The sequence below is a fragment of the Mustela putorius genome, unplaced genomic scaffold (assembly GCF_011764305.1).
Source record: "Mustela putorius furo isolate JIRA1106 unplaced genomic scaffold, ASM1176430v1.1 tig00000842_pilon_pilon_pilon, whole genome shotgun sequence".
NCBI classification, from domain to species: domain Eukaryota; kingdom Metazoa; phylum Chordata; class Mammalia; order Carnivora; family Mustelidae; genus Mustela; species Mustela putorius.
This window is the reverse complement of record NW_025421493.1, coordinates 2,581,771-2,690,321: the sequence shown is the minus strand read 5'-3', so window position 1 is coordinate 2,690,321 and position 108,551 is coordinate 2,581,771. Positions and strand designations below refer to the sequence as shown.

Sequence of the window (108,551 nt, the reverse complement as noted above, 5' to 3'; positions counted from 1 at the left end):
ATGAAGGCTGGGGAAATACACATTTCTAGAAGCCTCAAGTCCTTTAAGTTTTCCACCATATAGGCTGTACTATGAGGAAATTTTTTAAAATCCTGGTGAGGAAATTCACGAACGTTTCAAGTGATTTTTTTTTTGTGCCAGACACTGTTTTTGGTGCCACGGCTTCAAGAGTGCACAAAAAACCAAAGTCCTTGCCCATGTAGAGCTTATGTTCTATGAGAGGGGAGTCAGGCAACAAACCCATAAATATGCCAGTATAATGAGTGCCATGGAGAGAAAGCGGAGTCTGGGGTATTAGCGAATGTTTGTGGGGTTGTTGTTATTTGAAATAAAATGGTTAGAGAAGGCCTTCTTGGGAATGTGGCAGTTCTCAGAGACCTGAAAGAATTAAGTGACTAAGCCATGTTGGTATCTGGGAAGAATATTTCAGGCAGAGGTAGCAGCAGGTCCAAAGATTCCCATGGTCAGAGCAGCATGCCATGATGCTGAGGGAGAACAGTCAAAGTCCACAGGGCTGGAACAAAATAAGTAAGGAGAATAGTAAATAAAGTCAGAGACATAAGCATGAGACAGATTGGGGCTGGGAGGCGGGTAAGTGCACTGATAATGTAGGGGGTTATAGGACATTGCAAGGACTTGGCTTTTAGCAAGCAAAATGGGAAGCCATTTGAGGGTTTTTAGCAGATGAGTGATATAACTTAAGTTTTAGGAGGGTCTGGCTGCTGTTTGGAGAACATGTATGTGTACAGTAGTAAGAAGAATGGCATTTTGAAGTCCAGGAGAAATCAGGCTCTTAGGGTAGGTATCTGGCATATAATTTGTGTCTATATATCCCCTTTGATTTTTTTTCTCTACAAAATTTAGTGTGTTCACAGAAAACCTCAAGTCATAAACGAAGGGTCCTTTAGTCTTTGCCTTCTTGAATTCATTCCTCCTTTTTATTTTTTTTAAAGATTTTATTTATTTTATTTGACAGAGATCACAGGTAGGCAGAGAGAGAGAGGAGGAAGCAGGCTCCCTTCTGAGCAGAGAGCCCAATGCGGGGCTCGATCCCAGGACCCCAGGGGACCTGAGCCGAAGGCAGAGGCTTTAACCCACCGAGCCACCCAGGCGCCCCTCATTCCTCCTTTTTATTATATATTACTGTTTTTTAATTTATTAACTATTCCTTCTTAGTCTTCCTTCATTTGGTATTAAAATACTCTCATCACATTTAGACACAAATGTAACTGTTTCCTTTTACAATATTAACTGCTTGCTCAGCTAATGTACATAATGAGAGAGAGGGTGTCGGATTTATACAATATGCTTGAGCACCAAGTATATGTTCAGTACTACTTGGTACCAGATAATGGGAGAGAGAAAAGGTAGAACATTTGTCCTCATTGTCAAGGAGGTTAGGTATACCAGAGCAACAATTTGAGCTTTTGTTTGCTTTGTCAATCTCAGAAACTTCAGTATCTTGATAGAAAGGTGGTACTCTCAGCCCTAATAACACTCAAAGTTCTCATTTCAATATTCAGGGTAGAATGCTTAAGACTCCGAATATGAAACAAAAGGATTGCAGTAGCAGAATCTTACCCTGAAATGAAATCTTACTTGAAAGCCTAGTATATAAAATAGAAAACCAAAGCTGCATTGGAAGAGGCCCACTGTTGTCACCCCCACCCCCATTTCACCCACTCCTGTGGTGCCTAAGGCACAGTCTTAGGACCTCCGGGTTTTATTAAACATACTGTGAAAACTGGACCAAGACTATCCCTAAGGCCCCTGCTCATAAGTCTAAATGAACATTAGAGATAACAGTACAAGGAAACCAAGCAAGAACTTTGTATTTATTTATGGTGACAAATCTCTAGAGGGAGTCTAGATATAAAATATAACAAGTTAGAGGACACCTGGGTGCTTCAGTTGGCTAAGAGTCAGCCTTCAACTCAGGTCATGAACCCAGAGGGCATCAGGCTTCCTGCTCAGCGGGAAGTCTGCTTCTTTCTTTCCCTCTGCCCCTCCCCACTGCTGGTCTCTCTCCCTCTCTCTGAAAGAAAATCTTTTAAAAAAATATGTCAATAAACCCCATGTAAGATAACATTTACATGCAAAGCAATCGGTGGTCTTTAAAAAAGAAAACTTTTCACTCCTAACAGTACCTTAATAAAAAAAATCTTGGCCTAGGAAGATTTTATTTCAAAGACCACTCAGTGGTGATTTAAAACTCTTCATACTCTTCCAGTTTCATCTGGACTCAAAAGAGGCTGATGCAGAAAAGTCTGGTAACTTGCATGTTTATTCCATGGAAGAGTAAGAATATTGCTTAGATTAAATGATCTCCAGTCAAAGGGCAACAGAGACAGACCACAAGGGACATCTTAAAAGGTGTGGCAGCAGGGTGCCTGGGTGGCTCAGTGGGTTGAAGCCTCTGCCTTCAGCTCCTGTCATGATACCAGGGTCCTGGGATCAAGCCCCACATTGGGCTCTCTGCTCAGCAGGGAGCCTGCTTCCCTTCCTCTCTCTGCCTACTTGTGATCTCTGTCTGTTAAAAAAAAAAAAAAGTGTGGCAGCAAAAAGGCCAAGAACTGTGGTAAGGAAACCACAGGTGGTACCAGCCAAGGCTGTTGAGGGCCTATGCTGCCATTCCTTAAAAAGAGTGGGAGAGAAGGTGAGGACAGGTGTTTGGAGAGGCAGACAGTACATGGCCATGATTGTGTAGGGACTGAAAGTATCCAAGGCCTTGTTTAGATAGTTCATTTGAGTGCTACACCAATCACAAGTCAAGAGTATCCAGTTGAGGGCTGGCTTTGTGATTGACTTCCCTAAAACAGCTGCTTCAAGGTGATGCCCAAACTTGATACCCGACATGGAAAGTGAGCCAACAAGGGCAGATAGGAATATACACTAGGAGGTTACCCGGGCAATCATGAAGTCCCACTCTGAAGACGAGCAAGTGGAACTGGTCACTACACATAGCAAAACTGACAAATCCTGTGATACAAGAATATAATTGCATTGCTACTTTTAGTACTCCTATAAGAAATGCTAAAGCAGTTTGACAATTAAATCATGACATTCTGTGATACCTTAGCAAATGAGGAACATTTCAGCAATCAGTCATTTAATGTAAGAACTAATAAAATTTGTTGTCTGTATCTAAAGCTGTATCTTTTTTTAAAGATTTTAGTCATTTGTGAGAGGCAGAGGGAGAAGAAAAGTAGGACTTGATCCCAGGACCCGGGGATCACAACCTAAGCCAAAGGCAGACACTTAACAGACTGAGCCACTCAGGTGCCTCTGAAGCAATACCTTTAAAAAAATCACTCAGTGCTGTGAACTGTGTAATAAGGCTGATGATTCACAGACCTGTACCCTTGAAGCAAATAATACATTATATGTTAATTTAAAAAAAGAAAGAAAGAAAAAAACTAAAGGCAAAGCCTGCCTATACAATGTAATTATGGTACTTTCTTTTATACATAAATACATAGAAGGAACAATTAGGATATAGCAAGCCAAGATTCAGATGTACTGATCAGGAACTCTAGAGGAACAAAAGGGCCAACAGAATTTTGAGATGTATCTGCAATATATTGATACTAGCTATACTTTGCTGAGGATATGCATACTATTTGCCACATTATTTTACATAGGTCATCTTTTTAAAAATTACAACTCTATGAGATGGGAACTATTATTACCATACCCACTTATTGATAGAGAGCTGAGGCTCAAGAGAAATTAACTTAATTCAAGGTTACAAAGCTAATAAATTAAAGGTATGGTATTTGAATCTATGCAGTTTGACCCCAGAACTAAATGGTCTGAACTATGATGCTAAACTAACTCCTAAACTTCCTACCTAACGATAGGAAGTAAGGCTTTTTTAAAAGGTAGGGCCAGAGTGACTGGAACATTTCATTCTAAAGATAGCATAGTATAGTGGAGAGAAAATAGGTTTGAGAGTTAGGCAGAACTGGGTTCAAATCCTGAATCTACCTGCCAACATTTGTGTGACCTTAGGGAAGTCACTTAACCTCTGATCTTCAGTGTCTTCATAAAATTGAAATGGTATTGCCCACCTACCAGGGTTGAAAGATGAGATCACAATGTAAAGCACTTGGCACACTCCAGATGTTTAAACGGTAGCTCTTTAATACTATTTTTCAGAACTGAGCATCTTTGATAACCCTGGCAAAGTCATTATCTGGGAGAACAAGAGAAAAGAAGTCAATGAAGTTGACTAATTGAAGTGGCAGAGCTAATGGAGTGTATGATATTAAGAATTTTGAGTTTTATCTCACACTGAGAAACTATTGGAGGATTTTAAACAGTGGAGTAATATGATATTTGTGCTTTTTTAATGACAACAGTACTATATGCATGTTTTAAAACTTAAAACAGTATAGAATTGTTTGAAATGAATGAAAGTCCTCCCCTTACTGTCATGTATGTATTTAGATCACTTCAGCAGCTAGACGGTAGCTGGATTAAGGCAGAATAGTAATAAGAGTATTTCACTCATTCAGGCAAGAGACTGGAGGATTGGATTTAAATAGTGCAAGTGGGGACATATTAAGAATATGGGGGAGCTGTGAGAGAAATCTGGAGTAACATGGAAAGGGAGTAAAACAGATAGGAAAGAAGGCAGGGTATAGAATAATGTGCCAATGAGAGGTACCTTGAGGTTCAAAGGGCAGCAAAGTTGAGTAGGGAGAGAGGATGGTAGTTAAGTAATCACATTGAACAGGCTGCAGAAGGGAAGGCAGACAAATGGCCATCCCCATTCTATAGTTCCAGTGTCTGGGTAACCCCTGAAAGTGTTTCTTGACATCTTCCAATTTAAGGAACATAAGCATACCCCTAATGTTGGAAATACTTAAATACAATGTTCTATAAACTTTTTAAAAAAGATTTTATTTATTTGAGAGAGAGAGCATGAGCTGGGGGGGGGGGTGGCAACGGGAGAGGGAGAAGCAGATTCCCCACTGAGCAGGGAGCCCGACGTGGGGGCTTTATCCCAGGACCCTGAGATCATGGCCTGTGCGGACCTGAGCTAATGGCAGTTGCTTAACCTACTGAGCTACATGGGCTCCTCTAGTGTTCTATAAACTTTTAACAGGGAAGCTGAGAAGCCATGAAAAAGTAAGATAAAATCCCACTTGGGTTTTAACACTGTACTTTGGTAAAGAAGGGAGACAGGAGTAGAATGACAAAAAGGAAAAAGAAGGAAACAAGAGTCAGGGACTCAGCAATATTTGTTGAGCTATACTTGAGACCTATAGTCACTTCCTTAAAGGCTTAAACCATTTTCTATATGATATAACTCACTTGGGTACTAAACCAGTGTTGTTCAAATTAAAAATATAATGTCATGATATTACTAGTTGTACCTTATCATGAAAAAGGAAACATTATCAACACTGTCTAGTTCTTTTAATTTTCTTTTTTTCCTTTTTGTCTAGTTCTTTTTATAAACAGCTGTCTTTCATTATCATTGTGAGGCAGGTTACACCACCATGTCAAAAGAACTGATCCCCATTTTTCAAGCACTTTCTTCTCTTTTCTTCCCTCAGGCAGGTCCCAGAGATGCTTTCTTTTCTTCTTAAAGCTGCCAATACTTCAGGAGTCTTCTTCCTATCAGATTAAATATTATTCCCAATTCAGCCCATTCTTCCTATTCAAGACAAACACATAGGCCCTCAACATGTCAAGGGTTTTGTTTTAATCACTCTGGGGAGATAGACATGGGGACAAAATACAGAATAAATATGGGGAAATTGCAGAGGTTATGGAATTTTAGAAACTTCTAATGGTCAGCTGATTCACATTCCCTTCCTTACTGATATAGTGATTATTAAGATCCCCTTTGTCTTTATTCTTGAGTGAGTTTTCATCAAGCTTCCCCACTTCACACAAAACTCAGAAGCCATAAAATAAAAGGTTTTTAATTTTGTCTACATAAAAAAAATTCTGAACAGCAAAAACTTCTATAAGCAAAGTTAAAAGAGAAACAACAAACAGGAAGCAAATATTTGAAACTTTTCTACAAAGGACTAATTTCCTTATTATATAAAGGGTCCCTATAAATCAATAATAAAAGACCATTCAATAGAAAAATGGACAAAGGGTATAAAGAGACAATTCAAAGAAATGGAAATACATGTGGCTCTTGAACATGTGAAAAGATGTTTATATTTAAGAGAAATTTAAAAACATACACTGAGAAGCAGAGTAGCACAGCGGAAGCGTGCTGGGCCCATAAAAACCTACACTGAGATATCATCTCTTACCTGTTAGACTGGAAAAGCAAAAGCCTGATAACATGTGGCCAGCGTAAGCAAAACAGTTGTCCTTACATTACTGGTGGAGGTGTAAATTGGTACCATCTCCATGGACAACAGTTAAATAGTATCTACCAAATTATATATGTACAGATCTATTCCAGAAATCTGACTTCTAGGAATTCATCCCATAGATATATTCACATGTTCACAATGACAAAGTTATTCACTGCGGCATTATAACAGGAGACTGGAAACAACCCAATTGCCTCTCATTGAGATACTGATTAAATAATGTTCCTACAATGAGATACTTAACTATGCAGCTATAAAAATGGATGAAGAACACCTTTACATACCAATATGACTTGAGCTCCAATACATAGTTAAATTAAAAGAGCAAGATACAAGACACAATGTGCTACCATTTGTGTAAAAGGAGATTAAAATATATGTACACATTTGCTTGAATAAGCATAAATTATCTCTTGTAGGATATTGTTAAACAATATCCTTGTTGTTTGCCTCCAAGGAGAGGGGCTAGGTAGTTAGACGGTAAGGATGGGAGGAGACTTTACATTTTTTTCTGTATGCCTTTTGAATTTTGAATCATGTGAATGGATTACCTATTCAAAAAATAAATATTATTTTAAAAATAAAATTTCTCCCACTTCAGAACTCTGAGCTCTGTACTAAAATGTGGGGAGGTATGGTGGAAACCACTTCCAGGAATAAAAGCTCTGTATTTCAACTGCAATATTTTAAGATGCCCACTAGTCACAGATGGATTATTTATATACCTATAAGGATCTCAAGCAAGTGTGGGATAAGGGTGGGATGAATAAGGCACTCACTGTGTGCACAGAATTTAAGGGGATACAAAAAGAAAACCTCCCTAATCTAGACAATTCAGTATTTGTCATTTAAAATTAATGCAAAAATCCATGATGAACAGAAATCAAAATTTTCAATAAGGACAGGATCAACAAAAGTGCCATACTGAGCCATACTGGAGCCTGAGGCAAAAGGAAAAATGTGGGCCCCATATACATGTTTTTATGTATTCCTGAATGGTTAATTTTTTCCAGAACATTAAAGCAGTTGAAAAATTGAAACATAGATACATTAAAGCTTACAGCATTAAGGTTCAATATTCTATTTACACCAATACCAGAATTTATTAAGGTTTACTTTCCTGGCCGAAATGGAAGAAAACTCATCAATAATATTTTTGTTAAAACCAATAATATTTTCATTAAGTGTTTTCTTAGGCCTAATAAGAATATGTAGAGTTTGGGGGAAGTGCTAGTAATCTGGTGCAACTGAAATGCAAGGTATATACTGGAGACTCTCGAGATAAGAATCGTGAGGTAGACATGGACTATTTAGTTATGCTATGCTAAGGAGTTTGCATTTTATTTTGAGGGTGATGGGGAGCATCTAAAATATCTTAAGCATATGTTTCAGGAAGAAGACAATCACAACAGTGCCAAGGACAGAAGGACAAGACTAGAGGAGGAGACCGGATAGCTTTTTAAGGTAGAAAGGCAATTCTGAGGTAGATAGGCTGGGTTTTGATGACTCAGAGGGAAGAAATGAGGATGACCAACCATTCAAGTTTCACCCATTCACAACTTATTCTGTATCCATATTATATTATACATTCATTCTTGAAATATGTGAAAGGAGGTAAATTATTCTTTTTCCTAAAAGGCACGCCAAACAGCTTTTACCTTTGTAACAGAGCTCACCAAAAAACTGGAGAGTCATTCATCTGATCAATTCTCTCATACTAAAAATGACCCATCGGGGGCGCCTGATTGGCTCAGTGGATTAAGCCGCTGCCTTCAGCTCAGGTCATGATCTCAGGGTCCTGGGATCAAGTCCCGCATCAGGCTCTCTGCTCGGCAAGGAACCTGCTTCCCTCTCTCTCTCTCTCTCTCTCTCTGCCTGCCTGTCTACTTGTGATCTCTCTCTGTCAAATAAATAAATAAAATCTTTTTTAAAAAATGACCCATCCATAATATATGCATATGTGCATATGTGAGATGTATCCTCCCCACCTTCACTATGGTCCTCGGCAAGAAACTGGCAAGAAATCTGGTATTCTGCCAAATATACCAAGATTTAGGTAAAAAGAATAATAAAAGAGGCAGTAGACCTCAGGTAACTGATAGGTTGACAGTTTTGTTTCCTTTTTAGGCAAGCAAAAATATTTTAAAGTGGAGTAGGGCAGGAAAAAAAATCCGTTTACATTCCTCCGTGAAAGGGGGATGGCCTCCTCAGTGAAGGATTAACATCTAAGCCAGTGCTGCTTGCCATCTTAAGATTATTTTCCTTCAAAAATAATCTTTCATGTCCATTTCTAGTAATGTGGTGAAAGTAACTTGAAAGTCTGTCCATACTGTAAAACATGGAGGAATACAGAATAGAATATAGTGTCCTTTCAGAAATATAGCTGGGTGTGCAAGTAAGTAAAGGAAGTCACTAGAGGTCCAAACACAAAGTGGAAAACCTCAAACCAGAGCATTTAGCAGGATTTAGCTGTTTTAATGATGGGATGCAGGTGGCTTAGATTTTGAAGACTAGGCAGAGGCAGGAAACAGCCTTGAGCCTAAAAGTAAGACATGGATTGGAACTAAGACTCCTGTAGAAAGTTGAAACTTTCAGGGACTACCCCTATGATAAGAGTGAACTAGATTAAATTCCATTCACCAGTATAGGGCAGACAGCCTCATACCTGGGAAGGCAGTAAAAAGGTCTCCCTGTAAGAATTGGTAATCTCAAGCCTGCTTTCACATGGGTTTGGGATTTAAAACATCCTGCAAGGTCCAAGAATACCCCCACGTCAAAAAATTAGTAGAAAGTGTTTCCTAGCTGTTGATACCCCTTGAAATACCTGGCAGAAGCAACCTAAAACAGCTCTAATCAGACGAATCTTCCACAAGATCCCCACAGGTAAAACCACACTGAACATGATTTATAATAAAAATATTACAGAACACATGAAGCAATACCCTGCCAGTAGCCAATGCCTGAAGACACAATAGCAGAATTGGACTCCAAATTTTTAGGTAACTCTTCAGTATTAGAATCATTGAACACTAGAACTCTGTGTAAAATGATTACAGACATAATTGAAAACATGAGAAAAGGACACTTAAAAAAAAAAAGACCAAATAATTTTTTTCATCAGTAGAAAGGATCTCATTTCAATCTATCAGCTGTTAAAACAACATTTGTTGATTTCTGCTTTTTTCACTATCCTTTTCTCCCCAGCAGAAGAAGATGAACATAAGCTGAGAGAACCAGAGTGGTGTGTCTGAGTTCCTTCTCCTGGGGCTCCCCAACCGGCTAGCGCCACGAACAGTGTTCTTTGTCCTGTTGCTGGGCATGTGCCTGACCGTATGCTGGGGAACCTGCATCATCCTGCTCATCAGGCTAGATTCTGGCCTCCACACCCCTATGTACTTCCTCAGCCTCTTGGCTTCACTGAACAAAACAAAACAAAAAACAAAAAACAAGCAAATAAACACAAAACAGAAAACAAAACACAAAACACACCAAAGACCAAATTAAAAAAAATAATAATAATTCTAGAACTGTGGGGCATCTGGGTGGCTCAGTCGGTTAAGTGTCTGCCTTTGGCTCAGGTCACGATCCTGAAGACCCAAGATTGAGTCCAAGCGGGGAGCCTGCATCTCTCTCTGCCCCTCACCCCACTCGCTCTCTCTCAAATAAATAAATAAAATATTAAAAAAAAAACCCAAACCTATGTTCTTGATCATTAGGCTACATTCCTCTTTGATATATTTGAATGGCTTCAGAGTATGTACAGATCATAAAGCTCACCACCATATTCCCCAAATGTTGCACATTTAGACCTTTTCCACTTACTTCCTATCACAGATAACCCAGTGAAGAACATATTCGACCATAAAACACTGTGTGCAAGTTAGATAAACCCTTTAAGCTAGTTACTTTGAAGGGGACTTACTAAGTCAAAAAGTATGAACATTTTAAAGCTCTTATATGCTGGTAAGCTCCTTTCCAGAAAGGTCAAAATCATTTACATATCTTTGGTACTGTATGAGAGAAAGGTTGAACATTTCTTCTCACATACTTACCACTTATCTATATGCTTTTGCTCATGTTTCTTTAAAGATGTTCATCTTTCTAATTTGTTTGCATGTTATATATATTATATATGTTATATGTGTATACATGTTACATATAATATTTTGACATATATTAACCTTCACATATAGTTTTATACATATTGGTCAGTGTCTTCACACACACACACATGTATATGTATATTCCTTTTTTTGTAATTCTCATGTACTTTTATATTGAAGTACAGTTGATACACAATGTAACATTCGTTTCAGGTGTACAACAAAGTGATTCCACAAGTCTAGGTAAGTCTACATACTGTGCTATGCTCCCCACAAGTGTAGCTACCATCTGTTACCTTTCAACACTATTAAAATATGATTGACTGTATTTCCTGTGCTGTATCTTTTATCCCCATGACTTATTTATTCCATAACTGGGAGCCTGTACTTACCATTCCCCTTCACCCATTTTGCCTATGCTCCCCACCCCTGTGCCACTAGCAACCACCAGTTTGTATTTATATCATATATATAGTTTAACCATCTTTTTATTTTAGAATAGCTTTAGAGTTCAAGAAGTTGTGAATGGGACACCTGGCGAGCTTGCTTAATTGGTGGAGCATGTGACTCTTGATCTCTGGGTAATGAGTTTGAGCCCCATGCTGGGTATAGAGATTACTTAAAATAAAATCTTTCAAAAAAAGAAAAATGGTGACGATTGTACCAATAAGTTTTATATGCCCCACACTCAGTTTCTGCTGTCAACAGCTTACGTTAGTGTGGTACATTTGTCACAATGAATGAACCAATATTGATACATTATTATTAACTGAAGTCCATACTTTATTCACATTTCCCTATTTTTCACCTATTGTCTTTTTTGGTTCCAAATCTCATCCAAGATACCACAATACATTTAGTTGTCATGTGTCCTTTGATTCCTTTGGCTGTGGCTGTTTTAGTCTATAATATATTTTTGCAAATTTTTTTACCTTCTATTTATAATCTGCTTTTCTCACTTATGTGTGCTGTTTTCTAATGTGTACAAGAATTAAATTCTATACATAGAATATATATATTAAATTCAAGTATTTTCAACATTTCTTATATATTCAACATTTTCTTCTGTGATATCTTCTGCTGTCTTTATACTTAGAAAGTTCTTCCTTATACCCAAATGAGGGAAATGTTTACCTACATAATTTCTTACTGTTTCACATTTTCACTTTTTATTTTTATATCTAACTCACCAATCCATCTGGAGTTTATTTTGGTATATGTTATGAAGTAGGGGCCTAATTCATTTTTTCCAAATAGCTGCCATTTCTCTGAAACCCTCTCTTACAAAATTCTTATTTTCTTAAGATTTTATTTATTTGAGAGAGACCTCGGGATCATGACCTGAGCTGAAGACAGATGCTTAACCAACTGAGCCACCCAGGCACCCCCAAACCCTTCCTTTTTCCACTGATTTGTGATACCCTCTTATTTATTAAGGTTTGATTTTAGGCTTTTCTTTTCCACTGTTAGGATGACCAACCATTCTAGTGTGTTCAGAAGTGTCTCAGTTTTAGCACTGAGAGTTTTGGGTCCTGGGCAACCCATCACTCCCAGGCCAACTGGGGTGTTTGGTTGCCCTATCAACTGCCTATTCTTGTGCCATTGCCATACTATCTTATTGTTACTTTAGAATACATCCCAATATCTAGTTGAGCAAGTACCTATCACTGTTCTCTCCAAAAACTGGCTGTTTCCTCTCCTAGATGAAATTCAGAATATTTTACCCAATTCCAAAATAAAAATCCTATTGGGCTTGCATTACAATTGTAAATATTTTTGAGACCATATTTTTTGCAATATTGAGACTTCCCCTCACGCAACATGGTATACTTCTTTCAAGTCTTCTCTTGTGTTTCTCATTAAAGATTCAAAGTTCTTTCCGTATAGGCCCTTACATATATTTTATTCCTAAGTAATCTAAAATTTTACACTGCTGGGTGCCTGGGTGGCTCAGTTGGCTAAGGGTCTGCCTTCAGATCAGGTTATGATCCAGAAGTCCTGAAATTGAGCTCCAGATCGAGCCCTGCATCGGGCTCCCCGCTCAACAGGGAGTCTGCTTCTCCTTCTACCCCTCACCCTGCTTGTGCTCTCTCTCTTAATAAATAAATAAAACCTTTAAATGAAGAAAAATGTTCAAAATTTTACACTGTTATAGGACATGGCATCTTTTTCCCGTATTTTGTAAATAATTAAAAATATTTTCACATATATCCACACAATTTTACCTAAGTGAATAAATGTGAATATATGGGTACCATATTTATTAACTACAACATTTTTTCTTTTCTTTTTCTTTTAAAAATCATGTTCAGTTAGCTAACATATACAGTCTTTTTTTTCTTTTCTTCTCTCTCTTCCCTCCTTCCTTCCTTCCTTCATTTTTAGCTTGGCTACCCCAACTCTTCTCCATTTCTACCCCTGTCATACATATTAACAACTTAATATTTATCTTTCTATTTCCCCCATACTTAGATAAGGATAGACAGATACATAGACAGACAGATAGATGTGCTTTTGATCATAGATTATTTTTAAAAAATGGGATTATATTATATGCATCTTCAACATTTTTTATATTGCCAGATTGCTTACCATGACTATGATACTAAATATTTTTATCATCAATGTGTAAGAATACCTGTATGGAAAAAAATATTCTTCCTCCTGTGCTTCTCTATTACTCTCACGGTACTACCATGCAATACTTCTGACACCAGATGGGTGTCATACAATTCAGTTTGGTTCTAACACTACCTAGAGTTGGCATCAGATCCCACAAGTTAAGGGCTCATTCCCACAAGACTGCCCCACTTCAGATACCAGTTCAAAGTCCCAGGTTGTCACCTGTACTCCTTTAAAAAAAATTAACATATAATGCTATATGTTTCAGGGGTACAGGTCTCCAATTCATCAGTCTCATATAATACCCAGTGCTCACTACAACACATACCCTCCCCAATGTCCATCACCTTGTTACCCCATCCTCAACACCCCCTTCCCTCCAGCAACCCTCAGTTTGTTTCCTGAGATTAAGAGTTTCTTACGGTTTATCTCTCTCTCTGGTTTCATCTTGTTTCATTTTATCCTCTCTTCCCCTGTGATCCTCTGCCATATCTCTCAAATTCCACATATCAGTGAGATCATAAGATTGTTGTCCTTCTCTGACTGATTTTGTTTAACACAATACCCTCTAGTTCCATCCATGTCATTGCAAATGGCAAGATTTCATTTTTTGATGGCCACATAATATTCCTGTGTGTGTGTGTGTATGTGTGTATCACATCTTTTTTTTTAGTGGCCATATTTATTTTTTTTATCATATAATGTATTATTTGCCCCAGGGGTACAGGTCTGTGAATCGTCAGGCTTACACACTTCACAGCACTCACCATAGCAATACTCTCCCCAATGTCCATAATCCAACCACACTCTCTCATACCCCCTTTCCCCCAGCAACCTTCAGTTTGTTTTGACATCTTCTTTATCCATTCATCTGTCGATGGACACTGGGCTCTTTCCATAGTTTGGTTATTGTGAACATTGCTGCTATAAACATTGGGGTGCATGTCACCTGTACTTCTAACTGACCAGCTATAAGTTAGGGTTCCCATGACCCCTTCCTTTGGTTTGGTAATTTGTTAGAATGGCTTATGAAATTCAGGGATACACTTAATTAGGTTTAATGGTTTATTATAAAAGATATAATAAATGCAGTGACTGAGCAGCTAGATGAAGAGAAATAGGGCAAAGTTCAGAAGGGTCCTGAACACAGGAGCTTTTGGCCCTATTGAGTTGGGATGTGCCACCCCCCAAGTATGTAAATGTGTTCACAAACCCAGAAGCTGTCTAAGCCCTATATGATTGGGATTTTTATGGAGGCTTTATTACATAGGATGATGGATTATTAATTCCGTTTCCATCTCCTTTCCCCTTCCTGGAGGATTGGGGGCTGAGACAAAAGTTCCAAGCTTGTAATCATGGCCTGGTTTTTCTGATGGCTAGTTTCCTGAATGACTCCTGAAGTCATTAAAGAGTCCATGAAGCGTTGCCTTGTTAGACTAAACGGCAGCCTTATTACCCAGGAAATTCCTAGGGATTTAGGAGCTCTGTATCAGGAACTAAGGTTAAAAACCAAATATTTGGGGGGAATGGTACTGATGCTCTTATCACTTAGGCAACTGCAAGGGTTTTAGGAGCTTTGTGCCAGGAATTGGGGGCAGAGGTCAACATATGTTTTCTTTTATTTCACAATACCCTTTCCCCACATAGCCAGTCTTAAACCACCCAAATTTCCATCATAAGAGATTTTCTGGGTGAAATATGGTACATTGGAACAACAGAAGGCCATACAGCTGTAAAAATAAATAAGAAAGCTTTCTATATGCTGCTATGGTGTGATCTCCAGTATATACCGTTAAGTGAAAGAACAGAGTGCAGAGCAGTATTACAGTATGCTAACTTTTATGAAATAAAGGGGAAAATAAAAACATTTAACTATTTGTTTTAAAAAACAAACAATGAAAGTATAAACTAAGAGTTAATAAAAATTGTTACCTCTAAGAAGAAGGAACAGGCTGTTGGCATTAAGGGATGAAGGCTAGACTTCTCTGAATGTGTCTTTCATAGTTTTGACTCTGAAATCATGTAAATTTTTTCATGATTATAAAAAATGTAACCAAAGATCCCTAAAAGTTGAAAACAGGACAAGACAAAAATGCAAAAAATAACTCTAAATATGTATTAGTTGTTGGCAGAACTACCCAGAGAATTATTTCAGTTTTCTTTAAAGCACAGTAATATGACTAACGTGATGGGCTATAGTCCAAAGACAAAAAGAATCACACAGAAATATTGAATTAATCCAATAATCATATTGTTAGCAACAATACTGGAATTGTTATTTTAAAACTATTAGATATTTAGAATAACAAAGTAAATAATTATGTTAATATCACTAGCAACCGAGATTTCAGCACAAGAGAAAAGAGATACAATTATAAAATCAAAGAAGTTGAGTACAAATTCTATAATCTTAATTTTGAACTGGAAATATCAGAATGAACTAATTTATTTTTCTTCTTTAAAAAATACTTTTAATACTTACATAGTTGAATAGTTCTATCTCTTCTTTTATATAGTGTATCGATATACAATCATTATTAGAAAGATATCCTCTGCTCCTGCCCTGTACCCCCAATCTGCCAGACTCTGCATGTGTACCATTTTACTTGTATATTAAGTATTGAGACATCTGGAATTTATTTTTTGAAATTGTGTAAGAATCCATTCTTATTTTCTTTGAAATGGATAGCCAATTGTGCCAGTTTCAATTATTAAATAATATATCCTTTTCCCATTGAACTATTGACTTGGTCATACATTAACTTTTTATATATCTTGGAGTCTCATTCTGGATTTGTTATTCTGCTGCACTGATTAGTCTAATCTTGTATTACTATTAGACTGATTGGATCACACTGGCTTAATAGCATTTCCTAACACCTACGAAGGAAAACCCTCACTAAGTGTTCTTATTTTTTACTTTTCTTGGCTACGCATTATATCTAATTGCCTTGACAAAAAAATCTTGCTGGGATTCTAATCAGAATTACATTACACTTATATATTAATTCTGGAAGAATCAACATTTTTATGACATTAAGTCTCCCCATTTGAGAACACTGAATGTGCCTTTTCATGGGTTCATGAGATTGTTTCATATTTATAAAATATTTGTAATGAGATTTTACAGTTTTCTTCAAATAAGTCCTGTGTGTTTATGTTTAATTGTATTCCAAAATATTCTATAAGTTCTTTAAAAATTTTTTTACCATCTTTATTGAGGCATACTTGACAAGTAAAATTTGTATATATTTAAAGTGTACAAGATTATGTTTTTTTTTTAAAGATTTTATTTATTTATCAGAGAGAGAGAGGGGGAGAGAGCGAGCACAGGCAGACAGAATGGCAGGCAGAGGCAGAGGGAGAAGCAGGCTCCCTGCTGAGCAAGGAGCCCGATGCGGGACTCGATCCCAGGACGCTGGGATCACGACCTGAGCTGAAGGCAGCTGCTTAACCAACTGAGCCACCCAGGCGTCCCAGATTATGTTTTTATATGTATACATTGTGAAACTATTATCACAGTCAAGCTAATTGACATATATGTCACTTCACATAGTTTAGTTTTGTGTGTGTCTGTGTATCTGTGTGGTGAGAACACTTAAGATTAAATCCCTTAGTAAATTTTGGACAGAACAAACCACAAATAAAGGAAGAGAAGAGACTGAAATGAGGGAGCAGAAGACATAACTAACTTTTCCAATAAGTCTAATCTTGTATTACTTATAGAATATTTTGGAAGAAAGGATAAGAGAAATCCCCAGAAACAATGACAAAACAAGTAATAAAATGGAATTCAATATCATATCTATTGATAATTACTCTATGTAGAAATGGACTAAATGCCCCAATGAAAGGACACAGGGTGTCAGAATGGATGAAAAAAGACCCATCTGTGTGCTGCCTACAAGAGACTCATTTTAGACCTAAAGACACCTGCAGATTGAAAGTGAGGGGCGGAGAGATATTTATTATACAAATGGCTATCAAAAGAAAGCCAGAGTAGCAATACTTGTATCAGACAAACTAGACTTTTAAAAAAAGACTGTAACAAAAGACAAAGAAGGATAATACATCATAATAAAGGGGACAATCCAACAAGAAGATATAGCAATTGTAAATATTTATACACTCAACATGGGAGCAACCAAATACATAAAACAATAACAAACATAAATGATCTAATTCATCTCCTACAATAATAGGGGAATTTAACACCCCCACTTACATCAATAGAGAGATCATCTAAACAGAAAATCAATAAGGAAACAATGGCTTTGAATGATACACTGGACCAGATGGAGGTAACAAATATATTCAGAATATTCCATCCTAAAATATCAGAATACACATTCTTTTTAAATGCATATGGTACATTCTCCAGAATACATCTCATATTAGGTCACAAATCAGACCTCAACAAATACAAAAGAAGTGAAACCATACCATGCTCCTTTTCTAACCACAATGCAATGAAACTGGAAGTCAAACACAAGAAAGCATTTTGAAAGACCATCAATATATGGAGGTTAAACAACATGCTACTAAACAATGAATGGGTCAACCAGGAAATAAATGAAGAAATTTAAAAATACATGGAAACAAAGGAAAATGAAAACACAACAACTCAAAACCTTTGGGATGCAGCAAAAGTGGTCCTAAGAGGGAAGTATATAGCAATACAGGCTTACCTTAAGAAGCAAGAAAAATCTCAAATAGCCTATCCTTAGTCCTAAAGGAGTTAGAAAAAGAATAATAAGAAAAACCTAAAGTCAGCAGAAGGAAGAAAATAATGATTAGAGCAGAAATTATATAGAAACTAAGAAATAATAGAACAAAACAATGAAACCAGAAGCTGGCTCTTGGGAAAAATTAATAAAATTGATAAACCTCTAGCCAGACTTATCAAGAAGAGGGAAAAGACCCAAATAAATAAAATCACAAATGAGAGAGGAGAAATAACAATCAACACCATGGAAATACAAACAATTATAAGAGAATATTATGAAAAACTAGATACCAACAAATTGGACAACATGGAAGAAATGGATAGATTCCTAGAAACATATAAATCACCAGAACTGAAACAGGAAGAAATATAAAACTTGAACAGACTGATAACCAGCAAAGAAACTGAATCAGTAATAATAATTTAAAAAAACCCTCCCAACAAACAAAAGTCCATGGTCAAATGGCTTTGTAGGTGAATTCTACCCATTTAAAGAAACATTAATATCTATTCTCAAACTATTCCAAACAACAGAAAAGGAAGGAAAACTTCCAAATTCATCCTATGAGGCCAGCATTACCCTGATACCAAAACCAGATAAAGACTCCACTAAAAAAGAGTGGAGGATATAGGCCAATATCCTTGATGAATATGGATGCAAAAATTTTCAATAAAATACTAATAAACCAAGGGTCTCCTGGGTGGCTCAGTCTGTTAAACATCTGCCTTCAGCTTGGGTCATGATCTCAGGGTCCTGAGATCAAGCCCCATATGGAGCTCCCTACTCGGCAGGGAGCCTCCTTCTCTCCCTCTCATTCCCTCTCCCTCTCCCTGCTGCTCGGCTGCTTGTGTGCTTGCTCTCTCTCTCTGTCAAATAAATACACACAAAATCTTTTTTTAAAAATACTAACAAACCAAATCCAACAATACATTTAAAAAATCATTCACCACAATCAAAGGGGAATTATTCCTAGTTTACAAGGGTAGTTCAGTATTCACGAATCAATCAACGTGATACATCACATCAATAAAACAAAGGGTAAGAAATATATGATTATCTCAATATAAGCCGAAAAACCATTTGACAAAGTACAACATCCAAAAAAAAAAAAAAAACCACCCTCAACAAAGTAGTTTTAGAGGGAACATATGTCAACATAATAAAGACCATATATGAAAAGCCCACAGCTAATATCCTCCATGGGGAAAAACTGAGAGCTTTTCCTTTACAGTCAGAAACAAGACAGGGATATCCACTCTCACCACTTTTACTCCGGTACTGGAGTACACTTTTACATGGTACTGGAAGTCCTTGCCACAGCAATCAGACAACACAAAGAAATAAAATGCATCCAAATCAGGACGGAAGAAGTAAAACTTTCACTATTTGCAGATGACATGATATTATATACAGAAAACCCTAAAGACTCCACCAAAAAACTACTAGAATTGATAAATGAATTCAGTAGTTGCAAGATACAAAAGCAATGTACAGAAATATGTTGCATTTCTATACACCAACAATGAAGCAGCAGAAAGAGAAATTAATTTATACTTGCACCAAAAATGGTAAAATGTGTAGGAATAAACCTAACCAAAGAAGTGAAAACCTTTTAAAACTATAAAACACTGATGAAAGAAACTGAAGATGACACAAAGAAATGAAAAGACATTTTTCATGCTCATGGATTGGAAGAAAAAATATTGCTAAAATGTCTCTACTACCCAGGGAGGAGCAAGATGGTGGAGGAATAGGAAACCTAAATTTCATCTGGTCCCAGGAATTTAGGTAGATAGCTATCAGACCATTCTGAACACCGACAAAATCAACAGGAGATGGAAGAGAAGAGCAGCAGTTCTAAGAACAGAAAAGTGACCACTTTCTGGAAGGTAGTACGTAAGGAGAACTGAATCTGAGGCAATATATATGGGAAGATAGACGGGGGGTGGGGGCTCCTGGCAAGTGGTAGAGCAGCGCAGCACAAAATCAGAACTTTTAGAAGTCTGCTCCACTGAGGGACGTCACTCAAGAGGCTAAGCTGCGGGTGGAGCCCACACTGGTACAGTGTGGTCTCATGAACTGCAGGGTCACAAAAGACCAGGGGTGTCTTGAATGTGGCAGAGCTCCCAGATATTGGAGCAGGGAAGCCGGCTGCAGAGACAGAGCTGAGGAGTGGACTCTCAGCTCGGAATTACCTTAAACAGTGATCCGAGGCTCTGTCGGGCCACTGCTCTTCAAGCAGGGACCCAACAAGTGGCAAAGCAGGGACCCCACAAGTGGCAGATCGGGGGCACCCCCTTTCCTCCACTGGGAAGAGTGGCATGGAAGCACACTGCAGGAATCTGCTGGGTTTGGAGACTCCAAACGGGGCCATGAACCAGAGATAGAAACACTCAGTCACAGGCTGGGTGAGCTTGGAGTGCAGCCGGAGACCAGGGAGATGGGAAGGACTGACTGCTTTTCTTTGAGGGCGCACTGAGGAGTGGGGTCCTGAGCTCTCAGCTCCACTGGGCCAGAGATTGGGAGGCTGCCATCTTCATTCCCATCTTCCAAAGCTGTACAGAAAGCGTTCAGGGAACAAAAGCTCCTGAGAACAAACCTAAGCAGATTGTTTACCCTGGCCTTGGCAAGGGCAGTACAATTCCCCCTCAGGCAAAGACATTTGAGAATCACTGCAAAAGACCCCTCCCTCAGAAGTTCAGCAAGAACATCCAACCAAACCAAGTCCATTGATCAATGAGAACAGTGGAACTCCAGAGCTAGGGGAATGCAATACAGTTTTCATGGCTCTTTTCCCATGATACTTTAGTCTTTCAAAGTTAAATTTTTAAAAAATTTTCATTATTTTTTCTTTTTCTATTTTTCTTTTTTTAGAAAATTTTTCCTCTTTCCTGTTTTAACCTATTTTTTAAAAAAGATTTTATTTATTTATTTGACAGACAGACAGCACAAGTAGGCAGAGAGGCACGCAGAGAGAGAAGAAGGGAAGCAGGCTCCCTGTTGAGCAGAGAGTCTGATGCAGGGCTTGATCCTAGGACCCTGGGATCATGACCTGAGCCAAAGGCAGAGGCTTTAACCCACGGAGCCACCCAGGCGCCCCTATTTTAACCTATTATAACTATTTTATCTTTTCAATACATTTTTTATAATCCTTTTTAGGGGCATATGGGTGGCTCAGTTTGTTGAACATCTGCCTTCGCCTCAGATCATGATCCTTGGGTCCTGGGATCGAGTCCTGCATCTGGCTCTCTGCTCAGCAGGGCACCTGTTTCTCCCTCTACCTCTGCCTGCTGTTCTACCTACTTGTGCTCTCTCTCTTTGGCAAATAAATAAAATCTTTAAAAAAAATAAAAATACTTTTAAATTTTCATTTTTATACTCATATTCTATCCTTTCATTATATTTAACCTTATTTTTTTGTATACATATAAGTTTTTCTTCCTTTAAAATTTTGGGATAGAGTTTCTTCTAATAGACCAAAATATACTCTAAATCTAGCATATGGCTTTGTTCAAGTCTCCAGCCTGATCACATTCTCTCCTTATTTTTTCTTTTTTTCAACTAGCTTCTTATCAATTCCTTTTAAAATTTTTTTTTAAATTTCTTTTCAGCATAACAGTATTCATTGTTTTTGCACCATTATCAATTCCTTTTAAAAAATCCTTTTAAATTTTCATCTTTATAGTCATATTTCATCCTTTCACATCATGTTCACCCATGTATGTATGTATGTATACACACACACACACACACACACACGCACACACACATGTTTTTCTTTCTTTAGAATTTTGGGAGGCAGTTTCTTTTAGAAGACCAAAATATAACCAAAATCAAGTGTGTGCCTCTGTTCTATTTACCAGCCTGATCTTTTTTTTCTCTTTTTTTCTTTCTTCTCCCCCCAGTTACAGGTTTCTTCTGATTTGATTAGTGTATATTTTTCTGGGGTCAGTGTTACTCTTTTAGCATTTTGTTCTCTCATTCATTTATTCTTCTCTGGACAAAATGACAAGGTGGAAAAACCCACCACAAAAAAAGATAAAGAGGCAGTACCAACTGCTTGGGACCTAATCAATATGCACATTAGTAAGATGTCAGAACTAGAGTTCAGAATGACAATTATAAAGATGTTAGTTGGGCTTGAAAGAAGCGTAAAAGATAATAGAGAATTCCTTTCTGCAGAAATAAATGAACTAAAATACAACCAAGTTGAAAAAAAAAGCTATTAATGAGGTGTACTAAAAAATGGAGGTTCTTACACTGGGATAAATGGGGCAGAAGAGAGAATTATTGATATAGAAGACCAAATCATGGAGAATAAAGAAACTAAAAAAAGAGAGATAAACAAGTACTGGATCATGAGGAAAGAATTTGAGAGATAAGTGATACCATAAGATGAAACAATATTAGAATAACTGGGATCCCAGAAGAAGAAGGGGGGGGGCAGAAGGTGTATTGGAGAAAATTATAGTGGAGAACTTCCTTAATTTGGGGAAGGAAACAAGCATCAAAATTTAAGATGCAGAGACCTCCCCTCAAAATAAATAAAAATAGGTCAACACCCCATAATCTGATACTAAAACTTGAAAGTCTTAAAGACAAAGAGAAAATCCTGAAAGCAACTCGGAACAAGAGGTCTGTAACCTACAATGGTAGCAATATTAGATTGGTAGCAGACCTATCCACAGAGACCTGGCAGGCCAGAAAGGACTGCCAAGATATATTAAGAGCACTAAATGAGAAAAATATGCAGCCAAGAATACTATATCTAGCTAGGCTGTCATTGAAAATAGAAGGAGAAATAAAAAGCTTCCAGGACAAACAAATACTAAAAGAATTTGCAAACACCAAAACAGCCCCACAAGAAATATTGAAAGGGGTCCTCTAAATAAAGAGAGAGCCTAAAAGTAGTAGACCAGAAAGAAACAGAGACAATATATGGTAACAGTCCCCTTACAGGCAATACAATGGCACTAAATTCATATCTTTCAATAACTGCCTTGAATGTAAATGGGCTAAATGCCCTAATCAAAAGACACAGAATATCAGAATGAATTAAAAAAAAAAAGATCCATCGATATACTGTCTGCAAGAAACTCACTTTAGACCCAAAGATGCCTCCAGATTTAAAGTGAGTGGGTAGAAATCAATTTACCATGCTAATGGATATCAAAAGAAAGCTGGGGTGGCAATCCTTATATCAGACAAATTAGATTTTAAGACAAAGACTATAATAAGAGATGAGGAAGGACACTATATCATACTTAAAGGGTCTGTCCAACAAGAAGATCTAATAATTTTTAATATTTATGCCTCTAACATGGGAGCAGCCAACTATATAAACCAATTAATAACAAAATCAAAGAAACACATTGATGATAATACAATAATAGTAGGGGACCATAAAACCCCCCTCACTGAAATGGACAGATCATCTAAGAAAATGATCAACAAGAAAATAAAGGTTTTAAATGACAAAATGGACCAGACGGACATCACAGATATATTCAGAACATTCCATTCCAAAGCAACAGAATTCATATTCTTCTCTGGTGTACATGGAACATTCTCCAGAATAACCACATACTGGGTCATAAATCAGGTCTCAGCTGGTACCAAAGGATTGAGATCATTCCTGTATATTTTCAGACCACAACACTTTGAAACTAGAACTCAAAGAGGAAAGTTGGAAAGAACTCAAATACATAGAGGGTAAAGACCAGCTTACTTGAGAATGAATGGGTTAACCAGGATATTAAAGAATTTTTAAAAATTCGTGGAAACAAATGAAAATGAAAACACAACTCTTCAAAATCTTTGGGATGCAAAAAAGGTGGTCCTGAGTGGAAAGTATATAGCAATATAAGCCTTTCTCCAGAAATAAGAAAGGTCTTCAATACACAACCTAACCCTACAACTCAAAGGAGCTGAAGAAAGAAGAGCAAATAAAGCCTAAACCCAAATAAAGCCTAAGCCAGAAGAGAAATAATAAAGATCAGAGCAGAAACCAATGAAATGGAAACCAAAAGATCAGTAGAACAGATCAATGAAACTAGGACATGGTTCTTTGAAAGATTAAATAAGTTTGTTAAACCCTTGGCAAGACTTATCAAAAAGGAAAGAGAAAGGACCCAAATAAAATAATAAATAAAAGAAAAGAGATCACAACCAACACCAAAGAAATACAAACAATTATAAGAACATATTATGAGCAACTATACACCAGAAAATTTGACAATCTGGAAGACATGGATGCATTCCTAGAGACATATAAACTACCAAAACTGAACCAGGAAGAAATAGAAAACCTCAACAGACCCATAACCAGTAAGGAGATTGAAGCAGTCATCAAAAATCTCCCAATAAACAAGAGCCCAGGGCCAGACGGCTTCCCAGGGGAATTCCACCAAGGATTTTAAAAAGAATTAATTCCTGTTCTCCTGAAACTGCTCCAAAAAATAGAAATGGAAGGAAAACTTCCAAAATTATTTTATGAGGGCCAGCATTATCTTAATCTCAAAACCAGACAAAGACAAAGGAGAATGATCTCAAAACCAGACAAAGACAAAGGAGAATTATAGACCAATATCCCTGATGAACACGGATGCAAAAATTTTCACCAAAATATTAGCCAATAGGATAAACAGTACATTAAAAAGGATTATTCACCACAACTAAGTGGGATTTATTCATAGGCTGCAAGTTTGGTTCAACATCCACAAATCAGTCAATGAGATACAATACATTAATAAAAGGAAGAACAAGAACCATATGATACTCTCAATAGATGCTAAAAAAGTATTTGACAAAGTACAGTATCCTTTCTTGATCAAAACTCTTCACAGTGTAGGGATAGAGGGTAAATACCTCAATATCATAAAAGGCAGCTGTGAAAAACTCACAGCAAATATCATTCTCAATGGGGAAAAACTGAAAGCTTTTCCCCTAAGGTCAAGAACATGGCAGGGCTGTCCACTATCACCACTGCTAGTCAACATAGTACTAGAAGTCCTAGCCTCAGGAATCAGACAATAAAAAGAAATAAAAGGCACTTGAATGGGCAATGAAGAAGTCAAACTCTCACTCTTTGCAGATGATATGATACTTTTAATGGAAAACCTAAAAGACTCCACTCCAAAACTGCTAGATTCATACAGGAATTCAGTAAAGTGTCAGGATATAAAACCAATGCACAGAATTCAGTTGTATTTTTATACACCAACAGCAAAACAGAAGAAAGAGAAATTAAGAAGTCGATCCCATTTACAATTGCACCTAATACCATAAGACACCTAGGAATAAATCTAACCAAAGAGGAAAAGAATCTGTACTCAGAAAACTATAGAATACTCATGAAAGAAGTTGAGAAGACACAAAGAAATGGAAAAACTTTCCATGCTCATGGATTGGAAGAACAAATATTTTTTTTAAGATTTTTTAAAAATTTCATTTATTTGACAGAGAGAGAGAGACAATGAGAGAGGGAACACAGCAGCAGGAGAGGGAGATGGAGAAGCAGACTCCCCACAGAGCAAGGAATCCAATACGGGGCTTAATCCCAGGACTCTGGGATCACCACCTGAGCCGAAGGCAGACGCTTAACAACTGAGCCATCCAGGCTCCCCTGGAAGAACAAATATTGTGAAAAGATCTATGCTACCTACCACTTTTTTCCAAAGAAATGGAACAAATAATCCTAAAATTTATATGGAAGCAGAAAAGACCTTGAATAGCCAGAGGAATGTTGAAAAAGAAAACCAAAGTTAGCAGCATCACAATTCCAGACTTTGAACTCTATTACAAAGCTGTAATCATCAAGACAGTATGATATTGGCACCAAAACAGACATAGATCAGTGGAACAGAATAGAGTGCCCAGAAATGGACCCTCAACTCTACGGTCAACTAATCTTTGACAAGACAGGATAGAATGTCCAATGGAGAAAAGACAGTCTCCTCAACAAATGGCCATTCCCTTACACCACATGCAAAAATAAACCAAAATGGATGAACGACCTCAATGTGAGACAGGAATCCCTCAAAATCCTTGAGGAGAACAAAGGCAGCAAAGTCTTCAACCTCAGAAGCAGCAAGTTCTTCCTAGAAACATTGCCAAAAGCAATGGATGCAAGGGCAAAAATGAACTATTGGGACTTCATCTAGATAAAAAGTTTTTGCACAACAAAGGAAACAGTCAACAAAACCAAAAGACAACCGAAAGAATGGGAGAAGATATTTGCAAATGATATATCAGATAAAGGGTTAGTATCCAAAATCTACAATGAACTTATCAAATTCAACACCCAAAGAACAAATAATCCAATCATGAAATGGACAGAAGACATGAAAAGACATTTCTACAAAGAAGACATCCAAATGGCCAACAGACACATGCAAAAGTGCTCAACATCACTTGGTATCAGGGAAATACAAATCAAAATCACAGTGAAGTACCACCTCACACCAGTCAGAATGGCTAAAATTAACAAGTCAGAAAAGGACAGGTGTTGGCGAGGATGTGGAGAAAGGGGAACCCTCCTACACAATTGGTGGGAATGCAAGCTGGTGCAGCCACTCTGAAAAACTGTATGGAGTTTCCTCAAAAAGTTGAAAATAGAGCTACCCTACAACCCAGCAATTGCACTACTGGGTATTTACCCTAAAGATACAAATGTAGTGATTCGAAGGGGCACGTGCACCAGAATCTTTATACCAGCAATGTCCACAACAGCCAAACTGTGGAAAGAGCCTAGATGTCCCTCAAAAATGAATGGATAAAGAAGATGTGATGTAGGGACGCCAGGGCAGCTCAGCTGGTTAAGCAACTGCCTTCCAACTCAGGTCATGATTCCAGGGTCCTGAGATCAAGCCCGGCATCAGGTTCCCTGCTCAATGGGGAACCTGCTTCTCCTTCTGCCTCTGCTGCTCCTACTTCTTCTGCTCTCTCACTTGCACTCTCTCTCTCTCTCTCAAATAAATAAATCTGATATTTTTTAAAGGATATATGGTGTGTACACACACACACACACACAGGAATACTATGCAGCCATCAAAAATGATATCTTGCCATTTGCAAAAACATAGATGGAACTAGAGGATATTATGCTAAGCGAATTAAGTCAATCAGGGAAAGACAATTATCATATGATCTCACTGATATGAGGAATTTGAGAAACAAGGCAGAGGATCACAGGGGAAGGGAGGGAAAAATGAAACAAAATGAAACCAGAGAGGGAGACAAATCATAAGAGCCTTAATCTTGGGAAACAAACTGAGGGTTGCTGCAGGGGAGGGAGGTGAGAGGGATGCGGTGGCTGGGGGATGGACATTAGGGAGGGTATGTGCTATGGTGAGTGCTGTGAATTGTGTAAAACTGATGAATCAGACTCGTACCCCTGAAACAAATAATACATTATATGTTATTTAAAAAAGAAAAAAAAAGTCTATATTACCCAAAGCAATCTACACATTTAATACAATCCCTATCAAAATACCAACAGTATTTTTCATAGAGCTAGAACAAATAATCCTAAAGTTTGTATGGAACCACAAAAGACTCCAAATGGCCAAAGTAACCTTGAAAAAGTAAAGCAAAACTGGAGGCATCAAAATTCTGGACTTAAGTTATATTACAAAACTTTAGTGATCAAAACAGTATGGTCCTGGAACAAAAACAGATACATAGATTAGTGGAACAGAACAGAAAACCCAGAAAATAACCCACAACTAAAAGGTCAATTAGACTTTTACAAAGCAGGAAAGACTATCCAATGGCAAAAAGACAGTATCTTTCACAAATGGTGTTGGGAGAACTAGACAGCAACATGCAAAAGAATGAACCTGGGCCACTTTCCTACATCATACAAAAAAAAAAAAAGTCAAAATGTATTAAAAAGGGGCTCCTGGGTGGCTCAGTGGGTTAAGCCGCTGCCTTTAGCTCAGGTCATGATCTCAGGGTCCTGTGATCAAGTCCCGCATCGGGCTCTCTGCTTGGCAGGGTGTCTGCTTCCCCCTCTCTCTTTGTCTGCCTCTCTGCCTACTTGTGATCTCTGTCTGTCAAATAAATAAATAAAATCTTTTTAAAAAAATGGATTAAAGACCTAAATGTGAGACCTAAACCATAAAAATCCTAGAGGAGATCATAGGCAGTAATGTCTTTGAATTTGGCTGTAGCAAAGTTCTTTCTGGATATGCCTCCTGAAGAAAGAGAAACAAAAGCAAGAATAAACTATTGGGATTCTGTCACAATAACAAGCCTCTGCACCGCAAATGAAGCAATCAACAAAACTAAATGGCAACCTGTGGAATGGGAGAATACATTTGCAAATGACATACCTGATGAAATGTTAGTATCCAAAATCTATATGAGCTTATAAAAGTCAAATAATCAACACCCTAACAAACAATTAATCTGATTAAAAATGGGCAGAAAACATGAATTGACAATTTTCCAAAGAAGACAAATAGACATGAAAAGATGCTCAACATCATATATAATAAGGAAAATACAAATCAAAACTATCTCCTTATACCTATCAGAATGTCGAAAATCAACAACACAAGAAACAGGTGCTGGTGAGGATGTGGGGAAAGGGGAACCCTCTTGCACTGTTGGTGGGAATGCAAAGTGGTGCAGCCACTCTGGAAAAGAGTGTGGAGCTTCCACAAAAAGTTAAAAATGGAGCTATCCTATGATCCAGCAATTGCACTACTGGGTTTCACCTAAGGAATACAAAAATTCTAATTCAAAGGTATTCGCGTGCCCCAGGATGTTTATAGCAGCCTTATCTACAATAGCCAAACTACAGAAACAGCCCAAGTACCCACTGACTGATGAATGAATAAGGAAGATGTGTTACACACACATATTCTCACGCACACAGAAACAAACACACACTGGAATATTACTTGCCCATCAAAAAGAATAAAATCTTGCCATTTGCAATGACATCGATGGAGCTGAGAGCATTATGCTAAGTGAAATAAGTCAGCCAGAGAAAGACAAATACCATATGATTTCACTCATATGTGGAATTTAAGAAACAAAACAAATGAGCAAAGGGAAAAAAAGTGAGGCATATCAAGAAACAGACTCCTTTTTAAAAAAAAAAGATTTTGTTTTTTTGACCGAGAGAGATCATAAATAGGCAGAGAGGCAGGCAGAGAGACAAGGGGATGCAGGCTCCCTGCTGAGCAATTTTGTTGAATCAAATACTGTACAAAATAAGGAAGGCAGAAAATGGGGCCTAGAAATACAGTATTCTTATTTTTGTAACAACTTCTTTTTTAAAAGACTTTATTCATTTATTTGACAGCAATCACAAGTAGGCAGAGAGAGAGGGAAGCAGGGTCCCCGCTGAGTAGAGAGCCCAATGTGGGGCTCGATCCCAGGACCGTGAGATCATGACCTGAGCCAAAGGTAGAGGCTTAACCCACTGAGCCACCCAGGTGCCCCAAGAAATAGACTCTTAACTGTAGAAAATAAACTCATGGCTATCAGAGGGAAGGTGGGGGGAGAATGGGTGAACTAGGTGATGGGGATCAAGAAATGCACTTGTGATGAACACGAGGTGATGTATGGAATTGTTGAATCTCTATATTGCACACCTGAAACTAAAATTATACTATATAGTAACTAACTGGAATTTGAATAAAAACTTAAATAAATCTCTTAGTAAATTTCAAGAACACAATACAGTATTACTAACTATAGTCACCACGCTAGACATGAGATCTCCAGAACATATTCATCCTACATTAATAAACCTCTGAACTCTTTTACCAGCATCTCTGCATTTATCCCACATCCTCTCCCCAGACCCTGGGAGCCACAATTCCACTCTCTGTTTTTATGAGCTTGACTTTTTAGATTCCACATATAGGTAAAATCATGCAGTATATGTATTCATTTGTTTGGCTTAGGGGTTCTTTGTTTCTGCTATCATAACTGTGATATTTTCTCATTTCCATTTCTAGGTATGTATAGCTATGGTATAGAAAATTGCTTATTGTTGTGTATTGATATTGAATCCAAACTATTTTATTAATTATAGAGTTTTTGTTACTGAAGTCTTGGGTTTGCTATGTATATAAGTATACATTAGCCCAAAAAAGATCATTTAATCTCATCTTTCACTGTATAGACACAGATTTTCTTATCTTATTTCATTCTCTAGAACAGCACTGTCTAGAGTATTTTCTGTGAAGATGGAAATATTCTAAAGCTGTGCTAATACAGTAGCATCCAGACATATTAACTACGGAGCACTTTAAATGTGCATACTGAGACTGAAGAGCTACATTGAAAATTTTAAGTTTAATTAATTTAAATGTAGATAACCACACGTGACTAGTAGCTCTCATATTGAACAGTAAAAGCATAAAATATCTAAAATAATGTTGAATAATAACAATAGTAGGAATATCTATATAGTTCCTGATTTTTTTTTAAAAAAGATTTATTTATTTTAGAGAAAGAGAGAAAACAAGTCAGGGGAGAGACAAAGGGAAAGAATCTCAAGCAGACTCCCCACTGAGTGCAGAGCCCCATGTGAGGCTCAGTCTCATGACCCATGAAATCGTGACTTCAGACAAGACCAAGAGTCAGACGCTTAACTGACTGAGCCACCAAGGTGCCTCTGTATAGTTCCTGCTTTTAAACAAAATGCTTTGTCTTTTGCTACTTAGGATACTCTTCGTTGTTGGTTTTTGGTTTAAAAAAAAAAAGACTCTTTTTTAAAAATAAATATTTTATTTATTTATGTGACTGGGAGAAAGAGAGCATACAAGCAGGGGGAGCAGCAGACCACCCACTAATCAGGGAGTCCTATGTGGGACTCAATTCCGGAACCCTGGGATCATGACCTGAGTGGAAGGCAGGTGCTTAAATGATTGAGCCACCCAAGCTCCCAGTAAAAAAAACTCTTATTATTTATGTTTTTTCTATTCCTCTTTTACTTTTATTAGGAATTCTTGCAGAATTTTATCAAATTCCTTTTCACTATGAATGTGATCATAAGGTTTTCTCATTTAATTTGGTGGTATTATGGATTATGGTGATAGATTTTCTTATATCTAACCACTCATATTACCAGAATAAACCATATTTGGTCATAGTTTAACCTGAAAAAATTTTGAAGTGATTTTTAACTAGAAATTATGTTTTATTTTCTTCAGTCAGTATCTAGATCTTTCAGCTTTTCCACCATCTGTGACAAGTAGAATTCTGCTCCCCCTGGGCATAGATCACTATTACTGTAGAGCCCAGAACACTTTGGATGCAGACCATCCCTTCATGCACAGTCAATTATTCATTCAAAAAGTAGGAAGATAAAATTGAACTAGAGTGAAACAGATAAAAAGTAAATAAACCAGATAAAGGCTAGGCAATTCTTGGAAAAAATTCTTAGTAGAAATGACCAAAGCCACTACAATTTCCTTATACCATATAGATTTTTTTCTAGTATTTTGATAGGAATAAAAATGACTGATAGGAATAAAAATGGTCCTAGGAACAAAGTATGAAACATCAAAGGGCATGTAAGACAGATAAATTAACTTAAGAAATGTTACTGTAGAATTAACAATTTCAGCAATGTTATAGTTGGAGGGCTTTATATAAGGGCAAATATATGTTGAAATATATAGTATTTTCCAAACACTCTAAAATTAAAAATTTCTCCTAAATAAAGAGATAAGGATAATAAAAGACCATCTTTGGCAGAAGTAAAATACTATGAGAACTAATTTGGGAGTATAAAAATTAAAAATAAGAATGAGAAAGGTGGAGTAAAAATTATGATGATGCTAACAGAAGTCCCAGGTAAAGCACTTTAATTCTGCTTACATGACTAATATACTCAGTGTGCACCAGGACAAAGGCACAGGCTACAAAATTGGTAGCTTTTCCAATTCCCATTGCAAGGGAGACAAAGTTCATGACTAAGTGAGGGAATATGACTATAAACAAAACTTGGCTTATCTGTACTATTTTTTACATACACTATACTTCTTCAAGTGAAGTCCAGCCCATGTAAAGAATCAAAAGCTCTTATACATACACTTGTGCTATATAAACTCTTAACATCTACAAAATTCCAGTTTAGTGCTATGTTTTTTCCCAATTAAATAAATCCCACAGTGGCTATAAAATAAGATAGTACTTACTGATGCTCTAGTAGTTATTATTCCAGTGAGCCGAGATTGATAGTTTTTTTTAGGTTGATAATTTCTAACATGTTATGACCCACCAATCAAAGTATCTGCAAATATGTGCAAGTGGCTAGTAAATGAGGAGAAAATACATCATGTATTCCGGAGAAATGAGTAGTAGATAAGCATTTAATTTTGACTTCACTATGATTAAGAAAGCTCTGCTTCTGCCAGAAGAGAAGACCAAAAAGGCAGGATTTTATTGAAAGGTTCACAGTCTCAATTTCTAGAGTCTGACATCAACATTATCCTTATCTCTTTCTATTATTTGTTCCCAGAATGCTCCCTCATTTGGAGACCTTTTCTGGGGAAGTTGTTTACCCATAGTGTAGGCCTTAAACAGTGAGACTCAACTATGTCAAGTCAGTGAGAGCTGAAGTTAAATTTGCTTTTGACTTAGATACACAGAAACCCAACTTACATGGATCTGAGTGTAGGATAGAGATAGAAATAGACTCTTGAGATAATTTTTTTATTATAGAAAAGTAAGTTATGTTTATGTGACTATTTCTGTGTATATGAGTATACAGGTAATTATGGAAGGAAATGAGAATTTACTGAAAATACCTGAGAAAAAGAGAAATCCTGAATAACTGTTAGCTTATTCTAAACCTGACTGTGATCTCTGAAAAAAAAATTCTTTTTTTAAATATGAACATTGGGTTAAATAATTCCAAAAGGTTATAAACTGAAGAATACCTACTGAATATTAGTTCAACCCACCAGAGCCATTCCTTCAGGTATGTATGACCACCACGACCTAAAGAAAGGCTGAAAAATTCTTAACTATCAATTCTAGAACACTGTAATATAATAAAGTAATACTGCAACTGTTTTTATTTTTCCTCAGGTGAAAAGACAATTGAAAAATGTAACCGTTCTTCATGAGAATTAGTAAGGAGCTTTGATGTTTTCCTATCACATTCACGAAACTTCTTTTATTCCATTTATGAAACAAGATATTTACCTCTTTTTGAAAAGCTTGATTTTCTTCTGATTATAAAATTAACGTGCATGTTAACCACAAAGAAACAGGAAAATACAGACAAGTAAAAGGAAGAAAATGTGCTAATGGAAAGAAAGCAAAGAGGGAGAGAAGAAAAGCTAAATAACATTTTTATTTTTATTTTTTATTATTTTTTAAAAGTTCATTTATTTTTAAGTAATCTCTACACCCAGCATGGGACTTGAACTCACAACCCCAAGATCAAGAGTTGCATGATCTTCTGACTGAGCCAGCCAGGTGCCCCGAAATAATATATTTTTTTTAAATGTAGAGATTGCTCTAATAGAAGTGCAGCTGGTCATTTTAATAAGTCCTATCTTCTTTCAGACAGAGCTTCCTACAATGAAAATGCTGGGGCTGAAAACCAACACTAAGCCAGTATAGAAGTCAGAGTGGCCAGACATTGCTTCCTTTCAGTAATTATTCTTTGGTGGTATAAAATACTGGGATGGGCAATTTGTCCAGATACAAAAAATTCCTGTGTTTGAGTGACATCAGCAAAAATGACAGAGTAGGAAACTCCCAAATCCTTCTGTTCACAAACGCAGGAAACAAACTGGCAAACACTCTCAAAATTAGCTTTATAAGAACTCTGGAAGATAATAACAAGTTTACAGCAACTATGCTTGTTGAGTGACATCACCAAAAATTGCAAACTAGGGAATTCCAGGGTTCCATCTCTCCACAAAACAACTAATTAGATGATAAAAACTGTCACCTTTTGCAGAACTCTGGAATCCGGTGAAAACCTTAAAAAAAAGCAGAGAAAGCTTACTTGAAAAGAAGTGGTTATGTTAAAATAAAAGAGTGCAGTGGTGTTTCTGATCACTTGCCTAGCAACTTCCCACTCCCCAGGTCCCCAGCAGCCAAGAAGATGACATCCTGCATGTACTTCTGGGAGAAGTTGATACCACCAGAGGGAGCAATATAGGCCTTATTCCCAAAGGTTGTGACTGGGCGTTTCTTTTCTTTTTTTTTTTTTTTTCCCCAAAGATTTTATTTATTTATTTGACAGACAGAGATCACAAGTAGGCAGAGAGGCAGGCAGAGAGAGAGGAGGAGGCAGGCTCCCCGCTGAGCAGAGAGCCCGATGCGGGGCTCAATCCCAGAACCTTGAGATCATGACCTGAGCTGAAGGCAGAGGCTTTAACCCACTGAGCCACCCAGGCGCCCCATGACTGGGTGTTTCAACTGGACTAGTGGCTCCCTCAACAGCTGGTGTAAGGGTTTGCCTTTATTTCACCTGACTTAGAACATTCCCAGGGCTTCCTGGGTAGCTTTTGCTAAAAGCGTTTAAAGGCAGAAGTATTGTCTGGAGCAGCCTGGGAAAGGGATAATAATCAAGACAACTGGGGCACCTGGGTGGCTCAGGTCATGATCCCAGGGTCCTGGAATCAAGCGCCACATCGGGCTCCCTGCTCAGCGGGAAGCCTTGCTTCTCCCTCTCCTACTACTCCCTACTTGTATTCCCTCTCTCGCTGTGTATCTCTCTGTCAAATAAATGAATAAAATCTTTTAAAAAACTAATCAGGACAGGGGTGCCTGGGTGGCTCAGCCGGTTAGGTCTTTGCCTTCGGCTCAGGTCATGATCCCAGGGTCCTGGGATAGAGCCCCGCATCGGGCTCTCTGCTCAGCGGGGAGCCTGCCTCCTCCTCTCTCTCTGCCTGCCTCTCTGCCTACTCGTGATCTCTCTGTCAAATAAATGGATAGAATCTTTTAAAAAAAAATAATCAGGACAACCAATAGATAGGCTGAAAAGCCTGAGATAGAAAAGGCTATGAAAGGAAGTATGTGGGAGAATAAAGAGTTTTTAACATCTCTCGTGTTGGGAAATTGAGAAGCCACATGCATGCCCAGAGCTGCACACATGCTCAGAAAAGGCCTGAGAAGTCCTAAGCTTTCACTTCTGGCTGATCTTCAGGATTTGTGTGAGAAGAACTGAAGGCTAACATAGAATTGTAAATGAATTTGGCTAAGCATTGAGAGTGCCCCAACATAGAGCCAGTCTGCAAAATTTGGGAGAGTATTTTTTCCTTTCTCTTTTTCCTCTTCTGTTTTTCTTTTCTTGACTCCAGACATTTAAGGAAATTCTATCAAAACACTAGTTGACCACTAAGCTAATTGAATACAAGCTTCATTGGCCATATTCTAGAACAGAGAATTTACAAAAATAAATTAGACTATTAAACAAACAAACAACAACCACCTACACCAAGAAGCAAACAAAGACCTTAGGGAGTGGGGAGAATAATATTTCAAGGGCTGCCATATAATAATATTTAGAACATTCAGTTTTCAACAAAACTTGCAAGGCATGCAAAGAAAACAGAAAGTATGACCCATTCACAAGTAAAAACAAATTAATAGAAACTTCCTGAAGAATCTCCCTGAAGAAATATTGGATTTACTAGACAAAGACTTTAGATCAATGGTCTTAAATATGTCTAAAGAGCTAAAGGAAGCCAAGAGCAAAGAATTATAGGAAACTAGTAGAACAATGTCAAATGGAATTGAGATTATCAATAAAGAGATAGAAATTATAAAAAGAACCCCAAAAATTCTGGAGTTGAAAAGTACAATAAGTGAAATGAAAAATTTCCTAGAAAATACAAACCAAAACCAAAATGAGAGACCACCTCACACCTCTTAGAATGGCTAAAATTAACAAGTCAGGAAGTGACAGATGTTGGCAAAGGTATGGAGAAAGGGAAACCCTCTTACACTGTTGGTGGGAATGAAAGCTGGTACAGCCACTGTGGAAAACAGTACAGAGGTTCCTCAAAAAGTTGCACTACTGGGCATTTACCCCAAAGATTCAAATGTAGTGATCCAAAGGGCCACCTTCACCCCAGTGCTTGTAGCAACAATGTCCAAATAGCCAAACTATAGGAAGAGCCTAGATGTCCACTGACAGATGAATAGATAAAGAAGATGTGGTATATATATATATATATATATATTTTTTTTTTTTTATTAACATATATAATTTGCCTCAGGGGTACAGGTCTGTGAATCATCAGTCTTACAAAATTCACAGCACTAACCATAGTACATAGCTTCCCCAATATCCATAACCCAGCCACCCTATCCTTCCCCCCACCCCCCAACAACCCTCAGTTTCACACAATGGAATATTGTGCAGCCATCACAAAGATGAAATCTTGCATTTACAAGGGCATGGATAGAACTGGAAAGTTTTATGCTAAGTGAAATAAATCAGAGAAAGACAATTATCATATACTCTCACTCATATGTGGAATTAAAGAAACAAAACAGAGGATCACTGGAGAAGAGAGGAAAAAATAAAATAAGACAAAATCAGGGAAACAAACCATAAGGGACTCTTAATCATAAGAAACAAACTGAGGGGGAGCCTGGGTGGCTCAGTGGGTTAAAGCCTCTGCCTTCGGCTCAGGCCATGATCCCAGGGTCCTGGGATCAAGCCCCGCATTGGGCTCTCTGCTCAGCGGGAAGCCTGTTTCCTCCTCTCTCTCTGCCTGCCTCTCTGCCTAGTTGTGATTTCTCTGTCAAATAAATAAATAAAATCTTAAAAAAAAAAAAAGACCTTAAGTCCCCTTTAAAAAAAAAAAGAAACATTTTAGGGGCTCTGGTGTGGCTCAGTGGGTTAAAGCCTCTGCCTTTGGCTCAGGTCATGATCCTGGGGTCCTGGGATCTAGCCCTGCATTGGGCTTTCTTCTCAGCAGGGAGCCTGCTTCCCCCACCACGCCTCCCACCTCTCTGCCTACTTGTGATCTCTGTCTGTCAAATAATAAATAAAAATCTTCAAAAAAAGAAACACTTTTAAGATTTTATTTATTTATTTGACAGAGAGAGAGATCACAAGCAGGCAGAGAGGCAGGCAGAGAGAGAGAGAGGAGGGGAAGCAGACTACCTGCTGAGCATAGAGCCCGATGTGGGGCTTGATCCCAGGACCCTGGGATCATGACCTGAGCTGAAGGCAGAGGCTTAACCCACTGAGCCACCCAGGCACCCCCAAAAAAGAAACATTTTAAATCAACAACCTTACTTTACACTTTAAGGAATAAGAAAAAGAAGAACAAACTGAACCTAAAGCTAAGAGAAGGAAGGAAATAATAAAGATTAGAACAGAGATAAATAAAATAGAGAATAGAAATAGAGAAAATCAATGAAACCAAAGGTAGATTCTTTAAAAATAACAACAAAATTGAAAAACCTTTAGGTAGACTAAGACAAAAAAAGAGAAGACTTAAATTAATAACATCAGAAAGAAGCTGGGGACATTACTGTTGATTTTACAGAAATAAAAAGGATTATAAGAGAATGCTATTAACAATTGTATATCAGCAAGTAGGACAGCCTAGATGAAATGGAAAATTTTCCTAGAAACACACAGCTGCTGAAACTGAATTATAAAGAAATAGAAAATTTCAACAGAATTATTACCAATAAGGAGATTAAGTCAGTATCAAAAACCTCCCAACAAGAAAAACTCAGAATCAGACGGCCTCACTGATTATTTCTACCAAACATTAAACATATTAACTCCTACATTTCTCAACCTATTTCAAAATATATGAGGAGAAAATACTTTCCAACTCATTGTATGAGTAAGTGAAAGAATCCAGATACAAAAGGACAAATATTATATGATTCTACTTATATGAAGTATCTAGAATAGGCAAACTCATAAAAACAGAAAGTGGAACAGAAGTTACCAGGGGCTGCAGGGTGCAGACAATGGAGGAATAACTGTACATCTAATTGTGTAGGGGAAATCTTTGTGAACATCCACACAGTCAAGGGACCTGGGATTAAATTACATATTGGCTCCACCATTTACTGCATGTGTGACATGGGTCAAGTTAATTAACCTTTCCAAATCTCAGTTTACTTATCTGGGGAAAAAAAAAACCCTCAGAATCATAGCCACACCAAACTTACAGAGCAATTGTGAAGGTTAAATGAAATAATACATACAAAGTGCTTAGCAAAGAGTTTAGCATCTAATGAGTGCTCAGTGAATGTTAGCTATTATTAACCTTAGAATGGTTTCTGGCATGTAAATTAGTACATTTCTGTTGAAGGAATACATGCAACTGCATATTTGCTACAATGATGAAACTGATCAAAGTCATAGCTGTGGGAAAAGATGGGGTCCAGAAGAACTGATTAGAAAGACAGCAACATGACAGAACAGAGCCTGGAAATATATTCTATATGTATTTGACAATATGACAATATGACAGATTTTTATGTGTACATCATGCTACTTCTTGGATCAGCAAGAGAAACCATAATTTTCATGCTCTTTTCCTTCTTGCACATTTCATCCCCTTCTTCCTTAAGAAGGGGCTGGAAATCTGGCAATAAAGGAAAAATTACATATATGCATGCCTGTATCTTAAGGGTAATTTTTGCTTCCTTCCACGAAACTCTTATCATATTTTAAGAATCTAATAAATATTTAAAATCAAGTCTGGCATGTGAAATTTTCAACTAACATTTGTTGGATGATTGAATTTATATGTGAGGAGTTACTATGTTCCCTTCCTCTACCTAAGGGGATGTTCCCCATAACAATACTGTCAGAGTATTTTTATTTATCTATTATTTATATCTGACTCTCTTTTAGTATTTTTAAAGTGATCTCTATACCCAAGTGCAGCCTGAACCCAGGACTCCCAGGGTTCTGGGATCGAGCCCCACATCAGGCTCTCTGCTCGACAGAGAGCCTGCTTCCTCCTCTCTCTCTCTGCCTATCTCCTCTGCCTACTTGTAATCTGTCTGTCAAATAAATAAATAAAAATCTTAAAAAAAAAAAAAAGAGTCACACACTCTATTGACAGAGCCAGCCAGGCACCTCTCTGATTCTCTCTCTCTTTTAAAAACATTTTATTTATTTATTTGACAGAGAAAGAGAGTACAACCAGGGGGAGCTTGTGGCAGAGCAAAAGGCAGAGGGAGAGGGAGAAGCACGCTCCCCATGGAGAGGGGAGCCCTACATGGGACTATCTATCCCAGGCCCCCGGAATCATGGCCTCAGCCCAAGGCAGCCACTTAACTGACTGAGTCACCCAGGTGCCCCTCTGATTCTTTTTTAAAAAGTTTTGAGGGGTGCCTGGCTGGCTCAGTCAGTCTACCTCTGCCAAGGTAGACTCTTGATATCAGGATCTTGAGTTTGAACCCCAAACTCAAGTGTAGAGATTGCTTTAAAAAATAATAATAATACGGGGTGCCTGGGTGGCTCAGTGGGTTAAGCCTCTGCCTTCAGCTCAGGTCATAGTCTCAGGTCCTGGGATAGAGTCCTGCATTGGGCTCTCTGCTGGGCAGGGAGCCTGCTTCCTCCTCCCTCTCTCTCTCTCTCTCTCTCTGTCTGCCTCTCTGCCTACTTGTGATCTCTCTCTGTCAAATAAATAAAATCCTTTTAAAAATAATAATAATAAAAGTTTTTAGCAGCTTTCAGTGTTACTGCACAAGGTAAAAATAATTAGGGGATTCATAGAGAATATGGTTATTTAAGATAACAGAAAGATCGGCATATGCCAATAAAGTTCATAGTTGTTTGAGGTAAGTTTGTAAAATTGGTTCTGAGCTTTCTAGCAGCTATCACAAGGAAAGTTAATGACATAATTCACATTAGCTATATGGTTCAAAACAGTTACTCGGCTATTTTAGTTACCAAAAAAGGAATTTTTCCTTTGAATTATTATTTTTTTAGATTTTATTTATTTATTTGAAGGGGGAGGGGTGACAGAGAGTGCGCACAAGCAGGGAAAGCAGCAGGCAAATGGAGAAGCTGACTCCATACTGGGCAGGAGCCCTAGGTGGCGCTGGATTACAGGACGCCAGGATCATGACCTGAGGTAATTGTCTACCCTGTTGAACCACCCAGGCGTCCCCTTCCTTTGACCTATTAAAGAACTATTTTGTGATATAAATGCCTTCAAGAATATACTACACTACATGAAAAATGAGTTTCATTGGTCTATTTTGTATTTCAACCCTCGATATAAAGATCAATATATGGAGGGATTCCAAAAGGGACCAAAACAATTTTGTCTAGGTCTGAAACTCTGATAATTTGCCTTCACTGAGTGAAAATCTTACCCAGAAGAAATGACTGTACAATAATCAGTCCTCCCAAAATGTTTATCTGATTAAGTTTAGATATGTATTAGGAAGTAGAGATTTCATCGCTATCATCTTTAACAGGCATCAGCAATGTCTCTTTATATTATCCCTATGTCTTTAAGGAGGATACCTTTGACATCATGTTATGAAAGTTCTGGAACCTTCAAGGTCACATGACTAAAAAGGAAGCCATTTTACAACCTCAAGGAGTAGACCATGGAGCACCCTGAGGGACAGCCTCCAGATCTGTTAGAAAATGATTCAACACCAACAGTTTCAACATCGGAAGCAACCGGCTCAAAAGATCCCCAAATTTCTGTCGACAACGAGGATGAAACCGTTGGCTACCCGGGCGCCGAAAATGCCAGCTACCAAGTCACCCAAACTTCTGCTGACCACGTCACCAAAGCTGATGCCGATAGCGGCACCCAAGCTGGCGCCACAGCGCCTCAGGTAAACTTACCAGAAGGGAAAGGTAAGTGGCCTAATTTTTTTTTTCCCTCACAGGCTAAGGTTATTTTTTGGGAGAAAACTGCTATAAGTTTATTTGAACGGAGACTCCCTTTAGGATAAATAAGCTGTGTTGCTTGTATCCCAGTCTGAAAGAGGTACAAAGGTGACTCTCTTGAGGAGAAGAGAACAGCTAATTATGTTAGAGTAGTTTGGGCGCGGATTCTAGTTATTTAACGGTTTTGCACGGCGACGTATTTGTCACCAGGCGAGGTCGTCTCACCGAGGAACAAACTGGTCCAACCTAACGGCTTTGAGGAGCAACCGAATGAACCGCCCCCTTTACAAATACCACAGTGTACTGCTAAGACTGTCCCGGCCGCCCCGAAGGTCGCCCCCTCGTAAAATGAATTTGTTTGGAAGCTTTGCTCAGCAAGGTCCCCGCCAAGCTCAGCGCCTTTCAAGCCTCCTTGCCCAGGCACGCGCGTGAACTGGAGGCCACCCGCGGGTCCAGTCGGCCCTGGCCAGGAGGCGTGGCTACGCTGGGAAGGGCGGTGCGCGCGTCTCCTACCTGTCGCCACGCGGTCGGTCCGCAGCCAGCCTCCATGCCCGCTGCCCGTGAGCCCACTAATGCCCTCGCCGGAACCCGCCCCCCAACCCCACCCAAAGAATAAAGGCTGGCTCCCCCCGCGCTGCCTTTCCCGTCCTGGCGCGAGTCGGCGGAGCACCGGGTGAGTCGCGGCCGTCAGAGGGTTCCCGCATAGGGTCAGCGCCTAGCTCCCGCGCGCCGCACTTCCCTCCCCAACCCGCCTGGACCGCGGGCGCGAAGGCTGGGGACCCTGGGCCCCGCGGGAGGTTTTCCAGGGAAATTGGATCAGAACCTAGGATCTGGACTCTTCCTTGGAAGCTGAGTGCCCCTGAGATAAGGATGGAGTGGTCCTTGGTTTCAAACTGCTGCCAGAGGCTGTGAACTTGAGAAAATACTCATTTAGGCTTGTGCTGACTTGTGCTGCCTGGAGCATGCTGTTAGGCACCCTCCAGTTAGCTGTAATTCTAATTCCAATTCTGATTGCGCTGAAACGAGATGGAGCTGGGAGTGAATGGTGGAGAGCGCTGCTGTTAGTTTAATTACTTATCAGAGTGCTAGTCTGAAAAAAAAAAAATGGATGCCTTTTCTTAAATACGATACACCCGGTTCGTTGCGTAAATGAAGGTAAAAGGTAACAAATTTTACAACTAATTAAAAGTCATTTCAGGGCACCTGGGTGGCTCAGTGGGTTAAGCCGCTGCCTTCGGCTCAGGTCATGATCTTAGGGTCCTGGGATCGAGTCCCGCATCGGGCTCTTTGCTCAGCAGGGAGCCTGCTTCCTTCTCTCTCTCTGCCTGCCTCTCAGTGTACTTGTAATTTCTCTCTGTCAAATAAATAAATAAAATCTTTAAAAAAAAGTCATTTCAGCTAGGGTTGTCCACCTTCTCTGAAATAGTTTTGGCTTTTTTGTTTTTTTAAGATTTATGTATTCGACAGAGAGAGACACAGTGAGAGAGGGAACACAAGCAGGGGGACTAGGAGAGGATGAAACAGGCTTTTAGCGGAGCTGGGAGCCCGGCATGGGGCTCGATCCCAGGATTCTGGGATCATGACCCAAGCCAAAGGCAGGCGCCTAACGACTGAGCCACCCAGGCGCCCCTGAAATGGTTTTGATTCTTACATTCTTTATTTCTTAAGAGAGGAGTTGCTGGAAGGCATTGAAATGAACAAAATGCCCTAGTCTTAGTTCTGAAAAATGCAAAAGTTACTTCTGATCTGATAAAATCTTGCTTAGCAGCTAGTTCTTCAAATAATCTGTATTTCTTTTTTTTTAATTTTTTTAAAATTTTTATTTATTTATTTGACAGAGAGAGATCACAAGTAGGCAGAGAGGCAGGCAGAGAGAGAGGAGGAAGCAGGCTCCCCACTGAGCAGAGAGCTCGATGTGGGGCTGGATCCCAGGACCCTGGGATCATGACCTGAGCCTAAGGCAGAGGCTTAACCCGATGAGCCACTCAGGCGCCCCCAAATAATCTGTATTTCTGCCCCCAACCTGGTATTTGCTACTTTTCATTCTGTTAGGCAGTGTGCCCAGCTCCAAGAATTTTATTTTATTTATTTTAATTAATTTTTTCCTTATGTTCACATTGTTTCTGTATCTGTGTGTATACATACATACACACACACACACATACATACATATATGTGTGTGTATGTATATATATATATCCTTATATACGTAGGAAAAGAAGAATTGACTATGGCAAATAATCTCTCTCTCATTTCGGGTGTCTCCTTTTCCACTGCTGACATCTCTTGCTTTCTATGCCTTTTTGGTAGTTTCTGAAGTCAGTTTCTGAAGGACTGGTTAATACCTTTCTGGTAGTTTCTGAAGTCGTTTCTGAAGGACTGGTTAATGATTTCACCATAATACGGTCTTAGGCTCACTTGCATGTGTTTTAAAAAATGGTTCCAATGCTTTTAAGTGGGATTCAAATGGTTTACAGAGTATTAGGAGGTGCACTTAACTGGAGATTTTACTCTTAAGGTGTAAGATTTTATAACTTGGTGTATAGGTTAATGTCCTTAGAGCATAGGAAGACCTTGTCAGGTTTCACATATGTATATTGCTTTCTTTCCACCTTTTGAGAAAAATTTCCTTAGAAGTCCTTAGAGCCCTAAAACCCAGCATGAAAGCCACTTACAGATATATCCCAAATAGATGGAAAGTTAAATTAAAAATAAAGATGAATGGTGATGAGATTATGTACTTTACAGGAGGTTATTTTGTTTTTTTTTTTAATAAAGGGATCCATTTTAGGATTCCTTTAAATAACTTTTAGAGGTATTTCAAGTAAGTGGTGGTTGTGAGGATTAAATGAAATGATAGACCTAATACAGTGAAGTACCTGGCATATAGAATGTACATAGTAAATGTTACTAATGAATTGGTTAATTGGGTTTTCTGATCTTTCATATTAGCCTCAAGAAAGTGTCTATTCCATGGACTTAAGTGTACTCATATAGATGGCCTAGCCATAAGTACTGGACTCCTAACTTTTTTCCAAGATAGCTCAGAGCTGTTGATGCTGACTTTAGAGTTGTAAAAGCTATCTGTTCTCCCATGGGCTTAATTTCTACCAATCCATTAAAGTGAATGAAATGTTAAAAATTATGCCGTTCATCATAGAACATTTCCGCCCATGGTTTTGGTTGATTTTGGCCTTTGGTTGTCCCTCTTCACTGTGGAGACATGTAATTTGCTTCAGTAGCCACCACTGAGTTGATGGTCTTTTACCTAACAGTCTAAGGATATCATTAAGAAGACAAAATCATGTTTCATAACAACTATTACTTCATTTGTTATCGTGTAATTTGGGCTTTCCTTGGAAAGTCTGCATATATTGAAGGGGAGATGAAGTGCCTTTTAGAAATAATCAAGTTATGTCAAGTAAGATACTTCAGAGCTGTGCACACATCATTCCAGTGAGGGTTATGAGCAAGATCTTGTATAATGTAACCAGTGCTACCAGAAGTGGTCAGCAGAGCGAGCAAGACGAGTTTTTGGTCACTTTCTGTCGATTTTGTTTTTGCTTTCATGAACTCAAAAACAAAGAGATGAGTAAAAGCCAGGATGAACCTCCTCACGAACTTGAGAACCAGTTTATATTGCGTCTGCCTCTGGTAAGAAACCCTTTTATCTCAGACAAATATCTTCAGTGCATATGTATTAGCTCTGCTTGGATTCTGTGGCATTTCTATTTAAGGTATGCTATAAAAACTAAGAACATTTGTCTCCCAGGAATCACGTTCTATTCAACAGTCCTATCTAGTGTGTACTCTTTTAGCAGAATATCTTTCATCCTGTACATGCTGCCTATCACGTGGGCTGATTTCCTGGCAAACGGCTGTGACAGTGAGGGATTCAGTCACTTACCAGAGGTGCTAACAGCCTGTTCACTGGACAGCGGAGATAAGACTTTTTAAATCCTTTCTGTCACCTCCAAAGGGGCAGTGAGGGGGACCATCACTATTTCCTCAAATTCATCAGCATGCCAGGCTGTTGAAGCTCATCTTAACATTGTGTTAGGGTCTCTTCTCCCTTTAATATCTGCATTAAAGTAGTATTTAGTCTAAGCAAGCTATATTAAAGACAGGTTTCAGAAAGGTATTTTCCCAGTTAGGTCTACCTAATACACCCAGTAAACTGAAGCTTAAGCCTTTCCTTAGCAACTACAGCTGCAGGGCAGGAATGTAGAGCTAGAAGAACTGTAGCTGCTAAGAAACAACACTGAGACTAGAGTCAGCCTCATCCTAACTTTCCTTACATAGTGCACGGTATGCCATGGTGCATGGCATTGTTCTTAACATTTGGGAGGTTTAAGGTTTTATTTAAGGGAGCACTGTCTGTGACACATCTCCATTAGTTGCCAAGCAGACTATTCATCCTTCTGATTGTTCAACCTCCCTTCTTTTTAGGAACATGCATCTGCTGTCAGGAAGATACTACATTCTAGAAGTGTTGCCATGAAGAATAAACTCAAAATTGACTTATCTTGTAAGTAGTTAATATCCATTTGCCATACATTGAACAATAATTTATTCGGAGATTGCTATGTGCCAGACACTATACTAGATACTAAGGATATGACAAAGAGCAGAATATGGTCTCTGCCTTGATAGACTCTAAGAAGTCTTAAGAAGCCTTAGGTCACTTTCATAGCTTCTTATTGAGGAAAGGAAGTAGAAATTATGTAATTTGAGGTAATCATTATAGTGTATATAAGGAAAAACATGGGGGCCAACTATGAGATTTATATACTGCTGTTTGTCTCCTACATATAGGCTTTGTGATTTCTGACTGTCCAGGGAATGACAAATGAATACTGTTCTTTGTTTATAAAAATCACATATCTTTCTCTGTGTTAAATATTTACTAGGTGTTTTAAATACAGAGAAGTATTTAAAAGTATTTAAAAGTATTATAAAAGTAAAAAAAAGTAAAAGTAAAAGAGTTTTTTAAAAGTAAAAAATTATAGACTATTTAAATGGTCTATAATACCATCACTCAGGTAGTCCTTATTAACATTTTTAAACAGGTAATACAAGTTCATGGTTAGAAAATTCATATAAAACAGAAGAGTTCAAAAAATAAAGTGAACCTCTCCCTTGCAATGCCCCAATGTTAATGCCAAAGATCACTAATAATAATTGTTTCTCCTTGTAGTTCCTTACAGACAAAATTTTTATGCACAAAACAAACATTTAAATCATCTGTATCTTTAAAGTTACTTTATTTATTTTTTAAAGATTTAATTTATTTGACAGAGCGAGACAGAGAGAGAGGGAACACAGGCAGGGTGAGTCCAAGAGGGAGAAGTAGGGTCTTCTGCTGGACAGGGAGCCTGATGCAGAGCTTGATCCCAGGATCCTGGGATCATGACCTGAGCCAAAGGCAAATGCTTAATGACTGAGCCACCCAGGCACCCCTAAAGTTAAAGAAATAAAGACACAAAAAGAATCTATCCTACATCATTCTGCATTTTTCTTTTTCACTTACTATTAGAAGATTTCACTTGAATCTTCTTGTGTTAAAGGACATTCATGTTTGAGACATCTGTGCAGGAATCAGGGTTGTCAACATTTGAATATATGTATTCCTACTATATATGGATATTGTGTAGGATAATATCTTTGTGAAGGTAACTAGAGATTATAACTTCAGGTTTACTAGGACCATTCTGGGATCAACCCTTCCTTCACTTGACCCTTTGAAAATACCCATGTGTGATGACATAACCAAGTGCTTCTAATAGTGTCAAAATGAATGGGTTTGAATGGAGTTTGCCTTTCAGGAGGAGACTGAGAACACTTACCACTTCATCCGCATTTAGTTCACAGGGATTAGGAAAAAAAAAAACTTACCTATTTTTGATCAAGTAGCATAAACATCTACCCTGCCTTCTTTGCTCTGGGAAGTTACTAATTATATATGCAATTCTAGCATGATGATAGTAGGTTTTGCTGAAAGCCTAGTCTGTCCCACGTAAGTCTTCATTACTGAAACTCTAGGAAGCTTAAGAAGGCATTGGGAAGATGTCAACTTTAATTTTTCCTACCTCTCTTCAGCTGATGGACGTCATGCAGTTGTTGATGTAGAAGATGTCTCACTAGCTGCAAAGGTGGTTGATTTGCCATGTGTTATTGGAAGTCTGAAAACTCTTGATAAAAAAACTTTTTATAAAACGGCAGATATTTCTCAGGTATGGATGAGTTTTCCTCATCTACTAGCTCTTACATGCTTCAAGGAATCCCTTTCTCCCTACTTTTCTCTTTCTTTCAGTTCTTCTTCCCACTTGGTGAATGGCTGCTTATCGTTTCTAATTCCAGCTCAATTGCACAGAAATACAATGTCATGGTGTTTGGTGTTTGATCCATAATTTTTGACTACTTAATTTTATCCAGATAGCTTTTAGCTAATAAAGGTTTATGTTTGCCATTTATTTATTTATTTATTTATTTATTTTTAAAAGATTTTATTTATTTATTTATTTGACAGAGAGAGATCACAAGTAGGCAGAGAGGCAGGCAGAGAGAGAGAGAGAGGAGGAAGCAGGCTCCCTGCTGAGCAGAGAGCCCGATGCGGGACTCGATCCCAGGACCCTGAGATCATGACCTGAGCCGAAGGCAGCGGCTTAACCCACTGAGCCACCCAGGCGCCCCTATGTTTGCCATTTATAATGATTTTCATCTGAAAAAAAAAATGAGGGTCTGGGATCTTCTGAACTTTCTGCTAAAGCAAGATGCTGTGAAATCTGTAGATTTATGTTTGTTCTTTTTCATTATCTTAACTGTTGATTTCTTGTTTGTCTTCTAAATCAAACTGCTAAAATATATTTGTTTGGAACATATTTCCTCTGCAGTGGTAAGCCTTTGAGCTAAAACAAACAAATAAAAACAAAAACAAAACCCAGAATCTATATACAAAGCTGTGGAGACAGAGAGAATGAATATGGATGTATATTAATACTTGGTTTTCTGGAATTGCCAAGTAACATTCTCCTTATTTCTATGCGCCCAGATTTCTGGTAGTAAAAATGATCACAATTAATAACTAACACAAGATTTGGGGCCATAGTCAACTTCTTTATCTTTGTTAAATGTAGATGCTTGTGTGCACTGCTGATGGTGATCTCCACTCTTCTCCAGAAGAACCAGTTACCTCTACTGATCTTAAAGTAATCAGGAAAAATGAAAAAGAGAGACAGAAAAAATATGTCTGGAAGCATGGCAGTAAGTCACTATCCCCTTGCTCATTATGGATGACTACATTTATCTGCTGAATCCTAATTACTTGTGAGCCAGGGACCTGTTACCACACTTAGGTGTTTGGTTTGTGAGGCATCTAGATACTCTTAAAGGAACAGGTCATGTCATGAGCCAGTAGCTTATAGCATGACCTTTCTCTTTATCAAATTCAGATAGATGTGTGACTACAGTCCTATATACATTTCACCATGTTGAATTTATTTTAGTTACTCCACCACTTAAGAATGTCAGAAAGAAAAGGTTCCGCAAAACAACAAAAAAGGTTAGTTGCATGCTACTTCTGTGTCTACTGGGTGCATTGGAAGAGGATTATGAGTGGGGAGGAAAGGGACACAGTCAGTTGGGGATTAATTTGTTCATTCCTTTATAGGTTCAATAAAGTTTTACTGTGAGATAAATGCCAGGCACTGTGTGGTACCAACTGTGATTCTATAGTGCACAAAAACCAGACCCGATCGTTTAGGGATCTGGATGTGCCATGAATTTGAAACTCCTGCTAATGCTTTCAGTTTTCAGTTGCAGGATCTAGTTTTAAAGAACTGAGAATTGAGACCTGTTGTTATATTCCTAACCTTACCTCAGACTTGGAGAACCTTGGACAAGCTACAGGATTATTGTGGCTTGGCTTTTTCTTTTTTTTTTTTTTAAGATTTTATATATATATATATTTTAAAGATTTTATTTATTTACTTGACAGAGATAAATCACAAGTAGACAGAGAGGCAGACAGAGAGAGAGAGGGGGAAACAGGCTCCCCACTGAGCAGAGAGCCCGATGTGGGGCTCAATCCCAGAACCCTGGGATCATGACCCGAGCCGAAGGCAGAGGCTTTAAACCACTGAGCCACCCAGGCGCCCCTGAAGGCAGAGGCTTTAACCCACTTGAGCCACCTAGGTGCCCCAGCTTTTTCTTTTTTCAATTAACTTTAAATTTTGAAATAATTGTAGGTTCACATGCAGGTGAAAGAAATAAAAGAGAGATACCCTGTGCTCTTTATCCAGTTTTCATCATTGTAACTCTTTGCAAAACTACAGTACATTATCACAAACAGGAAATTGATATTATATGATTCACCAATCTTATTCAGATTTCTCCAGTTTTACCTGTACGTGTGTGTGTGTTTAGTTCTGTGCAGTTTTATCCCATGTATATGATCAAATATCCGCCTACAAGTCAAAATACTATGCAGTTCCATTACCACAAGGATCCCTCATCTTGCCCCTTTAAAAAAAAAATTTAAAGACTTATTTACTTATTTTAGAGAGAATGAATGAATGGGAGAAGAGGCAGAGGGAGAGAATCTTCAAGCAGACTCCCCACTGAATGTGGAGCTGGATGCAGGGCTTGATCTCATGACCCTGAGATCACAACCTGAGCTGAAACCAAGAGTCACACTCTCAACCAACTGAGCCACCTAGGTGCCCCATCGCCCTTTTATAGTCACACTCATCTCCCTCCTGCCCTACTCCCTCAGTCTCTAACCCCTGGCAATCACGGTTATGTTTTCCATCTCTTTAATGTAGTCATTTTCAGAATGTCATATAGATGGACTCATACAATGAGTAACATTTAATACCAGCTTTCCCCCACACTAAACATTACTCCATTAAGATCCATGCAAGTCGTTGCATGTATCAATAGTTCGTTCCTGTCATTGCTGAGTAGTATTCCATCGTATGGTTGTACCACAGCTTGTTAAACTATTCACTCATTGGCAGACATCTGCGTTGTTTTCAGTTTTTTACTATTCTAAATAAAGCCGCAAGCAGGTTTTCGTGTGAACCTAAGTATTGGTATCCTTGGAATAAATGCCCAAGAGTGCAGTCGCTGGGTCCTATGGTACTTGAATGTTTTGTTTTGTTTTGTTTTCAGAAGGGGGAGGGGCAGAGGGAGAGGGAGAATCTTTTTTTTTTTTTCAAGAGTTATTGATTAGAGAGAGAGAACACATGCGGGTGGAGAGGAGAGGAGCAGAGGGAGAGGGAGAGACTCAAGCATGCTCCTCACTGAGTGTGGAGCCTGATGCTGGACTCAATCCCCCAACCCATGAGATCACAACCTGAGCCGAAACCAAGAATCAGATGCTTAACCGACTGAGCTACCCAGATGCCCCTTGAATGTTTAGTTTTCTAAGAAACTACCATATGGTTTCCAAAGTGGCTTTAACATTGTACATTCCCACCAGCAGTATACTTGTGATCCAGTTACTCTACAGTCTAACCAGAATTAGGTGTTTGTCACTATTTTTTATTTTAGCCATTCTGATAGATGTGTAGTGATCTCATTGTGCTATGAATTTGCATTTCTCTGATGGCTAATGGTGTCAGACACCTTCTCATATGTTTTTTTGCCACCCATATATTTCACTTCAGTGAAATGATTGTTCATGTCTTTTACCCATTTTCTAAATGGATTTTTTATTATTGAGTTTTAAAAGTTCTTTTAATATTCCACATACTAGCATTTTGTCAGATATGTAGAAATTTGAAAATATGTTCTCCTATTCTGTGGTTTGTCTCTTCATCTTACCCACAGGGTCTTTCAAAGAGCAAAAGTTTTTTGTTTGGTTGAGTCCAAAGTATTAATTTTTCCTTTTAAGGATCGTCCCTTTGTGTCAAGTTTAAGTACTCTTTGCCTAGCCCAGATCCTGAAGATGTTCTCCTATTTTCTCTTTTCTAAAGTTTTACATTTTACATTTAAGCCTGCAATCCATTTTTGACCTAATTTTTGAATACTTTTTAATAATTTATTTGAGAGAGGTAGCAAGTGAGAGAGTTTGAGAAAACGAGTAGGGGGAGGGACAGAGAGAGAGAGAAGCAGACTCCCCACTGAGCAGGAGCCCTAGATCATGACCTGAGCTGAAGGCAGGTGCTTACCCGGCTGAGCCACCCAGACACCCCTAGTTCAATGTTCATTTTTTTTTCTTGCATCTTGCATGTTCAGTTGCTCCTGCACCATTTGTTAAAAAGTCTATCCTTCTTCCACTGTATTGCTTTTATAACATATCAGAATCCCTTGAGCATATTTGTATCTGTCTGTTTCTGGGTTCCCTATTCTGTTCCATTGATCTGTATGTTGATCCTTCTACTGATATCACAGTGTAGCTATGTAAGTCTTGAGGTCAAGAAGATTGTTCTTTATATTTCATTGTCAAGATTGTTTTAGCCATTCCAGAGCCTTTACCTTTCCACATAAATTTTAGAGTATGTTTGAAGTTTAGAAAACGTTTTCTGGGTCCACAGAAAATTTTGTTGGAATTTTTGTAGGAATTGCATTAACCCTACATATAGATCAATTTGGGGAGAATTGACAACTTTATTGAGTTGAATATCTTAGTCTATGAACACAGTTGCCTTGGCTTTTCTACTATCAGTCAACAGCATTTTTTGAGTGCCTACTAAATGAATGTAAAACTAAGTTAATTATTTTAGAATTCTTTAAGCTTTAGTGAAGTAGAACAATCGTAATATAACTTCATTGTTTATTGTGTTTTATTTCGTAGCTCACCGACTTCAAACAAATTGAAGAAATCAGCTTTCCTGAGGTAGAACAATCATAATATAACTTTATTGTTTACCCTTAGTGTGTTTTATTTCATTGCTTATTACTTTCAAGCAAATCAAAGAAATCATAAAGGTTACTTTTAAGCCAGACTTCTCATCTCTAACTTCTACTGCCATGCACAGAGACTGAATTTGATTCACTTAAAAATGGATTCATTGTTTAATGTGTGATAACTCCTAGAGGAAAAGATAAAATTTGACTAGTGACTGTGTATTCTAATCTGTTTTTTTGTTCTGGTACTTACTTTAAAACCCATTTCTTGGAAGCCAGGGTTCACTTTTACCAGCAGTTGTTTGCAATTGCTTCTTCCCTTTCAAAGTTCTGATTTCTATTTGTGGCATGATGAATTGGTTGCTGTGGAGATAATTGTCTAAAATTGGATTTAAGGGAGAACATGTAGCTAAGACCCAGTTTTTATAGGAAGATCTTTAATAATATAGATGTGGAGAAGTGAACTCTGGGAATTTGGATCTCTAGACCAAATCACTTCTAAATAACAAATAAGGAATTGTAGTTCTTTGCTAATATGTGTCAGAGAAAATAGTTAATAAATGAGACCTAAAGGTTGTGCTTCTGAGAGAGGTCTTTAACACAGAGTTGCAGATTGAAAAAGTTAAATGTCTCAAGTAATTTTTTGGGGGGGGTGGATAAGCTTACTATACAAAAACCTAGATGCTAGTCAAAGATTCCTTTGTAAATAGCATGATTTAATGTTGAAATTTGATTGCATGCATATTAGAGAAGCCTAATTATTTGAATTCATTTGTATGTAGGAAAAGAGCATTCCTGCAAAACACAGGGTGTTAAACGACCTTACTGGTATCCCCCCATCCCCCACTTTGGTTCAGTACATTGAATCTCCTGATGTGGAAAAGGAAGTGAAAAGACTCTTGTGTTCAGATGCTGAAGCTGTCAGTGCTCGTATCCTTTTATACTAAATCTTTTCTGTGTAGTCTCTTCCACCCCATATGCACTTGCTTACAAACCCTTATTTCTGGTATTTGTGTGCACATTTTAATGTGTAGAACTTAAGGTTTTGGAAATGTTACTTCCTAGCTAGGAACAGTAAATTCATGTGATAGAAATGTATTTACTTGTGTAACTCAGTATAAGGTACTTCTTCATACTAGGAATACAGATACAAATGGCCTGAAGTTGGACTAAATTAAATAGCATTTTCAGCCAGAGAGCCTCTTCCCTTTCAATTGTGCCTACTTCTTTCTTTCTGCTTGTTCCCTAACTGATCCAACTTTCAGGATGGGAAGTCATTGCTGAAGGTGAAACCAAGGAAATAGAGAGTCAGGGCTCTATCCAAGGCTTTGCACTATCCCCAGGAATGAGTGACTATAAGCAGGATCATATCTCATCAGGTATGTTTATAAAGGCAAAACAAGAACTTCGGAGAGGACAGTTGTTGACTGTGTGAAAGGACAGTTTCCAGAGACTAACAGGCCAATCACAGAAAAAAGAGGCTTTTTCCTTTCTTCCTCTTATTGGTCCCTCAGCACTTTAGGGGTTTTAGATTGGTGTTCTTTTTTTTTAAGATTTTATTTATTTATTTGACAGAGATCACAAGTAGGCAGAGAGGCAGGTAGAGAGAGAGGGGGAAGCAGGCTCCCTGCTGAGCAGAGAACCCAATGTGGGTTCCATCCCAGGACCCTGGGATCATGACCTGAGCAGAGGCTTAACCCACTGAGCCACCCAGGCACCCTTAGATCGGTGTTCTAATCTCCCATCCATCCCTGGTATTCTAAATGCCTTGATCATTGAATACATGAAAGAATGTTAGTGTTTTGCATTTCCCATCATTGTTCTAGGAAGGAAATAATCTTCCTTTGATAAAATTATTAAAGTCTTTGGTTGTCTGGTGAATTTGAGGGGAGGGAGTATAATTACAGTTAGACTGGGAGTCATTTGAAGATTCATACACTTTCATCTTCCTCTTCCTTAAAACCAGTAGGATATGGTATGCTTCGGGAGGTGTTCAGTGATTCTAGCAGTGATGATGATGATGATGATGATGACGACGATGATGATGACGACGATGACGAAGATGACGACAATAAGGAGGATGAGGAGGATGAGGATGAAGAGGATGACTATGATGATGAGTACAAAATTGAGGAAGAGGATGAAGATTATTATGAAGAGGATCTGGAAAGGGAGCTACAGGCCAAGTTCTTTGCATCTGGCCAGTATGAGGCAAAGGAAGGAGCCAGTTCAATAGGTAAGTTATAGAAGAAAAACCAAAGGGTTAGGACAGAGTGGGCAGCAGTGCTGAAGATGGACTATAAATACATGTTAGATGCAAGGCTAGGTTTGAGAAGTTATTGCTGAGATATGTAGTGGAGTTTTAGTTGATTTTGATCTCGGTCCACTAGTTTAGGCTATGTTTAGTTAAAATTTCTGTCTATCTCTGTTAGTTATGGATATTCAGAAGCAGATTCATTACATGGAGAAAAAGCTCCAAGAGATTCGATGCAAAGCACAAAGACAGAGGAATCTCATAATGAAAGTGGAAAACCTGGCGCTCAAGGTAAATTCCTGTTGGCTGGGATAAAGATATCTTGATATCTTACTTTTGAAAACCCATTGTGTTTCTATTCATGTTGTCTCTATGCAGCATTCTTATTCATTTGCATACCTAATCAACCTCCTCAAAACCCCTAAGAGAATATAACCGTATTCCTTTTACCTGAGTAGTTTTGCTCATCTCGCATAAGCAGTTTTGGGAGGAGACCAGGAAACTTAAGATAGTAATTACCAATACTGAACAGCTGTCATGTGAAAGGCATAACTATTTTCCATGTATCATCTCATTTCATCCTCACATTCCTGAAACACAGGCACTGTCACTAGTCCTATTTTATAGATAAGGAATTGAAAATCCAAAGAGGTTAAGTAACTTGCCAGGGACCACAATAAGTATAAGACATAGATTGAATCCCATTGTTTGTACCAAAATGTATTCATTGCAGTGAAAGAAAATTAACCAAATTCATATTTAAATGTTATGATGCATGCCTGAACAAGAATAAATATCTTGCTTTATTTTTGTTAATACACATTTCAACCAAAGGAAAATGTATGTTTAGGCCTTGTTTGCATCTTTTTTATAGTGAGGGAAATTCTGAAGCATCTGGAAAATTCCTTGCCAGATTTCATTTTCTGGAGAGCTGTAGTCATCAAAATGGAGCGGTGTGACATAGAACTATACCTATTTAGAGTGTTGTCCTTTAGAATAACCAAGTGAGATGATACATGTGGACATGCTTTGGAAGATACAGCTGTATGGCATTATTATGATGTTGTATGAAGTACTAGCTAGGAATAGTAATATTCTGTCCTAGTGCAGGGAAGTCAATGAGTCAGCATCAAATTCCAAGCCAGCTTTTTAAATAGTTCACCATAGTAAAAAGATTTGTGCTAGAAAAAGTTAACATGAAGGCATTCTAACCATTTATTTTATGGCAAGAAAAAAAAAGTACTGTGGGTAGGGTTATAAAAGCAAATCAGATGGCTTTGTAGTTAGGGGGTACAGTTTTTTTTTACTCTAAATCCTTTAAAGAGAGTATTCTTTTGTTATAACTGACAGTTTTCTTATCAAATTATTTGCCAAACTCTTTGTGTCACTTGGTTCTCTTTTCCCTTGAGACTCAGCATTCATCATTTATGCATTTTGTTTTCCAGAATCATTTACAGTCTGTGCTGGAGCAGCTTACATTACAGGAAATGCAAAAAAATGAGCAGGTGGGTGTGTTTTCCAATCAATGAGGAAACATTTGCTACAAAGACTCCCCCACCCTACCCCCAGTGTCATTTCTGGCTGTTCCTGTCACAGGAGTAGTAATGGCCAAATCTTCTAAATGAGAGGTAGCAGGCTGGAGCAAGGTTTTTGTGAAAATTCACTCATTCAATAGATATCAAATGCCTGTTAAGTGAAAAGCATAAGATGTACAAACAGTGTTGAATACGACACTTCTTATCCTCGTGGAGATGACTGTCTAACATGGAAGACTGGTAGTGAAAAAATTAGCATACAAATCTAAAAGTACAAATTGTGAAGAAATGCTGTGAAGGAGAAAAAAAAATCCATGGTGATATTTGAATAAAAAGAGTAGTGCTTTAAACAGAATTAAATTAAAATGATTGGCCTTTCTGAGGAAGCAATATTTCCTCTTTGACCTATAGGATAAGTCCAGGTGAAGAGGGACTGGAGAGCCTCTTGGGTGGGTCCCACATGGGAATATGCCAGGTCCCACATTGGTTAAGAACTTGGCCTCTTGGAGGACTTCTGGAGTATTTAAACCAAGGAAGAGAGTGACTTAACATAAGGTTGCAGAAGTAGGCAGAGGCCATAGCGTATGGTCCCTTGCAGGCCACAGGAAGGAGGATGGGTTTTCATATTAAGTGCAGTGGGAAACCCATGAAGAGTTTTGAGCGGGATGGTCACATTTACACTTGATCCTAGCCAAAAGGCCAAGAAGCAATAGGAGGGTCACATTTAATTCAAATTTTTTAAAAGATCACTCTGATTATTATTGGGAGAATGGATTATAGGGGGGCAGGAGTTGAAGCAGGGAGGCCACTTTAGGAGGTTGTGTGGCGGTTTCATAAGAGGTAATGACAACTTTCATCACCCCAGAAAGAAACCTATACTCATTAGCAGTCACTCCCCATTTCTTCTGGATTCTTCCCACCTGCCAAACCTAGGCAACCATGGAAGTACTTTCTGCTTATTTTATCTAAAAGGAAATAATATGTGGTCTTTTGTATCTGCTTCTTTCACTTAGCATAAGGCTTTCAAATTTAATCCATGCTGTGGCATGTATCAGTAGTTTATTCCATTTTGTGGGTGGATAATATTCCAATATTCCATGGTGTGTGTGTGTGTGTGTGTGTGTGTCTCCATACCATACATGCCATGTTTTGTTTATCCATTCATCCATCGATGGACATTTGGGTGGTTTCCCCTTTTTAGCTATCATGAATAATGTTGTCGCAAAAATTCATATATGAGAGAATGTATTTTAAAAATAGAGTTGATGGGAGTTGGGTCAATTAGTGGGTGTTGAAGGAAGTGTTAAGGGTGCATGCCAGACTTCTAACTTGAACAACTGTATTTAAAACCACAAGAAAGGGGAACCTGGATGGCTCAGTCGTTAAGCATCTGCCTTTGGCTCAGGTCATGATCCCAGGGTCCTGGGATTGAGCCCTGCATTGGGCTCCCTGTTCAGCGGGAAGCCTGCTTCTCTCTCTCCCACTCCCCCTGCTTGTGTTTCCTCTCTCGCTGTATCTCTCTCTGTCAAATAATAAATAAAATATTTTAAATAAATAAATAAAGCCCCAAGAGAGTCATCAGAGTGAAAAGAAAAGAGAGTAATGTGGGAGTGAGGGTCAAGTAGCTGTACAGGAAATGTATGTTGACTTAAGCCCTAAAAAATTGAGGATAAAAGTTATAAAGGAACTGAGGTCATATGTTGATGCGCTTAACATGGTGCTGTTAAGGTAGAGACAGCATCCCTCATCCCCGTTCCCCATACCAGCAAGGCGAGGGGAATTCTTCCGTATATTTCCTTCCCCTCAGCAGATCACTTAACCAAACACTGCTTATAAACAAACAACCATGTGAAAAATTAGTGCCAAATTGCTTTAGCACTCACCAAACATCTTTGTTTTCATCCATGTAAATAGTATCAAAGTGCTATTTTTAACACAGAAATGTAGCCATAAACTTGATTCACTCATAGTCCTTTATGTTAGCTCGTTTTGTCAGTGTAGATGGGTGCCTGCCTTAATCTAGGCTCTGCAGGGAGCTACAAAATGCTTACAACCCAGTCTCTGCCTCCAGCTGGGGAGAGATCCATGAAAGGGACAGGAATTTAAAGGAATGAGGGCTCACTTTTGTCCATAGAGATTAGGGAGACTCCATGGAGAAATGGTGTTTGGCTGGAGCCTTCAAAGGTGGTAGGGTTTTAATAAGGATATAGGGAAAGGAGGGTGTTCTGTATAGAAAGCACAATGGCTCAGAGTGCTCTGGACAGGCTAGAGTTGAGACTTTCGGTGTAGGATGTAATAAGCCATCAAAGTTTTCTACCTGGGGAGTAACTCAGGAAGACTTCTCTGCCAGCAGCAAGTAGATGACATTAGAGTGGAGAAAGATTAGAGGAAGCTCCAAGTGATAGAAGGAATCAGAGCTTAACAATTGATTGGATTTATAGGGCAAGAAGGAGAACACAGAGGAGTCCAAAGCCTGAGTACAGGGAAAATGGTATGCCTCTAAGAGAAGACACCAGGAAGGGAATTATGAGGGACGGAGGGTGGAGAAGTTGATGAGCTAAACTGGAAGCGCGGTGTGTTGAAAGCACTTTTGAAAATGGGAGAGTAGAGGCTGGCTCATGCAGAGAAATGATCACTGACGTTGTGGGGATAGATGAGTTAGCCAGGGCGACTGTTTAGCAAGAAGTCTGAACCTGGGGTGGCGAGAGAAAGAGCCTACAAAGGGAAAAGAACGGAAACAGTCAGTGGTTGTAATCATGTCAGCATCTGAGCTGAAAGAGCCTCTAAACTACCATAGGAAGCAATTCTAGCCATTTGGTAGATGATGTGCAGCATAGAATCATTTTGTAATGTTCCATTCCTTTCATTTCACAGAATGAAAATCTACACTGGTATGGAGTGACCTAAACTGAGTAATACTCAGAAACTATCTTTGTGCCAAAGATAGTACACCTTTCTTAATGTTACTGTCACTTTGCCATTTCAAGGGAAAAAAAATTAAATCCTATGCCACAAACTGCTCAGGACTTCTGAATTAGAAAGAATCAAAACAGGTAGAACATCATAAGGCTCCCTATTGGTCAGATACCTGGCTCAGTTTCTAAGTGTCTCATAACATGGCAAGAAGCAGCAGCTAAGACTTAGTTTAAGAGCCAGCATGTTCAGTGGGACAAAAGGCTATCCCAGCTGCTTTATTTTTGGACTCTTCGAATAAAGCTACAGTGATACCTCTGTACACTCTTTCCAGAAGCACGAAGTCTTAACAGCAAGCATATTTCATTTTTACACATATTCAACTTTAAAGCTTCCTTTTATAAGTTTGGCACCAAAAAAAAAAAAAAGAAAGAAAGAAAGAAACCCAGCATGCAGCACTGTACATGCATTTTCGACCATGCACCATTCTTTGGGACATTGCAAGACTAAGATAACCTTATGAACACTAAGTTACAGTAGTTCTTTTGGGTTCCTACAAGTAAATTCTAGATCAAGTAATGGAACTTAAGATTTCAGGTGAATTTTTCATGTTTTTTCACCTCTCCTTTCAGCTCATTTCCCTACAGGAACAACTGAAATATTTTTTGAAGTGAGAGAGCCTTCAGCCTGGCACATGAACCTTGGATTCACTCTCTAGACTGCTGAAGACTGAATGAATTGTATGTGTTTCTGTCCCTTTCATTGCCTTATGTTGAGTCATTTGTATTTGTTTATCTGAACCTTTGTCTGCTAGTCAAATTTGAAGTTTAGGGTTGTGGAGAAAGGGACAGAATATAAAAAAGTAGTAGACCTAAAAACCCAACTCAATATGGAACTTGGCTTCTCTTTATCAATTTGAGAATTGCTTCTATTGCTTTTGTTCTGTTGATGCCATCAAATGATTTAGCCATGCTTACCAAAGACAGATAGTCTAGCCTGAAGGCCATCCAGCTGGTTTGCATATGTTTCCAGTTCCCTTACCCTGTTAATTTTAAATATTTCCTAAAACATAGAATGAATCATTTCTACCAAAGGCTAGGACCTGCCACAGTGAATTAAGTGTCTACCTCCCAGCAGTTAATGCTAGGTTGTATACTGTCTCTGTTAAGGTAATAGATGCTGCTTTCCTGCTCAGGGATGATTTCTTGCTGCTATCTTTGTTCTGTTGCATTTTTAGAATTGTGTCTGGTTATTATTTGCCAGCTAAGAGAATAGTTAGAGCAGAGATGAAATTCTGGGCTATTATCCTTATTCTGAGCCTCTTCATCCTGCAGAAGAGGTTAGGAAAATTCAGATGCCTGTGAAGCCTCTGAAGAGTCCCTTAAAAACCCTGGGTGGGTTGTTTTTGGATTTTTTGTCTGCTGTATTGTTAAAGTGTTCTGGTCTGTGTTCTTTAAGCAATAAATGAATTTCTCATTTTAAATGGATTGCTGTCACTTCATTAAACTGCTCCCATGATGAGTGCAGTCCTACCCAAAAGGAAACTAGAGAGACCGGCAATAAAACTCTACCATTAGGAAATGACAGAAGATGGTGTCCAATTGGGGCATCCTTCGAAATAGCCCCTGGGATAACCCCTAATGAACCTAGCGAGTCATCTCCTATTGACCGCATAGCCCTGGGATTTCAAGAAAGATGGAAGCTCCCATATTTGCATCAAATTTCCATTACATTGTACTGATAAACATGCAAGGTTGGAATCCTGGCTCTGCCATTCACCTTGGGCAGGTCCCTATACCTCTTAGAGCCTCTGTTATTTTCTCATCTGGAAATCAAGGATGATAATGCTTATGACCAAGAGGCATCTGAGTGTTTTCTGAAGGTAGTCCAGCTAGACCCAAGTCTGGTCCCAGTTGATGGATTCAGTGCTGCTCTAGGAAATGTACTCCCAAGTTTTCTGTGCCATTTTCAGTGCTCCCATTCCAAATTGAAGTTAGTAAGATGGGGCAGTGAAGAGCAGGTCCATATGTATGGGCAGGCCCCATAGAAGAGGATGGAAGATGGAAGGAATGCTGAGGGCAAATGCAGGGAAGAAGTGGAACAAAGGGGGCTACACATCTTAAGGGCAAGTGAAATGAAGTTAAGATTAGTAGAAAAGTTAGAGGACGGCTTAAAAACCAAGATGATATAAAAATGATTTTTTTTTCCAGGGGCACCTGGGTGGCTCAGCTGGTTGGGCATCTGACTCTTGGTTTCAGCTCAGGTCATGGTCTCGGGGTCATGGGCTTGAGCCCTGCATCAGGTTCTGCGCTGGGTGTGGAGCCTACTTGGGATTCTCCCTCTCCCCATTTTCCCTGTGCTCTCGCAGTCTCTCTCAAAAAAAATTTTGTTTTCAGAAACCCAGGCTTTAAAAGATGAGGAGAGTGGGGGAAAGGAATTGAGTATCAGAGGCAGAAGGTGTTGGGGAAGAAGCAAAGTTTGAAAAGACAGGCCTTTCCAGCTGAAGGAAGGTAGGGGACTGGAGCAGAAACAGAAAGCATCCTGGGCACATGGCTGGAGAGACTGAGGCTAGTGAGGGCGGCATATATGCCACAGGTGGCATCTAGAGGTGAGAAAGGTAGGAGAGCCCTAGTTTAGCCTCTGTCCAATCCTACAGCCCAAGAGCCGCCATGACTGTGCTGCCAAGAGGCAGGAAGGAAGGGAAGACAACAGCCAAGGGGTAAGGAGGGCAAATCCATTCACCGGCAGTGAACTTCCATTCCCTCGATTGCCCCATCTCACTGTAACCCCGGATAACTACTTCACCACTGCCCTCCAGTTACCCAAGGCTTACTGCTGCCCTGACCCCACCTCACCCCAACACACACACATGCGCATGCGCGCGCACACACACGATACCTCGTGAAGTTTTCTTTTGCTACAGTCCCGTGATTCTGAATTTTGCATGTTACAGACCTGCGCTGGCCAGTATGGTATCCACCAACCACAAGTGGCCTTCGAGCTCTTGACATTTAGCTAGCTCGCACTGAGACGTGCAGTGAGGGTAAAGTACACACTGGGTTTCTGTAGGGTACCCGCTCTGGGCTGAGGCCCTGCCAACCTTGCACTAGTAACACAGGCCACATAGGCAAGGCTCCACTGCAGGCTGCCCCAGGCCTTGGCAGAATGCCCCGCAGTCCTCCCAGGACACGGGAAGATAGGCCCTCTCATGAGAAGTCACTTCAAGACCATTTCTTACTCACCTCCTTATCTTGAGGGAAGCTTCTGGGAGGTTCTCCTCTGCCTCCCTCATTCGGATGAGGCACAGAACTTTCGGCCTGCCACACCACCCGCAAAGGGTACAGGGTAAAGGCCATAAAACTGCTTAGCTGCAGTGTGGAATAGGCCACTCAGCAGTAGGATGTCCCACCATTCACGCTACATGTCCTTGGGCCCCTTTTGTTTAGGTGTCATCCTGTGGGATGAGGGAGGCAGGGAAGTGATACCATTGCTGATCTTGCTTTTGCTGTCTCTGTGAGTACTAAACTGTCTGGAGCTATGTGGGTTTCTTGTTTTGTTCCCTATCTTGAACCGATGGGGGCCCTTTTGTTTTTTATTTTGTTTTTTGTTTTTTCTTCCAGCTGAATCTCTTCAGCCTGCTTGACAATTTCTAAGACTTAGTAAAAAAAAAAAAAAAAAAGGAATACAAAGTATCTCAGTAATTGTTTTATACTGATATCCCATTGAAATGATGTTTCGGATATACTGGGTTAAATGCTAAAATTAGTTTCACCTGTTTATTTTTTAAATTTAGCTGCTAGAAAATTTGAGTCAATGGCTCTCATTATATTTTGATTGGACAGAGCTGTTATAGATTGGTGAGAAAAAATTGGTGGTGGGGAAGAGGGACTCACAGGGTTTTATTTTGCCAGAAAATAGCTTTAAAAAAAAAACCTATTTTCATAGTTTTATTGCCATAGTTACAAGGACATTTTAACACTCCAAAAATATATATATATACCCATAATAAAAGACCTTTAAATTGAATAAATATAACTCTGTGGAAACTCACTGCATTGTCCTGATTTTTCTCATATTACTTCAGGCTGGGGAAAAATCCCTCAGATTGATGAGAATGGTATTTAAGTACCATTCCAGGAGGGGATAACTGGCTAATTTGTGTGGGACCTTGAGAGGCAACCAATCCAGGTAACAATAGTGGATGGGGCTAGTGCAGGTGGGTTTCTTTCATTTCTTTTCTTTTTCCCTCTTTTCTTTTCTTTTTTACGTTTATTCCTCTCTCCCTTCCTTTCTCCTTCTCTTTCTCCTTCTTTTTTGATTCAGCAGGTGTTGAACTCATCTGGTAGCCTATGTTTTGTAGTATCCCTGTGGCTTCTTGGCCCACCCTCCCTTCCCACACCCAAATAAGGGAAGGATGTGGAATACCAGAGTCAGAGTATAACCAGAAGAACCAAAGTAAACAAATACAAATTTATTCTTTTCCAAGCAGAATTCCAGGGAGAAAGGAAAAGCACCATGGTGAGTGGCAATCAAAATTAACCAGTTTGTTCCCAGCTCCGCCCCTTTGTCCCAAACTTTTCTAGACTCGTGTGCCACCCCTGCCACCTCCCCCTCCCCTGGATCCTTTCCCCGCTTCCATTCCCGAGACCAGTTCTTGCAGCCAGCAAGCAGCAGGGCAGGGCTCCTCTCTGGCCTCAATACTGCCCTGGGGACAGCAAGGACATTCAGCAGCCCCCCCCCCCAATGCAGCAGCTGTGGGAGGAGATGGAGGCTGGGAGCTGAGCCCTGTCCTTGAACCTTTCCCTCTCCCACAGCCAGTAGTGTTAAAAGAGTAAGGATCTTAAGTATTCCTTTGTTCCCAGGGCCAGATTTTGGCAGAGAAGCCTAGAGATAGAGCTGCCCTGCTGAGCATAAGTCTCCACAACCCTAGGGCAGGACCCCCAGTGTCTCCCCCAGGATGGTTTATCTTAAGGCAGCTTGCTTTCCTGACTAGCTGTCACCCATGTCAAGGGAACTTTAATGGGATTCTTGGCTTGAAATGGTGTCAGAGGACACAAGTCAGCCATTGAGAATGCATGTTCAAGGAATGTTCTGGCATGAAGCTGGATGTGGAGCCCAGGTCCCAAACACACCCCTCGGGCAGCACAGGTATTCCTGAAAATGAATCTGGGGGGGGGGGGGAATCTCCCAGCACGGGTCTCTGCCTGACCTCAGGGTGTCTCATTACCATGGCCTGCCAGCCCAGTTCCTGGAGCCCAAGAAACTCAAAACAGGTTTCTCTACAGGGATGTATTTCCAAAGTTTGGGCCTTGAAGGAAATGGGCACTTGAGAACCTTGATCTCAGCCTTTGCCATCCTGGAGGAAAGGGCATGTGTCTTGCCTGGTAGGGCCCTCCTCAGAGAACCATACAACAGACAGCTTGATATTCTGCCAGTCAGCCTTTTCTGACAAGTTCCCAGTCAACATGACCCTACTCTGCTCTCGGAGCAGAGCCCCCTCAGAATGGCATTTTGGCCTCTGTCAAATTCTGTCGAGAGTCAATCATCTCTCAAACCTAACTGTTCCCTGATACTACTTGGCAACCACCCCAAACACTCACATTCCTTCATACTGATGCTGATCTCACAAGTCAGAGGTTTTCTTTAGGCTGCCTCCCTGGAAACCCCCTCTACTCCTGCTCCTGCACAAGGCCCTAAATTAATGCAACATCACAAAAAATACCTCCAGGAGACAAACTACATGACAGATGCCTCACAATATGCAACATACCTCAGTAAATCTCACCCTCATTTGGATTCATGGCGCCCAAGGATCTCTTTACCTCACCATGGGCAAATGGCCCACACAATGCTGCAGTGACTGTCACTGGACCCTTGAGTGACATACTCACCTCTGGTACACACAGGACCACACACAAAGTATCAGCGGCCCCATTAGTGAGAATTCAACTCTTACTCTGCTGCTTCAGTTCACCTACAGCACAAATCCTACATAGCAAGATCTACATCTTCCCTACCATGCCTAGCCCACTGCAGTTGCCACAGGCCCTCAGCAGCCCAAGATCTCTTGGCTGAGTGGGGGTTATGGAAAAGGTTTTCTAGAACTTCCCTGGTAAAAGATTGTTTTGTAACATCTGCCCTCCTAAGGCTTAGGCAGGATATGCCTCAAAGACCCTGAGCTCTCTGGCCTATAGCAAATTTCTTCTATCCCTTTCTTGCCCACAAACTAGGCCCCTACAAATATAACCTCCTTCCACCCCCATCCTCCCCCACCCCTGCCTTGGACAGATGCCCATGCTCTGTGTCTGATGCCTGCCTACTACCTGTTCACCATACATACAGATACTCAGTCCTCCCATCCAGAGTCTTCATGAGCACTAAGGCAGACGTCTGACTAGGTCTGATACCCCAGACCTATGGCTTAGTGCTCCCTGGCCATTCTAGAAATGAAGCAATCCTAGGCTTCTGGACCCAAGCTGATGCCCCCCTTCCCCTGCAGCAGATAAATCTAACTTCCTAATAGTTCTAACCACTGGCCCACTACTTGATTATAACAGAGCACTCCAACTATCTCACACCCTCCTGACCTTGGTGGTAGCTACTGCTTTCTTTAAGACCCTGAGCCAGACTTAAGAACTAGAAGGGGCTGGAGGGTGTTCTCTGGGTTGTAGCCTCGCAAAGGCCAACAAGAGCCAATCTGTTCTTTCTTGTCTGCATGGGATGAGTAGATGCTCTAGGCAACTGAACCATTGTTTAGGGGAAACCCAGGAATAGTCATCCAAGGCCCAGGTCTCGAGGGAACAAGATTTGGAAGGAGTGAAGAGAACAGAGTGACTCTTCCTGTTAGATTCCACTGTGGCCACAGGCTTCTGTGGCTTTGGTCTTGAGGACAGCTCACCCCAAACATGACTGGAGAGACATCCTAGGGGAGCAGCCAGGATGCATCTCTCCATCCAGCCAGAGGCTGGGGCTAACAAAGAGCAAGGCAGAACATTAATCCTTTAAGAGCTTTAGAATTTAATGTGAGTGAGGCCAGGGGGTACTGATGTACAGTAGATCTGCAGGATAGATACGTATGTATATAAACCTAGGCAAATTAAGTAAATCGCAGGGCTCTAGGTTATAAAGCTCCTTTTGTAGAAAGCTGCCTAAGTGGGCTCCGACTCTGTGCAAATTTTCCAAGCCCACTCCCCCACCCACCCCCATCCCCTGCTATCTACTCTGAATGAGTTTCTGGATAAAGGGATTATGGTATCTGTAGCCCAAGAAGAGTTAGTTTACTTGGAGGATCGGGTTCAGCTTCCAGAGTTAGAAAGACCAGTTTTATGCAAAGGAAGGCCTTGCTATTGTTTGGGTGGAAAGTGGCCAGCTTCCTGATTTGTGGCCAGTGGCTCCTAGGAAGGGACCCCTGTTTCAGGTCGCCACTTGCATCTGCCTTATGATTGGCCAGGGACAATCAGCCACCTCAGCTGATTCTACCTGAAAGAAAGAAGGGTCCCAGCCTGCAAGGGTGTGGGGCAGTCACATTCCTCCAGGCTAGTAGTGGCTTCCCCTTCCTCACCCAAGGAGAGCAAGACCCCCTTGCCCAGCAAGCTGCTGCCCCTACTCCAGGGCTCTAAGGACAGACCCAGAAGAGCTAAGGGTGGCTTCAGCTAGATTCCCAGAGCTACTCAGCTGGTGTCTCAGGATGCTGAGGTCTTCAGGAAGGAGGAGGATTGGGGAAAACACTAAGCTCATAAGTATGTCTTTAATGTTCCCAAAGGTACAGTAAGTAAGAATCTGAATGAACTCTTCCCCCACCCACAACCCTTGAGGAACGTCTGTCAGCGCCTGAGGCAGAAAGAACTGAAGATATTTGGAGGGGAAACAACATCTAGGTAGCATCAGGATGGCCAGAAAGATGCCATCAGATTTAAGTTATATGTCACATGCTGCCTGAACATTTTCAGGGGCATTTTTTGGGGGGGAGGTGTCTTGGGGGATACCCTTCTGCCTCCCTGAGTTGGGAAGAGAGGAGGGCTAACCCCTGGAGATTCATAATGCTGGAACCCTGGGGTCGTGAGGCTTCCTTATGTCCATAATGCTATGGAGACGGGAAAGGTGCTAATGGGCACTGCTTAGCTCTGCAAGACAGCTTCTCTGCTCCCCATCTGAATGGCCTTCAAGTGCCACTTGCATGGATGCAACAGAAACATATGTAAGGGATTGGTCTCAAACTTGAGGATTAAAGGGCACATTTCTAGAGTTGGAGGAACCATGCCTCTCCCTCCCCCAGCCCTGAAGCATCCTCCTCACATACGAGCAGATCCCTGCTCCTACCCAGAGCTCAGTTAACTCTGGCTGAGGAATGTGGGCTGGAAGGGTTGGGTGAAGGCTGAAGGAAGACTTGGACCAGAACTGGAGAGGGCTATGGATTATAGGATGGGGATCTGGCTCCCTCAAGAGGCCAACAGGGTGTTGGCAGTCATGTCAGAACTTCGCACGCTGGGGAAGGCATGGCGGAGCTTCTCCATGATGTCCTCCAAGCACAGGCTGACATCTTGGCTCTTTGACCCCACATCATCTAAGTTGGAAAAGAGAGATTTGTGGAGAGAATTAGAGAGTTCCTGCTGAGGGCAAGGGGCTGAGGTGGGAGGCTGCGCACTGATGGACAACGCTACAGCATTTGAGTCTTCTCAGCACAACGCCTAGCACATAGGAGGTGCTCAGTATACATGCGTGTAATAAGCAAACAAATGCAGTGGTCAGTAAGCCCATGATCCGTGATGCTAAGCTCAGAGCCATGAGGAGAAACCAGTCCCAGCCCTGGCAGGACCTTGGGCAGATCTGGGGCAGAATGAAGCCATGGAGGAAGGGGATGGGCGGGGCCAAGGGAACTTACCTGCAGCCTCAGTATCTGGAGTGGTCTGTCCTTTCTCCTGGGGGTGACTGCTTTCTGACTGCTGCGGAGAGGAAGCTAGGGACGAACCTGCAGAGCCATTGCCATCTGATTCGGTGGGTGGCTAGCAAGAGGGAATGCATGACTTGAGTGGCTTTGCTTTTCTGACCTTACTTTAACAGACTCCTGAACTTAGAAGTGGTTTTAAAGACCTCATGCCCATTCCTTTGCCCTGGGACTTGAAGAAGTTTCTGGTAGTGTCCCAAACAGTGGCTTCCCCTCTGAAGAAACTTTTTGGAATATTTGGTTACCAGTTACCTTCTTCCTTCAACAACATAGGTCAAAGGCTCCCAGTTCTTAAAAGGATGACACTGTACCTAAAGGTCTCTTGCTGTTATCTCAGCTATAAGGAAACTAGTTAGAACTTGGCTCTCGCTGAAAATAGAGAGTTGCATACCTGATCCTCAGTTCATGATATAATATATGTTAAGACCTCCAGGAATTCATCTAGAGGCTATCCCTTGGAAGGTCCAGGGGAGAGGCATGGGGTGGTATTACTTGGCACATATAGTGATAATACAGTTGGCCCTTGAAAAATGTAAGGGTTAGGGGTACTGACCTCCACCTCTGTGCAGTCAAAAATCCACATATAGTTTTGACTCCCCCAAAACTTTACTAATAGCCTACTGTTGACCAGAAGCCTTACTGATAACATAAACACTAAACAAACATACAGTTTGTATGCATTATATGCTAGATTCTTACAATAAAGTCAGCTAGAGAAAAAAAAATGTTATTAAGAAAATCATAAGAGGGTGTCCGGGTGCTCAAATGGTTGAGTGTCTGACTCTTGGTTTCGGTTCAGGTCATGATCTCGGGGTTGTAAGATCGGGCCCCAAGTCGGGCTCCCTCTTAAGACTCTCTCTCCCTCTCTGTCTGCCCCTCTCCCTCTCTTTCCCTCTATTAAAAAAAAAGAAAAATAAAAAGAAAATCATAAGGAAGGGAAAATGCATTTATAGTACTCTACAGTAAAAAATCCACATATAGGGGCACCTGGGTGGCTCAGTCAGTGAAGCATCTGCCTTTGGCTCAGGTCATGATCCTTAGGTCCTGGGATCCAGCCCCACATCCCCACATTGGGCTCCTGCTCAGTGGGGAGCCTGCTTCTCCCTCTGTCCCTGCCCCTCCCCCCTCACACACGGGCACTCATGTGTGTGTGTATGTAATGCTCTCTCTCTCTCTCAAATAAATAAAATCTTTTAAAAATCTGCATATAACTGGACCCACGCAGTCCAAACCTGTGTTGTTCAAGGGTCATCTGTAATAGGTAACATTTACAAAGCATTCACTACAATCCTAGCATCATGCTAAATTCTTTAAATACATTATCTCATTTTCATTTGCAATTCCACGAAGTTGGGAAGTTATCCCCGTTTTACAGATGAGAGAACTGGGGGTAAGTGAGGCCAAGTAAATTTCCTAACAACTGGCAGTCACAGAATGGCTGAGCCACATTCATACCCAGGGCTCTAGAGCTACACTAGGTCACATATATGAGCTCTCCAAGAGGAAAGCAACCAATAGGAACAAAGAGCCCCCTTCCTGGCCAACATCTTTCTCTCACCCAGCACGCCCAAACCTTCTCCTCTCCAGCAAACATCACAGCAGCGAAATCAAGGTTTTGGATGATTATTTGGGCTTTATTCCTTTGATACCAGATTCCAGCGGGTTGTGGGGAATTGAGCGCTCAGACCTGGCAAAGTGCACACCAGCCTCTTCCTTCCTCCGCCTTCCCTAATCATTGGCAATCAGTCAGTCAGTCGTCAGCCCAGTTCTCTTCAGAAAGTCATCCAATAGCCACCACCAAGGAGGAACCAACTGTTCCTCTGCTTGTGGCACCACCCCCAGTTCCCCATGTCTCTGGAATTGGTGGGGGGATGGGCAACTCTAGTCCCTACTCCCCACCTCACCCAGGCTCACCTGCAGGAGCAGTTCCCTTAAGCGCTGCAGCTGGGACTCCAGTTGCTTATTGTGATCCTCTAGGATCTGCATGCGTGTCTCCAGGCGGCTCTTGTGCTGCCGGAGGATCCGGGCCTCAGCCAGCAGCTCCTCATTGCGGGGGTCCTGTGCTACCTCTGCAGAGCCCTCAGCCAGGGTGGGAGCCTCAGCAGCCTCCTCGTGCTGCCACTTCAAGCGCTTCAGCTCTCCCTGGAGAATTCTGCCAAGGAGAGAAGAGCCATGACCTTGGGCCCTGACAAAGTACTGACTGTCCAGCTCCAAGATGTCCCTTTATACTGAGTGCTGAGCAGCCCCTTTGCTGACCCAGCCCCCCACCCCCAACCCAGCTGTGTTCAGTTGTGCATGGCCACATCCATTCTTCTCCAGCATGCACGTCATTTCCTTTGCCATCCTTGGGCCTCAGAGCAGAGAGAACTGACATTTCATTTAACAAATATCGCAGGGCTTTGATGTGCTGCTTCGGGGATTAATTCCGACCTTCAAATTGTGTAGAAACATAGTGTGCAAATAAGTTAGGCATTAGGGCCACTGACTCACCTACTCCATTTTTAGATTTTTAGATTCCAGTGGAAGCCAAACAAGAGATCACCCATCTTGCCTCTTCTGTCCACTTACCCTCCTCTTTGACCCCCTTTTGAACACCCCTGTTGAGTCATCAAGAAACAGATTCCAAAGAGAAGGTCTACTTTGCAGAACATTGTGTTTGATTTGCAACAGAATCGCTCTCTCCCCAGTGCTTCCCTGGGTCGACCCACTGCTGATCCAATGCAGTGTTTCTCAAACTATCTGTAGTTGGGGGTTCGTTCAATCACTGTGGACCAATAAGAGGTCCAAATGTCTATGGCTATGACTAGTACACAGCTCATGTCATTCATAACTTGCCACACAAGTTCAACAGCACTCTAACGGATCTATACCTGATTCCATGAAAAGTCCATTAACTGGGTGCCTGGAAGACATGGCAATGTCGAGTTGCTATACAAGTTTCTAGAAGCTGACATTCTATGTCTGTATTTATCTTGTCTTGAACCGGTAGCAAACACTAGGCAGAGCAGCCCTGTTCTAAGGACTTGTCACTCCAGATAGTCTGGGGGCCAGCAGCATGGGCATCCCTTGGGAGCTGGCTAAAAATGGAGAACTTGGGCCCCATGCCAGACCTGTGAATCAAAATCTGCATTTTACCCAGCTTCCTAAGTGACTTGTACGCATGTTAATGTTTGAGACGCACTGGTCTGAGCAATACTTTGGGTTCTAGCAAATGCCCCCAAAGTGGCTTGGACCCTTTGACACAGGGCCCTACTAACACCTGTACTTTGTGGAGATTAATGTCATCCTTGTAATCTTCACCTTCCCCCTTGCAGTCCTCAAATACTCCATGCAATGTCACCCTTCTCTTGTTTTATTACTTTCAGTGAGTGATAAGTACCTCTTTCCATTTCAAACACTGAAAGTTCCTCGAGGGCACAGACATGCATTCACTCTTCTGTATTCTCTGTGTTTGCACTCTCTACTTGCATCTACTGGGTACTTGAAAATATTTGGGTTGGGTTGAAAGGATTCAAATAATGATTAGAATAGCTAGCATTTATTGAACCTTTACAATAAGCCAGGTACTGGCTAGCCCATTTATATGCCTGAGTTCATTTGAAATTCACAAATGATGCTAGGAGGTAGGATCCTAGGGACCCTATTACCATCATTCTTATTCTGTAGGTGAGGAAATGGAGAATCACCAAATGGAAGTCGCTTGTTCAAGGCCACACAGGTGGGATGTGGAAGTGTCCAGACTCGAAATTAAACTGTTTGACTCTCCAACCCACACAGATCTGTGCCATCACCACACCCACCGGTTCTCATCCTCCAAGTGTGCCAGGATCTTCTCTAGCTCCCCCTTGCTTTCTGTGGCCATGCTGCCTGGGGCCTGCTGTCCAAGGCCAGGCTCCCGGTCTGTAATGGGGCTGGAGTGCCGCAGCAGGTACTGGTCCTCATCTCTGTGTGGGTATGGGGAGAGAAACGGAAGTGGCTAGGCAGTGAACCAAAAAAACATCTCAGGGCATGAGTTCTCAGCTCCCAGCTCAGGCCCCAGGAGACATAGGCTGGAAGATTCACTTCTAAGTCACAGAGAGAGGGAAAGTCTATATATTCAGGTTTAAGAGGGATGAAAGTGCTTAAAGGTGGCAGAGATCATGGTTGAGGATAGAGGAGGGAGTGTTTTCAGGATACTGGGGCTTCTGGGCCAGAAGCAATGGGCCAGTCACCTCCCAGTCTGTGCTGTTCCCTCACCACTTCTTCTTTAACTTCCTCACCCCCCAAGGGTACTCACTGCCTAAGTTCCCATCAGGGCCAGCTTGAGCCATTGGGTAGTAGCTCCTAAGCCCTCTAAGCTTGCCAGAGACCTCTCTAGGGATAAGGGTCCCTTCTCTGAGCTATAGCACCAGGGAATCTCTCTGGTCATACTTCGGTCCAGTCCGCAGTGTCTCCCTGGGGTGTGGCACTGGACAGGGCTTTGAGCAGAAGATAATGGCTCATTTCTGCGACTTTAGATGAGGGCACATTCTTCTGCCTTCAGAGTTAGGCAGGGAAGGACAGGCTCTTGCAAGAGGAAGGACCTGGGCAGATGGCAGCTCAGTGGATAGAGGGCTTCTATTACTAAACACTGTGCCCAGAAAGCAGCCTTCCTTCCTTGGGGCCTCAAGGACCCTAACAACCACATGTCCCTCCCCTTGAGGATACATCCTTCCCAAACAGTAGAAGAGGGATCCCAAGGAGAACTATTCCTGGCAAATAAGCAGCTGTGAATACTTACATGCTGTCATCTGGGGACAGGCTGTCATTAAAGAAGGAACAATTTTGACTTTCCATCTCAGCAAGCCTGAGAAGAAGGGCAGGAACAGAAAGGAATGCAGGATGTGGGGCCTGCTTTCATCTCAAGGACTCAAATCCCACAGCAGGATTATCAGCTTCAGGGGCTGCCCAACCACCTGAGTGTGGGGCCTCGCTGGCTGCCACATATCCCACCGTGCACACCCCCCTGGTCTTGACTCCATTCTCTTTGCCCTCACTGAAGACCCCCTCCCCCTTAGACTCTTTAAAATCTCCCTCCCCCAAACCTGGCAGTACCTGCTGGCAAAATGCTCAATGCGGGAGTGTGTGTCAGCATGTGGCAACATCGGGGAAGAAGCCAGCCTAGAAGAAAGCCGTGGACTCAGAGGACCAAGGAATGGGCAGCGGAGCTGTCTGTTTCCTTGTCACCACCCTCTCTAAGCACCACCCCCAACACTGAACTAGGCAGATGGGTAAGAGTTGATGGGAACTGGACATAGAGACTGGATTCTAATCTATTTCTAGGGCCAGCTCCCTAATCAGGCCCAAGTTGACTTTCTCTGTTGCTAGTCGGGTTTGCCTCGAACACCCCTCTAGCCCATCCAGGGGACTTGGCCCCTACACAGGGCAACCCATCCCAGCTCGGCAGGGCCCCCAGCCGCCCACCACCCCTCCAGCCCCTGGTACTCACGTCTCACTGTAATCAGCCTCCAGTACCGACTGCACAGGCAAATAACCTCGCTGAGGGTGTTTGCTGAAATAATGCTTTGAGCGGAATTTGTTCTTTAAGGTTGTGGCAAAGTCCCTCATGTTCTCGCTGGATGTGGTCTAGGGGGATATAGGGCAGAGGGACTCATCCCAATGGCTTTGGGATTCTGGGGAAGTGAGGAGGCCCCCTAGAGCAGGGAACATGACGGGTCATCTACTCTTACTCAGGTCTACTACACCCCACTCCCAGAGAAAGGCCGAAAAGGATATACTGCCAAACTGTGAACACTGGTTGCCTCTGAGAAGTTAGACTGGAGAGGTGGGGGTGAGACTTTCGTTTTTGACTTTATACACCTCTACAGAATTTGAATCTTTTACAGTAAGTATAAACTTGTTAATTTCTAAAATATCTTGATATAATTCCTGGGGGTGTAGAAGATGAGGAGGAGATAGAGGATTATCAGTCTGCCATCTCAAGCTAGGTTTCTCTGTATGTTTATTTTGAAATGATAATAAAATAAAAATAAAGGAAAAGCCCCCTGCTCCCACTGGGTCACACACGTTCCTGTGATAACACACTCTGGAAAAGAGATGACGATGTGGAGAGATGGATTATGGGAAACCATGTTGAAAGATTGGGACTTTGAGAGCATCTGTGGGGCAGAAAGGGATAAAAGAGTTTGGGGAGTAGAGCCCACTCAGGGAGCTAACTTTGGAGCTATGGGTCCGGAACATAGCAGAGAAGAAATTCTGTGTGTGGAGTCTGAAATGCTAACCAACCTGGGCTCAGGTGGCTATGAAGGGTGCAGTTTTCAATGAAAACCAAGTGGAATTTGGGGACCCGGGTAATGAATATACTCCTTTTTTTTTTTTTTTAAACCTCCAAGAGACTAAGTAATTGATTTGAGCACAAACTTTGGAATTGATGAGCAGGGATGGAAGAAACAACAAAGTAGCAGGTAAAGACCAGGTAATGGGAATAATGCAGGAAGCTAGCTAGGCAGGGGAGCAATGGAAGGAAGGCCAGTTGCCTGGAACTGCCTTGCTCTCTCTATTTTTTTCCGAGACTTTGCTCAGCACAAAAATAGTAAATGCTATTTAAATTGCCATGAGTGTCCTGGGACGCTATAGCCAGGAATTCCCCAAACTGGTGAATCACCAGGACTGTTGGGAGAATGTTCCCCAAAGGAGAGCAGAATATATTTAGCCCATGCTCCGCCAAGTGGATCAAGGATCTAGAACCTGATTGCTGCCTCCCCCTCCTGCTCCGCTAAGAGACTCCGTACCGGGGTGTAATACTCCATGATGGGGTAGTGAAGCTTGTTGCCTTTGCTGGCCCTTCCTGTCAAGAAGCATGTCTGGCAGATGTCCACGTTAAATTGTTTCAGACTCCGGTACCTTGGGGAGACGAGAGGTGGTTATGACAGAGAATTCAACATACCCTAGTGACCTCCCCATTTCTCTAACTTCCAGATATATGCACGTACTTTAGAAGTAGGCAAGGCATGGAGTCATAATGGGCTCAACCTCCCACACATAACAGTGGCTGCGTCCTCTCTAGATGACTAGCTGTATTCTAAAGACCATAAGCCTCCATGAAATCTACATGCTCAGAGTCCCAGGAAGTGTGGGAAACAGCATTGCTTCACCATCTTTTTTCAAAAAGGAGGCAGTGGGCAGGGGTAAAGAGCTCATGATATCAAATAGCTTTTTTTAAAAAAAAAAGATTATATTTATTTATTTGAGAAAGAGAGAGAGAGCCAGCACAAGCAGGGGGAGGGGCAGAGGGAGAGGGAGAAGTAGGCTTTCCACTGAGCAGGGACCCTGATGTGGGGCATGATTCCGGGACCCCGAGATCATGACCTGAGCCAAAAGCAGATTCTTAACCAACTGAGCCACCCAGGCACCCCTCAAATAGCTTTCTGAAAGAAGAAGTCTCTGAAGGGTCCCGTCTCACAGGTATCATCACCTACGTTGGAAAAGTTACACTTAAAGGACAAAGGATCTTATTCTACCAGCCCTGGGAAAGTTGGCTAAGTTATTTCCAAAACTTGTTTATAATAACAACTCGGGGTACCTGGGTGGCTCAGTCAGTTAAGTGTCCGACTTTTGATTCTGGCTCAGGTCAGGATCTGACCTGAGATTGTGAGATTGAGCCCCATGTCAGGCTGACTCTGGGCATACAGCCTGCTTAAGGATTCTCTTTCTCCCCCTCCCTCTGCCTGTCCCCTACCACTGCTCATGTTCTCTCTCTGTCTAAAAAAAAAAAAAATTAATAAATATAATAATAATCCTATTATTACTGAATATTGACTAGCCCTTCAGATCCAGGTCCAAGGCCTGGCTGAACTGCCCAGACCAAGTAGTACAGAAAGGTGAAACGCCTAGACTTAAAGAAGTCAGAGGATCCAAAATCTAGTCCCGGATCTACACTCACCAACTGTGTGAACTTGGGCAAGTAACACACCACCTGCGTGCCTCATTTGCTTATAAAAAGCTGCTTGTAAAGAGAATGAATGCTTTCATGCTTTCAAAAGTTGAAAACTTGAACATTTTATGATGAAAGCCAAATTCAGGGTAGAGGGAGGAGGAGGGGAATATAACTAGGGAAACTTTAAAGGTATTGTGATCACACTTTCTTTCTTCAGCTTGTTGGTGGGTGCATACCCCAGTGTAACAAATACCCCAGAGGTCACAAATACTCAGAACTCATCACATCCTGATTATTTTTCTCCTGATTATTTTTCTATTATCTACACTCTTGAGGTTCAGTCTAACACTAGCATACCTGCAATGTGGAAATGCTGTCAATAGTATACAACCTGGGGCATCTGGGTGGCTCAGTCAGTTAAACATTTGCCTTCAGCTCACATCATGATCCCAGGGTGCTGGGATTGAGCCCCACATCAGGCTCATTGCTCAGCAGGGAGTCTGCTTCTCCCTCTCCCACTCCCTCTCCTTGTACTCGCACTCTCTCTCTCTCTGACAAATAAATAAATAGTCTTTAAAAAAAAACTAATATACAACTATGCATCTCTTCTCAACCTCTTGTGGGTAGCTGGACATCAGCCACAGTGGGAGGATTTATGCCATGGAAATTAGCAAATACTACAAATCAGCTTTGGGTTTCTGTTTGTTTATCTTGCTTTCTGGGGAGTCCGCTGTGAACCATTTGCCAGCATACTTAACATTCCCTGGGACACAATGAACAAATGACTTCCCTCTCAGTGCTGTTTCCCCATCCCACCCCCTTTTACTTTTCTGTACATCTTTTTGTAGGTCTGGAATACTTCATAAGACAGATGAAAACAAAAGAAGTATTTCACCATTTCCGATTTTTTAAGATGTCAAACGTTCTGCAGTGGAAAGGATTACAACAATATAGAATGGTGTGTCATGGATGAGCTGTAATTATATAATTATGGAATATGTTGTTTCGTAATCTATGATTCTATATGTAACATGGTCTCTTTATTATTATCAGTCCACAGGTGTTGCCTTCCCTACCTGAAGCCCTTGATGGGGCACTGCCTACAGATAGAGCATTTGGTCTGATGCTTCACTTGCTCAGCAATGGTGACCCGATGCAGAACAGCCAGCCACACCATGGATTGGGGCTCCAAGTTGACCCACTCTAGGAACTGTGAAGCTTCAATGACTGGCTTCCCAGTGCTCTAGGGAAACAAGAAACCCAATGGCAATGACTGAGGCCCTTGTCCCCACAATGGCAGCTCACAGAGGGGCAGGAGAACCAGCAAGACCTGGGTTAGCCCATGGCCTTTTCTACAGAGGTATCCACTTTCTGCCTTGTCCTAGTTGAGCTAGCAACCCCCTCCCCCATAAGCAGGACTCTGACCTTAAAAGCCCAGAGAACCCTCTGCTTTGTTGTTCCATCTGAACAAACTCTTTTACATTTGAGTAGTTCATCTCATATCAGAAGCCTCGCTCTTAGTTCTCCCTCCCTACTTTCCACCCTCCCTCTCATCAACCCTCCCCAGTTCCATACTCACAAAACGGAAGCAACTACGGACACTGGGCTCCACATTGCTGCCCCCAAAGGCTGCCACTTCCCCCAGCTGACGGGGCACCTGAATGGCCTCATGGAGCAGGACACCGAGGTGGCGCTGGTCACACTGGCTGCCTGAGTTGGCTACTTGGCTGAAAAGGTCTGTTGGCCGTACCATAAGTCATGGCCAACCCCGAAGCATGAATGCCAGAGAATGGTGTAAGGAGAAGGAGCAGAAAAGAAAGACAGGGAAAGAGCACATTGACTTAGCTAATGACTTTCAAAACTGGAATAGTTAAAGGTCCCTCCCTGGTATGTGCTTTGGTGAGTGCTGTGAAGTGTGTAAACCTGGCGATTCACAGACCTGTACCCCTGGGGATAAAAATATATGTTTATAAAAAATAAAAAATTTAAAAAATATATTAATAAAAAAAAGAAAGTAAAGGTCCCTCCCTGACCTCCTAGAAGACCATGAGTTCTAAAATGAACATTCTCTGAGTTCAGAGAGAAAAGGAGAGACGGATGCAGAGAGAGAGAGAGAGAGAGAATCATAAACATAGGGAGAGATGTAGACAGAGTGCAGGGTGCATTTGAGACCTATGCCAGACACAGATATGACACTGCTGGGAAAACAGATTCTCAAGAAGCAAGATGTGGGGCTTAAGGGTGCCTGAACATGAGTCCTTTCCTGTTCATGTAGCTCATGGAGTCTGACACTGCATAAGCACTCAATTCTCCACACAAATGGAAAGAAACACTGGCATGAATAATCCGCAAAGAGATGATCATCTAAGAATTACCTCTAAGTGTTTGTGGAAAAGACTATGGTATTTATATTGGAATATGGGCTATATCTGCCCTGTGAGAACTACTCCCGCCCGATCCCAACCTTAGAAAAGCTCCTTCAAAGGTTCTTGTCTGTCTCATACATGATCTATGGCTTAGAAAATACTCTGAAGTAGAAGGCAGATAGCCTGAGTATTAGTTCTGGATCCATGACTGACTAGCTTGGAGGACCTTTGGTAAGTTAGAAACCTCTCTCTGCTGCAGTTCCCTTGCTTGTAAATCCAGGAGAAATAATCACTGTCCAGTCTTTCTCAGAGGAATGTTGGGAGAAATCAATAATGTCATTGCTACAAACTTGCTTTGCTTTGTCTCCTTCCCCACAAAGCTTTCCCAGACCCCTGTCATCTCTCTTCTGTGATCTGATACAGCACATACCCTTTGCCATTCAGATTATTCTAATCAGCACTTTCAAAAATGCTTTCTGTGGACTTCCATCGCCTCCTCTGGACTGTCAACAACTTGAGGCAAGGATCATGTCTAATAGAACCTTGTGCTTACCGCACTTAGCACAGAAAAGCACAAAATGCTGTAGTGAAGACAGGGGATGGAGGGGAAGAGGAAAAGTACTAGAAACCAAAGAGGTTACAAACTGCAGACATACATACTATTTACCTCCAATAATAATCCTGATGAGGATTAGTGTGCCCGCCCATGAAATCACAGGGGAAGTCTCCAGTAGAATGTGTGACATGGCTTGACCTTCAGACTGGGAGAGGGCTAAGCCTGATAGGCCACAGGGGAAGGGCACCAGAAAGTCAGGCTCTTGGATACCCCAGTATGCCCACTCAGAACTTGGTCAACTAATTACATTGGATCAGATGAAGCCAACCCCCTTGGAGTGACACTGGAAGTAACAGCAGGCCTTAGACCCATCTTAGCCATCAGCTGTCATGCATTTTTTGCAATAGCCTGGACCACCATTATAATGTAGCCTGAGTCATGTTCTGCTGAGTCCTAAGACCTACCTTCTGCTTATTTCCGCCCTTCCTCCAGCCACTACACCTTTCCCTCTGACCCATTCCACTCCAGACTGTGGAGGTGTACTCACACTGTAACTTTTCCTTCACTTCCGTGCCACACAGGCATGCAATGCCAGTCTTGAAAGACAATGCCCGCATCTTCCCACTGCGACCACTAGGTTAAAGAGAAGAGACTGAGAACACGAATACACAGAACAAGTTAATTTCTTGACATTAATTTCCCTCACAGAGCTGATCCCAGTAGGGCTCTGTGCCAACCATGTCCCACACTGAGCTAAGTCCAAGTCCACTGTGGGAACAACCCCTTCTCACCATGCCCACCTCCAATGGTCCCATTGGATTCCATCTTGGAGGCTTCCAGGGATAGCAGCCCTTACCTATCAAAAACATTGAGGAGCCAGTTGAGACTCATATCCACACAGAGTGGCACGTTGACCAGGATGCCTCTTTCCTCCTCTAGCCGTTCATATAAGGCTGTGAGGCAGTGAATGACCTCTACCACGTCCATGACATGCTCACTGGCCTGCAGATCATGCTCATTGAAAATCTCCAGGGCTGTGGTTAAAGTTACCAGGTCCACTGGGGAGGAAAATTAACAGGGAAAGATTAGCCAAGAGCAGAACCCCCAAGTCTAATCAAGAAGTTAACACACCAGCATCACCAAATTTGACTCGATCTCCAGACCCACCATTTGTAAGTAGATCCAAGATTGCCCTTCACCGAGACCCTTATCCAAAAAAGGGGGATGGCAGCAAAAGGCCCCCTAAATTAACCCAAAATGTGTATATACCCCTATGTTCTTTGACATCAGTTTCAAATAGAATTCATGGGTTTTTTTTACCATGATCCTTTAGTCTTTCAAAGTTAAATTTTTTTAATTTTATATTTTTCTTATTCTATTTTTAAAATTTTTCCTCTTTCCTATTTTCATGTTTTTAACTATTTTATCTTATCAATACATTTTTAAAATCTTTTAAAATTTTCATTGTTATATTTTGTCCCTTCATTGTATTTAACCTTATTTTTTGTATACATATAGCTTTTTTTTCCTTTAAAATTTTGGGATACAATTTCTTATAATCAAAATATATCCTAAATCTAGCACATGGCTTTGTTCTAGTCTCCAGCCTGACATCAGTTTCAAGAAGATGGTAGGATGTGAGGAAATTCACCTCCTTTGCTAAATTAATTCCTAAGGGGTCAAATCCCATTTTAAGTTTCTCTGCCTTCACACACATTTCACTAGCAAATAGGTTTGTCTGTGAACCTTGTTCTGAGGATCGAGATACCAGTTATGAAGGCTCAGGTATGCCCGGGTAAACGTGACAGACCTCAGGAAGACTTTCTCATTACCCCCAAACCTGGAATCAGCCTAGCCAGACATGCCTGGGCTAGGAATATTGAACGGATTGTGTCCCTAGGAAAGCCCAGAGAGCACATTTTATTTACAGCCACGTTTCCCCATAATGACTGGCACTTGCTTCAATAGCTCCGCCATGTTCAGTAACTGCAAGAGGGCAAGATGGCTCCAAAGCTTGGGCTGGGATACTTTCTGTCACAAAACAGTTGCTTGACTCTCCATGTTGGGCACAGAAAGGACAAGGAGGATGATCATCATGGATTACTTTGGAAACAAGTCTAGGGTCTGGGGACAATGGAAGGTGCCTGGAAAAAGCAGGTACCCACAGCCAGCATCTCCCAGCCTTTGGAGAATTCCCACCAGTCAGTCAACACCCTGAGGCTGAGGCAGGATAAAACTGGAAAACAGCCAAACAGAAGAGGAAGAGTGGGGGTGGGGTGAAGGGCACGGAGATGTGCAATGGGAAACTTACAACGCAGTGCTTTCTGGACTCTGCGTAGCTTCATGGCAGTGCGGTAAGCTGAGAATTTAATGTTGTTCAGATCGGCTGCAAAGAATGGAAAGAGCCACACTCAGATCAAGGAAATGCAAATTAAAACCACAACAAGATACCATATCACACCCACCAGCTTGGCACAAAATAAAAGTCTGATAATAGCAGGTGTCAAAAAAGACGTGGATAAATGAGTAAGGCTGGTGGAAGTGTAAACTGAAACAATCACCTCAGAAAACAACTTGGTATTACATAGTAAAATTGAACATTCACGTAGCCTACAGCCCAGCTGGCTGTGTATCCTAGAGCAGTGATTTTCAAACATTTATTGACCAAGATGCATGGTAATACATGCATTCATTGGACATCATGGTCCAATATTACACCCATGTGTGCATGTATAAATAACTGAATCAAACATTTCAGGAAACAATATCTTGCTCGATTTTATAGAGTAAAAACATAACAAATTACTAGTAAATATGACTCTTGCTAAGGATCTGTTGGGCTTTCAAATTTCCTTGTCTATTTACAATGCACTGAAATGATGTTAGACCTGTAGACTGAAAAACATGCACAGAACCCGTGTACAAGAGCTCCTTAGCAGCACTATTCTTAATGAGTTGCAAATGATAAACAATTCCAAAGTCTATCAACAGTAGACTGGATGAAGAAACTGTGGTGTATATATATAATGGAACACTCTACAGCAGGCAGAATGAATGAACCATATTCACATGCATCAACACAGATAATATCTGCAACCTAATGGTGACTCTCTCTTAATAGCCAACACTAAGGTGCACGAAAGTCACACTAAGCATAGTCTGGACAGCGTCTTTCAAAGCAGATCTGATTCACATCTCTAAGCAAAATTCCCTAATGTGATAGTAAAATGGTCCAGGAGGAATTAGAGCCTCCAGTTGAAGGGGGCTACAGAGGGGAAAGGAAAGAAGGCTGCTGGAGAAATGAGAAGGCACTCACTTCCACCCCCGCCTGCTTGCTGAATGGAATTCCCTTCTGTTCTTATAGGCAAATGGCAGCTGTATAGATCTCCACCCTACACAGGAACCCCAAATTCTTACCCAGGGTTTGGTATAACTCCGTCATCTTGGGATGGTCCCAGCAAGTGGTCTGAGCCTGGTGGCTACAAACAGAGCATCGATAATACCAAGGTCCAAGCCACCCCCCATAACCACCCCCCCAACATGTGTGTGTCACTTGGTGATAGGTTAAATGCAAGGAGCTGCCAGATCCCAGGGTGACCCATGATGATCCCAAAGCACAAGCATTCACCTTTAGCCAGGTAGAATCTTGAGCTCTTGAGATGAGTAGGAGGAAAAGCCAGACAGGATGGAGGAATCCCAACAGATAAGGAGGGATAGGGAGAAAAAAAGACAGGCAAGGGAGGGGCTGTGGGCAAGTGAATGGCCCACTTCTAATTCAGATGGTCACTCACTTGATGTAGTAGGGAACTTTATTGGGTGAAATTGCTCTTTCCCAGGGAACCTGCACAGAGGCTGGTAGAAGAGAAGAGAAAGAGAGAAGGAAGTTGGCTGCTTATGCTCTTTAGATCCCCAGGGAGTCCCCTGCACTCTCCTCCTGAGTAGGTGGTAAAACCCAAAAGGGGAGGCCTGACTCGCCCTGCCAGCTCTTAACAGCCCCTGAAGGTGCAGCAAAAACTGATGGACACACTGTCTCCCTGATGTTAGGCCAAGGGAAGAAGAAATTGTCACTGATACCCTCATGTTTCAGAGAGGCAGCAAGGGCCTGAATAGGAATACCAGGCCTCAGCCACCCTGACGATCTCTTCCCTGAGAAGCCTGCCATTTCTACCCATTCTGTGCTGCTGTGGATACGAAGTGGACCCTCAAAGCCCTTTCCCCACGAGGTCAAGCTTCTTGGTACTGCGGTGCAATGGGGAATGCTACTGCCCGTTTCCCTCTGGCGAAGAATTCTAGAAAAGGATGCCTTTCTCTGTTCCATGGCTGTATCTTCCAGATGGAAGGAGGGTTTCGTGACCTGGCCAACCTCCTCACTACAGTTTCCCTTTGAATAAGAGCCCACTGGAGGTAGAGCTGCATGCCAGTGATTATAAGAGCAAGAGTTCTAACCACCATTCACATTTATCGAGTTCCCACTATGAACCAGAGACTGTGCTAAGTGCTTTGCGCGCATAGCTGATTTTCATATCCGTATATTCTCACCATCTCCACTGCTGCCATCTGACCTGGGTCACCATAATCCCTCACCTGGATGATTACCATATGCTTCCTAACAAGTCATCCTACTCCCTCTCTTGCCCCCCAACACCCTGACTCTGTCGGATCATGTCATCTTTCTGCCCAAACCCCTCCAAAGTCTCCCAATGCCATTTTGAGTATAATTCCAAGGTCTGACCATGCCCTACAAGGGTACTCTGTGCCCTGGTCTCCTGATACCCTTCTGATCTCCTACTTCCTCTTCTCTGTATTACTTCTACCTCAGCCTCCCTCCTGTTCCTCAGGCATGTCCCTGCCTTAAAGTCCTAGAAGTTGCTATTCCTTCTGCCTGGGAATAGCTCTTCCCTCCCTCAGATATCCACGGGGCTCATGCCCTTGTGTCCCTGAGATTTCTACTCAATTGTGCTGCTCTCAGTGAGATCTTTCTGGACTATCTTATTTGAATTTGCAATGCCTCCCTCATCGAGTACAGCACCGCCTTTTCATGCTTTCTCTGCTTTACTTTCTTCCACAGCACTTGTCACCAGCACTTGTCACCAAGTAAGTGCAATATATATATATTACATTTCAGCTTTCCTTACTAGTGGATAAGCTCTACAAGTCTAAAGACTTGTGACTGTTTCATTCACTGAGGTAGCACCAATGCCTGAAACACTATGAGGGCCCACATTAGGTCCTCAATAAATGTTGAAAAAATGAAGGTATTTAACTTCCATAACCCTATGAGTTAGGTAATATTTTGTCCTCTTTTTACATATTGGGAAAACTGATGGTCAGAAAGGTTAATCTGTGTTTTTTTTTCAAGCTTGCCCAGCTATTAAGTCAAGGAGCAGTGACTCAGACTTGGCCTCTGACCTAAGAGCCTGTCTTTTCAACCGCTCTACTAGGCTGCTTTATCCTTACAGCTTCTTGGATGCCAGGATATCCTGGGCTCCTACCAGGCCCTGAAGGGATGAGAGTAGACTCTCTTGGAAGGTAGCTGAGGTTCTGCTAAGTGAAGTCTAGTTTGTCTCACGTACAGGAGAGGAAGTGCTGTGACCCAGGCCCAAAGTCCCGGTGGGCATCCTGGAGCTGCTTAAGCCTCTCACCAATTGACACCTATGGAAAGAGGCAGAGAGTCAGTGAGTTCATTCCAGAGATTTAGTGCAGGATTTCCAGGCACCTCTGGAAATCTTTGTGAAGTCCTTTACAGGCTATCTCCTCCCATGGTCACCATCTTCTGGCTCTTCCACATCACTCCCAAGGGTCAGAGAAGAGCATCCTTAATTCCAGGTCATAGTCACTCCTCATCTGCCCTTGTCCACCTGAATGCCTGCATTTAGACAGACCCCTCTCAGATCTTCATTTCAATTACTCCCTGCAGCTTAGAGGTTGAGAAGTCTGTTCCCTGGCCCAAAACACTCTACTATTCTTTTCCCACGTAGGTCCCACTTTAATGCCCTTTCACTTTCTTTTGGCCTGAAGAATATTTCCCCCAACCTAGTTATATCTAAGCTCTTCCCCTATGGCTCACTCCAGGCTTCTCTTCTACCTGTAGTTGTTTCCAGCGGACATTGATCTGCTCCAGGGCTCGGGAATTCTCCATTGACAAGTGTACATCAGAAATGGCAAGTTGGTGGGCCAGATCATTCACCAATTTCACTCCATCTTTCATGGGAGAGAATTCTTCTTTGAACAGCTATAGAACCAGAACCCAAGTCCCACAGCAATCAGAGAGTGGGAAAGAGGAACCATTAGTCATTCACCACAAGTCCTCCCTCTTCACCCACAAACTTTTGTTTCAACAGCACGACCCAGGTGCTTGTATTAGGCCATTTGGACTCAGGTGTGGGTGGCCACTGTCCTTATCCTCTTCCTTTCCAACTCTCAGAAAATAGCAGGGAAAGAGAAGACAGTGGAAGGACAGAGGAGAGACTCCAGCTAAACCAGCCCCCACATCCAGCACATAAACTGGGAAAGACTCGGTTGCTGTCTGGTCCACCTTTCTGTAGGTGAAGTGAAGCTTCAGTAGCAGGGACTGGGAGGAGTGTCAGGTCTCAGGGTGGACCATAGTCAGGCTACAGGCCTGCATACCTTAAGAGCCTGAATGTGCTCAGGTAGTGAATCAATGAAGAGATCCCCAATGGGCTCCCATGTGGCTCGGACTCCCTCAGCCTGTGTCAGAGTATTGCTTAATTCCTCCATTGCTCCTTGGATCTCCAACAGCTGCTCCAGAGTGCGCTCAATGTGGCGGTGCTGGTCTACACAGCGGGCTGTCAGCTTCTCCCATAGTTCACTGGCTACTGTTGCCTGCTTCCACACAAAGCGGCTAAGGTTCTGAATCCGTTGTCTGGGAGAGGTATCTGTAAGAGCAAGCAGGAAGCCGGGTCAGGCCAACCTGGCAGGGGCAACCCAGGAAAAGACAGAGACAAAGAGAGACCTTTGTAAAATGTGTGTGTTTAAGCGTGTGTGTGTGCGTGTGTGTGTGTGCGCGCGTGTGTGTATACTTAACACTGTGTGATTTATCACATGTGTTGATTCATGGATCCCCTACCACAGTCAAGAGACCATGTTGTTAATTTCCCCCTACTATGAGGATTTCCTCATATTCTCAGAAAATGGACAAGGCAGACTATGAGTAAAATATTTTAAGAGGTGCAGCGAGGCAAATCATCCAGAGTTCTATTCACATGACTCTAGAACGTTATTTTGCGTTAGTGTCTGCTGCCCACTTCCATCCAAACCAGGGAGGCATTTTATGCTCAGGAGAGGTTAGCATAACTCGCCCAGCTTTTCCATCTAGGCATCTAAATTGGAGGCTTCTTCTTTCTCCCTCAGATTTCCCCTCAGGAGGAGATTTAGACCCGCAAAACTCCAGGCTTGTCCTATCTGAGGCCCCCTGGTCAGTAAATTGACTACTAGCCTCCTATTGAGGGGCTGGAAGTAAACAGAGCTAGTCAAAGCTTTAACAAAGGACTCAGTTAAAAAAAGGGCTCTTCCAGGCCATTCATAGCCAGTATTGAGAAGCTGAGGACTCTTCTGGGAAAAGAGGGCCTACTGGGCTACCACTCATACCCAATCACCATGAATCCCCCACTGCTACTTTAATTAAACCTAGACCTAGAGTGGCCTACTTTACCCAGGAACAGGACCAGAAGGCACAATAAATTTTTTTCCTGAAGTGTCATCACCTTTTTAGATTTTAGAAAGATTATTTTATTGTTAGCACATCACCTCATGTCTATGTTGGAATGAAGCAGTACGTTTTTAAAAGACATACTACTACTACTTTCATTCACTGAGTCAGCTCAATGTGTTCAAGTCCTTTGTGTTTTTTTCCTTTTTATGTCTCATTAGAAGGCCATACATGATGCTCCACAGAGCCACATACAGCTTTGGGCCACACACTGGTCTCTCCTACTCCAGCTTCTGTTCTCTTTGCTTTTTCCTGCAATGTGAATCTTGCTCCTTCCCAACTTTGGACACCTAAGAGAAAATTATCCTCCTAGATAACAGCTGAGAAAATGAGTTTGGGGAAGGCAGGAGGGTGTTTAGCAGTTCATTGCTAAGAAGGCAAAAGAGGGGAAGACCACCCACCTTTGCTCTCAGAACGAGGATCCTCTAATTCCTCAAATGGGTGCTGGGACAGGAAGGCCTGAGCTGACTCCAGCACAGAGTAGATATAGGGGCCCCGAGACTTGACATCTTCCATAAAGGCCTATGAAGTTTAGCAACATGGTCAACAGGGAAGTAAAATTTTTCCATTGCTTTAAATTCCATTCTGTAATTGATGACCTTTCTTCTCTTCAGTGCAACTTGATCCTTTAGCATTATGTATCTTCGGGCTACCCAGACAGAAAGAGGTGCAGTCCTCCGTATAGGCAGAAGAATGACTCTGACACTGGGAGGTCTCTTTAGAATGACATGGGTCTGTATATGCCGCAAGGTAGAGAGAAATGTGGATATTTGGGGTTGGGAATCTTGGTTCTCTGGAAGACCCAGAAAGTTCTCAATGAGGGGCTTAAAGAAATCAAAACCAGATAGGTAGGATTTATATTATAATTTTAATTCATTTTTTGTTGAAATATAGAGAAGAGTATACAAATCAAAAGTGGACAGCTTGAGGAATTTCCATAAAGTGATTCCATATCTGTAATCAGTACTGAACTCCGTCAAGAACAGAACTCCATCAGCATCCTAGAAGGCACATTTGGTGGCCCCTTCTGGTCACTATCTCATTCTTCCCCTTTAGGTAACCATTGTCCTGACTTGTAATACCACTGATTAGTTTTGCTCATTTTGAACTTTATGTAACTGGTATTATACAGTAAGTACTCTTTTTGTATCTGGCTTTTTCTCACTAAACATACTGCTTTTAAGAGTCATCCATGCGGGGCACCTGGGTGGCTCAGTGGGTTAAAGCCTCTGCCTGCAGCTCAGGTCATGATCTCAGGGTCCTGGGATCGAGCCCCGCATCGGGCTCTCTGCTTAGCAGGGAACCTGCTTCCTCTCTCTCTGCCTGCCTCTTTGCCTACTTGTGATCTCTGTCTGTCAAATAAATAAAATTTAAAAAAAAAAAAAAAAAAAAGAGTCATCCATGCTGTGGCATGGGGTTAAAGTTTATTTTCTTGCTGTACTGTATTCCATTCTGCATCCACCTTTCAAATTGAGATAAACTGACATATATGATTATATAAATTTAAGGTATACAACATATTGATTTGATACACTTATATTGCAATGTGATTGCCATTGTCACCTTAGCTACACCTCTGCTCTATCACATAAGTACTTCTTCTAGTGCATCCTGTATTCATTTTTAAGAAATAACTGTTGGGGTGCCTGTGTGGCTCAGTGGATTAAGCCTCTGCCTTCAGTTCAGGTCATGATCTCAGGGTCCTGGGATTGAGGCCCGTATTGGGCTCTCCCCCCCTGCTTCCCCCTTTCTCTCTGCCTACTTGTGATCTCTCTCTGTCAAATAAGTAAACAAAATCTTCAAAAAAAGAAACAGGAAAAACTATTGCTAGTTTCTGATTACAATAGGTAATATATGTCACCAAAATCTTCGAAATTTCAGAAAAGTATGAAGAAGAAAATTAGAAAGAACTCTAATTTCATCACCTAGCATTAACCATTGTGAACTTTTATATATAGTTCCTTCATATGTTTTTGTATGTGTGTATACATGCGCACACATCTATACAAATTTTTGAGATCCACCTTTATATAGCTTCGTATCCTATGTTTTTTTTTTTTCACTTAACATTATATTATGTTCATTTACCCATGTGCCCACTAAAAATCGGGCAGGATTTGAAAGAAGGCCAATTTCTGATGAAAGGGCTGGGGAGAAAAGGTTTGACTTACTCTGATGAAGTCCAAAACAGTAAACTGGATCCAGCCTCTTATTATTTCAGGTGTCTAAGCACAGGCTAGGGGCCCATCTGTCAGAATCCTGCAAAAAATATCCCTTCCCAGCTGAAAGGCTACACACCACAGCCTCCATAACTCAAACCTACCGCATGTGTCTCCTTCTCCTGTTGCACCAGGGCCACATCCCCTTGCAAGGGCAGCTGAGCTGACAATTCCTCATCTTTTTGGCTGAGCCAGTCGATAATCTCTTGGAGGGGGAGCTGAAGCTTTCCACTGTGGTCCGAGAAGGCCTCAAGGCGAGCGCTGCACACAAGGCACAAGACCAATGATTTTTAATCTCCTTTTTTTTTTAAGTGGCAAAACACTTTTCCCCAAATGTTTATGTGGAGCTTTAATACATAAAACAGATTAAAGAGGAGCTGCTCTGGTTGAAGTGGGAGGAGGCCCAGAGTCCTCCCTTCTCCTCACCCACAGAAGTTCCCAAGGAGGGGCGCCTGGGTGGCTCAGTGGGTTAAGCCTCTGCCTTTGGCTCAGGTCATGATCCTGGGGTCCTGGGATTGAGCCCCGCATCGGGCTCTCTGCTCAGCAGGGAGCCTTCTTCCCTTCCTCTCTCTCTGCCTGCCTCTCTGCCTACTTGTGATCTCTCTCTGTCAAATGAATGAATAAAAATCTTTAAAAAAAAAAAAAGAAGTTCCCAAGACACCTTCACATGGAGTACAGTACTAAAAACCAGTGGGGAGGTCCATGGGTGGGGAACATCAGTGCGGACGTCAGTTAATTCAGTTGTGTGCCCAGCATCAGGCTGGGGAGGAAACTGAGCAAAGGCATTAGTGGGGACAGCTGTCTGGTTGCTGTCTTGCCCTGGAGGAACTCAAATCATGCCAAATTACTCATCAACAGAGGCTTCTCTGACCCTAACCTCTGAGTAGAAAAGGATATAGTAAATAGAAAGGTTTAGTCAGGCAACTGAACGTGGGCACTTGCATGTATGAGGACGCACATAAATATATGCAACCCAAGGGTTCTAAAAGATGACAGCACCATAGGCTAGAGAGTTAACATATGGAAGGAGAAAAATGCACACACTATACTCATCTCAGTATGCCCCCTCCCCAAATGAAACTTGAGTTGAGGACCAAGTGGTAGGAGGCTAGAGGCCAGCCTAGGTACTGCCATCAAGCTCATTCCCCTTATCTGACAATAATAACTATTCATTGCCTCCTTACCACTTGGGCTAAGCCCTTACCTAAATGATTGCTTCCACTAATTATCAGAGAAGCAACCTTTCAAAGTAAGTAACCTCCTGTTGCCTAGGAAGGTTAAGTAATTTGCCCAAGGTCACACAGTTAAATCGTAAGTAGAGCTATGATTTGAACTCAGATTCATTTACCCCAGAGAACTGCATTCTTTCAGCTTTTCTGTGCTGCCTCATTCCAGCCAAAGCCTAACAACAGTCAGGAGTTTGGGTTTTGATAATAGGGAGTAGAGAGGAAATGTGTGGGGGTAAGTTATGTAGAGGGGTAAAGAAAAGAGGAACAACCAATATAGGAATGGATTTCATGCTCTTACTGATTTGCCTGATTTGCCCTGGTCTGGGGAGGAATAGATGGGCTGATAACCAATGGATGGGAGTAGAAGGTATAAAAGGATTGGGAAGAGAGCAGATAAGATCTACCAATATGGAGAGCAAACACAAGATGAAGAGGGAGTAATCATATCATTCATTTATACATCAGTGCTTTTAAGTCCAGAAAGCATTTTTGTATCTTATAAGAATCCTCACAACAGGGGTACCTGGGATTAAAGCCTTTGCCTTCAGCTCAGGTCATGATCCCAGGATTCTGGGATTGAGCCACGCATCGGGCTCTCTGCCTAGCAGGGAGCCTGCTTCCCCCTCTCTCTCTGCTTGCCTCTCTGCCTACTGGTGATCTCTGTCTGTCTTTTAAAAAAAAAAAAAAAAGAAAGAATCCTTACAACAACACTGTTGTATTGTTCCTTCACTCATTTATTTTTCTTAAAAAATAAAAAATAAAATAAAAGTGAAATCCCCATAACCCAAACCATGTATCCAAGGTGACATAGCTACTTAAAACTGAGACTCAAATCCAAGTCTCCTGACTTCTGACCCAGGGTCCTTTCCAAAGACCAAGAAGGAAAGGGAGAAGTGGGTGATGAGGCTGATGAGAGGGGGACACACAGGCTGAGAGGAGAATGGTAAGCTGCAGCAGCAGCAAAAGTAGCCCAACACTGTCCCAGCCAACTGCCAGGCCTTACCGGAGGTTGTGAGACTTCTTTTTTATTTCATTCCAACACAGATTCATGGCTGGTGGTTCTAGAGGTCCAGCGGCACCAACAGACCCGTTGAAGAGCTTTGGGCTTAGGCAGGAAACCCCAGCACCATCCTGAGGAGGTGCAGGGGTGGTAGCAGCAGCTCTAACCTGGACAGAAACACAGACATTCTGTGATCCCCGGAGTGTGCCACACCCTGGTCTGCACCAAGACAGGGATGGGACAAATGTGAATAAGGGGAGAGAATGGCTTGTCCCAGGGTGTGTTTGGGGGAGCGGGAGGCAGGGTGAGATAAAGGAAGCCTCCGTGGCTCTGCTCATTGCAAGGTCCTCTCTTGGCACAGGTTAGTCACTTTGAACTGCTGACTACTATCATTATTACTCTTATTACTGTAAATTCTGCCAAGACTACTTACTGCCTGGATGGGATTCTGGAAGTACTTGCTTTAGACAAGAGCTGCTCAGAATTGCCCAATCACTGGCAACCACAGCATTCAGGGTAAGCCATAGGCTCATGCTTCAGTGTCCCACAGTTTAGCCAACCTTCCAGAAAAGAAAGCTGAGGGGCTGCCTCAGAGATTCAGGGAGACATAATAGATTAGCCAGAGAGAGCCATTTATAATAGATGTCTTACTTTGCAAATGAATCTAGGTTTTGGTGTCCCCTCTCCCTCTTCCCCCACCTGCATTTTCCACTGGTCAGGAAGCCTAGAAATCGTCCTAAAGAGAACTGTTCATCTACAATGGGTTGAGAAAGAGCTAAAGCCACATTTTTTATTCTGATCTCCAAAGGACCCTGACCAGAGTCAGCAGGTAAGGGGACCAGCTGTGGAGCCTGCCGAAGGCTCGCCCTTGAGCCCTCAAGCTCAGAGCCCATCATTTGCTCGCCCTGAAGGGTCTTAAAAAGTTTGGGGGAATGAGGTTGTGTCAAATGGCCCTTAAGAAGTTAGCTACCTCTAGCACAGTGCCAGGACTGCCCAGCCAGGGCCAGAGGTGGGTAGAGGGAAGGAGAGTATAGAGGAGGAAATCTCAGTCTGTGCCACTCAATCCCAGCCTAGGGAAACCCACCTCCCTGCCAGCCTATCTACCTGCTTGCCCTCTGTAGAAAGAACATGGTTCCAGTGAGGCCTGAGATTTTCTAGTCTCCCTTTCCCCCCAAATGGTAGTGCCTTCCCACACAAGACTCTCCAGGCAATCTAGGAAAACAATCACCCCATTAAAACGCCAGCTCACAGCCACATGCTAAAAGGGAAGTGAGGGAGCAATGCAGCTCAAGGGCAAAGTTCTGAATTTAGTCCCCCTGTGTCCCCATGAGCTGACCCTACCTGTGCTGCCTGAAGACTTGGTTGCAGGACTCGGCAGTTCCATGATTATCCCTCAGCTTGCAGAATCAGTCCCTTGTGAGCCGCAGGCAGAGTCTGATAGGTTCTAAGCAGGCTTCCTCAGGGGAGGCCTGTAGAGCTGAGCCAGGTCAGGAGGCGGGAGCTATCACCCTGTTTGTTTACTGACCCCCCAGGAATCTGGAGGGGGCGGCTATGTCAGGGCTCAGCGGGTGAATCAGAGCTTTGTCCCTGGGGAATTCCAGCTCATTCCCGCCTGGGCCCGCCACACCGGGGCCAGGAGGGCCCTCCCAGGCTGGCAAGGACAGCGGGAGTGGGACTGGGCATTCCATGGTGCTGAGGAGGGGCGTACATAGGGGAGTCTCTCTTCATCTGTTTTCCCTTTCCACAGCAGACATGAAGGGACTCACTGCCTACAGCCCCTGCCTCCCACCTCTCCACTCCCCAGAGAGAGGAAAGGATCAGACCACTTTGGTGACAAACCTCTGGTAGTACTTCCTCAAAGCCTAGCAGGAGGATGGGCTTGTCTTTAAGGAAGTATGCCCAGAGGCAGTGAGGAATGGGTGTGGCACACCTGGGGACAGAGCCATGGGAAGTCAGGATCAGGAATTTGGACAGCAGAAGATTCATCCAAGCCCACTGTGGAAACAAGGGGGTGCTCTGCCCTGCCTTTGGGAGGTAGAGGGGAATGGAGGGATAATCATTTTCCACCTCCCCAGATTCTCACTGCACTTTAAGGCTAGGGGGAAATAGATGGGTCTTGGGGCATCCCCTTGGACCTCTGCTGGGGAGGGAGAGGGAAAAATGGAACCCAGAAGCTCTATGCAGGGATCCAGTGCGAGGGAGGCCCCTGTGCCCTGCTTGTGCTGCCCTAGGCCACTGGCCTCAGGGACAGGGCCCCTCTGGAAGTGGCCCCTCTTCTCTTTCTCCAGCAGACTTGCCTGGGGGAAAGGTTAACATTCCCGAGCTAGGCCCCCACCACTCAGCACTGAGGGAAAACACTTCGCTTTTACCAAAAAGGGTTCTGTTCCCATCCTCATTTATCTCCCACAGAGTCTTCTGGGCTTTCCACAGTTCCACATTGTTTCCATGCTGAGGCCCACCTACAGGAATAGTTGGAGCAGCTGCCTGACCCTTCCTGAGGGTCCAGGGTGGAGCCATTCTGGGTGGAACCGGGATGGCAGGGGATGGCAGGCCAAGAGTAGGGAGGGGCTCTAGCTCTGGGTCACAGCTCTGCTGATGCTGGGATAACTGGGCTCAAGCCAGTCTCACAGAGTCCCCTAGATGGGGAATGCCCCCAGAGCTCAAAATGGCTCCTCGTGACCCAGCTACAACCAAGTGTTCCTGTTTCTGAGAGAAGTGCCCATGATGAACAGGGCTTCACCCATGTTAGCCTTCCATTCCCTTCAGATTTCTTCATTTCCCAAATCCCCATTTGCCCCCCCACCACTATACCTCATCACCTTGTTCTCCCCTCCTTGTTCCCCCTTATATTCACAAGTCCCTCTAGTAGAGCCAGGCACACAAAAGGCAAATAAGAAATGACATTTTTCGTTCCCTACCACTGGCCTTCTACTTCTGGCTTTTGTGGCCAAGATGTTTGCTTCTCACTGCAATCCCCAAAGGGCTCTCTCCTAATCTCTTAAAACTTTAAGACAAAGTCAGAGCCATTGGGAAGGAAGAGAAGAAACTGGACAGTGGTAGAGGAGAGGGGTTGGTCTCAGCTTTCTCAATTACAAAATGAAGCCCTCAAGTCCCTCTGCCGAGGTGGTGAATCTTGGAGTCGGGGGCATGATGTGCAGGGCAAGCATTTTGGAAGGGCCCAGGCTTCTCAATCCCTTGACCCTATGTCAGTCCCGCTCTGGGGAAGGGGTAGGTACACTGGGAGATGCGAAGTTGACACTGGCTTGAGAATATGTTAGAGGTGGCAATTTCTCTCTGGTTAAATGTGGGGGGGACGGCTCAAGAAGACCTCACTGTTATGTCTTTCCAAAATTTTCCTTCATGGTTCTCTGCAAAATGGACTCCCCAGAATCCACATTCTCCATCCCTAAGGCCATTCTCCTTCCCTTCTTCCTCTCAACCCCAAAGCACAATAGGACAAGCCAAAATGTGTTTATGCTTCCCCCTTGTCCAGTTAACTTCCCATGGACTTTCCTCATTGTCAGGAAGGGGGGCTATCTTCTTGGGATTACTGCCTCTCATACATCCTCTGCCCACCCACCAACATACATAGGCGGGAACACACAGCACCACCCTTTCACTCCTAGGCAGAAGAGAGGAAAGGAGAAACAGGTATGAAGGTCAAGAGACTGTCAGCGGGGCTGAGCCAGGAGCTGTAAGACTAAAGACTTGAGAGGAAGAGCCAACTGAAGAATAGAGAATATTTTGTAGGTGCAGAATGTAAAGTATGCCATAAAGAATCTAAGGTAAAGAAAGGTCCTTCCTTGTCCTAGGTCATACCCTGAAGGGTCACTCTTCTGGAACCTCCCTTGGGAGGTTAACATGGAACTAGTCTCCCTCAGTCATGGGGGCCCAGCCCAGCCCAACACATTTCCTTGCCCTATGCCCCTATAAAAGGCTTCATGTGTGACAAGGGATGAGCCAGAAGGAGGTCCCTTGCCCTCCCCAGGGTTTTGGGTATATTGAGAGTGCCCTAGAGCCTTAGGAAGCATGGACACCCACAAGAACACACACAAATCCTATGTCCACCCTTTCTCCTCAGGACTTTGTTTTGCTGTCATCCTCTTACCTGAGGCTGGGGGCAGGTGCTTCGGAGGCTGCTGTTGTGATGGAACTGGTCAGCTGCTCGCCATTCATGACATCGTGGGAGGGTATAAGGGCATCCCTGCATGACCATAGGTTGCATCAGAACCAAGGCTCATGGGGGGTGAGAATGGGCAGTGCACCAACCGTTGACCATAAGCACCTGGAAAAGCAACAAGGAGAGACTCAGAGTTGAGACCTAGAAAAGGCCTACAAACTCAACACATACCCAATGGTGCCTTGACCAGTTATGTAAATCAGTATTCAAAGCTTACTGGTCTACCTAGTAGTTTTTCCCAAGCTGCCATGTACCATAAGAGACTTTAATTATTGACCAAAGAAGTATGTGTTTATTATCTATTGTGCTTTGTGCACAATAGATGATTTTCTGTCTGAGATCTCACAGCCTCGAGAAGAGAGTGGGGGAGATTGGGATGAGGGGAGGCAGTCATATAAGCCCGTAACTATAATAAAATGCTTATGCAACAAGTGTTATAATCGAGATTTGACCAGAAGGCTTGGGGAGCACAGACAGGGGAACGACTAACTCTGAGAATGTGCGAAGATTTCAGAGAGAAGACATTTGAGCCAAGTCTCAAAGGACAAGTAGATGTTTGCCTATGCAGAGAAGGTGAAAAAGGGAGAAGGTGTTCCATCAGAGGAACCCACCTATGCAAAAATGGATGTCACCAAAAAAAGCATAGCATGTTCAGAGCACAGTAAATTCCACTTGGCTAGAGTTTAGGAGGCACAGAGATGAAAAAGACATGGTGCCTGCCCCTGAGGAGTTCACATATAGAAAAAATAGACATGGGAAAAATCAAGCCATAAACTGCTACTCGCATTAATAATAGAAGTATTTATGGGATGGAGTGAAGGGATAGATGAGGTTAGTTCTATCTGGTCATGCCAAGAAAAGTCTCCCTAGATGAAATACACTTATAAGGTGAGCCATGAAAGAGAAATCAAGACTGTCATTAGGCGGGAGAGATAAGACAAAGTAATAATAATAGTAATAATAATAATAATAATAATTCCAAACAGCACAAAATGAAATGTATGGTGTGGGAAGCAGCCAGGTGAGGCTGGTCATGGCCAGATTGGGTCATGCCTTGAATGATAAGTGGAAAATTCTGGGCTTTATCTTGTAGGCAATAGGGAGGCACTGAAGATTTTAAGCAGGGGAGTGACTCGAGCAGATTTGCATTTTAGAAAGAACCCTCTGCCTGCTTTGTGGAGTAATTCTCCTTAGGGAAGAACCCATTGAGAAGACCTTCTAATTGGCAAGCACTGCAACAGTGAGGAGGGAGCAGAGAGCAGGGATTATGAGATACTTACCAAAGAGGTAAAGTACATTGAGCTCAGTAATCAATTGAATGTGAAGGGTGAAGGAGATGGAGGAGTGAAAAGTTTCTAATTTGGGACCTGGGTTGATAATGTTGCCAACAGCAAGAGAGAGAAGACAGGAGAAGGAGCAAATTTGGTGTGGTTGGGGGTGAGGGCAGTGTTCCATAATAAACCATGCTTGGGCAGTGTTCCATGATAAGCTATGCTTGAGACACATTCAGCTTTAGATGAGCTGAGAAAAGGAAGACATGAGTGAAAAAGTTAGATGTGCAAATCAGTTGACAGTTTAGCGAATGTGCACAAGTGGGATGGGAATGGGTAACAAAGACAATGTTTGCAAATGCTCAAAGTGATAGCTTTAAATGTTGGGCAGGCAAACCCTGATCCAAAGAGTAGGGAGTGAGCATCTTTGATTCCTGATGTTGATGATTAAAGAGCCACCATTTTTAGTCTCTATTTCAGTGGTTCCCAACATTTTAGGTATAAGGGCCTCTTAAGATTAAAAAAATAAAAGAATTTCACTTCACCCACTCATACCTACAATAGTAGCTGTACTTTTAGTACTTACAGAGTGAGAAAAATATTAATACATTTAAAGATCTATGGACTTCTTGCATTGAGAGTCCTTCTCCCCTCCTCAGGGGTCCTTGGTCTGAGACTGGGGACTGTTACAGATCATAAAGATGAAAGAGTTTATGGTCTGAAGGACAGTTTATGAGTCTCAAGAGATTACACAGCTACATAGCTCCTCATGCCCAAAGAGAGTCTCCAAAAAATGGTTGAAAAGATGGCTCCCCTTTTATCTGACACCAACATAAAATAATTAGTAATTCGGATAAAAAATGAAGTATTACTCTAGATGTGTTATAAGCATGAAGGCTACAAAAGGTTTGCCTTCAGAACTTTTTTATGTTAACATGTTTATTTTTGCTGACTACACAAGTAATGCATGTTCTTTATAGGAAAACTGGAAAATCCAAAAAAAAAATCACAAGGATGAAAATTAAAATAACCTATAATACTACTACCCAGAAATAGCTACTACTAATAAGTGTGGAGACTTGCAGTAGTTTTTCTATGAAAAAAACTATATCCATACATCTCCAGTAGTCATCCTATGATACAGATCACATTGTGCTTTTTTCATTGGCCATTTATATCATGGCCATTTTAGAACGTCACTAACTATTCCTCTAAAACATGATTTCTAATGGCTGCAAAGGTGACAGAGCACTATGCTTGAGGTCATTGGCTTTGGTATTATACAGACATAGATTTAGACCCACACTACTCACCCTGTGGCCTGGGATGAGTTAACCTCTCTGAGCTTCAGTGTCCTCATCAGCAAAAGGGAGATGACAATGATATTGCCTTCATAGAATTATTAAAATTAATAATGTATCTAAATAACTTGGCACAGTGTCTGGCAATAGTACACTGCTAAGTAAGTGTTAGCTGTAAACATTGTTGTATACTATTCAGGTGAATGGATATACCATATTTTTAACAAGTAGATGTAAGTCACACTGCCATGAACAGCCTTATGCATATCTGTGATTCTTTTCTTATGATAATTTCCTAGAAGGGAGAATTCCCGGACCAAAGGGTATGAACCAATTTCAGGCTCATAATGCCTATTTCTAAATTGCCTTAGAAGAAATAGATCACTTTATACTAACACCAGCAATGAATAAGAGTGCCAGTTTCCCAGCACACTTGCCAATAGTGAGTATTCTTATTTTTAAAATATCTTTGCCAGGGCGCCTGGGTGGCTCAGTGCATTAAGCCGCTGCCTTTGGATCGAGTCATGATCCCAGGGTCCTGGGATCGAGTCCCGCGTTGGGCTTTCTGCTCAGCAGGGAGCCTGCTTCCCCCTCTCTCTCTGCCTGCCTCTCTGCCTACTTGTAATCTCTCTCTGTCAAATAAATAAATAAAATCTTTTAAAAAAATAAAATATCTTTCCTATTTTTATAAGAGAAGATGGCATCTTGAAAAGTTCTCTGTATTTCCTTAATTGCTAATGATGCTTAACCTTTGCCCAACATTTTTGGTAACCAGTTGTGTTTCTTATTTCATGAACTATCTCTTTGTCTCTTCTGAGGTTCACCTCTCTACAAACTAACTTCCTTCCTTCTAATTCCTCTACTAACCTGATGTCTGGTTGATGCTTCACAAAACAAAAATAAAACAAACACAGACAGAGAATTCAGATCTTCTGATCCCAGTGAAGGAAGAGAAGGCCTAAACTCTTTCTGGTCCTACTTTGACTATTCTCTGCTGTTTTCAGACTTTGCCACTGACTGTGACATCAAGTCATTCCACCTCTCTAGACCTTGGTTTGTAACCCTGTAAAACATTAACGTGTAAGACTTGTCAAACATCAAAATACTAGCATTCCCTGTGTTTGTAGAGCACGTTTTATAGCTGGCTGTGCTGTCATTCTCGATCTTCAGTGCTACCTGGTAAGGTTGGCCCAGCCAGAATTATGATCTTATTTGACATATGAAGATGCTGAGACACAAGTGAGCCTGGGTCTCCTGACTCCTGGTCAGTGCTCTTTGTTCTACAAAAAGATTCTTCCTTCTGCCTCTCAGTTTACCTCCATGACATCCCACATTTCCACCTGTATATACTGATTCTCTTCCTGTTCCTCCTTTCAATTTGCAGAGGCTGGGAGGAATTGGAGATGAATCTTAGTCCCCAGATGGCCAAGTGTAGGAAATAAGACATGTTTTTTAAAAGTATAACTTAAGGTGAAAAAAATTATTCAGACATTATGTGGGACACAGAAACTGTGCCATGAGAGGTCACAGATGAGGAAGCATGTGCCTTAAATTGGAGGGATTTAGGATGTATTTATGGACGAGATCCTTTTGAGATGAGGTGAGAGAGAAGATGTGTACACATGGAGTAGTGTGAAGGATGCTTTGGGGGTAGAGCTAAATCTTCTGTTCTCTCCCCTAAGGATCCTGCTAGATACCAACCTGTGACTTTTTGCTACTAGGAACACTCTTCCTGGTTTTCAAAGCCACAGACAGGCCCTTCCAGAAAGACTCAGCAGGGGAAACGTTATTTCTCTTGGGCAGAGAGAAAAGTTTTAAAAACATTTGGGAAATACCAGGATTCTAACATGAAAGCAAAATTGTGGCTATTGGAGGACAAGGTTTATGTCTGATATTTATTTCAATCTCACATATTTTTTTAAGATGGTGCCAAGTACACAGCAGGCACTCGGTGAACATTTCCTGACTTGATTTATGGATTTAAACTCCAATTAGGTCAGTGTACAGGTCCTCAACTTTGTAGGTACAAATCCCAGAAGGGATGAAGAAAAACACTTTGGATACACGTATTTATTTGCATTTGTGTGAAGTGATGTATACAGAATGTTAGCATTTGAAGCAAGTCTTGAAGCACCAAATGAAATTGCAAACAACCTAAATTTTCATTAGTAGGGGACTAGTTAAATAAATACTGATATATCCATACAATGGATCTCTATACAGCGGTTAAAAACACAAGTAATAGGGTGCCTGGGTGGCTCAGTGGGTTAAGCCTCTGCCTTCGACTCAGGTCATGATCTCAGGGTCCTTATATCGAGACCCACATCAGGCTCTCTGCTCAGCGGGGAGCTTGCTTTCCCCCCTGCCCCTGCCTGCCTCTCTGCCTCCTTGTGATCTCTGTCTGTCCAATAAATAAATAAATACATACATACATACATACATAATTCTTTAAAAAAACCCACAAGTAATAACACTTTATGTGACAATATGGAATAACCTCTCAGGACATAATTTTAAGTAAAAGAAAAGAAGAAAAAATAAGGTAGTTAGTTCACATTTGTGTAAAACCAAAAGGAAAGTATGTGGTATCGATGCAAAAAATTTACATGTGATAAAATAAAAGCATACAAAAGAATCTGTTAATATTGATTGCCTTTGGATAAGGGAGCCAATTGGCTACCAGACAGAGGTGGGAGAATTCCCTCCATTCTTTTGGGATTTTCTCTCTTTTTATGTTTTTTAAAGATTTTTTAAAAATTATTTGACAGAGAGATAGCACAAGCAGGCAGAGCAGCAGGCAGAGGAAGAGGGAGAAGCAGGCTCTCCACCGAACAGGGAGCCTGACATGGGGCTCGATCCTAGGACCCCGAGATCATGACCTGAGCTGAAGGCAGCCACTTAACTGACGAGCCACCCAGGCACCCATGGATTTTCTCTCTTTTTAAACCTGAGAAATATAATATACTTACAAAGAGTGCATGCATAAGGCAGATGTGTAAAATATACTGAAATATCATAAAGCAAATTCCCATATAGTCACTGCTTGGGTTGAAAAACAGAATAATTACCCACACCCACAAAAGCCCTGGGCCACCTGCAAGAGATGTAGTTTGTACTGAACATACTTTTGTACCCTGTCAATATATTAGCTACTTAACAGCCACTTCCTCCCTCCCTTCCCACTCCTCACCAACATGCCGTGGACATCTTCAACTGTTTTCTGTAAAGATTAGTGTAGTGGCTTTTCCACAGCCAGATAAATAAGAACAGTTAAAACTCATTGTACTCCATGTTTATATCATTAACTAATCAGTCTATAGAATCAACTCATTTAATCTTTGCGACAACCCCATGAAGTGGTTGCTATTGTCTTCATTGGGCAGAGGAACAGAGGCAGTAAGTAAATGGTTCAAAGTGATACTGTGAATTATGGGATGAGGATCTGGGATTTGTATCTGAGGCAAAAGTGTCCCAGAGCACAAGTTCTTCACTGTGAACACTATTCTGCCTTTGGAACTTCTAGAACCCAAGCACTGAGGCACTGTAATCATGCACCTCTAGCAAGCAGAGATTTTTTTTGGGGGGGGGTTATGGACCACCAGGTGGAAGCCCAAGCACTTAACTAGGCTGTTTCCCACCCAGGCAAAGACACAAGCAATTAAGAGGATGCAGTGAGTCTGGGATTTGGGGGATCACCCAGCTGGTAAACCCTACACAGCTTTTCAGTGACTTTCCTAGGACATCCGAGAAGTAAAATTCTGGTCAACTCTCCTAGTCTGACCTCTGAGCTCCTCCTGTGCCTTAGAACTCAGTTGATATTTTTTTAAATGAACAAATAAAGTCTTTCCCCCTAGGAACTAGAGAAGTCTAGGCATCTATCCTACAGAAATACTTGCAGAAATGGGTGAGGGTATCTGCTGCAGTATTGTTTGCAATCACAAAACTCTGCAGTCGATTCAAGTGGTCATTACCAGGGGACTGGTTAAGTGGGCTATTGTCAGAGAGGTGGCACAGTGTGACAGGCAAGGGTGTGGGCTCTGAGCCAGGACACCCAGATTTGCATCCTGCCTCCACTACTCTTCAGCACAGATTTAGACAAGCCCCCTGACCTTACAGTGCATCAGTCCCTGCATCTGTAAACCAGGGATAAGAAAAAGACCTACCTCATAGCCTGGTTGCAAGGAGTTCATTCATACTTTCTGACATCTAGTAAGTACTCACATTTTACCTATTTCTACAGCCACTCATGAAATGAAATATTATGTAGCTGTTAAAAAGAGGTAGATCCGGCACCTGGTAGGTTAAGTGTCTGCCTTCGGCTCAGGTCATGATCCCGGGGTCCTGGGATTGAGCCCCACGTCGGGCCCCCTGCTCAGAGGGGGAGTCTGCTTCTCCCTCTCCCTCTGCCTCTCCTGCTTGTGCTCTCTCTCTCTCTCAAATGAATAAATAAAATCTTTTAAAAAGAGAGAGAGAGAGATCTATATATACTGATGTGAAAAGATATTGAAGATACATATTTTAGATAAAAGAAAAGTTCAGAATCATATGTCTGAGAGAGCACCAATTATGCAAAAAGCTTTTGAAAAACATCTACATGAGCATATGCATAGAAAGAAAACCTGCAAGGAGACACAAAACCGCTCAGCAACAGTATTTCTGGAGAGTTGTGTGAGGGGGACTCTCCCTTAGACTTTATATATCTTGCGTATGTATATATACATACAAACATATATATACATAGATACATACACATATATTTATATGTATTCTATACCAAGTGTTTATTATTCTTGGGAGGAAAATAAATAGTGAAGACTTTTAAATCACGAGAAGTTTGGCAAAGAACACAGTAGTGGGAAGAAGACCCCCTTCCCATGTGCTATAGATTCCTCTCTCCAACCTGAGGTAACAATGAATGATGGCGTCCTCTCTCACAGCATTGCCTTTCTACCTGACAGCATGGCACCAAGACAGAAGACACACATCTCACTGGTACTGAACCTTGTTATGTGTTCCTAAAATAATTCTTGCAATGTAGCAAAAAACTGAGGTTCTGCTTCAAATGCTCTCACTTAATGAATAAATCATGGAGACTCGGAGTGTCAAACTGGAAGGAGCCTTAGAGATTATCTAGTCCAACCCCCTCATTTATTTTTTTTAAGATTTTATTTCTTTATTTGACAAAGAGATAAAGCCAGAGAGCACAAGCAGGGGGAGAATGGCAAATGGAGAGTGAGAAGCAGGCTCCTCGCTGGGTGGAGAACTGGATGCGGGGCTCGATCCCACTGATGAGGGGGTTCGATCTCAGGCACCTGGGATCATGACCTCAGCTGAAGGCAGATGCTTGGCTGGCTGAGGCACCCAAGTGCCCCCAAACCCCTCACTTACAAACAGAAAGAATGAAATGTGTTCCTGAGAACACATAGTTGTCAAGGAATTTCAAGATGAAGTGTATTCTCCAGTGAAAAGAATCAGAGATCCATCCCCATGGGGAGCATTTTATTCTAAGCCCAATTAATGCAATACATCTGAAACATTTAAACACTGCTGGTGGGAGTATAAGTTAGTCAACCAATTTGAAGAGCAATTTGACAGTATCTCTCGAAGGTGAATATTTTCATACACTGTGATGGGACAATTCCTTTCTAGATATATACCCAATAGCAACAGTCACATAAGAATATCTACAAAAGAATGATAAGGATAGCTTGAGCTGTGAGCCAAAAACTGGAAACAGCCTAAATGTCCATAAACAGCAGAATGGATGAATAAATTATGGCATATTCATTAAGTGGAATGTTATACAGTAGTGAAAAAAGTAAGTGACCTAGAGTCACATGTCCCAACACGGATGATTCACAAAGGTAACACTGCAAATATAACACAAATGTAACCATGCAAAGAAATGGTTCTGCTGTTTAAAGACACATATGTATGTAGCAAAAGTATATATAAGTGCATGAGAATCATAAGTACCAAATGCGGGACACAGTGGTTAATTCAGAGGGAGGTGGTGTGGGGAGGAGGAAGTTTTAACCATAGAAGGACAGACAGAGGGTTTCAATTCTACTGGTGATGTTTTCTTCTTAGGCTGGGTGGTGGGCATTCTGATTCTTTTTACGTTATTCTCTGTATCTTTTTGGCAGAGACAAAATTTTCACAGCACATTGGTTGAAAGAATGCAACAAATCCCATGCTGAAGAGAATCCACACTTTTCAGATGTTACAAAATACTAAAAGAAATGTGTAAGATACCCATGTTGCCCTCCAAATGACAAGATTATCCCTTCAACCTGTTCCATTTTCCTGGGACTAATTTCACAGGAGGGAACCTGCTGTAGAAGCTGCCCTAGAGACTGAGAATTAGGAGATGAGGGTTCCACACTCTCAGATACTCATTAGCTTTGCCTAGGAGACCAATTTGATGCATCTATTAGTTTCTCTCTCATTGAAAAAGGCAGAATTGGACTAGATTATCTTATTAAGTTTTTTCCACGTGACAAATTCTCCCAGCTTCTTTCTTTGTTTGTCTGGCTTTGTGTTTTTGAGCAGCAATTCCCAAAACTGTGTCTGCAAGATTCTGAAGGGCTTTCCATGTAGAAGAGCGTTCCTTGGTCAAATCCGTTTGCGAGCTGCTGCGTTAAACAAAATTAAACGGATTTATTTATGGCAGTCCGGCTCAGAGCCTTTTTGTTATGCTTATATACACTGTGACTCTCTTAGGAGGAGAATTCGGTCTTGAAGCGTTTTCCAAAAAAAATTATTGGACCACAGAATGCACCCCCACACCACCACCACCACCACTCCTTATTTTAAAACAGAATCTATTAACATTCTCTCAGAACAGCGTTCTGTGAGACATCAGTGTGGTTAGTGCTGTCCTAGAAGGGATTTGTCTCACTTGCTATTTCAGTTGCGGATGTGTGTTTAGAATCCCTTATAAGGGAGGAATGTCGTCGCATGGTATAGCTCCCATAGAGTGGGTTTCTCCTGATTGTCCCTGGCAAGTTTGGAAGGATATCTGCTTGGGCTTCGTGAGGGAGAGCCCCTCCTATCTGGCACTGGGGCAGATAGAACCTCAGAAACTTCTGGGGAATCTATACTTAGAAGTGCTGCATCCCAGATACACTCTCTAATTCTGGCTCTTGGGCTTTTGCTAAGTTTGCTGCTTCGAGCCATACTTCCTCCTCTGGGTGGTTTTGGAACTGAAGGGTGCTCTGGCGCAGAGCTCCAGAGAGACTTGGCAAGAGAGCAGAATGACTGGGGAAACAACTTTCCATGTATCTTCTTCCCCCCAGCAAGAGTTTGTAGGAAGCCAGACTGCAAGGAAGAGGTGAACCCACCCAGGAAAAGAGGGGCTCTGTCTTCTTTGGGGGACAGAATACTTATCACTTTGACTCACCGCACCTCCTTTTCAGGAAGGGTTTCCTTAGAAGGCTCCCAAGTTCTCTGGAACCATCTTCCCATCCAAATCCCGGAGGGAGGGAAAAAAATCTCCTGAGGTTGGTGGTTCCCACAGGGCCTTTTAAAAGGTGATTTACTGGGGCGCCTGGGTGGCTCAGCCTTTAAGCAGCTGCCTTCGGCTCAGGTCATGATCCCAGGGTCCTGGGATAGAGGCCCACATCGGGCTCCCTGCTCAGCAGGAAGCCTGCTTCTTTCTCTCCCACTCCCCCTACTTGTGTTCCCTCTCTCTCTGTGTCTCTCTCTGTCAAATAAATAAATAAAGTCTTTAAAAATAAATAAATAAAAGGTGATTTACCTGAGGGCCTTTAATCTAGAAACAAGGATTCCTTTTGGAAAAGTCAGGAACTCAGGTGAACTAGACCTAGAGCTTTCTAAAGACTTTCAGTTCTCTTGAATGATCAAAAAAAGAACGTAAGAGAAAAGTATGTTCTCTTCCATTCGGCATGCACTATGCTCTAGATGGAAACACGCAGCGGCTACTTCATCCCAGTCCAGCCTGGCCACCTGCTTGAACCCAAAACCCAGGAGGCCTGGCCCTGTCCGCTTACCACAGGCAGGAGAAACCTTAGCTACCCACACAGTCTCAGGCACACTTACCAGGCTGGGGTGTTGGGCCTGGTGCCAGGAAAGGTAAGGAGCCCAGAAGGAACAGGGTGTTTGACTTCAGGACAGGCGAGCCCCACTGCAAGCACGCCAAGCTATGGTCTCAAGAGTGGAGAGGTACCTCCTGATTGTGGTGGCGGTGTGGGGCGGGGGGGGGGGCGACTAAGGGAAGAAGCAAAGGGGAAAATGCCACAGAGAAGATGAATTGAACCAGGAAGTAAGGGCTCTGCCCAGCTCCCAAGGCAGAGCCCAGTTTACTCCAGGGAGGCATTCCTGTGTCCTGTCTGCCGACTAGACATTCATTTGCTCAGGAAACCTGCTCTGAGGTCCCAGGGTTCCTCCCTCCTCCCTTTTCAGCCTGGGCTTTCCACACCCCTTCCCTTCCCTCCCACCAGGAAATCCACCCTTGGACAAAAAGCATGTCATTGAGAACAAACACAAATGAACAAACAAGCCAGCAAACATGGAAACAAATGATAGCCCTCTCCTCTCTAAGAAGCAAACTGTGGACCTTCTTCTTATTCATTAGTTGCTCAAATTGGTTTGAGTTTCTGTTGTTCCTGGGCACCTTTTCTCCCCCCACCCCCTCCCAATCCAAGCAGTAGCTACTTCATTGTGGGCATTTTTTTAAATGCAAGTTTTCCCCCAAAGGCACATGCAGGCAGCAGGCGAGGAGACACACACACACACACACACACACACACACACACACACACAGTATCTCTGGAGCTTGCCTTCCCTCAGTCATTTCCCCCTCAGCCTGCCGAAAAAGGGCGAGGCTGGGGAATCGTTTCTCCGTGGCCTACCTTCTGATTCCGGCAGGTCTGAGGAGCAGGCTGCAACTGGGAGCTGGGAGGCTGGCGCCGGGCTGCCTCTGTGAATCAGCAAAGAAGTCCCTGAGACAGGGATGCCGACAGCTGCTGTATGCACACTCTGCCTTCGTCTCTCCCACCTTCCTGCCCTCTTCTCTTTCTCTCTCCTCCTCCCCTCTGCGAGCCGCTGTGTGTTGCTATGCAATCACATTGGGACTCACAGCATCGCTCCGACCTCGGGCAAAGATACCCTTGACTGGGCAAAGGCAAAAAGAGCAAGGACAGTTTTGTAAAACTACCAGAGCCTTCCCGGCTCTCTTCAGAGATTTCAATTCATTAGAAGCAGAGGAGGAAAGCGGAAGAGGCTGAGAGGCAGAGGGGGAGACAGGGAGAGGGGGAGAGGCTTCCACTGGGGAGGAGGAGACAAAAGAGGCCCGGAGATCAATACAAGCGGCTGAGTGAGGAGCCTGGGCCCCAACTTCCACAAATCTAGCCCAGAGCCAGAGCCAACTTTGGAGCCAGCCGCTGGCAGGGTCCCTCAGTAACCAGTCCAGGATTCGGTTTCTGTGTTGGAGGTTGAAACACTGTGCTCTAGAATTGTCACTGGTACCCAAGGTACAGTCTTGGGCCAGGGTGGACCTCCAGTCACCCCCAAAGTTCTCTGCTCACCCCTGTTAGAGCTACGTAGAGAAAAACACCTCCACAATGAGGGAAAAAAAGGGGACCTTGAATGACTGGAGAAAATATATTTCCTCCATGCCTCTCTTCAGCAACTATCACAGTCATTCTCCCTCCTTCTGTCCATACCAGCCCCTTACTCCTCAATCACCCCTGTTGAAGAGAAGAGGGTATAAGGCCCAAATACCCTGAAAGAAGCTGGAAAATCCACTAAAGGGACAGAGAATATTATAGCCCTTTACAGAGTGCCTGGCACCTAGTAGGTTACTTAGTATTTGTTAAATGAGTAAATGGGATGGATGGATGGATTGAATAGCAGTCAAAAAGTCACCATCGCCAGGGGTGCCTGGGTGGCTCAGGTGTTAAGTGTCTGTTGGGCTCAGGTCATGATCCTGGGGTCCTGGGATGGAGCCCTATGTTAGGCTCCCTGCTCCACAAGGGGCCTGCTTCTCCCCTTCCCCCTGCTTGTGTGCTCATTCACACACAAGCTTGCTCTCTCTCCCTCTCTCTCTCTCTCAAATAAATAAATAAACTTAAAAAAAAAAAAAAGCCACGATCCTCATCCTTCTACACAAACATACTCATATGTAGAGCTCTAGCAGCTCCAGGCCAGGGCAAAGGATAAGAGAAACATTCTTCTTTCCTCCTTCCACTTCTGAGAACAGGGTACATGAAAGAGAGAGAGACTGGTTTGGTGGTGGGGGTGGGGCGGTGTTGCTTAACTTCAGTGATTTGCATCTAAAAGTTCTATAAGCTCTGATGGTACTGGAATGTAGATCAGAGCACACATTCATACCCTGGCGCAAAGGACCTGTGTCTAGTGTTTACAAAGTGTCTACAGGGACTGAGAATTATTATTATTGTTATTGAAAATCCTCAGTAGGAAATAATTAGTGTATAAGCTATGTGTGTGTTTTCTTTTGAGATGAAATTTTTTAAAAACTTCAGCTGCTGGTTTCAGTACAAGTTTAACGAATCTCTATAAAACAAGCAAACAAAATGGGAACCCACTGTCCCCTTAATCCCCCCCACACACATAGGATTTCATAGCTATGTGAGTGGTCCCTTGTGCTTGGCCAAAGCAGTAGCAGCCAGGCCCCCATGCAGGTGCAGAAAGGGCCTTTCATTTCTGAAGGAACTTTTGGAAAGACATCCGGCTTCTCAATCTACATACCCTCAACGGAGCATTTCTTAGCTACCCAACCTAGCCTGGGACTGGCCCTGAGTCCCAGCCACAGTCTCAGCCTTGGCAGCTTGCTGGGCTTCTCAACACCATCCAGACCTAGGGTCCCAGGAGTCCTTTACAAGTGACTTGGTATGCCCTGGAAAGGAGAGTTGGCTTGAAGAAAGCCCAGAGGGAACACTCTGAGAAATTATTTGGGCTTGCACAGATGCAGAATGACTACAACAGACATACACCAAATCCATGGGGACCTGACTCACTACTCAGCCAGGCACTAGCTCACCAGTAGGCCAAAGAAAACCATAGTCTGGGTCTAGAAGGAAGAAGGAAAGTGAGCTCCTGGTGCTTGCTCCCACTTGGACTGCAAGCGGCCTTATCCAGATCACAAGCGGCCCTTGGAATAACCCTTTTCTTTTTCTACCTCAAGAGAAATCATTCAGGCTGCAGACACAAAAGGACAGTACCTGCCCCTGTAAAAATAAGCCCGCAGAGTTTGTTTTAAGGGGTATAAGAAAAGGCTTCCCCAAATCTCTTTCCTACTGACCTCATCATGATGGAAAATCCTCCCCTCCTTATTTCTGTTTATGGCACCAATGGCTCCTGTGAAAATGGGAATGTTATCTATGAGACAAAAAACATTAGGCCATTATCAGCTAGCTATTAGATTATACTAGTAATGATAATAATGGTTAACGTTATTGAGCATATACTATAAGCTAGGCACTGTTTGAAGTGCTTTGCACACATTATTTGCTCATTTTATCCTCACAACACACTTAAAATAGCTTTTCTTATGCCCCCCAACTTTACAGGTAAAGCACTGTGACATAGTAAGGTTAAAGGACTTGTCCAAGGTTACACGCCCGATGTGTTATGGAGGTTAAGACTTATCCTAGATCTCTCTGAACAATG

General features: G+C 41.8%; 2 protein-coding genes across 6 annotated transcripts; one reads left to right on the top strand and one right to left on the bottom strand.

Annotated features, from left to right (window-relative positions):
- Positions 1–40,322: 40,322 nt before the first annotated feature.
- On the top strand, positions 40,323–59,666 carry TAF7L (TATA-box binding protein associated factor 7 like). 3 transcript variants are annotated; one of them, XM_045085305.1, is made up of 13 exons: positions 40,323–40,603; positions 44,223–44,290; positions 45,086–45,164; positions 46,736–46,869; positions 47,773–47,899; positions 48,142–48,197; positions 51,435–51,476; positions 52,270–52,417; positions 52,753–52,866; positions 53,457–53,723; positions 53,920–54,032; positions 55,187–55,246; positions 58,822–59,666. In XM_045085305.1, the coding sequence occupies exons 1-13, from the start codon at positions 40,345–40,347 to the stop codon at positions 58,861–58,863; spliced, it is 1,509 nt and encodes a 502-aa protein (XP_044941240.1). In that variant the 5' UTR covers positions 40,323–40,344; the 3' UTR covers positions 58,864–59,666. The 3 variants fall into 3 exon arrangements, with proteins under 3 accessions (XP_044941240.1, XP_004777211.2, XP_012903636.1); XM_004777154.3 differs by having other exon boundaries at positions 53,454–53,723; XM_013048182.2 differs by lacking the exon at positions 40,323–40,603 and adding an exon at positions 41,176–41,309 and having other exon boundaries at positions 53,454–53,723.
- A 2,979-nt stretch (positions 59,667–62,645) lies between these two features.
- Positions 62,646–108,275, bottom strand: DRP2 (dystrophin related protein 2). Of its 3 annotated transcripts, XM_045085303.1 has the most exons (24): positions 108,184–108,275; positions 105,773–105,840; positions 94,256–94,432; positions 90,151–90,314; positions 88,023–88,179; positions 86,101–86,221; positions 84,598–84,866; positions 84,056–84,202; positions 83,544–83,622; positions 81,762–81,822; positions 81,388–81,449; positions 80,282–80,356; positions 78,827–79,028; positions 78,518–78,603; positions 76,628–76,785; positions 76,125–76,291; positions 73,904–74,015; positions 72,601–72,737; positions 72,207–72,272; positions 71,893–71,958; positions 70,934–71,077; positions 69,048–69,285; positions 67,071–67,191; positions 62,646–66,752 (listed from the first exon to the last, which is right to left on the bottom strand). In XM_045085303.1, the coding sequence occupies exons 3-24, from the start codon at positions 94,370–94,372 to the stop codon at positions 66,628–66,630; spliced, it is 2,874 nt and encodes a 957-aa protein (XP_044941238.1). In that variant the 5' UTR covers positions 94,373–94,432; positions 105,773–105,840; positions 108,184–108,275; the 3' UTR covers positions 62,646–66,627. The 3 variants fall into 3 exon arrangements, with proteins under 3 accessions (XP_044941238.1, XP_004777214.1, XP_044941239.1); XM_004777157.2 differs by lacking the exon at positions 108,184–108,275 and having other exon boundaries at positions 105,773–106,161; XM_045085304.1 differs by lacking the exons at positions 94,256–94,432; positions 105,773–105,840; positions 108,184–108,275 and adding an exon at positions 91,489–91,606.
- Between the last annotated feature and the right edge of the window lie 276 nt (positions 108,276–108,551).

What these genes read in the sequence shown, in the direction of transcription:
- TAF7L (XM_004777154.3), top strand. Translation starts at nt 40,345, where the DNA reads ATGGAGCACCCTGAGGGACAGCCTCCAGATCTGTTAGAAAATGATTCA. An exon ending in AAACGGCAGATATTTCTCAG is followed by an intron (nt 46,870 to 47,772) that starts GTATGGATGAGT and finishes TGTTAAATGTAG; the next exon opens with ATGCTTGTGTGCACTGCTGA. An exon ending in TGGAAAACCTGGCGCTCAAG is followed by an intron (nt 54,033 to 55,186) that starts GTAAATTCCTGT and finishes TTTGTTTTCCAG; the next exon opens with AATCATTTACAGTCTGTGCT.
- DRP2 (XM_045085303.1), bottom strand. Translation starts at nt 94,372, where the DNA reads ATGCAACCTATGGTCATGCAGGGATGCCCTTATACCCTCCCACGATGT. An exon ending in GCACCTGCCCCCAGCCTCAG is followed by an intron (nt 90,315 to 94,255) that starts GTAAGAGGATGA and finishes GTTTCTGTCCAG; the next exon opens with GTTAGAGCTGCTGCTACCAC. An exon ending in TCCGCTGGAAACAACTACAG is followed by an intron (nt 83,623 to 84,055) that starts GTAGAAGAGAAG and finishes CTCTTTCCATAG; the next exon opens with GTGTCAATTGGTGAGAGGCT.